The sequence below is a fragment of the Xiphophorus maculatus genome, chromosome 14 (genome assembly GCF_002775205.1).
Source record: "Xiphophorus maculatus strain JP 163 A chromosome 14, X_maculatus-5.0-male, whole genome shotgun sequence".
Taxonomy (NCBI): Eukaryota; Metazoa; Chordata; class Actinopteri; order Cyprinodontiformes; family Poeciliidae; genus Xiphophorus; species Xiphophorus maculatus.
This window is the reverse complement of record NC_036456.1, coordinates 12,209,281-12,353,459: the sequence shown is the minus strand read 5'-3', so window position 1 is coordinate 12,353,459 and position 144,179 is coordinate 12,209,281. Positions and strand designations below refer to the sequence as shown.

The 144,179-nt window shown below is 39.0% G+C and overlaps 4 protein-coding genes and 1 long non-coding RNA gene across 10 annotated transcripts; 2 read left to right on the top strand and 3 right to left on the bottom strand.

Annotated features, from left to right (window-relative positions):
- Positions 1 to 2,531: 2,531 nt before the first annotated feature.
- Positions 2,532 to 7,046, bottom strand: LOC111610758 (zinc finger MYM-type protein 1-like). 2 transcript variants are annotated; one of them, XM_023345545.1, is made up of 3 exons: positions 6,705 to 7,046; positions 5,104 to 5,250; positions 2,532 to 5,002 (listed from the first exon to the last, which is right to left on the bottom strand). In XM_023345545.1, the coding sequence occupies exon 3, from the start codon at positions 4,704 to 4,706 to the stop codon at positions 2,850 to 2,852; it is 1,857 nt and encodes a 618-aa protein (XP_023201313.1). In that variant the 5' UTR covers positions 4,707 to 5,002; positions 5,104 to 5,250; positions 6,705 to 7,046; the 3' UTR covers positions 2,532 to 2,849. The 2 variants fall into 2 exon arrangements, with proteins under 2 accessions (XP_023201313.1, XP_023201312.1); XM_023345544.1 differs by lacking the exon at positions 6,705 to 7,046 and having other exon boundaries at positions 5,104 to 6,685.
- A 7,722-nt stretch (positions 7,047 to 14,768) lies between these two features.
- Positions 14,769 to 35,326, top strand: rell1 (RELT like 1). 2 transcript variants are annotated; one of them, XR_002753858.1, is made up of 8 exons: positions 14,770 to 14,935; positions 19,208 to 19,420; positions 25,468 to 25,539; positions 28,649 to 28,703; positions 31,917 to 32,108; positions 32,811 to 32,939; positions 34,370 to 34,407; positions 34,491 to 35,326. XR_002753858.1 is itself a non-coding variant. In XM_023346555.1 (6 exons), the coding sequence occupies exons 1-6, from the start codon at positions 14,917 to 14,919 to the stop codon at positions 32,923 to 32,925; spliced, it is 666 nt and encodes a 221-aa protein (XP_023202323.1). In that variant the 5' UTR covers positions 14,769 to 14,916; the 3' UTR covers positions 32,926 to 32,940. The 2 variants fall into 2 exon arrangements, 1 of the variants encoding a protein (XP_023202323.1); XM_023346555.1 differs by lacking the exons at positions 34,370 to 34,407; positions 34,491 to 35,326 and having other exon boundaries at positions 14,769 to 14,935; positions 32,811 to 32,940.
- Positions 35,327 to 42,240: 6,914 nt separating this feature from the next.
- LOC102222371 lies at positions 42,241 to 69,178 on the bottom strand. The gene is made up of 3 exons (XM_014470890.2): positions 68,913 to 69,178; positions 50,202 to 50,254; positions 42,241 to 45,150 (listed from the first exon to the last, which is right to left on the bottom strand). Exons 2-3 carry the CDS (start codon positions 50,231 to 50,233, stop codon positions 44,361 to 44,363), a joined length of 822 nt encoding a protein of 273 aa, XP_014326376.1. The 5' UTR covers positions 50,234 to 50,254; positions 68,913 to 69,178; the 3' UTR covers positions 42,241 to 44,360.
- Positions 69,179 to 74,990: 5,812 nt separating this feature from the next.
- Positions 74,991 to 119,283, bottom strand: nwd2 (NACHT and WD repeat domain containing 2). Of its 4 annotated transcripts, XM_023346458.1 has the most exons (9): positions 119,092 to 119,283; positions 118,774 to 118,903; positions 118,018 to 118,189; positions 108,953 to 109,041; positions 99,342 to 99,458; positions 90,850 to 91,053; positions 89,609 to 89,759; positions 86,725 to 87,314; positions 74,991 to 83,183 (listed from the first exon to the last, which is right to left on the bottom strand). In XM_023346458.1, the coding sequence occupies exons 3-9, from the start codon at positions 118,166 to 118,168 to the stop codon at positions 79,287 to 79,289; spliced, it is 5,199 nt and encodes a 1,732-aa protein (XP_023202226.1). In that variant the 5' UTR covers positions 118,169 to 118,189; positions 118,774 to 118,903; positions 119,092 to 119,283; the 3' UTR covers positions 74,991 to 79,286. The 4 variants fall into 4 exon arrangements, with proteins under 4 accessions (XP_023202226.1, XP_023202225.1, XP_005804822.1 ...); XM_023346457.1 differs by having other exon boundaries at positions 118,774 to 119,283; XM_005804765.2 differs by lacking the exon at positions 118,774 to 118,903.
- Positions 116,407 to 128,205, top strand: LOC111610999. The gene is made up of 3 exons (XR_002753851.1): positions 116,407 to 116,492; positions 116,835 to 116,867; positions 128,129 to 128,205. It is a non-coding gene; the product is annotated as an uncharacterized LOC111610999 (long non-coding RNA).
- Positions 128,206 to 144,179: the final 15,974 nt, after the last annotated feature.

Sequence of the window (144,179 nt, the reverse complement as noted above, 5' to 3'; positions counted from 1 at the left end):
GAGGTTACTGAGACGCTGTAAACAGAGCAGATGTAGGACACTGAAAATGGCCCAAAAAAACATTCTCTTGTGCATAAACATTAAGTTTTTTTGTGTGACTCTTTAAATAGATATGTGTAAAGATTAATTAGTACTTTAAGTATGATATTTATAATTAACCTCTGACCCAGTAAAAACTTGAAACCTTTTCATACGTGTTAATTTTCCTCTGAGGAGAAATGTCTTACTCTCATTTGGCAAGTGGAAGGTCGCACGTAGCTTCGTCCAGGTGACAGGTGTTTTAAAGGATCGAGATTCTAGGTTCATAGAAGGTGATGTAGAAATGGTTCAGTTTGTTGTGTTTTTGTTTTTTTTTTCCTTAGACATTTTTGTGTTCTTTTTTGATGTAAATATGAGGTCATGGATTATAATCTTGGACAACCCAGGACTTGAGACTGCGACTGGAAAGTGCATTTTTCTCCAGAATGGCTTGATATCTTGCCAAAAAATCAAAGTTTCCTGAACCAAAACAAAACACAGGAATCTCTCTGTGTCTCAGAAATGCCATGGTGTTCTTCTCTTTGAAAGCCCCATATATATTTTTCTATCTAGTGCTGAACGTGTCTTCTTCGCCGACACTTAGCTTCAGTTTTTATCTCATCGGTCCAAAGAATGTTCTCCGGAAGCTGTTGGGGATTGTCAACAGGCAATTTAGTGATTTTATCTTGTGTGTTTTTCTAACAGTTGTGGAGCCCAGATGGGTCTTCTTCCGCAGAGCCTATTATTGATTCAAAATGGTTGTTCAGAAGCTTGACTTTGGAGCTCAGCTTGAATGGTTTTTGATTGTTCTCTTGGATCATTTTCTACCATCCACACTATCCTTCTGATCAACCTGAAGTCGCATTTCCTCTTGAGTGCAAATGGTGGGAAAGTATCTGCAGTAAACACTGAGCTTGGAATATAATTACAGTGAAATAGTTATTATTGTCCATTGGAGTGCAGATAGTGCCATATTTTAGCATCTGTCTGCAAAATATCCACCAAATCACATGTAGTTTGCTCTAGTACAATCAAAGGCATGCAAATTTGCATGGGCAATTACTTTTAAATCAAAAGCCTTTTCAGGGGAAATAAGGCATTGTTTTAGTGAGCTGCAAGTTCCAACAACAGAATAACAGGTGTTCGAATGACATCCGCAGAAAATGTGGCCAATAGAGGGCAGCATTGCAACATATTTTTAACCACTAGATCAGGGGTGGGCACTCCTGGTCCTCGAGGGCCGGTGTCCTGCAACTTTTAGATGCATCTCTACTTCAACACACCTGAGTCAAATAATGAGGTCGTTAACAGGACTCTGGAGAACTTGACTGCACTTAGGAGGAGATTCAGCTGTTGGATTCAGGTGTGTTGGACCAGGGAGACATCTAAGAGTTGCAGGACACCGGCCCTCGAGGACCAGGAGTGCCCACCCCTGCACTAGATGGAAAACACTGCAAATATTAAACTGGAAACAACAACTAAAATGCTATGTTTAACTGGGAACTTTGATTCCCTAGCAAATCATAAGACAGAATAAAACTTTAGTTTTGGCCCCTATAATTTTCTGTGTTTTGCAGGTTCACATCAAGAAGTCTGGGTGTCCCAGTCCTGTTGGGGATGCAGAGGGGTGTGTGATTGAGTTAGACTTGCTGCCCCTTCAAAATAAAAAACTCAAACAGAGCACTAGCTACACTTATAGAGTCACAAATGTAAGTAATGTCTCTGTAAAAGCTTCTTTTTTTCTGGAACAATAACATTTATTTTGTTTGTTTTCATTTCCAATTTGTCTAAACAAACATTAAAAAAAAATCAGCAAAATTGGTGTTGTAGCTGTTTGACAAAATCTTATTGTTATTATCAAGTGTTTTTTAATGCAATGCGGTTGTTATCGTAGTTGACCTTCATTAAAATCCTAAAATCCAGAGCTGCAAAACCAAATTAAGGTTTGGTAATAAATGTTGGGCATGTTGATATATCTGTGTTCTCACATGTAAAATTCAAATGTATGGATGCTGATTTAAGAGCCATATATTTAGTTGTAACATCAGGAAAACTGATTGTCCAAAGTTCTGTTGAAACAAAGAAGGGGTGCCCTTTTATTTCTGTGTAAGCACTCTGATGTGGGCAGGTTCTGTCTTTCTGGATATTCAGTTTTTGTTGGGAGCTTAATGGTGTGGAGCCTGACAGAGAACATGCACTTTTGATTGTGACTTCGCTAAAGGTCAGCGGCTAATCGGGGAGAAGGAAAAGACAACAGGTGCTCATTGGGGAGAGGCCACTTTTAGCAGCAGCTCAGCTTCAGTGAACAAACTTCATCAGAGGCAGCAGTTATCTGTGAACTTAGTGCGCTTTGACTGCAGCACCAACCAGTGGCGGAGCTAGACTTTTATTTCTGGAGGGGCGAATGGGGGGCCAGGGCTATCTGTAAGGGGTCCACTGACTATGACAATGACAATACAGTAAAAGTACTTTCATTCACATACTATATATAAATAAAGACTCATGAAATGAGATTTGCTCATGTAATTTGCAGTTTATTATCAATGCATGCCACACAAAGCATAAGTGGACATTAACCTCTAAATGACACCATTGTAACAAGACAAGACTTACAATGAGAATGCAGTGTCACACAGTTCACAATTACAATATCTCAAAAAAGAAGGTTGTATGTTATGGAAACTGTTATTTAATAGATGCTACATGTGCATTTTATTTTCGAACTTAATGCAGCTATGACCAAATGTACTGACTCCTAAACTATCATTGGTACAAGTACCAGTCGGTGAAGACCCAAATCATGACGAGAAACACAAGACTTCTTCATGCACTCATAAAAGTAAAATCCTTCGGTTGTTGTGAGATGAAGCAAAATATGTTACAAAGTCATCCATGTTGAGGCCCCGTGCCCTCCTTGACTCTATGCTAAGTGTTCCAATGTGACTTAGCCTGGCATCAGCCATTGTTGTCCTTAGGTAACTTTTAATTAATTTTAAAGCAGAAAAGCTTCTCTCACAAGAAGCAGTACTAACTGGACTAACTACTGCAATCTTGCAAAGTCTGAATAATTCATGTAAAACCTCTTTATAAGGTTCAAGAAACAGAATAAAATCAAGCAAAGTAGAAGGTGTGCCTAAATCACTCTTTATTCTCTGATCAAGCAAACGCCTTATTTGGTGCACTTCATGTTTCAGGTCATCTAAATCTGACTCAAAGATATGTCCAAAAGCAATCAGAGGCTCCTCATTCAAGAAAGTTGCACTTTTGGGGTTTAGGGACTGCACTCCTTGCATGATCTCACAATTTTTCTTTGAAAAACGCCTCTTTAACTCCGCTATGAGACAGTCAAGCACCTGATTAAAGAGTGGTCTGGGGAAGCCCTCGTCATCACATTTTCTCTGTCCTATAGTGCTCATTACAAGTGAGTCAAGAAATTTTGAACTTAATCTTGGATTTCTTCTGTCAATTTTTACACTGATTTTGCTCTTCTCAGCAAGTTCCTCAACCTCTTTCCATAGTTCATCAAAGTACTTTTCATTTCTGTAGTCCTGGAAAGTGTCTATAAGAGCACCTACTAGATCTACAGCTCTTGCTAGGTCAAGAGTGCTGGACTGAAGCATGTCGGAAAGACATTTGGCATCACCAAGCACTTTACAAAAGGTAACCAAAAGACCTAAAAATTGGATATCTATTTGAAGAAGCAGGCCCCTTGCCTCCACTGTTCTTTCGCCATTTCTTTCAAGTGCAATATCCTGCAACAATCTCAGAACTGCTGGAAGTCTGTCTCTCATGGTACGGCATGCCGTATACCTGCAGGCCCACCTCGTATCTGAAAGTGCCTGGAGCTCCCTGGGTTGTTCTGCTGGATACAACTCTTTCTGTACGTCAAGCCACCTCAGATGAACATAAGAGCCAGACACAAAGTTATGAAGCTGCTGTAGAAGTGCAAAAAAGTCAACGACCTCAGGGACTGCTTTGGTAGCATCAACAAGGACTAAATTCAAGCAATGTGCGTTACAATGAACATAAAATGCAAATCTGGCATTGCTCTGAATTCTGGCAGATACACCAGAATGCTTCCCACTCATGACGGATGCACCGTCATAACCCTGTCCCACTAGGTTATTCCTGTAGTCCAGACCATGTTTCTCAAGACAGCTAATGATCATTGCACTAAGACCTGCTGCATTAAGGCTTTCAGCTGCCTGGAAACATAGGAAGCTTTCGTGGATGACACCATTGTAATAATATCGTACAACCAAAGACATTTGTTCCTTTTTTTGCAAGTCTTTTGTTTCATCTGCAATAACACTGAACACTTCACATTCCTTCACTTCTTTTATGATTTCAGTCTGTACCATCTCTGCTAAGCCCTGAAGAATTTCATTTTGGATTTGATGACTTGTGTATTTTGCATTGGCACATCCTCTAAGCTTTTTTTCAATTAACTGATCATGCTTTGCTATTTCATCCAATATAGCCAAAAAGTTTCCCTTATTTCTAGAGTCCCCAGACTCTCGATGACCCCTTTGAGCAATATTTTGTGTTGCAGTCAAAAGAAGAACATCGGCTATTGTTTTAATATAATAACGGTTTTCTTCCACCACTTTTTTCCGGTTTGTGTTTATAGAATTTAGCATGGTTGTATTTCCCTCATTAGCCCTTTTATATTGACTCCATGCATACATTGCATTTACATGGTGCTCTAACTTTGAGTGAAGCTTAAATCCAGACTCCTTGGACAATGCCTTTTTCCAATTACTGAAGCCGGAATGCGAAGCAAAGACACTATCTGGTGCATTAGGCAAAGAAAAATGCCTACAGGCAAAGCAGTAGGAGGAGTCTTTAATAAGAGAATATTCTAACCAAGAATAGTCTTTGTACCAGGAGCTGTGAAAAGTTCTCTTTCTTGTTCCATGCTGAGTTCTGGGGAAGTTTGTCAAACTTGGCTGAACAGGGCCCTGTTCTTTTGACTTTGAAATATCTGGAATACAAACACAATGGTTATGTACACATAATTTACATGATCATTATGTCATGTAAATTGTGCAGCTACTAAGCAGGTCTTAGTGTAAGTAAAATTACCACTGGGTCCTTTTGGAAAAGCAAAAGGAGTGCTGGACACTGCTGAGAAGAGATCAGTGATATCTCCTGCAATTGCCCCTTCTGGCTCATCATCATCCTGGTCAGGCGCAGAGCTTTCTGTGTTTTCAGACTCCTCCTTTGATGGAACTACGTTGTAAAAACAGTACATTAACATAATTGAACCAACAATTAAAGAAACACATTAGCAGAAGCCAGCAAGTAAAAATAACCTAAAACGGGGCAGGAATTTGACTGTTTCTGTAGATACTCTGACCTGGTGATGGTGGATTGGTGTTTGCCAGACTTTCTTTCTCGTGACTGTTCTCAGGACATGAGCTACCAGGACTGCTGATGTCAGAGCTGAACCCTGTTTGATCTGTGCCTGATTTGCTTCTTTTTATAAAGAAGCTGTCTATCCTGCCTCCCTGTCTTTTCATTCTCAACTGACCCTAGGAAAAAAAACAAGCCAGTCATGTTATGCCAAGTATCAATTCCTATTACTTAGTGTTAATAGATCCCCACTTCCAGTGTGTAGGTCAGGGGAAACAGACTGTGGCTGTATGTTCAGCATTCAAACTTCTCAGCTACTGGACCGACTAACCTGTTTTTGTTCATGATCATTATCGACTTTATTTATAAAGCACTTTAACAGCAGCCAGAGCTGAAATAAAGTGCTAAACATCAGCGATAAGATAAAAGAAAACATAAAAGAAAATGACAAAGCTAAACACATAAGAATTTAAATAAATTAAACATTTCATGGAAAACATAATAAAGCAAAAAGAGTAACAGATTAAATTGTCACAAGTTCATGCCCTTTCCTAGGGGAAACGGAACCTCTAACAAAGTGTTGCCGTTTCATAGAAAATGTTTAGAAAAGAATTAGTAAAAATAGCAAATGTCAGTGGGGAACTTGTGTGGAGTTTTTTCACTCATTTTATAGTACAAGCTGGCTCCATTAGCATTACCTTTCACAGGTAAGAAAGAAAGAACACAATTTTATGAACAGAATTTCTTGACTTTGTGGCCAAACGACAGCTTCTGAGCCAATAAATATTTCCCATGTAATTATATTGGCCAGAAGTAACTACTCTGATTTTTATTTTCTTAGTATAGCTAACATTTTTCATTCTGTATAGTTTTATTTAATGCGAGAGCTAATAAGAAATCGCTGTTAGAAAGAAAGAGCATTACAGACCAGAGGATTTTGGCAGGTCATATAATCAGGAATGTCGTGATCCATTCTGTCTGATAACACATGCACCACGTTGGATACTTTTTTTTTTACTTCCCGTATTTATCCTCCCGACATTGTTCAGGCAGACGTGAGTGGTAAACACACTGAAACACGTCAGCGTCTTTACAATACTTTTTGCTTCTGCGTGCATTACGAGTCTGACTGGCAGACGTGACGTATCATAGCAACTGGCCGACTCGCTCACTAAGTCGGCGTCTACGTATGTCTATAGCTGTAGCATTGTTAGCTTGATGCTCGCAACTTATAGTAGTAACTCAACTACCAGAAACTATTTCCTGGCTGAGCACAAAATGTTTTTAACGGGTTTTTTTTATTGGTAGTAGTAAACCATTGTAAAACTTACCTTTGAAGTCAGATTATCCGTCTTGGAGTCAAATCGACTGTATTCCTCTTAGCTGTACAATATTTCTCTATCGTCTCTTCGCGGTTCTCCTTCTCTTCTTCTGTTGGGTCAACTCTGTTGTGTCCAAATGGTGTATCACAATAAACGTAAATGGTGCATATCGCCCCCTGCTGCTTTTGAGCAGTCACAACAGTCACAAGTGTCACAACCCATTGTGGTACATAGTGCTACCTACTGTGAAGGAATGACTGGGTGTCGTGACATGTCGATCATTTGGGGGGGCCGCTGGGGGGGCCAATCAGATGGCTGGGGGGGCACTGGCCCCCCCGGCCCCCCCTCTAGCTCCGCCTCTGGCACCAACAGAACATGTTTTTGATCAATCCCCGCTTTCTGGACTGTTGTTCTGTGCATTTTTTTTTTAAATTAAAAGCCACATAAACACAATGCGCTGTTATTTAAATCGCGCCGGTGACTCGACATTTACATGTTATTTCATCCACACCCTCAAACATTTAAAGCAACAGCAGAATGAAACAGCAGCACAGTGTCGGAGTTGCTATGTTTTCTTGCCTCCCGAGTGACTCACGCTGGCTCATCTGCGAGGCTGTTTGTTTCCCTGCCTGCACACAAACAAGAACAGAATGATGTGCTGTGTTTGCTGGCTCTCTCAATAACTGTGCATTTCCCAACATGATTATTGGTGTGCCTTCAGTGAAGATCTGTAAAAAATAAAAGCAACTTTAAAATATATTCAGATTTTTTTTGCAGTGGCATGATGTGACAGGAATTACTCTAAAACCATCCTGGGGTTTAAATACGATGTGACAGATAGACCCATTTCTCTAGCCATTCTTTAGAATGGTAAGGGTATGTTCAGTTTTATAATTTACATAAAACTATTTTGTGTTTTTATTTTTAAAAAAAGGGCCCATGTGTCCTTTCAGCTAGCTGATTTTGACCTATGTGGTGCCAAATGTTTGGACATCCCTGCGGTAGAACATTCAATTCAGTTGTGTTTCCTGAATGTTATATATGATGCATGAAGACATTCCATGGTTACGTTACCTAAATCTGAGGTGTTGGTGGCATTAATTTGTCATTTTTAGCTCCAAGCATTGTGTTTGACTTTGCTTTTTGTCATCCAGAAAAAAAAGATGAGAAAAACAAAGGTGATTTTCCGCTTTTCTTTTTGAAGCCGTCAACACACTGTGAAATCAACTTATCATTTGACCTTATTTGACCAGAGTGCTTTATTTCACATGTTTGCTGTGCAAAACCATACCTGGAGTGTTGTTTTGCAGCCATTTGGGGGTGCCCAAACACTTGATTCCACAAAGCGCCGCCTATTTCCACAAAGCTCCCTCATGGAGCTGCGGTCTCCAGCCGAGATTCTGCCTCACAGAGCCTCCCTGCCCCATTCCTTTCCCACACGGTTCCAACAGACTAGCGAAAGCATCAATTAATCTGGTGGAACTATGAATTACTTCTCAGTCCAACACTCCAAAGAGACAGGGGCTCAATTTAAAGCCATTAAATTGCAATTGTACATTTTTTAAAGTCGTTTTTGATATATACAGCATTTTGCATAACAACTGAAGGCAACATAGTTGCTTGATAGTGCTATAAAATGCAACCATGTACCTGGAAAATACATAATATCTCCCTTTTGAAGGCTCTAAACAAGTTTTATTTAGCTTGATTATCTGCAAAAATGACTACTTAGTTTGTAAAGATTGCAGAGCTCTGTTCTTGATAGATAGGACAACCAGTACAAATTAGAGTAATGGACTTCGGGTTCTTTTTGTTTGATGCTACAGAACCTCTGAAACGCACTATATATTTTCCCCACCAGCCAGTCTGTGTACAGATTGCATTGCCTTGCACAAGTATGCACTCTCGCGCAAAACGTTTGAGTTACCTCGTAATTCCTTTTGCATTCCTGAGCAACACGTTTTGCATGGGAATTAAATACTTTTGAGTTCCTTTGCAATTGTTTTCTTGCAATGATGTACTAGTCGTTTGTGAGATATCTGGAGTTTTATATCTTTTCCTTTAGGATGCAAATGTACCGCACACTTACATACGAAATGCTAAAGCAAAACAGGAGCTTTCATCCCGTCTCTAAGACATAAACAGAAGCTTTCTGAAAGAAGGAGAGGAAGAAACAAAATATACAGTACAGACCAAAAGTTTGGACACACCTTTTAATTCAATGAGTTTCCTTTATTTTCATGACTATTGACATTGTAGATTCACACTGAAGGCATCAAAACTATGAATAACACATGTGGAAATATGCACTAAACAAAAAAGTGTAAAACAACTGAAAATACCCCTTATATTCTAGTTTCTTCAAAGTAGCAACCTTTTGCTGTGATTACTGCTTTGCACACACTCTGCATTTTCTTGATGAGCTTCAAGAGGTAGTCACCTGGAATGGTTTTCACTTCATAGGTGTGCCCTGTCAGGTTAATAAGTGGGATTTCTTGCCTTATAAATAGTCATGAAAATAAAGAAAACCCATTGAATTAGAAAGGTGTGTCCAAACTTTTGGTCTGTACTGTATATCCAAGCTATTTGGACTATTTTTTAAAGAATGTATGAGGCTCTTTTAAGGTATACTTATGTGCAATTTTAAATTGGGATTTGCTATCACTGTGACTGTACACAAATAGACCAGGATGTATTTTGCACATTAACTGCAAGGGAATACAAAAGAAAAAAAAAATTCCCACATGTCCCCTAGGGGGCTCCGAAGTCTCCGTACGAGTCTGCGTATTCGGACTCGATTTAAGCCGCCATTTGTCTGGATTTTTAAATAAAACGAAAACCGAGTGGCGGGGGGCGAACCCTCTCGCTCTGTTCGCTGCGTGCTTCTCTCTGTCGGAGGCGGTTCGAGTTTAAACAGGGCGTATCCGCTCAGTACAGAGCAGGGGACTGTCAGGTGAAGTGTGGGGAGGGAAGCGTCCTGAGTCGAGGTTCCGGGACGGAGAGGAGGAGGACTGATTCGCTGAACTTCGGTGTTAAATGCGACTTAATTCGGAACATGACGACGTTGGATTTGGAAAGACGTGACTGTAATAGTATGGAGTGTAGTGACGAGGAAGGAAGGAGTGGTCGGAATGAAGATAAAGAGTGGGAATTGGTGGGAAAGGGTGGAAAGAAGCAGCGAGCTGCTGAAAGAAAGAGAAAAAAAGGAAATGAGGAAAGCACTGAAGACACTGATAATGAAGGAATTGAGGAAGGAAAAGAAGCACCAAAAAGACAAAATCTGAACATTATAATAAGATTTGATGAAGGAGAAGGAGTCAAGAAGATTGATCCACTTAAATTAACAAAAGCACTTAAGACACATGTTGGGGAAATTAAACATGCTAAAGTACTGAGAGATGGAAATCTTTTGATTGGCTGTAATTCTGAAGGTCAGGTTGAAAAGGCAAAAAAGCTTGGATGGGTGTGTAAAGTCAAAATTAGAGCAGTTGTTAAAGTGGGTGAAAAAAGAAATAATGAAAGCAAAGGAATCATAACAGGAGTGCCGTTAAGTGTTGACATGAAGGAATTAGTTGAAAATCTGAAAGAAAGAAACAAGGAAGTAAAAGGAGCACGAAGAATGACAAGGGGTACAGAAAAGATTGAAACAGAAACTGTGTTGCTGGAGTTTGAAACAAAAGAAATGCCAAAGGAGGTTTTCTTTGGCTTGATAAGATTTAGTGTCAGGGAATATGTGCCCAAACCAGTGAGGTGCTTCAACTGTCAGGAATTTGGCCATATTGCAAAAATGTGTAAAGGAAAAAGGAGATGTGCCCGTTGTTCTGGAGACCATGAATATGGTAAATGTGGAGTTGGAGTTAAACCAAAGTGCTGTAGTTGTGGAGGAGAGCATAGTGTCGCTTTTTGGGGATGCGAGGTAATGAAACGACAATCAATGATACAGAAAACAAAAGTTACGCAGAAAGTAACGTATGCAGAGGCGTGTAAAGTAGTTGAGAAAGAGAAACAAACTGGGAAATCTCTAACAGGAGAAAAGCAAGTAATTTCAAAAATTATGGAAATGGTTGAAAAGAAAATTGAAGAGGAAAAAAAGAAAATGGTGACTTTTATTGCAGGAGTTATAAATGCAACATCGGATGTGAAATCAAAAACGGAAAGGATTCAGATTATTGTAAAGGCAGCGTGCCATAGTTTAGACTTAAAGAATATTCGGTGGGAGGACATAAGGGGAGAACTGTGTAGTCAGGCAAGTCAAGAAGGATAGTCTCAATATTACAATGGAATGCCAGGAGTCTTCTGTCAAATGGGCAAGATTTTAAACAGTTTATTTACGAATTAAAAGAAAAACCTGATGTAATTTGTATACAGGAAACTTGGCTGAGGCCTTTTTTGGATTTCAAATTGGATGGATATATTGCAGTTAGATATGATAGAGAAGAAGGAAATGGGGGAGGGTGTCTTTCTCTGATTAAAGAAGGTATTCCATATAAAGTTATTGGAAGAAAAGGAGATTTGGAGTATGTTGCAACTGAAATATGGGTGGAAGAGAAGGTACTGTTGGTTTTAAATTTTTACAATCCTTGTAAAAAGCTTGAGGTAAGTAAACTTGAAGAGATGGATATGAAAGGAAATGTTATTTGGTGTGGAGATTTTAATGCACATCATTCATTATGGGGTAGTGAAAAAATAGATTATAATGGGAACATTTTAGAAGAATTTCTAGATAGTAATAATTTGGTTTGCTTGAATAATGGGAAGAAGACAAGAATTGATATAAATTCAGGTAAGGAATCTGTACTAGATCTGACATTTGTTTCTAGCTGTTTAGCTCCACTATGTGATTGGCAAGTTAAAAATAAGTCATTTGGTAGTGATCACTACATTATAATCAGCAAAATAAGGATGGGCCAGGTGCATAGGCCTGAAATGATAGGAGGGAAGTGGATATTTGAGAAAGCAAATTGGGAGGAATTTTATAACCTATGTGATAGGAAAATTTTAAATGTTCAAAATGATCAGAGTATTGAAAGTATGAACCGAGTGATTAGTCAGGGTATTTTAGTTGCTGCAGAGGAGGCTATTCCAAAAACATCAGGGAAAAATAGGAGAAAGTTAGTTCCATGGTGGAATGAAGAGTGTAGGATAGCAGTTAGAGAAAGAAATAAAGCATTTAAATTGGTTAAAAGGTCTCATAGTTTTCAACATTTAATTGAATATAAAAAGTCACAAGCCAAAGTCAGGAGAACAATAAGGAGCACAAAAAGAGAATACTGGAGAGGTTTCTGTGACACAATTGGCAGTAGTACAAAACTAGAGGATGTTTGGGGGATGATCAAAAAAATGGGAGGAGATAGAAGGGAATGGAGTTATCCTATACTAAATAAAAATGATACAGTAGCTGTAACTGACAAGGAAAAGGCTGATATGTTAGTGAGAACATTTGTGGAGATACATAGTGGTAAAAATTTATTAGGTAATGAAATGGAGGGAAGGGAGAGAACTAAAAAGGAATATGATGGCATCTTAAGAAGAAAGGAGAATAATAATGATCTGATGAATTATCCTTTCTCTATTGGAGAGCTAAAAAGAGCTTTGGATAGAACTAGGAATAGTGCTCCAGGTAAGGATGAGGTGTGTTATATTATGCTAAAACATGTAAGTGAGGAAGTTTTAAATAAATTATTAATTTTATTCAATAAGATTTGGAAGGAGGGGAGACTGCCTTGTAAGTGGAAAGAAGCTATTATTATTCCGTTGAAGAAACCTGGGAAAGATCATAGTAACCCTGTAAATTACAGACCAATAGCTTTAACATCTAATCTGTGTAAACTGATGGAAAGGATGGTGAATGAGAGATTGACACAATATTTGGAGTCAAAACATTTAATTGCTCCTTATCAGAGTGGTTTTCGTAGAGGGAGAGGAACAATGGATCCTATTTTATGTTTAGAGGATGATATTAGAAAAGCTCAGATTAATAAAGAAACTGTTGTTGCTGTGTTTTTTGATGTGGAGAAAGCATATGATATGTTATGGAGGGAAGGGCTAATGATTAAATTACATCAGATAGGTATAGGAGGTAATATGTTTAATTGGTTATGGGATTTTTTAAGGGATAGAAATATTCAAGTTAAAATAGGATGTCAGTTTTCGGAAATATGTAAAATAGAAAATGGAACCCCTCAAGGAAGTGTGGTAAGTCCAACATTATTTTCAGTTATGATCAACGATATTTTTAAAGAATTATCCATCGGTTTTGGTAAGTCACTTTTTGCTGATGATGGAGCATTATGGAAAAAGGGAAGAAATGTGGACCATCTTATTGTTAAAATACAGGAAGGTATAGATAAAGTGAGTAAGTGGGGAGTAAAGTGGGGCTTTAAATTTTCAATTGAAAAGACAAAAGTAATGTTTTTCACAAATAAAAAAATAGGGGTTGATAAAAAGTTGTGTTTATATGGGAAAGAGTTAGAAAGGGTTGATTGGTTTCGTTTTTTGGGAGTAGTTTTTGATAAGAAACTAACTTGGGGAAATCATATAGAACATATTATGGAGAAGAATAAAAAGGTTCTAAACATTATGAGGTGTTTAGCTGGGTTGACATGGGGTGCAAATTTCGATTCCCTTAGAAATATATATGTGTCTCTAATTAGATCAAGAATAGATTATGGGAGTGTGGTGTATGGATCAGCAGCTAAAACTAGGTTAAAAAAGTTAGATGTTATTCAAGCCCGAGCACTGAGAATATGTTTAGGGGCAGTTAAATCAACACCAATATGTGCATTACAAGTAGAGTCAGGAGAAATGCCATTATGCATTAGAAGACAGCAGCTAATGGTCAATTATTGGATAAGTTTAAAAGGACATAATGCAGATCACCCGGTTAAGAAATTATTAGGAGAGTGTTGGGAAAGAGGAAAGAAACAAATTGATAGCTTTGGGTGGGTTGGGGATGATAGAGCGAAAATTTTTAATGTATATTATAAGGAATTTAGTCCAACTGTATTGTGGCCTTTGAGACCGACATGGATTTGGAAATATATTAATGTAGATAGAACACTAACAAATATTAGGAAAAGGAAAACATTAGATACTTGCCAAGAATTTTATAATCAAATGCAGAATAAATATAATGAATATTTGCAAATTTATACGGATGGGTCGAAAGACCCTAAAAGTGAAGCAACCAGTATAGCTGTAGTGATTCCTGAATTAAAGATTAGTATTTCAAAAAGAACATCTGATTATTTGAGTGTATTCGCAGTAGAACTAGGTGCTATTTTAGTAGCTTTAGAATGGGTGGAGGAAACTAATAGGAATAAAATAATAGTTTGTAGTGACTCTCTATCTGCGTTGATGAGTATTGGAAAGGGACATACAAAAAATCATCAAAATATTTTATATGAGATTATGGCGGTTCATCATAGGATATGTGAACAAAATAAAAAAGTTGTATTATTCTGGACTCCTGCTCATGTAGGTATTATGGGGAATGAAAGAGCGGACAGGCTGGCTAAGGAGACAATTAAAAAAGATTATATTGATATGCAAATAAAGTTATCTAAATCTGAAGGTAAAAGTATAATTTGGAAAGAAAGCAAGAAGATATGGGAAGATAGGTGGGTAAATGAAATAAAAGGAAGACATTTATTTAGAATACAAAAAACAGTCGATGTAGAAAGGATCAGAGGATTAAACAGGAGGGAAGAGATAATTATAAATAGAATACGAACTGGGCATAGTTTCCTAAACGGAACTCTTTTTAAGATGGGGAAACACCTTACTGGTTTATGTAGATGGTGTGATGAAGTAGAAACAGTGGAACATGTTTTGATTAAATGTAGGAAATACGCAAGTCAAAGAAGATTATTAAAAACAGAACTAGGTGTTAGTAGGGAATTGAAATTTGAGAAGGTGATCGATCAGCTGAATAGTATTGAGGGGAAAAAGAAGATTTTTCGTTTTTTAAAAAACACTGGGATTTTTAAGAGTCTTTGAGGAGTAGGTGGTAGGAGTCAATAGAGGGCAGTAGTGCAACATAATTGGATGCAAGCTGCCGTTAAAATCTAAAGAAGAAGAAGAAGAAGAAGTACAGAGCAGGAAACATGTTGGTGTGGGCAGGCGTTCCCTCCTTTGGTTGAGTTTTGTCCAGAGTTTGGTTCCGAGAAGACACCCAACCGTCGCCTCTCCACCAGCCTAACGGCCAGCCTCGGGTCTTTCAATGGCTAATCCTATCACAAGTAAGTTTACACGCTTTTCCGGTTTCGTGTGTGGCTGAAACGCGGTCTAGTGCTGGCACGGACAGTGATATTTGTCATGTATTTCCCTTAAACGTTTTTTTTTTTAAAAAAACACTTTTGTTGTACTATAGTGTCTTTATGTTGACGTTGCAACATATTTTGCTAGAAAAACCGGCGTGTAGTGAAGTTGCTCGAGTGTCGGTTTCACTTGTATGACGAGGAACACAAAACATCTGACTGCCGTTGTGCTGATTGAAAATGTATAGACATTGTTCAGACTGTTGGCCCTCCAAATAAAACACATTTTAGATAAGTCAATGTAACACTTTCTGCTGTTAATGTAGCATTTAAATAATAACATTAGCACTAAGTCTTACTGTAACGTCAAAAGGATTTGCAACGATACTCCACTGGTGAAGTAGTTATTTCTCTCTCATTATACACTAATAGGATCCTGTTTTTTTTTTTTTTTGGAAAAACTGCAAAATTATTGACTCCAAACTAACTGTTTGGAGCTGTTTAGTTGATAGAAAATCTGTTCATGCTCAGTTTTTGGCAGCTGTATAGTCATTCATGCATTCAGCGAATAGGCCAAACAAAAACATCAATATTTCCATTTGAAGCCCTGCTGCTTTCTGTTATCCAGTAGGATTGTAACTGAATAGTTCTGTTCTGCAGTCATTTTTCCCCCCTTTTAACAATTTATTGTCTAAGAAAGGCCTGTAAAGCTTGTGAGTCCAACTAATGATGCATAAAACCCCTTAAACAGATTTATTTCTTTTATTGTAGAGGCCTAATTGGACCAAAACAATTTACGATTTCAGGAAGAATAATTTTTTGGGTACTTTTTATTGAGTTGGACCACAAATCCCAAATGAACTAGCTAAATTATTTCACCCCAGAGCAATTCAATTTAAACTTAAGATTTTTTTTAAAATTCACATTTACCATTTTAAGACTAGTAATCACAAACTCTAAACTAATAATCTATCACTTCCTTGGTCCTTAGACCCTAAACTTCATATAGATTATTGCAAACATCGTAATGAGGGATGAGGAAGAGTACTGTTGAGGAAATGTGAATACAGCAGTATTTATAAAACATGTCACAATTGCATTATTTCTCAATATGGTTCATTACTCACAAATGCATATTTTGTTTGGGGGCGGGAACCATAACAACATGGCAGAGAATGACTGGTGCAGACAATTTCCTAGAATAACTACCTGTAAGACTTAAAGCCAGGGATTATTCTTAAAATGTTTTAAAAATCCCCCGTGTGTTGTTGTGGGCGATGACTATACTTTTTTTTTTTAAAATCAGGTTAGGTTTTGTTGCAGTAACTATACTTTTGCAATTTCCTGAGTGTTGGGACACAGAGAACCACAATAAGATGGAGTCTTTTATTCCGTTCCAGTGCTGACGTTGATGTGTGTATGGTTATGGTCACACCAGTTTTTCTGTTTTTGTTTTTCCTTAGTTTTTTCCAACAAGAATTAATCTTTATTCTACGTACAGTTTATGTATATCTTATAATTTATAGAGACCTTCATCGAGCTCAACCTCATTTAACTGAATCTGATTTGTATAAACTACATTATCTGGGTAGAATAATGAAAAAGCCTCTTTAAAGGTAACAATAACTCTACCAGAGGTCGTGTTATGACTGGAGATCTCCGAAGAACGTAAACAATATTCATGCCAAACTGACAATATGCATCACGCCATGGATCACAGTGGTGACTGCATCGTGCTGTGGGGATCCTTCAGCCGCGACAATGAAGCTGGTTGGAGTTGATGGGAAGATGAATGGAGCTAAACGGAGAGAAACACTTGAAGGCCGAAAAGAATTGAAGCATCTCACCAATGCAGTGGCGCATATCATGTATTAGACTGGCCCAGTCAAAGTTCAGACCTAGATCCAATTAGTAGGTGGTAGGATTTTAAAAATCTATATTTAGGTGCTCTCCATCCAGTCTTCTGGATGAACTTAAGCTATTTTGCAAAGAAGAAAAAAAAAATAGTAAATGGAGACATTTCCCAAAAGACCAACAGCTGGGGAAAAATTGCATTTCAGAGGCTCTGTATTTGTCTGTCAACCAGCATTCCTGTCACTGCTGAAGACAAGCATTCACACAGAAGGATGCCACCAACGCTATTCTCACTGTGGGGATGATGTGTTTGGGGTACAGTGTCAGCTTTCCACCGCATAAAGTGTTTTTAAACATTTTAAAATGATAATTTTCCTTTAAATTCACAATTGGACACTACTTTGTTTCAGTCCATCACATAAAAATCCTAATGAAACACTCCAAGGTTTGTGGTTGTAACATCTGGAACCGTTTAAGAGATGCAAGTACGTTTAGAAGGCTCTGTAAATGGCAATAAAGTGGGAGTGATGGATTTTTAACTTGATGCTGAACAGTTTACTCTCTTCTACTGAAGGAGTACTAAACGCAGCAGCATTACTGAATGAAGCATAGAGGTTAATGTCTTTGACTCTCCCTTTTACTATACAATCTCAGGTTTCTTGGTGTAGAGACATACCTGTAAATATTTTACAAAAGAAATGTGATATTCTCTGGCCACAGCCGTTATGAAACATGCAGCCTGCAGGATTGAGACATTTCTTTTTTGTCATAAGTATTTCTACTGACATCATCTTGAGATAACTCCAGCTTGAAATTGGGATTTCCAATGTTTTCTGGATTTATACATGGCTAGGTTTATTTTGGCTTGGCTTAAAGTCCTCTGTAAATAGCCCTCTCATCCAGTGTCCCATGTCTGTTGTCGTGGTTTTATTGCTCTAACTCAGGGGTGTCAAACTCCAGTCCTCAAGGGCCATTGTCCTGGAGTTTTTAGATGTGCCACAAGTACAAAACACTGGAATGAAATAGCTTAATTACCTCCTTTTTGTGTTAAGTTCTCCAGAGCCTTGCTAATAACCTAATTATTCTATTCAGGTGTGGTGCAGCAGAGGCACATCTAAAGGTTGCAAGTCAGTGGCCCTCCAGGACTAGAGTTTGACACCTGTGCAAACTGATCTGTGATTGTTGGACACTTTAAGGGTCGTGGCTGAACAGCCTGCGTACTGTGAGCTACTCATTTCTTCACAAAAGCACATGGAGACATTTGGTCACAAGACGGTCAGTGAGCAGACAATGTTCAATGTGTTCAGTCTGATGCAGCAGGAGGCTGGGACAATGGAAGAGGCCACATGAGTGGGTAGTGGGACAGTATAATATCTTAATGTTGTGCTCTGGCACGTCTCAAATTAAATGCAGAGTCAGGATCTTGCAATTACTGATTGATATTGGTCTGAATTGTGAGTGCCAACCTAGACTTTTTATTCCCCCTGACTATGCCATCCATTCACTGATGTGGACAGGAAAGCAGACAAAAGCCCCCTTGTGTGTTTTTGCTGGTTTTGCTCACGTGACTTGTATGCATTAGAGACGGGGAGAAGCTTCAGTACTAAAAGTTTTTTTACTCTATCACATACAGTTGAATCAAATGTTTGTGTTTGTCTTATGGAAAGCTAAATGTCAGAATAATCCTTCATCTGTAAAATTAAGGAGTTTACATATACTGAGATTGCTGTGCCTTTAAACCTCAGACATGCTGCTACCTTGCATGACACCATGGAAACGTCCAAATATATCAAGACAATATATGAAAAAGATGCTAAAGTAACAAAACGTCAGCTAGGATGTTGAAGGTTTGGCGCAAATAGGTCTTCCAAATGTACAATGGCCGTAAGAGTCCAGCCAGATTAGTTACAAAATGGCCTCTAGACTAGGATGGCTACCATGAAGCTCTGATCTCAGTCCTGTAGAAAATTTGTGACGGGAAGCTCGACTTTTACAGATTAAAATCTTTTCAACATTTACTAAGACGTTGTATATAAGCTTGTGAATTTGCCGAAAGTAATAAAAAAATCCTAACAGACCTAAATAACAAATTTTAGTCTGATATAATGTCTGACGGTAAGGGGGAAAAGCTTGTCTTTTTATGTAGTATGTTTCAATGTGGTTTCAACTGTATAAACATTCCTGCTTCAAGTAAACTGGATTTGAGACCACAGGTCTGGTCTTTCACTCTCGGTAAAGATTTGGAGAGTTGAAGAATAAAAAATAGTCCCCCCCCCTCCCGAATATGAGCTTATAGGTAAAATCTCTGCCAGATGTGTTATTGTATTTCTTGCTGATTGTGTTGTCTTGTAATTCTCTGCCTTAAAATCCCCCCCCCCACCCCCCTCTACTTTTTCACAGCGAACACCACAAATACTGATAAAGAGGGTGAAGGACCTAGCTCAAACTATTTAGCTTTTGCCTTAGTGCTGGCTTTCTTCTTTGTGGGCCTTACCGGGGTGGTGGTCTGCCACGTGCTAAAGAAGAGGGGCTACCGGTTCACCACCTCCCAGGGAGACGACGATGATTATGATGATGTGTTTGAGGATGGTGACGAGGAGATGGAACGACGAGGTAAGAGAGACATTTATATTTATATTTACATGATTTATGCACACAGCCTGTTTTGCTACGTAAACCAAACGGAACAAAAAAATGATTTTATAGCTTAAAACTACTGATGCGTTTATGCCTTCTAAAAGCATGTCGGTGTCTTGTAGGTTTTAGATGTATCGCTACTTCAACACACGAGTCAAATAATTGGGTAACTAGCAGGACTCTGGAGAACTTGACTGCACTGAGGTAACTCAGCCATTTGAGGCATGTTGGACCAGGGACGCATCTAAAAGTTTCAGAACACTGGACTTTTATTTGAGGATGCCTGGTGTAGAGTAGCTCTCTTATTGTAGAAAGATCGGCTGACTTCTATCACTGATTGATTCATCTCCAGTTTCATTCTCAGTGATTTAATATGTTCAGTGTTGCAGTGCATAATGAAATGATTTAAATGGCCATTGTGGTTCAGACACAATCATTTTGATTAGATCACAGAAAGCCGTGTCAATTGTCTTCTCTGAGAAATAATTAAATCTAAGAAAAATTCAGTAGTTTTTTTATAAAACAGCCTTGGTGTAAAAGTAATAGTTTCTATAAATAAAATCGTTTTTTTTTCAGTTGTTATTGACTCATTCCCTATTGTCTGCATCATTCCTGTCTGAGCTTGCTTGTGTTTTGAATCACTGATGTTTGAATAGATATCAGGCTACAACATTTCTGAAATTTATGTCACTTTTGACATGAGTGGAGTTACTGACGTTTTTTTGTTGATCTGACTATACAGGCAGAGTAAAGTGGCGAACAAATACAGGGCATCATACATAACGGGTAGTGGCACGAGGTCTGAACAGCTTCTGGGTTTTTTTTGTTCTATTTTCTTTCACTTTCTGTTTTTTCTGTAATGCTTAATTACCTTCTTTGTTAAAAGTAGTTTATATGAATAATTACCAAAGAGATTGTAGGATATTTAGGAGCAGTTACCTCTGTGGGCTAAGTTAACACCCTACGATTCGTATTCACAAAACTAAAAATATAGTCATAATTTTTTAGATGGTGACTTCTCCTTTTTGCTTCATTGATTTTTTTGTAACATAAATTACTTTGGCATCCCTTGTCAAATTGCTGCATCATTGCGCTTTCTACCGCAACAGGTTGCGTTACATTCCCTATGCCGCCTTTACAGTGAAAACCAGTTTGACATTTACGTTGTTGGTAACCCGACACATTGCCTAACAATATTGAGAATCAAATCTGTAGACGGTTGCTGGAGGATTAAAACTACTCGTAGAAAAAAAAAAACATTGTTCATTTGTATTGAACTATGGGGCAGATGAACAGCAAAGCTGAAAAGGATTAGGGTGCCGACGAGCCTTGATGCTTTGTGCCGTGGTAGCACAACGGCCGACACTGATCTTTTCCAGAAATTTGAAAAACAGCAGCAACACCCAGTATTTGTCAGAGTAAATATAGTAAGCAACACACTACTTTCTGCGAGTCTAAAATTTTCTTGATTACTGACAACCTCTTCTGTCTGCATACCAGTAGGAATGGGATGGGCAGAAAGGCAGACCATCATAAGACCAAACAGAACAGGCCTGTAAAGTAATGACAGAAGAAGAGATGCACCAATTTTTGTAGCCAATTAGATGCATTTTCTTAAACTTATGTTCAGCCAAAATCAATTGGCCAGAAATCCTTTTAAATGTGAGGTGTGAGCGTTAGTGTTGACAGGTGTGGATGTTTAACCCCTTAACTGACAATCCTTGGATGCAAGTCGGTGGGTCCATGAGGACACCGGCATCCTCATGACAGAGACTGAATGTGCAGGCGTGAAGCAAAAAGCCAAAAAAAATTAATTGACAAAGTGGACCAAGTCAAGATTCAGAACCAAAAACCCAGTTAAATGTGCAATGTGGGGCAAGTGAGAACAACTCAAAGATCTTAGTAGCAAGTGGGTTTTATTATAACTAGGAGCTTTAGCTCCAGGTTTTTACGGTTAGAGCCTTAAAGACCTTGAGCCAGATGTCTGGCCACTCCTACTATACATGAACAGACAAACTGCATGTCATCACATGAAAAATGGAAAAGAAAGTCAAGATGGCAGGGAGTACAGAAACTTGACATCTGTTGCTGCTCTGAGTCTGCCATACCTCTTCCTGTCAGAATACTCCAAAGTGTTGGAGAGTCAAGATCTTGCATGATGATTGCTCACAGGACAATCACTTCAATCTGGCTCGATTTCAAGTTGTAGGTTTTACAAGTTGAGGTTTCTACAAGAAAGCCTTTGATGAGATCCCAGAATAATAAAAGACATGTTGCAGATATTTGTTTTATTTAATTTTTTTTCAAATGTCCGCCATTTGTAGACTGTTTTCCGTCTAGCTAAAATGATCATTTCTGATTGTTTCGAGATGCATTTAAATCACTTGCCAGACTCCTACGCTGCTAAAATCGTAAGGTCTTGGACTGATCTGTGGATCTCACCGCGGTGTTGGTTCTCACTTTAACAGTCAAGAACCTACCAAACTACAGATACGAGGTTTAAACAGGGCAACCTTCCTTTAAAATTGCTAAGTAATTATGTTATAAGTGTGTTTGATGGGAAACACCACTGTGGGATTTTAATTTTTAGGTAGGAATAAATCTGTGTGATTTTTTTTTTCCAGCATTAGTAAAATTGCTATGAAATCTCAGCATGTCTAAATATGCTGGAATGTATTTTTGGTTTTCTAAATTTTTTTCAATGATTTCTTTAACCACATCAGTTCAAAGTACAATAAGACATTAAACTTCTTTAACTTCAAGAAATAAAGCTTGACAATTATTGTATTAAATTTGTGACGTAGTTTACCTGTAGGTGCCTCTTATTAGTTGTTTTTCATTATTTTGTCTTGTGCATTATTTTTTTATTTCTTACTGCCACCTATAATCTGCCCATTATGCTAAAACCTGTTGATCAATAAGCGCATTATTTCTAACGGTGACAGAAATAGTTAATTTTCCGTTTTTACTTCTGATGCAGTGCTAGAACAGTCATATATTCAATGTTGTTTTTTACAAAGCATATTTATTAAGCAGCAAGATGCATTTTAATCATCCTTTTAACCTTCTTTACAAACTGGAATATTAGCTTAGCTGCTATGTTTTATGTTTTTCTCCCCCCCTTTTTGCACTGCATCTGTACACAAATTGTAATATACCGTCCATGTTGAAGTACTAAAAGTACTCAGTGTGGAGTGGGATTTTCCTTTTTTTTAGCCTTAGTTTCCAAACGAGTCATAGATTTGCATGCATGAGGTTTTCTTCTTCACTTTCCAGTCATGTGGTGGAGACGAGCAGGGCCAGAAATGAAGCAACAAGGGTGCAGGATGCTTTGGTCTTTTCTCAACTACTCTCAAGCTTCAATTACATTTGTGAAACTGACACAAGTTAGAGCTTCCACATGTAGATCATAATGAGATTTTATGTCAAATGTGAAGCCTGGAGGTGATGAATTGGTTGCAAAACTCTGTCATGAACTGCTATTGAAGGGATTTTTTTCTTTTAGCTGTGAGCACTCTGTCTAAATTTAGTCTTTCTCCTCAGTTGGAGGTGTAAAAAAAAAAAGTGTCTCTTCCTTTAAGGTACGGAACCAGGAAGACTGTCGGCAATTGCATTACTTGTACTCCGACTTTCCCGTGGGAGTGCTCAGTGAGGTAGAGGGAGGGGAAAAAAGCCCTCTACCAACCAGTGTTGAATTACAGATTTCTAGATCTTGCGTAAGTCTTTTCCATGGTATCTGCCTCTATTCAAAAAGAAACACAATCTGCTGTACATCAGTAAACAAAAACAAGTCTTTGCTTCCCCCTTCACTTCTAGTAAAGGAAAAGGAACTAAAGTCTCAATAGCTGGGTATATCTGCGCTTCATCACAGATGTGAGACATGTGGTAAGAAGGAGTCAGTTTTGACACAACTCTGAGATCCTGTGCTGGTTCTTCTCACTGACCCATTTTCCTATTGTGAACCTGTTGAAGGCATTTCTGTACAATGAAGCTCTGGATCATGTTGACTGGACATAAAAATGTGTAAATGGTGTCTGTTCTGCTGTAGTTCCAGTGGATTTCTCTCTGCACACCTGCCATCTTTGTTGGAAAGCCCCACCTTCTTCATGACGTGTTGAAACAGACGGATAGCTTTTGTCTTCAGCTGGTCCTGTCCCACAGCATTGGTGCCTTCTGTTCCACCACACGCCTCCTCTGAAAACGCATCTTTTGCGAACAAAGCAGATTCCTGGCAAGGATTGTGTCACGCCAGGAAATGGCCTAGGAAATTGGTGATGAGAACTCTGGAAAATGAGAGGAAGTATTCAAGAAAGGAATCCAGGAAATATGAGTCAAGGAGAACTAATATTTAAGGGCTGCCTCATCTGATCACTGACTCAATGTAGAAAATACACAAAATTTGTCATCTATCTGATAGCATGATGACATTTACAGACGCCATTAATATTTTTATTGCACTAAGACCATGTCTCCTGCTTATATGTCCTTCCATAAAGTTATACAATATGTTTTATCATTGAGGGAGCAATAAATTGAGGTGCACCACTGCATTTTTAGGAGTGAGACTAGGCATGGACTGTTGTGGTTTCACAATAGCGTTAGGTTATCAAAGTGTTTGCTCAAATATAAAAAAAAAAAAAAAAAAATCCAACTGTCTTTTTCTAACCAGAAAATTGATAAAACAATATGATATTGACTATTATGGTTATAATTATTTTTTGCTGTTTCCTTTTTTCAAACATAGAAAACATACTGTAGCATAGTATAAATAGAATGGGATATAGGGGTGAAGAGGAACACAGTTTGTGTGACTCTGTCTTGATCCAGCCAGTGAAAACTCTGATCTCTGCAACACTTCCTCCTGCAGCCATTAACCATCCCATTCCCAATTCTCGTCAAAGCAGTCTGAACTTGTAATGAGCAAGAATGCCTACTGGTTGTAGCTATGGCTTCATGATTTCTTTTTCAGGTGGCTGCTTATATTTAATGTAAATATGCAGAAACATAGAGCATCTTAAAAGAAAATTTATGAGAATAGAACAAAATATTGCCTATGTATGTTTTTTTTCTTTCGTATTTGGATCGGAAAGATGTCCTTTTTCCTGTTGAGGATTTTCTTGGCATCGCCAGCGCTTGCCTTGTATTTCGAGAAGAGCCAGTCCCACAGATGTCTCTGTATTTTATCCCACGACATATTTGAAGATGTGCATTTTGGAATGGATGAAATTGTCATTAGATTATGAAGGTTATAGTTTAATATTCTATCAAAACATTCTGTATTAGCCATGCGCTGCTATAACCTAGAGGACAAAACTGAAACAACAGAAGATCATAACTGTTTTTCCTCCTACACCTAAAATATGTTGACTATTACAGTTACTAGATTCTAAATACTATTTTGGTCTCTGTATTGTAACACAATTATGACGCGCTAATATAAGTGGGCTAATTGATCAGGCTACATAATTGGATAGCTAATAATAGCTACTAATCTCACTGCCTTAATCTTTTCCATCATGATTTATTGCATGTTTGTAATTTTATTCATCCTACTTTGTTTTTCTGGGAAATGAAGGAAAAGCTCAGGTATCTTCAGCCACCTCACTTTCCATGTGCAGCAACAAGTGGAAAAGAGGAAGCGTGCATCATTCTATGGTCCTAGCAACTGGGAAAACCTCTAGGACCTTTTCTGGCACCCAATTAAAAGTACTTGGAACTATAGCAACAGCATGATGGCAAACATGTGGTTTTAAAACTGTAAAAAGAAGTGAAACCTTGTTATACACCATAATACCAGAAACTGAGATGATGATATTGGTGAAAGCAGTGCTGATCAGACAAATTTCAGGAAGTAATGTTGGTTTACAATGTTGACATATTCACTTACTCTCTCTCTCTTCTCTCCACGTTTGGCTGGAATATTTTTTGGGACTTTTTATTATATATTAGCTCTTTTTATTTCATGTCTTTTTAAAATATAATCAGATATTCAAATCTCTAATTTTCTCTCTGTGTTCTGCTAGATCGGCACGAGACCATGAGTGAAAACGACGACACAGTTGGACATATTATCCAATGCATCATGAAAAATGAAGGTATGTGTCCCACTGACTTCTTCCTCTTGACAGTAAACAGACTATGCGAAAAATGTCACCTTTACTGAGCGTTTGATTTACAGTCAGAAACTGACCAACCAGTGGTTGCATTTTGTCCTGAAGTGAACTACCCTTACCTGGAGGAACTTGACAAAGTTGTCTGATTTATCAATACAAGCACGCAGCGGTCAAATAATAAGGGAAAAAATGTTTTAATGTGTGTCAGTGGGGAAGATTCATTTAAGACGCGTTTTACCCAGAGTATTTAGAGGGCAAAGCAAATTTATTACATGTTCAAAACCCAATTCAAAATCACAAAAAAATTAAAAGGTGGATAAATGCCTGTGACGAGCTTCATGAGCAGCTGATTATAATAGTGATTGACGATACAACTATCATATGTTCGTCTGTATTAGGATTTTTGTCATTACATCCTATGCTTAGAATCCTACTTTGTGATTAAATCAGAGAATAGTGCATCAAGCTGGGTCCAAAACAATAAATGTGTGCTGTGGCTGGCTACGAATGGGTACCGTTTCTTTGTAAATCCGTATTCATACACAGCCTGACATGCGTTTCAAAACTGCAGTTTTTATTTTTGGACCAAAAGATGAGTACAAAGTCGCCCTTCTATTACCTGTAGAAACAATTCCAGGATTAAAGTATTAAAGCCCCAACAAGATCTTGAGAAACTCATGCATGAGTGTTTCTTTAGTCGATTGCTGCAATAGGCTCCTCACAGGTCTGCCTAAAACCCAGAACACTGCTGCTCGTGTTCTCACTGAAACCAGGAAGATGGAGCACATCACCCTAAAGTCACCCACTGACTTTAGGGTGACTTTAAGTCACCCTAAAGTTACCCTAAAGTCTTATGTAGTTTTGCTTAGGATCAAAATACATTCAAGACCTGTTATTATATTAACTTTCCAGACCACTTGCATCTTCTGGTTCAAGTCTACTCTGCATTATTTGATAAATAATAATCATAAACTGTTGTCTGGTTTTCAACCTGTTGTTTTAAAAATGTTTAAAATTATTTTTATTTTCCTTTTAATCACACGAAACACTTGGAATGGCCCTGCTGCTGAAAATGTACTATAAAATAAATGGCCTTGAACTCTGAACTTTTCTCGCTCGGTGATTAACATAACGCATGATACAGAAAGGCGTTATTGTTTCCTCTTTAAGTAGTCCCGAGTTTTACGTTGACTTTAGTGGTTTCACAAAATGACTCATCAGGTCCACGTGTGTTGGACTTCTTTAACGGTGACTCATTGCCTCATTGTCCACATACGGGGAATCGGGTTTCCTGGGAGAAACTGTTCACTCTTTGACACATTAGCATATGAATACATGGGCTATTTCAAAAACTTCACACACTGCGAGTTTTTTTTTTCTTTTCTTTTATTAAAGGAAGTGGAAAGCTGAATAGTCCTTGACACTATATATATCCACAACACATTTATGAAAAGGAGCAACCTGGGACATAGACCATTCGGTGGTATCCAAATCAAAGGGAAATGCTGCCCTCTACAGGCAATTCCCTCACACACACTCACAGACGCACTGAGCTCTCAGAATTCAATTCAGATAAGATTCTTCAGCTCTCTTAGTTCATCATCTTCAATTACATTCTTGTGTTGCATCTTTAGTTGGTTCAAGCAGCAGGCTTTAACATTGAACTCCTTGCTTTAGTGCAAATATGTGAGTGAGCCGTCGTAGCAATCAATGGTCTCTGAAGTTTATAAAACAGATGTTCCACCTACTCCAGATGAGTTGCTCCTCTGCCTCTTGCTGATTTTTCTCTACCACACATTGATTCATTAGTGTGAGGCATCCATTTCAGAAATTTCTTACAGTTTGATTATGTATAGGAGAATACATAGTGCAGTGAAACCCCTTATAGATTTCTTTTTTTTTTTTTTTTTTGTCGGACATAAATGTTCCAGGCCATGAAGCGGATTTTAATATCAGACCAAATAAAATTATTTGAATTATTTATGTAATATCAAAACAACCTCGCTCTATATAAAAAGTAATTGCTCCCTATACCTAATATCTTACTGCCATTAAACATTTGAGAAAACTGGCAGTGAATTAACAGCGTGCTTTGACTAGGCCACTCTGAAACCTGTTAAAATGGCAGTGTTTTGGGGGCCAATCAGAGAGTGCTTGAACTTGAGTCAAAATCTGATGACCGGACATTTCCCTTCATTCTCTGGTAGAAAGTAGAATTCATGGTTCCATCAGTTGCGACACGTCGTCCAGGTCCTGAAGCAGCAGAACAGACCATCACTCTACGATCATGTTTGACTGTAGGATGTTACTTTGCTGTTCATTTTATCCCAGATGATTTTTTTTTCTCGCCTTGATAAATTATACTATGTATATAACAGAATTGTAATAGATGCACAATGACTATTTTTATTTTAAGTGCTTTTCCAACTAATTTTACCTTTTTTTTCTGTTTTGTTTCATTGATACAATTCACAAATAAAAATCATTTTTCTGTTTCTTTTAAAAGCCCTCAAGTGACCTTAAATTGTACTTTTATGCTGCTACAGCTACCCCTCCCACCACTGACTAACCAAACCAAACACCCCGTGGTAGTTTTATGACAGGAGGATGGTTCACAGAGAAGATGAAGGCCAGCACTTTGAGTCAGATGTCACTACAGATTTTCATAAACTCTTACCAAGTCATATCTTATTTTCCCAATCTCTTTTTTTAAGCTTTTGGTTCAAAGATGATGTTGCATGCTTATGATAAATGTGGTCCACACATCAAGGCCTGGCAGATTGAAATGTGTGTCTAGGGCTAAGATGTGTAAATCTAAATCTGAGTTGTCAGCTCTACTTGATTTCTATTCTGAATTGTGTGAAATTGAAATGTTATTTCCCCGAGCTGATTTTTCTGCTTCTCACAGAAGTCTTTTTTTTTATTTATTTATTTATTTTTTACCGCACTTATTGCATGACTGCCATTTTCTGTTTAAATACATTTACTTTTTGAAGAAGCCATTGAAGATACTGTACCACTCTCTGCATCGGACTCTACTGCTGCATGTGTTTCCATCTGTTTTCATAAGACTGTCTGTGTTCCTCCTCAGCAAACTCTGATGCTCTGAACGCCATGGTTCCCAACATCAGCATTGATTTAGACACGTAAGTATATCATGTTTACAAAAAATCTGTGATTTGTTTTTATTTTTTTTATCCTAAACTCTGAGGTTTCGTGCTTTAAATGGACTCCTCCACCAGGTGGCACTACATGCCTCCTTTTAAGCCTCTCCAAGTCAACCATCACATTTATGAGCAGCACAGGAATTCTCTAAAAGTAATCAGGCCACATTTATTTTCTTGATTCTTTTCCAGATTGGCAGAGTTTGATAGAGGCCAAGCAGCCTGAGAATATTCCCAAAATGCCGTAGTGTCCCACAGCAGTGCATTGTGGGATTATTAAACCATGTATGCAGCTGTTCTGGCTGGGTTTCTAGCCAGAATGCATTGTGGGACTGGGAATTTAAATGGATAAAAAGGAGAACAAAATTAACATTTTAAAGGGCCTTAAACATCTGCAGCATCCATTACTTTAGACATAGTGGATTAATGAAATATTGATTTAATTGGGAGTGTTTGCATGATTTTGTTTAGTGTATTATCAATTCAAAGTAGCAGTTTTTATTTATTTATTTATTAATTTTTTGCTAAGAAATCAGTTAAATGTTTATCTACATGGATTCGTGGCTGCAAATTTGTATTTTGCTTCCTTCAGATTATTAAAATAACTTAAAAGTATCCAATATTCATGCTCTGATCTAGACCTTTATTGGGGTCATTTTGACATTGGCATTTTAAATAAAAAGCTTTCTGCTTGTTGGTACAAGATGATCCTTAATTATAAGAAGAGTAGCTGATGGGGAGAGATGACTGAGATCGAACATTTTTTTGGTCGTCTTTCTGATATCTGTAAATGCCAACAATGAGAAAATGGACGCACTGGAAGAAGATATGATGGTGACAGTAGAAGCTGTAAATCGAATTAGGGGAGTATATTTCCCCCCGTCTGTCCTCTGCTTCTATCTTCCTTTCATATTGTTGTAGAGGAAACCTGTTTTGGAGGAGAAAGGCTTTCTTTGATTGGGTGAATAAATTGCGGGAGCTTTGGCCCTGCAAAAGTCCTGAGGTCCTACTCATTCATCACTCTTTTCTCTGCCAAGCTACTTTCATGCATTTTGCCTTCTTCAGTTCTCCCTCCAGATATCTTGATTCACATATTTCCAGTCCTTGTTCTCCCATTCACTTGCTTCCTACTGTCCAAATTGCTCTCTGTAGTGGCTCCTTCCTTCTCTGGCTGCTACAATCCATATCTTTCTGTTTCTCTCTGCCAGGTCGGGCAGCCTTCCAACGGATCACTTAGAGATGGTGGATAGGGGAGGAGAGGGGATTTGGTTGGGGTTGATTTATAGGATACACAGGCGTAGGGTGACGGACAGAAAAACAGAGACTTGGAAGAAGAGGAAAAGAGGGATAGAGGGAAACCACAAGCAGGAGTGTGACTGTAGTGTGGCCAGGCTGTGCTATCTTCCTTCCCACATTTGCTTCTCAACTTTCCTTCACCAGCTGCCTGTCTCCGTCAGCTTTCACCTCATCATATCCTTTTTTTTTTTTTCTCCTGTGGAGGTGTACATCCCAACTATACACCTGCACAAAAAATATTTTCGATGCACTAGTTTTGTACAAGAATTCTGTTTTTGTACAGAATTGTTGGCAGACCTATAGAATAGAGGTACAGTATGTCCTTCAGTAAATTAAAATCCTTTATTTTAGTTTAAAGAAAAGTTTTTAAAAAACAAAACAATAATACAAAAATGTCTGCCAACTATATGGATTACAAAGCATCCCATCTAGTCTAGTGTTTGTTTGGCTTTTCTTCCAGATGTAGCTTGTAGTGCCGTGAACTACAGATGGCTGATATACAGGCTCATCACAGCGTGTTGTGATATTTTTTTTTGCGATAACAAGAATTTGACTGAAGTTCTCAAGTTTTTAGGGAAACCTATTCTCAGTTTAATTAGTGTGTGTGTATATAAACTTCTAATAAGTTGTATTATGTAACTGGGTATTTGCATAAAACAATCTGTCCCTTGCCCTTTTTATGTTTTTGCGATTTAAAAAAAAAAAGCTAATAAACCTAATTCAACCCATTAACCAAATCCTGCTAAGAATGTTTGCCTCCTTTTTTCCAGCCCTTCAGTATTTTTTTTTGTATGTTTTTTTTTTCTTTCAGTGAAAGTGGGCTCAAAATGATCGAGTCTCCGCATTAGTAACAAACCATCTCCGCATTGCTTATTTTCATCAGGCTGCTCTGTTTCTTCCACAGTAGTGTGCAAACAATACAAGCCGCTGCTCTCCAGGGTCATAAAAGACAACAACATGTAGGAGAACAAAAAGATGAGAAACATGGCCTTAATTAGCTCCTCTTTCTGGAGTCCAGAGATAAATTTTAAGTTGAAAAGAAAAAAATTGAAGAGAAAAAAAAAGCAAACTACATATGTCATGATGCAGTTTTCGCTGCTGCAAAGAGAAACTTGCCTTTTTTTTTTTCTGCCTTAAATAAAATCAATGAGGGCTGGTTCTCAGGGAGCTTGTCAGTAATTGCTTAGAGGTATGAAATATTAATGTGTCATTCAGCGGTGATGGGTTTTAATAGAGGAAGCGCCGCTCTACTGAGTAAGCTTTAATTTTCTCTGCAAGACTGATTGAAAGCAAGTTGTTGGTTAGTTTGGGAAATTTCTCAAAGCTGCCCGTGTCAGTGTTTTCCTTTCATTAAGCATTTGCAGTGTCTGTAATGAAAATTGATCTCTTTTTAATAATTATTGTTCCGGGAGGCTGGACTAAAGTGTCACCACTGAAGGGTTTGAAAATGCCGTGCTGGTCGACGTGTCAAATATATTTGCTTTATTGTGCATTGGTCCACGTAAGACGTCTAAAATGACAATATTCTGACTGTTCAAGTATGAATTACCATAGCAACCGCTGCATGTCCTCATCTTTCTCCTGGTGCTCTTGAATGCATCACTCAACCTCTCCCCCCGCCTGAGCTAAATTTCCAGAGTGTGCGGGTTGTTTACCAGGTGAGGAAACCTTTATAAATGTAAACGGTTCACGGAGAGTTTTCAATGTCGGATGTTTGACTAATAGACAGGAAAGCGGCACTGAATCAAAGAGCGGCGATAAGGCAGAGGCATTTAAACAAATGGGACTTTTACTGCCATATAAATCATGAACTGCGATAAATTCCCGAAATACCAGGATGTTGGTTTTAGTTTGAAGTATGTGCATTTCCTTTATAAATCTTTACGGTCTGTTTTTCAGGGCAGGGTCCCCACCGCTCACCCCCGTATCACCGGTGTCGCCTGCAGGAGCAGGCAAGCTCCCATTCAGCCAGCTGCATCCCATCGGCGGCGTGAACGCCGGCGAGAACAAATTGCCGCTGATGAAGAAGCCCTCGCAACGAAAGTCAATCAGGCGCCGTCCTAGTCAGGTCACGGTCCTCTCTGTGGGCAGGTGGGTAAACTCCTTAACTCATAAAAGAACTCGTTTAGTGATGGATTTTCTTAAAACATAAAACTACCCATTTGCCTTTATCTAAAATCAGAATATTGCACATTTCGATTAATATTAATACATGTACAAAAAGTAGCTATTTTTTTTCCCTGTACTCTACAGTTGAAGATAAATGATGGGTTTGCAACATTTTTACTTAGAAAAATTGAACATAACTGAAGTTTTGGTGCATCTCTTGACCTTGATGTGGTGTGGTCAGAAACACGTCGCATACGTTTTAATAATGCACATGTAAATTTGGTGACAAACCATCTTTTTCCAATCATCTATGTCAGAAGTGTAAAGTTACATATTGGCTTTGTAAGAACTGATGATTGAAGCGTCAAGATTAGGCTTCTTTCTCTAATAGATGGAAGTAGTTGTGACTGCAGAGTCCATCATGCATAGTGTTGATTTGATCCTCATTTTCTGTGGATTCTTGGCAGCATCCCATTACTAACATGTTACAAAATCAACAGGAAGTCCGTTCTGTGTTGTTTGGACCCTTTTAATCAAATCATTTTAGTTCTTAAACTTCGAGAGGCTGCACTCTTTGAAAACCTTTAGTGTGGAGTGAGTGCTGAAGCTGGGTTCTAATGACATTCTCATTTAGGCCACAAACCGTAAATGTTGGCAAACTTTTAACGTTCTTTTCTTCTTCAGGTTTCGTGTGACAAAGTGTGATAAATCAGGAAAGGAGCGAACCACTCTGGACTCTGAAGGCAGCTTCCACTCGGCGTCGGCAGACGTCCCGTCCCCTCCAACAGCAAAGCCATGACACATTCCCCTAAGGTTGGTTCCGTCTCGGTCAAACTCTGTCGTGCATCTCTTCTTCTAATATCCTGTGTAAAAAGGTAGAGCTCTCTACAATTAATTTCAGTTCAGTCTTTAAATCTTAGCATAAATAAATAAATACAACTCATTGAATAGAGCGAATAAACTTAAGGTTGGAAATGTTATAAATCTATCAGTACAGGGGGGGGGGAAGACCTACTATTGAATATTTTTAGCAAAATAACTGATGCTGGCCTCTAATGAATCAGAATTTCTGGAAAGAAAATGTATTCATAAGTTGATCAGGGTGTTTTAATTGGTACTCCCATTACTTCCTGTTAACCCGTTCTTCAAAATAGGAAAGGCAAAAGATCATACCAACTGTTAAACTTGGCCTCAACTACAGTCAGAACAATAACTGAAAAGTTTAAATGACTCTAGCAAGCAACTTGTGATATGGATCCATGTTTATCTGCTCTTCACACACCATAGGGAGGAAGGTGAAGAAGGTAAAAATCTTGGGATTACCATGTCTCTATAACAACCATATTAAGGTTTTTGTACACAAAATCTGGTTTTTGTGAGGAAAAAAAAACTGGTGGCAAATTTATTAAGAGAAGATGCCAGGATAAGTCTGGCGCACAGAGCTGTTCTGCAGATTTTTCTGATTATTTATCTGTGATAGACACACTTGTGGAATAACCCCCAGAAATTCAACTTTTATGTTGCAAAGTAACACATCAGAGGTAGAAATGTTTAGCTCTACCCACAGTAATTGATGCTGTGTGAGATGTATAAAATAAAAACGTATTTTGCATTTATTTCCTTAATTGGCTTTAGAGTGGCTAGTTTTGACTATGCCGTTTTGAAGAGTGGCGTTGTGCTCCCTGATGTAAACAATGAGCTGTGTGAATCAAGCTTCCCCAACACTCTGATCAACCAATAATTTTGTGAGAACAATTAAAGGTTGGATTTTTCTACATGTTTCAGTTTGAGGATGCTCTGCCGCAGTAAATTGAGGTTATTTTTACTCCTCCTCTCTCTGTGGAAGGAGCTGTAAGCTCTTTGTCCAGGTGTGACGTAGTTCCGATATGTAAAACGGCTGTGCTGTTGAGCAGGACCTCGGTGTTTGTTTCTGTCCTTTAGTTTAATCCGGACGCTGAGAGCTTCTAATCTGAGAGGCACCATCGGAGGATTTAGAACAACCTGATTTAGATCCATCAGACTGAATCAACACCTTAACCAAATTTGTTTTAGTGGGGGCGGAAACGTTGTGCTCACTAACATCCGTGTTTGCTCAGTTCCTTACCGTAAGCCCTGCTGTTAACTTTTAGCTTTGTCATGCTGATGCTGTAGGAAAAATTCCCAGGATGAGAAATAAAACCTGCACAGTGACAGAAATAATAAGAAAGAAAATAATTTATTCAATTTTTTCATTTTCCTGACAGGAAAAGACAGAAGACTGAGAGGAGTGATAGACGTTCAGGTGACTTAGTCTAGTCTTTTTTTTTTTTGTTGTTTTTTTTGCATATTTTCAGTATGTTAATGTGTAACAACTTTCCCTCCTAGTTTTCCACATGGAGAGCAGGACCAACATCTCGGCACTTTAGATTTCTTTTTTTCTTCATACTTCGGAGGGACGAACAGATCCAGAAGGGATCTTGTCCTATTACTGCTCCACCGGTAGTAGAATCTGCTGCTGAGAACCTGCTGGACAAAAGAGGAAGAACATTTGCATGCGTCTTTTTTTCCTTCCTGCAGTAGAGTTCCAACAGTGCCTGGCTCAGAGGCGGGACAGCAGCCTGATGCTATGAGCTGAGTTTGAGCAATGGCTTTCAGTAACTATGGCAACACACCAAAGTGCTCCATGACGGATGTATGTATATATGTTTTTATATGTAGAATAATAAAATATAGCATTTTTGTGTGTTATATCAATTTAAATTATAAAAGAAACCCAGACGCAGGCAGAGACAGAGCTCTTGTTCTAAAACAGGAAGCTGGAGCAAACTGATGCAGCACCAGGAGATCCACCGGGGATATGTCATCTCCCGTAAAACATGAACTCAAAGTGCTTTTTACCATCTTTCATCAAGTTTTTACAGTTTTTTTTTCTTTTTTTTATTTTTTATCTAATTATATTGTTTTTTTTTCTTTTTGTTCTGTCTTGTCTCAATAAAGAACTCTAAGTCAAACTAGAGAAAAACTGCACTTCCTACAAAAATGCAGTGTGAATGCCATAAGCTGAATGTTTTTTAGTGTAAATAGCAGATGCATTTGAAGTCAACTGCAGAAGACCAGCAGAAATGTAAGAAAAGGGCAGGAGGGTCAAAATTAGGGTTTTAAGGAGTCATCACTCCATCATAAAGAAATGAAACATGCAAAAATAAATCTTGAAAAGCCAACATAGATTTGAAATTCTTGCTCATGTCACGAGTGGATGCGATGTTTTTAGTAGTGATTATTAGTCACCAGAGAAGATCTATTTGTGGTCCATAAAATTAAAAAAACCAAAACTTTGTCTACCTTTTACTGTGATAAGAAACCATCTGAGTCATAATTTAAAAAAAATGAGTCATAACTCAGACTACCATTTTCTTGCATATTTCTCTCTGTAAATGTCACTTCGCTTTGCCTCATGTTTAACGCACACATTCAGGATGGGTTTATCCATCTTAAAGCTGTGGATAAAGAAGATGATAAAAATAACACGCAAGAAACGCTGCGGAGAGGCGGCATTATTAGGGATCTGCGTCCATTCACCTGCAGGCTACCGTCTCTCTCTGATCTGATGGAGCCATCCATCTTCATTTTCCATTCCGTCTCATTTCACCCTCCACCTTCTCCACCCTCGGAGGGACTCCTCTCTTTCCCTCTCTGCTTCGTGCTCTAATGAAAAGATGATTTGTCTTGCTCATCTCGAGTAAGCCGACCTTCAGCTCTCGACCATGTTATTTCCAGATAATGGAGAAGAGGTGTGTTTGGAGCACAAGACGGAGGATTAACAAGCCTTGACTTTTTTTTTTTTTTCCCTCTTGTTTTTTTGTTCTGTCTCCGTTGACCTTCTGAGGCTCGTCGGGCTCACCCACGCAACGAGCTCATGTTCTCAGTAAAGGACGCGGGCTTTAAGACAGAAGGATAAATGCAGCGAGGAGAAAGCGGTTAATTTGGGTCGTTATTTGACTAAATTATTAACAACACGGTGGATTGACTTTCATGGTGGTTGACGGGGACGTTTCTTTTTTAGTCAAAAAGGTCACGGAAGGTGACGCCGCCGCGCCCTTGGCTGTAGACTCAAGGTCCTGTGGAAACGCACCAAGTTTGGTTGCAGGGTGTCGAAGCCGTCAGAAAGCTGCTGGACGGCGGCGTGGAGCATGAGAAAAGCAGCAGAGGAGGCAGCGGCAAATATTGACTCCTGATACACGCGTGTGTTTACTTTAGCTCGCACCGCGTCATAGAACCAAAGGGCGTCCACCTCTTCGGAGTAGTGAAACCACAGCGGAACAAATCCCTCCATTAGGCACATGAAAGTGTGCAGGTACAGCTCTGATCTGTCTTCTGCAGGACTTCGCAGGCTGTAAATTTATCCCAGGCACTGAATTATTCAGGCCACAGGTTCCCATGACGATGCCAGGCTGATCGCCTGCATCCTGTCTCTGGTTGTGGCTGGTTGGAAGAAGGACTGGACTCTGGAGAGGGACCAGTCCAAGCACCTATTGTCTTCCTTCCACCTTACCGTCTTTTCTTTCATGCTTCCTTTCATCTTACCATGTTGCTTTATCCTTCCATCTTTTCTTTCTTTCATCCATCCTTTTGTCTTGTCATTCTTTCTTCCATGCTTCCTTTTAATCCTTCCATTCCTTCATTCTACCTTCCTTTCACCTTGCCATCTTTCCTTTCTTTTATCTCGTCATTTTTCCTTTCAACTACCCTTTCTGTCATTCCTTCTTCCTTTTTTATCCTTCCATCTCTTCTTTCATCCATCCATTCTTTAAATCATCCTTTTACATTCTTTCTTCCTTTTTATCCTTCCATCTTTTCTTTCATCCATCCTTTCATCTTGCCATTTTCCTTTCATTCTTCCATTTTTTTTTATCTTGCCATCATTCCTTTCCTTCATCCTTCCTTCCTTTTATGTTACCATCCTTATTTCTTTCCTCAATGTTTTATCCTTCCATTCTTTCTTTCATCCTTAGCAACTCCTGCATTCATACTGAAATCTCTGCCAATATGAGTTTGGAAAAGTGTGCATTTTGTTTTTCATAAATGTGTAGGAAGGAACCCTGTCTGGCTGAAAGGGACACTCTCTCTTCTGTAACGGGCATTTAGGAAAACGGAGAGGAAGCTGATTCACCTCTGACCCAAAGCACAACAGCGACCTTCTGAAGTGACTCACCCGGATTCCTCCTCAGCCAAAACTGCTCTCCGGTCATTCAAAGTCCTATGAGAAGGCAGCGGTCACTGTTTCGACCAGCAACAATAACTTTCACCTGGATGTTGAAACGGCAAACATTACATGGAATAATAGCCTTTTAGGAGAAAAACCCCTAATACGGTTTCCAGGGAGACGGTCTAATCTTTAACCTTGGTGAAACATTAGCCAGTCTCTGAAGATGTTGGTTCCGTTCCAACAGGAGGAAGTCTATTTTGAGGTGTTTAAACAGTGAGCAAGTACATTAATGATAACAGGGGGAGATGAAACAAAACTTTACAAAAAAAAAGGCTTTTTTTTTTTTTTTTTTTAAATATAGAGAAGCCACATTTTCAGAATAGTTAATATTTTTGTAGAAATATTAGGGAACTGGTGTTCTGAGATTTTATTATCCTTTATCCCACAGGTGTTCATGGAGTTAAGTTTCTATAAATGGGTACAATCAATCAATATTTGAACCCCCGTCTGAAAACGCTTAGAATGACCTACCTTAGTAGTTTAAACAAAAAATATATACCTTATTGTGCATAAATATGCACTTTGGAAGCAGTTTTAGTTCTACTGCTGAACAAGCTAACGTCCGCAGACTTCCTTATCCCCGCTCCTTCGGGCACAGCCAATCACCGTCAAGGAAAATGAACGGTGCTCCTTGATTGGCTGCTTTCAAATGGCATCCAATAGCGTGTGTAATAGCATTATATGCAGGTTTTCACTCACTAATTCCAGGTTGAATTGGTTTCAATTCATTTCTTTTCTCTCTTTTTTTTTGTATTTAAACCGGCAAAACTTTATTGTCTATGACAAATATCACAATGCCGCATGGCGAGCCCGTACTTAAGTCGACTAACCTACCTGTTCCTCTGAGAGGTGGAAGTGTGTTTCTCTGTGCAACAATTAAGGGTGACATCATTAACTTCAACAGAGCTCTGAGAAAAACAAACACATTAACGGAGCACACACACACACACACACACACACACACACCTCAGGGACTCTGCAACCAGCTGCCTAATGGACCCAATAAAAACAACATGAAGGAATCTGACATACAAAGTGTTCCGTATTTGCTCTCGTATCATCCGTCCACAGCAGGGTTAGATCAGACGAGCTTGTTGCAACGCGCGTTTGCGTGCTGTCATCTTGGCGCGTGAGTCACTTTGGAAAGTTGAACGATATCGACATGTGTCCCGTGTGTTACGGAAAAGTTCAACACATTGTTCATGTACTTCCAGTACAGCAGATGGGAATGTGGGACTAATTCAACAAACTAACAGGCATTTATCACGTTAAACGAAACAAACCAACTGCCTCTTAAGGAGGTTTTTAAGGCTTTTGGATCATTTATTGTTTTACCGGTACATGGCTGCGTTAATTCAGGCTGCGTCCCAGCTGCTCTCAGACATACTGCGGCGCGTCCTCTCGTCAATAAAACAGATTGACCTCCTTACATTAAGGACTGTTTCCAAGCTGTTTCGTTCTAAGGCTCTTGAGATTTTTGAAAAAAATTTTTAAATAATTTTTTCCGATTGCAAACTTAAAAAAAAAAAAAAAAAAATGAAAACTGCAACTACGCAAAGCTTTAGTTTGGTTCCAAAGCGAAACCACACAACTAAAACGGCTCATTTTGTTCATTGACTCGGTTTTTTTTATTTTTATCTTAGACTTCTGTGCTGTTTTTGACAGTTTACCTTAGCAGATGCTTCTTTTATGCTTTTAACTCGAATAGAACCGAGAATATGGGGGGACTTTACTGCCATAAGTCGAGAGCACACATTTACAGATACATAGCCAGACAGGCACACGCACTAGAAGGAAACAAACGCACCCTCGAGGAGCCTCCCACTGCCCAGTATAACACTTTGATTAATGTTCTATTGGCTGGACTGTTGCCAGGCGATCATACTTTTTTGCTTTGAGAGTTTTGAGTACAAGCAATACCAGTTTCGAGAACAAAGACATGAAATCCTGCTTTCAAACTGAAAATGTGTGCTCTTGAATTATGGCAGTAAAATTCCCCCATACAGGCATATCACATTACATTCTAGGTGGTAGATTTTTCCTTAAACCCCATAAAATCTGTTTAAAAAGTGTTAAGTAGAATTAAGTCTTTGCTCTTAAGTGGGTTTTTTCTTTCTAAGCCGCTAGTGGAGATAGTAGTGATGATCTGTGGATGTTTTTTTGTTTTTTTTTTCTTCAGTTTGAGGCGCCAGAACAACCACTGCAAAGTAAAGGTTTTGAAGTGGCCTAGTCAAAGTCCGGGCTTAAGTCCAACTGAAGTGTTGGGGCATTAGATAAAACAGGGCATCAATGCAGGAAAAATCTCCAATGTGATTAAATAATAATAATAATAATAATAATGATGATAAGAAGAAATTGCACATATTTGTATATAAAGTTGTATACAACTTTATATTTTTTCCCATTAAAATATAATGTTGTATTTTGCATTTACTCAGGTTATCTTTGTGCAATGTTAAAATTGGTTTAATCTTCAACCATTTTTTGAAGAAGAAATCTGTTAGGGGACAAAACGTTTTTTAGTCACTCAGTAATGAGCAGTGGTTTTGATTTATTGTTAAAAAAAAATAATAATACAACGGCTAAAAAAAACAAGCAAACGCTTTTAAAAGCTTAAAGCTGCTTCTCCCTCCGACTTCATGTAAGTCTTCTCCTGTCGACTCATTGCAGCCACAAATCGTTTTCATTGCGGTTTTGCTGTTATTGTTGAACTTTGGCTTGTGATCCCACCACCTTGTGAGCTGCTGCTGACTAAACAGGTTTCCTCTGTGTTCACAAGTTTTTGTCATCCATCATGATGAGAACCAAAAACACAACCTCTGTAGACACACCACTCCCAGTCGTTTTACATCAAAGCTCGGGATAAACCGTGGCTGCATTCACTCACACACACACACACACACACACACACACACACACACACACACACACACACACACACACACACACACACACACACACACACACACACACACACGCCAACACACATTCAGAATCTGTCTGTCCTGGGGTGTGTGTGTGTGTGTGTGTGAGAGAGAGAACGCTATATATGACAGCTTTCATGTGACTTTGCTGTGATGCTTCAAATTCAAAGTTGAGGCAAACATCTTCAGGGATTCAGTGGTTTGTTTGTGGAGGAAATGTAAAAAAGATGAAACTTCCAGAAAGAAGCCAAAAAAAGGAAGTTTTGTCACAAAAAGATTGTGAAAAGATAATTGAAGGTTTATAGTTTAATAATACAGCCACGTTATGAAAATGATCTGCAACACAAATAAAGAAAAGTGGAATTTCAAACACTTGTAATAATCTAAAAAAAAAAAGGGTTAAAAATGGAGAATCTCATGCGAAAAGGAAGACTGATGAAGATAAAAAAAAAAAAAAAGAAGTTGGTTACATGAATAGATAAAAAGAAAGAAAAAGCTATTCTGGCATATCATCCGTTTCCATCTGAGACAGCCACAGATAGCCTCATGCTCTCTCAATGTGAGCAAGTTGAAAGTCAGCAGATCTCCATTCTTGTCATTATCATTATTCCAGGCTGCTGTGGAAGTTACTAGGGTTCGCTGTGTGCACACGGGCCGCTTGCGTACCACAAAGCCCCAAAGGTGTTCATTAGCTGGGCTCCCAGGGGCCACAGATGACGCCCGCTGAGGCTCTGACTGCTGCAACAGCGAAGTTTAAGCAACTACCACCCACACGGATCGCTATTAGTTACACAGAACAAGAAAGAAAAAAAAAAAAGATCCCAAACATTTGCCGCTATGCAGAATCATTGAGTCTCTTTATGCATTTCCTTTAGAAAGATAATTTAGTCACAGATCTGAAATATAAAATATTGTTTATATTTCAGATCTCTCTTCCTTCCCTGTCTTTGAGAGCTTATTGTAATTTTTATTTGGCATGCCTCTTTCTCCAGTTTTAGCCACATGTTTCTCCCTAATTAATTCTCAGTATAGTGGCTAATTTAAAAATGTTCTTAAGATTTAATAGATTGCGTGGTTCTTTTACCATGCAAACATGGTAAAAGAACAAAGTAATCTTACAATATGTCAGGTGCTGTTTTTAATTCAATTTACCATAATTAGCTCATGGTTAACAAGCTAATTACCAAACTATCTACAATACCCAGGTCCTAAGCTACTTAAAATTAGTTTCTTCTTCAGTCTACAACTGTTAGGTAGTTTAATTTTAGCAAGCTAATTAGCTAGCTGCACACTCTTAACAACTAAAGTCTCAATATTTAAGACATGATAAGTTAGTATTTTTCAAAAAAGTAATAAGCTTCTATAATGGTTTACACAAACAGCGGATTCTGTTTTTCTTTTATTTGTATTTATTTTTCATAGTTTATTACTAGCAAGCTAACCAGCAAGCTAGCTACTCTCCCGAATTCAAGTTTCAAACGTACCCCATCAAAAATAAAAAATATGCCCATGTAAGAGGTTTTTATGATGGCTTCATAAACGTTAACAGCTATGGGATCTAGTGTTTAATGTATTTACCAAACCAAGGTCAATTACTATTATCAGGCTAATTAGCAAGCCTTCTAACAGTAGGCTTGAAGATCAAGTTCTGGAAACCTAACCCTAAGAGCTCAAGTTTAAAACTATCATAAGTTAAAAAGATAAAAATTGTATCATAAAGCTGATGACATGATTGAATAAAAATGCTAAAAATAGAAAGAAAAAACTCCAAGCATATTAGAAATGTCTAACGTGTTTTTATCTATGACACCTTGGGAATATTTAGATGGTTAATGTGATTTGTTTTTTTCTTGAACAAATAAATATATTATTGTTATCAAGCCTATTAAAAGTCATTAAGAGGCTAAATATGTTGTGCGTCTACAAAAATGGGAACAACAGTAAATTATTTCACAAAGCCTTTATTACACTGATTTTATTTTACGGTACAAATGCAATGAGGGGAAATGATTTGGCAGGCAAACGATTAAAATGGGGATTCTCCTTCATTTCATCCGGATTACTTCTTCAGGAATCAGTCAGCCTTAATTAGCTCGTTTTCAGGCACATGAACTGAACGGATGTCACAGACTAGACAACAAATCCAAAGCTTGACCTTTAAAACTAAAAAAAAAAAAAAAACAAGAAGTTAGCAGGCGCTTGTGTGGTTGAGGTGTGCCCTGAGGCTAATTGACCTTTGCTTGGCTTGTTAACCTTGGCTGTAAAAGCTAGGGAATGAAGGCAAAAACAAAACATTTCTTAAAATAAAACATTTTTTTACATTAATTATGTGCATGAATCATGTTTCCATTGCTTTCTGTTTATAATTGCAGCCGGATTTTATATTTGTTGTGCTATTCTGAAATTAATGAGGACATAAAATAAGAAAAGCTATGAATAAAGGCTAACTCTGCTCTTTTCTGGCCGTTAAATACTCCCAGTTTCTATGTGAGATAAGGGTGAAGACTTTATAAATAACACCAAAACGCAATACAGTTACACTAACAATAAATCACCTGTAAAAAGGGATTTCATGACCTTTCCGTCTCTCTTAGTTACACAGCATTATAAAAGCATTCCTTCCCTTTGAAATTTGTTCCATTTTGTCACGTTGCAATCCCAAACACTTATGTATTTCATTGATATTTTATGTTAGACCACAACAAAGAGTGTGTGAAGATAGTGAAGCAGAACAATAAGGTTCAAACCGTTATCAAAAATAAAAAGAATAAAAAGTGTGGCATACATTTATATTCACCCCTTTTACTCCCATACCTCCAAATAAACTCTATTAAAACGACCAGGGAATATATTAAAGAATGTGCTTTACATCAATTAACTGTTTAATAGTGGCCCAGTCAAAGTCCCACCCTAAACCCAACCGAGAATTATATAATCAAAGACGATTATATGAAGAATTTACTTTAAAAGTGCATTTCTAACTATTCACATATTCATAAAAAATTTAAATAAAATAAAATTTTCCCACTTTAAAATTAGAAACTGTTTTGTCTCGGTTGATCACATAAAATATCAATAAAACACACTGGAGTTTGTGGTTGTTTCAAAGTATGCCTGGCACTTTAAATGGATGGATTCCTAAAGAGTTTGCAAGCAGGGCCTGTGTTTACTAAAGAAATGTGGACTCCCGTAATAAAACCATAGTTATGTATCATAATTAAAATATCCTGCTGATGTCGTGTCCGTGTCGGAGTACCTACAACGTATTAGGAGCGTGGAGTGTTAGGCGCATCATGATTCAGCTGCAGGCAGTATTCGGTCCAGACACTGGAGTCTCTTTAGCTGCAGCTTTGAAAATGAAGCCTCCTTCACAAGGCAGATATTATCCCTCCGTCACAGGAAAGATTGTCCACAACTTCAAAAATAAATCTGTTTCCAGCAAACAGAGTTTTTCCTTCATTTGTTTTATGTCCGTACATAAAAACTCCATTGTTCAGAACTTTGGCAAAGTTTTATGGCGGTTCTGATAGTTCTGTCAAGTTGCTTTAAAGCAGCATTAGGTAACTTTTATTTTAAAAAATATAGCTTTTTTTAATATATTTGTTAAAGCTGTCACCATATTATGACAGTGTACTATGAGACAGATATTCTGTAATCACCCTCATGTATGCGCTGCTCACACCCTCCCCATTTGCTGTGCTACGCTACAGCAGGTTCACCACAACAGAGGCTCTCATGAATGTGAAGGCTAGTTAGCATGGTCACCTCTGACAGCGGATAAACAATTTTCCTGGAGTGGTAAGTTGATTCTTCACCATTAGATTCTTCAACATTAGTGCATTTAGCAGAGAGTACACAAGAGTAATTGACAGCGCTAAGACCTTCCTCCCGGCTCTGATTGGTTGTTTTTGACCGGGAGCAGTACATTTCTTGGAAGATCTTGATCTTTTCACAGATTATCTGCCTCATATTATATCGTCACGAAATTGTGACAGTTTCCACAAATATTTAAAAATCACATTTTGTTTGTAAAAGTTACATACTGTAGCTTTAAGGGTTCGTTTTTTAATCGGAATCCTCCCCGGCGGTGGCGGCCTCCAAAGCAGCAAGAGCCTCTGCCACCATAGAGTCCGTGACGCTCTGCACCTCCGCCTGGTCTTTCCTCACCTCCTCCTCCTCATCCTCGCTCTTCGTCACAGAGAAACCGCTCTCCTCGGTGGAAACGTCCGCAGTCTTTGGCAGCGTGACCTCATCCCTCGTGCCGCCAGAGGACAAGCTGGTGGTGCTGGTGTGGATGTCCACGGACAAGACGCTGCCCTCGTCCCCGGTGTCCCAAAGATGCTCCGGCGTCCCCCCAACGCCCTCGTCGATCTCGTCCACCGACGGGCTCCTGCCTGCCATGCTGCAGGTGGTGATGGAGCTGTCCCACCCGTTCGTCATAGCCTCGTGCTGCGGCTCGCTGTAGCTCCTGTGGTCTTCGTACTGCTGTACGTTGGGGTAAATAGGCACCTGGGTTGCGTCGATATCCATCCATCGTCGTCCTACCGCCTCTGGCTCAATGATGTACAGCCTGCCACCTGCGGGAGGCGCGCTCGCCTGCTGGTGCATTTCCTTTGCAAGTGACGGCGCCGAGTGAAGCCTGTGGTTGACCTGGTTGTTGTCATGCTCCAGTTTCAGTGTGCTGTTGTTGGACTTGCTGTAGCCCAGGTTGTGGAAGCCCTGCTTCTGCTTGGTGTGGTCGCCCTGCGGGTTGCGGCCGGGGTCACCGCCCACGTGGTGCTGGCCCTGGTAGAGGGAGCTGGATGCAGAGTCGCTTTTCCGCACATCCACCGCCGTTGAGGGGTCGTAGATGTAGCTGCGGGGAAGTCAAGACACAGAAATGTAAATCACAGAGATGGATTGGGTTTTTGACATGGGCAGTTGCCCAGGGCGGCAGTAGAACAGCTTTTGGGTGGAGAGATGCTGAAGGGACCGGATAAAGAAGCATCTGTCAGTTGTAGGAGTGGGTGACATTTTGTGTTACTATTGTGATAACAATAAACAATACGATAAATTCTCACCCCTAGTTGTTTGCATAGCTTACATATTTGAAGTTGTTGTCCGACCGGAGCAGCATATAAACAATTTGATTCTCATTATAGTCCGTCGTGGTTGTTGTTATTCTTCCCGCTTGCGCGTATCAGGATGCAGAATAGTGAGATTTGTTGAGTATCAGTTGCATTCAGTTCGGATGAATCGGATAGGCATGTGGCCAGAGTCGCATTCGAAAAGAATCAGACCTGTTGTTCAGACTGTCATGAAAAGATCATATCATGTCGCATTACATCACTGGATGTTGGCAGCCCTGAGGAAGACAATTTGACCTCCCAGGAATATAGCTCTCCTGTATTTTGATTGGTTAGAACATAGCAGAAGGCGGGACTTGCCCAGGGTGGGATTTATCCAAGAGCCACCACTCCACCGAGACATAAACATGAACAGGACTTCATAAAAAGCTCACAGAATGATGGTTGTTCATTAGCACCGGGTAAAAAAGTGGGTCTGACTTCATCTGTGAGACAGCACAGACAGATTTATAATAATGTGCAACAATAATGATGAAAACACCACCTCATTTTCCATTAGTATATAACCAGTTGGATAATGAATGGCCGAATTAAGAAATGATGATTTAAATCCACATTGAGTAAATCAAAAAAACAATTTTTCGATAGCAGAAAATCCTCTGATTGTTGACGTCTGCAAAACTGATTTTGACAAAGATTTTGATGATTAATTCTCACTTCCTTTGTAAACTGTGTTCACTGGCTCTGCTAACCCCCCTCCCCGCCCCCCCATCCCACTCTGATGGATTTTCCTTCAAGGACAGAAGAACAGGCTGACTCGTTCACACTTAGACCCTACCACTGAGAGCGCGGAGGCTTTCCTGTAAGATGCTGTCAGACGTCACCCACTGTGAGCCTCTTGTTTTCATGACGACCTTTTCATTTGTTTTCTCCATCTCATCACCATGTTCCTGACTCCAGCTGAGCTGCTTCCAGCTCGCGTCTCTTAAGGTGCTCCCTGCTCTCATCCTTTTGTCTCCTTCAATGTCACCGTGATGCAGCTGCGACTCTAACCTGCTGTAACTTTACGCTTCTCCATCCGAGCGTCCTTTGAGCAAAGAGCCCAAGTTCTGAGAATTAAGGAGATCGTTTTCAAATGTATCGACCGATTCGGGTTTCTCCGTCCTCTTCCAGCCGCCCACACACCGCCTCACCCCTCTGACTTAAGCACCTCTTACCCACCCTGCATCTTTCTTTTTTCACACCCTCATCTTCTCACTGCAGAACGCTGAGAAAATGAATGTTTTCCATTTCCTCAGCTCTGCTGCTGTGTCCTCTGCCAAAGGTGAAATCTTGAGCATGTTTTCAGAGAGGCGAGAGGCTCTCTTTGTGCTTAACTAAGGAAAAAGAAACGACCAATAATACTTAGAGGGGGGATGAGAAAGCCTGGCAGGAGAATGAAACTGCATTTTCATCAACAACAGGCGTCCATCCAGTTCATCTCAAAGCAATTTTCACAGAGCCAAACAAACACATGGCCTGTTGTTGTGATTTTCTCTTATTGCTTCCTGCTGTAGTGGACAAACAGAACAAGGAATAAGGCATTTATTTTTATACCTGGAACATATTTCAAGTCTAGATAAGAGTGGGTCAGCTTCTCTCTTGTAAATGGAGGTGATGTCAGAATCACAGATGCCAATGTGTGACAAAGGAAGTCTTTTAAAAGCTGGTGCTTCAGCTGTGTCTATTTTGGGTTATTTTTTATCTTCTATCAGTGATAAAAAAATTGAGCTATACAGCATTGTCGCTAGATGAGGTCTAATTGACAAAGTTTGCTTATCACAAACACTGGCAGTATGGTACTGATTGTTACTGTTTCACTGTGATCCTCTTCCTAATTGCGGTTCAGTATTCACAGATTTTCATGTGGAGTTTAGATCTGGGGTCTGCAACTTGTGGCTCCAGAGCTCCACTTAAATAAGTAATCTTTTGCAGTTATTCACAAATGCAGGTTTTTAATAGCATAAATAGATTTTCCATGACAGAATAAAAAATACTAACGATATTGTCTTAGATTGAATTTTTTCTCATTAATTTCAACATCTTCCTGAAGGAAACACATCCGTTCTCGTTTCTGCATAAGTTTTATTTTTTTTTATTTACTTTCAAACCTATATTTCAAATAAATTTCCTGCAGTCAATTTTTAAAGGTCATGTATCATTTGTGGCTCTAACAAGTCTTTTTTAGTTGGACTGAAGGATTGTAAAGGTTGTTGACTCTTGCTCCAAAGTATTTACTGAAACCCTGTATATTTATTAGTTTATGCTTATTTAGAAGGAAACTCCTGAATTAATGTGATCGATAAGGTGTAAGACTGAGAAAAGCGCTTCCTGGACCCTAATTATGACTTTGTCAAATCCTAGGCAAATATGATATTGACACTAGTTAAAGTCCAGGATCTGCAATTCCAGTCCTCCAATGTTTACAATGAGAAATACAAAGCAGAACATCATTTTAAGGAGAAAAAAAACAAACATAAAAACAACTAGTCCAGTTTGCCACAAACTATGCAGGGGACCAACATGTACCTTTTCTATCTGCATAAAATATTATCTGTGGCAGAGCTCTGGCACACCAACTCCACGATGAAACACAATAAAGGCAGGCTCAAGCTGTGAGGTTAGGCAGGGACAGGGAAGCTGATTAGAGGATGGGTGATTTAACACAGACCAGGTTATGATTGACTTTTTCCCCCCAGGTTTTATTTGCAAAGAATTTAAATCATCATTTTACTCCCACCTTGCAAATATGTCTCATTTTGTGTTGCTAAGTTATAAAAAAGCAACAACAACAACAACAAAAAAAAAGTACATTGATGTTTATAGCTGTGCTTCTGCAGCTCCTGGATGTTTCCTGTCCGCCATGCAGGAAGTAGGCAGCTTTAACACAAATCCAAAGAAATGTACAATAAAATTCAGGTGTATGCTTCTAATTAATTGCTCATTTATCAGATCAGCAGAGTTATATACTTTCTATTTTTACTGGGTGGACGGCAGGTCCTCCTCGTTGACCCAGTAACCTAAAGCCTCAAACTCTGCTAATCCCAGAAATGTGACACTCCCCACAATTATGGAGGTATGTGTTTGTGTCACAAGCATTCGCATGTGTGTGTTTGACATAAGAAAAAGTGTGAAAGAAAGAGGTGGGGGAGGGGTTGAGGGATTACTACGCTGGTATGCAAAGCACTTTGAGGCCCTTCGTTAATCTCCAATCAGAAAGTCGTTTCCTGGCCGCGCTCTGTGACCGCGCTCACCTCGGAAAGCACGGCGACGTCGAGCCTTGACAACGATACATTGTATGCTTCTAATGAGCAGACAGTCCTGGAGAGAAATACAGTAACCAAGGGTGCTGGCTATTGACATATCGACTCACGGTTCGTACTAAAAGTCCACGTGAGGCGCACTGTGCAGACGTGTTATAAATGGAGCTCTCTCTGTCTGACGAGACAAGAAATCATTATGTGGATAAGCAAAAAGCTGGAAACGGCACCGAGGAGGAACCTAACAGTGAGAGGATGAAAGAGAGAAGGACAACATTCAGAGGTGCAGCTGTCATTAGATCTGGGTTACCGGGAGTTAAACACGCAGATGTTTCTTTGAATTTAAAACATGTTTTGATCTAAAATAACACAAGATATTTTGCATGTTTTTCCTTAAAAACAATCAGATTCAAAAGTATTTTCAAACTCAACACTATGGACTCAATTTGTGCACACATGGCCCTGCAGCAGTGCAGTCACTGTTCCCAAAGTGAATCAACTCTGTAGTCATGTGGTTATTAGAAGGTATTTTTCCCTCTCAGTCAGAGAAGTGCAGCTCGAAGCAACCCGAGGAAACTTTTTCTTCCTGTTGCTTTAGCTACAGTAGAGCTGCTTCCTCGCCTGACAGTGAGAACTTCACCTGGTTTAAAACAAGAAATAGCAAATTCAGAAAGCCTGGCGAGACTAAATAGGTAAAGTTAGGTATAAAAAGATGAAGCGAGTAGATTTCGAAACAATCCAATGAGTCAGTCAAGAAGCTTCCCTCCGCTTTTCCACTCATTTTCTGTTTAGACCCATCGGTCTTCATTCATAACATGAATGAATAAATTTGTAATTACACTGTGACACTACATTGGGCTTTGGGCTTTAATATGAATATGGCAGAAAACCAAGAACGAAGGAAACAACAGAAAGATCAAAATAGTGATGATATTACTGATGATATTAGCTTTTGCGGTAGGGCTAAAACCCTTTCCACTGTTCACATCGAGGCATATAAGTTACATTTAGTGTCTGAGCTTTTAAACTAGGCGGTTCTAAGTGTTTTTTGGGGGGAAGTCTCAGATATCCGCAAATTTTAGCTAACCTCGGCGAATACTGGGTGTGTGATTTTAGTTTAGAGGAACAGATTTTCATAATCCAAATTTACTTTAAAGTGTTAAATATTAGCTTAATATAAATCTAACCAGTAGCGATAGTAATTAGTTATTCCAATAATTTATCTGCTGTATTGGTCCAGTTTTTATTTATTTGTTGCTTTATTTGTCTTCTTACAGACAATTAAAGTTCAGACAGTTATATTTCTTGAACAGCATAATATGCATTTTTTCCCTCACATTCTGGTGAGTGAGAATAATTTTCATACATTTTATCTTCATGTTTTGATTGTCAATAGAATATCCTTTGTTTGTTCCCAATTAAAATAAATATGAAAACTGAATTTCATTTAAAAAAAATAAAAAATCTTCACAATATATTGGAGAAGAAAGCAAAGTAAAACTGATACAAAAACACAGAATAAAGTTAAAGTAACATCTTACCTTTTCACCATCCGGCAGCATTGGCACCCCATTTGGCCAGATGTGTTGTGTTGCTGTGGAGACACATTAACAAACCAATAAAATATTAAGCAACCGCACATTCTTGGAAGTAAATGGCGCAGCACCAAGAACAGAGCAACTCAACCCACAGACGGGACGTCATATTTGAGCTGATCAAGAGCAGGTTACGGGTCTCGGGTTCAGATTGATAATCAGGGAGCATTATTGATCACCTCTGACATGTGAACGGCTTTGTAATGAAAGCTTTTTCCTAAAGATTTCACCTGATCACTTAGCTTTGCTCTCGGTTTTATTGGTGTTTGGTCACGACGATGAAAGCTGTGTTTGCCTGAAGCGCTGATAAAGTTGTTATTGCCATCGATCACCTGCATGTCTGTGTCTGTCCGCGAATGTGTGATTGCGCGTGGGTGTGAAAGATCGTGTAACAACATTCAGGATGGGAATGACCTTTTCTCTCCTGGTGGTGTGCTTCACCAGGCTGTGGCATTTCATTGCCTGGGTAAATAATTAATCAGTGACTTTTGAATAAGTTTGTCTCAAAGTGAAGGAGGAACAGAGACTGACGGAGGGAGAGGACACAGTGTCTTTTAATGAAGAATAAACGCGAGGAGCTTTGCCTGACTGACGTAGAGACACTGATCCCCATAGGACTGTAGTTTAAATCTTCAGCTTTGCTCTTATGTTATTTTCACCATCTATAAACTATGCATCATAGCGTGTCTCGCTAATGTCTCGTAAGCTGTTCTTGTCACTCTTGCAGATATTTTTCTGTCACAAATCGCCGACATCTCCATTTACTCTATCAGTCATGGCCAGCATGTCACCAACAGGGATTTCAGTGTTTCACTCTTCTCCAGATTTTCCTGTCAAATATTTGACTTTCACACTGGGCCTCCGTTTATTTGCAGATTCACCTATTGGTAGATTTTTACGTGGAATGTAACCCTAAGTTATTTGCAGAAAATCTGTCTATTTGTGGATTTTTTTTGTAGCGCATATCTAAAATATTTGAAGGAATTTTGCAGCTTGGGAAGCTGAAATACCTGGGGCAAAGCTACTTGACATGCTATTGGCTGGCGTCTGCAAAGTGTCTTCAGCACCAAGTACATTACTTGGTGCTGATTGGCTGTCCCCCAAAGAGTGGTAAATATTAGACTATGCTGTATGTTAAGATGGTTTCAATACTTTTTAACGCATATTAAGGTATATTTGGTGTTTGAACTATTAAAATAGGCATTTAGAAGTGTTTAGTGGAGATCTGAGGATTTTGGATTTGGTCCCTAATCGCCAAACAAACCACAGACTGGAAAATGAAGGAAGGAATAAAATAATCCAAAAAAGAAGGTAATCAAACAAGGATGTACTAAAGAACCTATTGAAGTGCAGAAGGAAGGTGGGCAGGAAGGACGGAAGAAAAAGGAAGAAGCGTTATACTAGTCTGATTTCATTTCAATAATTGCATCCAAGCTTTCTGAATCAGAATGAAATTGAACCGTTAAGTGCCTCAAGATCCCCGTCCCTAATGTATGAAGGAAGACGATCTTAAGCACATCTGAAATGAAGCAGTTTTTTATTAGGCTATTAAAAGCAATAAGAAAATGTTGTTGGTGTACCATAGCACTCCTTTGAGGACTCACTTTACGACAGTCTCCTGATATTTCAGTTTAAAGTCGTGACTGCTTCCAAGCACTGCAGCAATGAAATCATCCAATAAAACTTGGGAGCTTTAATTTTGTGGGCTAAAACCTGAACTATGAAGCAGAATCAGTGCAGCTCAGTGATACGTTTTCAGGATTTCTTGCTAACCTGAGATCAATCTATGGCAGCTGTTGCGTCATTTTATGAAATTTGTTGGGCTTAAGCATCCCTGCTGAAAGCAGCCAGATTTAGGAATGTAAGAAAGTGCCTGACCTCCAGCTGGTATCAGAAAAACTGATCTATGTTAGTATTGATTAAACAGCTGCAAGGTCAGTTGGGTTATTCATGTAATAGCAGGTTGCACAGGTTTCATTACAAACAGGTCCTTCTTTAGGTGGAGGCCTTATATATTTGTTGAAAAGCAACAGAATCTGGTTTAGCTTTCACAAGATATCCAATAATCCTCCTGCAGGTCTGCGGCTGAGTTTAGAGTCAGAAGCATTCAGGCTGCAGAAAAAAAAAGGCTCATCATGATGACGATCCTCTCATCTCCAAGTGCCTCATATTCTCCTCATCCAAATGGACCCTTATGATTTGAGTTGGGCTTGACCGTAACCTGGCAGCAACAATCCCTCCGCTTCACAGTCATCGGCACGTTCACGCAGGCCTCCGACACATTCACGGTTAAAAACCAAGAGAGTGCAATTTCGAGTCGCCGCCGGGGCCGGATGCTGCGACAGGCTGCACTTTAAATAGCGGACCCTGTTTCACACACTGCTGCTCTGGCAGGGCACCCACCCAGCTGGAGGGTCTCTTATCTTGCAGGAGCGGAGCAGGAGAGGAGCTTATTTCCCCTGAGGGCTTCCAGAAGCGTCACATCCATGCAGAGTTGCGTTGGTCCTGAGAGAACGCTGCAGTCACAATCAGCCAACTTTTACAATTACAGTTCACGTTCGAGCAGGTCAATAATCCTCCGAAGAGCTCCACCTCTCCGTCCCCTCAGCCTGCTGGATGTGCAGATTTCTCCCTCCATTTCATCTACCACACTCCGTCTCTTGCTTTATTGTTTTGCAGTGGCATTTCTTTTCTGGTGCATTATGTATATCCCATATTTCACTGATATGTGTTTGCTGCTTTCTGCTCTCAGGGGTGCTTTTAATGTGCCTGCCTCAAAGTCTTCCAGGCTGCTTGGATTAATTTGGGAAGCATCCACAGCCCACCATCCTGCCAAATACACAGTCATGGCAATAAGAAAGCAGATACACCCTCTATCAGTTCTGGGCTTTAATAAAGAAACAACCAAGTGTTTACTAAGTGCTAAAATGATTTAAATCTGACTAAATGTAGCTTAAAACACTGAATGTGTACAACATATGTAAAACCTGAGAGGTGTAGTTCCTTTTTACCACAAGTTTTATAAACTGCAATAATGAATAATTATGCCAAAGAAACGTGCAAAAAGAAACTCAAATCTTATGATTTAAATGTATAAATCTATGTATAGTGGCTCAAGCCTTGTTAAAATTCCATATTTTTATGATGTAACAATAATATTTCTGGACAATAAACTGTCCCAGAAATTACATGTTATTATATTGTTAATGATAATATTGTTGTTCTGAGACCATTTTCAAGTAATATAATGATATCGGTACAATAAGTCTGCCTACTCGAAGATCAATAAACTTTCAATGCTTAACTTTGGAAGATATTTTAAATATCCAACAAACGGACAAAAAAAAAAGACCAATAAAACAAAATAAAAAAAACCTCACACAACTGAAACTATAAATAAAATTGACTATGTAAACAAATTGCAAGCATCTCTGTAAACAAAATTGCAGATCAAAAAATATTAAATCATCAGAATGGAAATGATCATGTGATTAATTGATTTACTGCTTGCAGTGACAGGAGTCCATCATGGTGCAAAAGTAAAAAATGTCACATTGTATGTGAACAAATGGAAGACTCAGTCTCAGCTTTTCATATCACAAACACCACTGTATCTATTATAAATATTGTCATTTTATATTTTCTTTAGGATTTGTTGACTGCTAATCTTTATGTTTTACAAATGATGGCCCTGATCTATTATTGGGACCATATTACTGATATCAGCAATAAGAGTCCCTGTACTTTACGTACAAAATTATAAACATTTTTCTACATCAAGAAACATTTCAGAATCACTTCTCCAGTACACAAACTCTGTTAATACTTAAAAAATATTCCTAAAAATGCGATAAATGAGTCTAATTAAATTCAGTCTCCTGAAAATGTAATTCAGCAATAAAAATGTGAAATACTTCATTTTGTTGAGCACACAGTGATAGAAACTATGGTTAGCCACAATGCGCATATTCGATTAAAGAAGAGAATGACTTCAACGTCCACTGAGAGCAAACATGCAAGACAGGATGATTAATGGCTGCCTCACTGGGTCGGAAAAAGCTGGTTTGCATCGGAGTTGGGTTGAGTTGCACATTTGCAAGGCAAAAAGAGTCTCTGGGCTGTTTGAATGCTGACAATGTGATTGTGGCGTTCACTGCCACGGGCTGACCATCCTGCTCCCGCTCAGCAAAAAAGTCCCCTCGGAGGAGAACTCGTCCTGCAGGCCAGGAATGGCAACAGAGCCACCTAAAAAAGGCTCCCAGATAGCGGAGAGAGTGTTAGCTTTTAAAGTCAAAGACAACTCCCCACCGAAAAACGGTATGTTTAGGCTCCAGAGTGCCTACTTGTAGCTGCCACAATGTGTTTGCTGACTAAGATGATAGAAGACAGAAATACTTTATTCTGCTGAAGTGCAACAATTGGCAGCTTTAGGATCTTCTCTAAAGTGATTGTTTTTGTCAATTCAACAAAGAATTTGATTTGTAGTTTCAAATTCTAGACAAAAGCAAGAAAGCTTCTCTGTTAAATGAGAAATGGAGGAAATGGTTACAGAGTAAATAATATCTGCAACTCAGCAAACAATGAATCCAAATAAACTCGCTTTATACAACAGAGCTGAGTGCTTTCAGTTTTTGAAGCTACTTGTTCCTCAAATAACTCAGTACTCAGTCTTTCCATCTGCACAAGGCTTGTGATATTGGCTCATGAATTCATGTAATTTAAAGTTAACAAAGTGACCTAAACATGACCTAACAAACATGTCAGGATAAATGCTTCATTAGGTTGGAGATGATGGGAACTGCACTACTGAGAAACGTTGCTGAATGTTATCCATGCTGGAAAAGCTTCGACACCGAGAGAGTCAGGTGACTCTGCTGTTAATGCTTTGAAATATTCTACACTTCATGCAGATCCAGTTTTAACCTTAGGTGTCACTGCAGTAAAATATATACGGCTTTTACTTTGGTGGTCTGAAGGAAATATACAACAAAGAAGGAAAAATCTGTGTCTAATCAACAGTCAACATTACATTTGCTGCAAAAATTAGTTGAAGGTACACAAGTGGTGTTTTGAAAAAAAATATTAAAAAAATTAAAATAAATAAATAAATAAAAAACATAACCATAAACCGTAAGTAACCGTAACTATTACACACTGATGACTTCACACATCTTGTCTTCTCAGATCCAAAGAGCTTTAAACTCTCTCTGTAATGGAATCATCTGTTTTGCACCACGAGTCATGCTAGCTGTAGCTGGGTCCACCAGAGGTCTAACAGCATCGCTCAAATCATCAAAGGTTGAGTTTATCATTCAAAACTGTTGAATCCGTAGCTCTTTTGAAAAATTGCAAAAAATTGAAAACTGGCAGAATAGTCCTTCCAGTTTCCCAAACATGCCTTATACATGTATACCCTTATAGCTTGTCGCTCTGATGCCTCAATAAGACACTGATGTCTACTCTGATGGCTGAGGATGAGCGCTAGCGAGCTGAAATATAAATATATCTTGTCTAACTGTTTACATCCGTCGCTGTCATGATTATTAACAACCTATTACTTTAACAGACTTATTCACGTGTGACTTTAACTTCTTTTCTTATTTAACGGAAACACGGCAATTGCAAAATTTTTTGACATTACCAGAATATCAAAAAAGTTTTGTGCACTCTTCAAAATAGAAAAAAGCAAGTGAACATTTCACTAAAGTAAAACAGATACGTATTAATCTTTCTAAGACAGGAAAAGAAAAAGCTCAAAAGAAGGAGCTACTCGCTAACACAGTTTGATCAATAATTAAAAACAACTGAAACTGGAACTGAAAAGAATGGATGAAGACCCGAGTTTATCTTGCCACCACACACAGCGAGGAGGATGGTCGAGTAAAAATAATCACTGAAGCTCTCTGTTGGAAAACAGAAGAGCTTTCTTTTTAATCTGTGAGGTAAAGGATGACATGATTTTCTCCGCATCATTCACATTGGATTCTGGTCTTATAGTGTGTCACACTGACAATGCCTTGAAGAAACACATCAGCAATGGTCTTACATAAGAAATTGCTACTGTCCCTCAATCTGGGAAGGGCTATAAGTCTTATTTCTGCAGGTAATTCTGCAGAAATACCTGCAGAATTTCTAAACAACTCTGCAAACCCATCAGTAATACCAGGCTTCCCAACCTCCTGCAGGTTCTCACGATAAGCAGCAGCAACAACAGCAGGTCTCTGCTGGCTGAAACTCACATCCGAACATCCAAATAACCAATCATGTAGCCTTCCTGGAGACTTTTCAAACTCATAATGAGATCACAGATTCAATCTGTGCATCAAATGACCATCATTCATGCAGCTATTGGCCATTGTTGGTTGGCAATAATAGTGCCTTATCTGCTGCCTGTGTCATTCAATATATTACATATTGCTCTCGTTTTTTTTTTTTTATGATGGGGAAGATTGCCGGACGATTACTGAAGAAGAATGATTTTTCAGCTTGGCCGGGCCCCCATTTCTTCACTTTGTGAGCTTCCTGCAGGGGAAATTGAAACGTTTCATCTCGGAGAAACAGGTGCAATAAAATCGAGATTGCTGTAGAGTGTCTCCGAAATGTGGTATGGATTGATCTAGGGAATACCTGCAGAATTGGCAGTCAGGGACATTCATGAGCTTTCGCTACAGCAGGAAAATCTCTCCTCGAAGGACAAGGCTGAGAATAGTCCTTCCAGTTTTATCTTTCTTATTCATAAACGGGAATTTTTTGTGTTACAATAAATGGACGATTTTACTGTCAGAGTGAATGAAACACTTAAAAATGTAACAACACTGTGTGAGTTAGTTTTATGAAGCTGCTGCATCAAAAAGAGAACAATACAATAAAATGAATGAAATAAAAATGATGATGTATGTGGTACTGTAAGCACGACCGGCACAATCGTCTGATATGAGAGCAAACATTTTTCTACAGAACAGTCACTGATTGGTCTCCTACAGTATTTTAAGTACTTAAAACTACTTTCCGCAACTTAAATTAAAAAAAGGAATGACAGAATCCTAAACTAAACTAGAAAAAAAAAATGTCAACAGTTTGCTATGAACAGAATTAACACTTTGTTTAATGCAGAGCATCTTTTAAAGTGATTTTGATTTCACAGGATGGCTGTGAGGACCCACTGAAGTGGAGTTAATCAAGGCCAGCAGAAACGACACAGAACAGCTACACATGATCTAGGAACAGTGAATGGAAGCAGCTGAAAATCTCCCAAGTCTCATTTGGATATCAGTTAGAGTTTAACAGGACAACTTCTTATGTGCAGAAAGGGTTCTTGAGTGCCAGCTTTCAGGTTAAGACTCAATGTGAAGCCTGTGCTATGATGACATTTTTCCCAGTAAAGTTTGCATAGGGAGGAGGCTGTGATGAAGAGACGCACCAACAAAGCCTGTGAAGCTGCTGTTTATTAATCATTGACTCCACCGTATTTATCGCTGAAACAGTTACAACTTAAAGTCCCAAAATTAATTTAAAAAAAATATATATATTTTTATAGTCTTGGGGTATAGAATAAGATATAGAGAAAAGGATAGAGATAAAAAGAGTATTGGAGTTACGCATTTCTGCGTGTCAGCCACATAAAAACAATAGAATAAACTCAGATTAAATACAAAATAAAGTCTTAACTGTAGAATTACCTCATTTAAGGACCCTTCAGAACTTTACCTTTTTATTTAGTATTTGTTTCACCATACTTATTGGTTAAGTATTGTAAAAGAAATTATGGAGATCATGAAACGTTCAGAACAGAAGTCTAATTTGATGTAATTGCAACCTATTTCTATAGACTGTTTGGGCCAATAAACAGACAATTATTCCTGAGGAAACTAAAAGAACTATGAGTGACTTGTTTGTGGTAGATATAATATTTATTGCAGTCACTCCCAAGTGACTGCAAAATAACTTCAGATTAGACAAATACAAACTGGCTCCTGGTTAGTTTGAGACGTCCTATGATGACAGCTCCTTTTGTAGAAAAAGACCCAAACTCTGGTAAATTTTCCTGTGAATGTCACTTTGCAGATTTGATTTCCAGATTTTAACCACAAAACATTCCTACTCCACCACCCTGTAGTGGCCTCTTCTCAGTCTTGCATATCTGATACCAATTGTTTTTGCTGCGTTCTTGGAAGACTAAAATCCATCCATAAGCAATTCTGTTTAGCGCTGAGGTTCAGTTGCTGGTCTAAACATTACACAAACCATCACTCAAGACCAAAATACAGGTAGAGAAACAAATACAGGGAGCTTAAATAACCTGTTTCGGCCAAAACTTCATAGGACTTCCTGGTGTGTGCAGGTAATTTCTCCAAAGTAGGTCTCAGAGTGAACAAAGACGCGGTCCCAGAGTCAGGTTATCTGAGATTGGGAACATTTAGCTTATGTTAGCCCTGTGTATAATGTGACACATTATAAAGTCATATTATATATGTCGCTACTAACCTGGGGCTCATCACAGTATACAGTATGTGTTTTATGTGTTTGACAGGACAGTGAGAAGGGAGATCATATTCATATGGGTGACACTGGGAAGGGTGTGGTAACAAGAAAGTAGGAAAACTGGCATGACATCCACCTCACTGTCTGTTGTTTAGGTTTCTTGCTCTTTATCAGAGGGGGAACTTTGTGAATTTAATTCAGAATCAGCCATGACAGATTTTTGGAATATTTTGTAAGTGAATAAATATCCAAAAGCAACCTCAGATCTTTCATCTTCAGATTTTTCAGTGCTTCCATTTTTTCTCCAGACCTAAGATGACTTCCTCTTTAGACATAGGGTGGAAATTTTCCTGCAAGCCAGAAGAGGTGGTCATGTATGCTGAATGCTAGTGTGGCGGATGGGTACAGCGCCGGGAAACTTCATAACATATTTATGTGAAATACAGTCGTGTTAAAAGTCTTGAGTCATCTTTTGTTTCTTGACCTTCCTCTCAAGCAAACAGACTTTATTCTTATTTCCTGAACTAGTTATTCTGACATTTGAAAAAGCATTCAGTTTTTCTTTGCACTTTGAGTGCCAAAATGTTAAACGTTTGAACTCATTTTTCAATCCAGGATCGGACTATTTTTTTTGTTAAAACTGATCTATGAATAATGCGAGCATAAGAAAGGATCACAAACTCCAACGATGAATCATTGTTGCCTTTGTGCATAACAACTTAACAACTTAAAATAACAATTTCAAACTTAATATTTTCCCACAAAAGACATGATTTTTAATAGAATCATTTGAAAATACCAAAGATAACAGTTTGACAGACAGCATACAGTGATTTAGGACCAACAAGGTGACTCCCAAAATGAGCCAGAGAAATGAACGACCTTCATCAGCGGTTACTGGTGGGCTACTGGAGGCCAGCAACCAATCAAAACGTTGTTAGCCCCTTATTTAAAACCCCTAAATGTGTTTTGTCTTTGATCTGCCGGATTTTGCTTATCCTGAAGACACAAAGCTTCAGGATAAACAAAAAGTAAGATTAGAGTCTGATTTTTCAATGCTGCCACTAGTGATCCGAACAGGGACTGGCTGACGGGAAAATGAAGCGTTCATAAACAACATTTGCTTTTTAAAAGAGCATTAACAAATTGTGATGGTGAAAACTGTTCACAAGTCTCGCCCTCCAATGCTCCATAAAATCTCAGAAGAATAAAGGGAGGATCAAACACTGACTAGATGAAACATTTACAGTGTCATAACGACGTGAGGCTGGGTTGTGGAAACTGGTTCTTCTATACAACCAGCTAGGAACTGGTTATATCATCATCACCTTTGTGGGAACACCCTTGACAACGTGACACAGAGCAAATGATAGATATGATGGAAATATTTTTGTGATTTGATACCATACAAGTTTAAAACCTTGATACACATTCACACACAAGTGTCTATGGATAGTCTCTGACTTTTTGCTGTGAGATCAGGACAGGAAGTTGTTGAAAAAGTAGCTGAAGTCTAAAGAAAAACAATAAAAGACCTCCAGAGAGTCCAGACAACTGCTGATCAAGAGTCCTGGTAGAGACAAAAAACAGTCTGGCTCCTTGTAATTTGCCTCCCATAAAATTCTGGACTTTGAATTATATTTTAAGAAAGTTTGTCTGGAATTTACAGAGACTGAAAACATATAGTGAAGTTTCCTAGGTGACTTTTTGGTCTCTAAGATAACTGATACACTGACTTATAAATGGTTATAGTGACTTTATCATTATATTTAATGAGAGAATTTTCTTTTTTTCTTTTACCTGTAGTTCAATGATGTCAGGCTGGGATTTAATAGACAGATTTTTGAAAAAAAACCGAACAGAATAAAAATTGTCAGCCTCATTTAGGCTAACTTCTACCAGAATCCCAATATTTATTATTCTGGATCACATTACAGCATCCCAGTTTTATATAATAGGAGGAACTGGCTGCAGATGTCCATGAAACAAAGTATTTAAGCTCTTTCAAGTACTTGGATTAAGCCGATACACATATGATGTTTTATACTTGAGGTAAACCTTCCTTCTGAAACCTTCCTTCTGTTTTGATGCTCATGGCTTTGTTCGGCTTTTCTGATCACCTCCTCTGCAGGGACAGATGGCACACCGAAGCTGTTTCTCCATTAGCGTGTCGTCTTTGTAGGCACTGCATCAGAAGTACAATTTTTTTCCCCTGCATGGTCTTTCCTTACAAATACGCCAGGGTGAGATCCCAGTGGGATTCAAGGCGTGAGGAACGAGGTGCCGCCTTGCTGTTGTGAGACGGACTGGTAGTGACAACTGTGACTGCGGTGTCATCGGCGGTTTGGCAGTCATAGTAGGAGTGTGACAAAGAGATAAAAATGGCCATTTTACCACCTTATCGCACAAGCTTCAATCTCTAAACATGGAAGAGAAGAACTGTACTTGCTGCCAGCTTTACAATATTACAAATTAGTTGGTGTGGACAGAAAATATTGGCAACTGGCAACAGTTTTTATTGTATTTAAGTATAATTTTACACCCTTAGAGGCAAAGAATCTTCTATGCATGTCAGCAGTATTAAACTAATTTCTTTCAAATTTTGGACACCAAGGAGTGGATATAAAGAGGAGGTACAAGAGGAGATGATTTTAAGTTGAGATGTTGTAGTAATAGTTTTTTCAACAGTTCATCACTCATGCATACAATGTCTCCTGTATAACATAATATCTGTCAGCGACTAAATACAGCCTGTGGCCTTAAACATCAACCATTCAGGCTGTCATGTTTTTTATGAGCAGAGCACCATAAACTGTTGTAATTAGTTTTACCATAAACTATTTGAAGTTGACGGTGCAGCATATGCTTAAGGCTCTTGTTGTGAAGGTTTTGTAGGAACAGTGACGAGCAGTTGAGTTTTCTTTTAAAGCCTTTTGAAAGAGTCAAATCTGCTGTATGACTGTGTTTCAGATTTTCAAAAAGTCTTGAGGAACGGCACTTTGAAGATTATTTCTCTGTCTCCACATTGCAAAAGAAAGCAAAAGCCCAGGGGGAGACAGGGATAAATTAAGTCATCTGCTCCAACTCGTTATACTACTCTAATGCAAAGCAGGGTGAATTTTAAACTCATTGTTGCCTTTGGATCAAGATACTTCATGTTGTTAATTTAATTTCATTGCTGTCAAACATGTTTTGCAACTCTGACCTAGAGTTATGAATGGCTGTAAACCTATTATAATTGGTGGAATTATAGCATGTAGCTATCTTCCTGTGCTCTTCATCTTCCTGACAGTGTTAATTAAGGAAGAAATAACTTCCTGTGACACACTGTATAATAAGAACCTTAAACAGATTGTCTATAGTATCTCCTCAGGTTGAGACAATATGTTCAAATAGTTCAGTTTATGACTTGACCAGGTCTTTAACTTCTAAAATACATATTTAAGCTGCATAAAATAGTTATTTCTGATATCCTTATTGTCTACAATGACACTGAGATAAATGTTTTCTAAGGTAAAGTTATTAAGAAGCTGTCACTACATTTTATAAATGCAAACATCTCAGACTTTAGCTAGAAGCAACTTTTTCAATAAAACCTTAATTTTGTGATGGAAATATTAAATTTTACTTAATTTTTCTCCTGTAGCTGGATAGGCTACTTATTATCTGGGTTCTATGTCAATAACATAGTAACACTTTTGATTATTGGTTTGTTTATCAGAAGAAAAATCTTAACATTCAACAATTGCATTACATAGCTTACATTTTCCAGCTAGCTTTATAAAATTGAGTAATACAAGCATTGCAAATCAAGAAAAATATAAAGCTGAAAACTAATTTTCTGCCAAATAAGAAACATCTAGATTTATTTTCCATATTTACAAGAGAAAGCGTGAATCCTCTCTGATGTCTAAAGCCTGGAAATTTGCAAAATAAAAGGCCATTTTTTTCTTGATTAAAGGCATACATTTATGATTTTATAAATAAGATTCTATTGCATTGTGAAGTCAGAAGTGTGCAAGATTTTTCTTTTTATTTACTTTGTGAAAAAGATTATCCTGAGATTATAAAGTCTGACATTTGCAACAAAAGAAAACAGAGATGCTTAAAGTTTAATAGTAAACTCAGGAACTCAGGATATCCAAAGTGTAAGTGCAGGACAAGTCCATACAATTCATCTACCAGGCTATTCAATTTCCTTGGTGCCTATTGGCTGTATCCCTAAGCGCAGAGATAAGAAAGAGCATAGTAGATGTTACACTTTTCTAGTGAAGTGCTAAGACTGTTTTTAATGTGCATATTAATGCATAAAGAAGTATATTTGGTGTCTGAACTATCAAAACAGACAGTTGCAAGCATTTTAAAGTGGCTCTCATGTGTGAATGTGGAGTTAGTTGTTGTTCCTAACTCCTGTGAATGCTGGGGGTTTACTGTGTACAAATGCATCAAAAAACTCTTTACAGGTTTATTCCCCTGCTGCCAAAAGTCACCACCAACTACAGTTTGGCAGCGAACATGTAATCTCACATGAGACAAGCATCAAGCTGTAGAGTTAAGACTCATCTGATGTGTGAAGATTATTTTAATTTGTGAGCGATCACTCAAATTAAAAGATTTAACTGTCCACCAAACCTTCTCACAGATTTGACAAGCTTTTAGTTTCAGTTGGCTTCAACTGGATTTTTCTATCATTTAAGTGACAAACTTGAAGTCTTGCAGTAATACCGAGAACAATCCCCTTATTGACAGTATTTCCCTGCCGCCTGCTGCTTGTGTGACTCTCAGCTGAAAGCAAACCGCAGCATTTCGATAAGATGCTTCATTTTAAGACCTCTTATCAGCTGGAAGGCTTTTAGGTCCAAGCTAAGATGTCAACACTGTATTTCAAAGTCTTTGTAGTGACAGAAAAATGACACAGCCTCAGCCACAGCTTTGTACTGCTTTTCATAACTTATCATAGCATATGATGAGATACCCCTTCCTGACCCGATAACGCTTCCCATAAAGGAAATGCAGCTTTTCATCTGATTCGTTTTAGTGTGTCACTTTTTCAATTACAGCTCGCACAGAAAAGCTCAGAAAAACTATTAAACGTGTGTCACGGAATGGAAAGAAGTCGAAGCTCGGTCGGAACGAGACGGCAGCTTTAGATCTGAGTGTTTGACAGGTGTGTTCAGCAGTGTGACCTCGAGGTGGCTGATTTGAATAGGCCGGATGTGATTAGGGAAGAGCATTCAGGGTGAGTCATATGGAAGATAAATTTCTACAAAGCTTGTGTTGAGAAAACATTACAACCCGTCTACAGATTTCAGACATGGTGAAGCCGACTGGCTCTGCTGGTGTCTTTCTGTGGGTGTAATGCGATGTGCCGTCTCCTAACATGCCTCCCTCACACGGCCCCGGGCGGCAGTCTGCAGTAAACAAGTCCCGTCTCTTCTGTATTACCCAGCAGCCCACACTTATCAATAGCTCTGCCCTGTTCTGTGTTACACTGCAAGCAGGCCTGCTGCTTGTTTTCCTCCTCGCCCAGGAGCCCTGAACTCTTCTTCAGAAGGAAAACAAGTCTGCAGAGCCGCTTTAAATAATGCATGGTTAGTAAAGCTCAGGTCAGTAGAAAGTGAAGATCACTGTGTTCTTAGAAACTGCCGGGCACAAGTTATTACAATCATCACAAACTGTAATTTATTTCATGAGGATTTTATGTAAAGCAGCGCAGAATTATTAAGTAGAAACAAGTTATCTTTTCTTTTTGTAAATGATAATCAGAATAGTTGCCGTGCATATGAATTCAGTCCTACTGAATCCGCCTGTTCCTGCTGGAGAAAAGTAACCCCACAGCATGATGCTGCCACTACGGCTGAAACGAGTCCTTGAGTGATTCAAGTACCTCGATTATTAAAATTCCTCAAGGAAAATTTATCTACCTCGAAGCTTCATTAAGTTATATTTTATTATTTAGCGCACCATGTTCCGGCCAGGTTATTAATTGTGTTGCGCGAAGCTCTCACTTCCGTCTGAGTTGTTGACGAAAGCTAAGTGTTAGCGGCATAACGTCCAGTTTTCAAGTTCGGCCTGGGAGGATTTTATTGATCGGTGATAATGTCTGGGTCTTTGTCGTTTTTCGGTGGACCAATAAGCATCCTTAAAATGACTGGCGCGATGCCTGGAGTACGGTAGTCTTTTCTGCTCCTGGAGCTGCTGCCTGGTGGCGGTTCAGAGCAAACAGCAGGGAAGAGCGCTGCAGGTGTATTTATACAGGTGAGCGGATAGACTGAACACTGCAGCCGGCTGTGCATTAGATGATTAAAGTAAGTGTAGCTTTATGGATGAACAGGAAAATTGATTTCATATCATTCCGGTCTCAACAAATGAGAGGCGGAGCTCATTGTGACGGCAAGTAGCTGGTAGATGAGTTTCTGTGTGTGACGAACGAAGGTGTCAAATCCCGCTGCTAACATGAACACAGAAACTATAAATGTCTGGGCAAGGTGAGAGTTCATCTATTAAATTGACTGAAGATGAATACATAAATGAAAAGCTGGAGTATAGAAATTTTCTATAAGCGTATTTGTGAGCCTGCCTCTTTATTGTTGAATTGAATATAATTTCAGATGTTTGTATAACTTTTCTGCAGGTTAAGTTGGAAAGTGAGCTATTATTGTTACGAGTTAATTTTCTAAAAAGTTATTGTTGGGGAAGCTCAACTGTGAAAAATTGGACTGATGTTGATATGCGATAGTAATACTGCTGTTCTGTGAGATTGACCAATGTTTTACTTTATCTTTTTTTGTCCAATTACTCGATTAATCATAAGAATAATCGATAGTTTACTCGATTACTAAACAACAGCCCTAACTGCCACCACCATGCTTCATCATGGGGATGATGTGCAGTGTTAATTTTTATTTTGTATTCATAATGCAGATTTATACAGACACAGGTGTATTAATAGTTAGGTGACTTCTGCAGTATGCAATGGGTGTTATTTTGGTTTATCAGAGTAAAAGTGCTTAACACAAATGCACAACACACTCGCCATATTGTTACTTGCACAGTATTTGAAAAACACCTCACATTTTCCTTCCAGTTTACAATCATGCAATCCTTTATGTTGGTCTATTGTATAAAAGTCCAATAAAACGCACTAAGAAAGAAAACACAATCTCTACACAAATCATGTTAAATGGAGATAAAACAGATGGATTGTCAAATTTTAAACATTTACCAAATGACCATCCCGGGTGTTAGACAAAAATGTTACTTCAAGTAAGAGTAAATATAGAGATAAGGCGTTAAGAAAATAAAAGACGACACACAATTTGACTAAAAATACATGCAAGTTGTGCCTGATATACTTGTTGATATGTAGAAAAGGGAGCAGCTTTTCTTTTTTATTATACACAACGCAACTTGTGTAAGACAAATTTATAAACTATATCCAGCATTCATGTTTTCTGGTAGGTGAAAATTCTTGGAATATTTCTGACAGATGTAAAGAAACATCCTCCTTTACAAACAAAGTGAGAATGCAAATTTGACTGGAGTTCATTGTATCTAGGCAGATGTAACTTGACTTGGAGAAAACAATAAAAAGCTATATTGTATTGTAATGTCACCAACTGTAGTTAGACTCAACACATATTTTCACTCAGATAAGAAAAACACCTTCTTAGCCTTCGATTTATGAGTCATTCACCAAACTTTCAGCCAGTAATGGAAATGTGCCAACTACCTCCAAATTAGTTGTAATTTGATTTTGTTCTCCTTGTTCATTAAAAGCATTAAATGTGAAAAGTCCAGCTTTTTTCCTGTATTCAAATACAACAAACTGTAAAGTCACTGATTCTTGAAGTCGAAAAAAAATATTTCATTGTAAAACACTGAATGCTTTGCTATCTATGACACGGATATCACTGATAAGATCCTTCTCTGTCTTTTTCCATGATAGTGATCATTTGATATTATATTTTTTAAAATAGATAGTTTTTTTCCACACTTCGACATTTGAAATGAATTGTGCTTTTGGGAACATTTTTACCAAACATCTATAATGATGTAAAACATCTTTTGTCTGAAAAGTTGAAGGAGGCAACTTATTGCTTTTGTTCGATAAACAACAATTACAGTGATTATACTGATTGTGAAAATTGCTGCTGCTGCTGCTGCTGCTGCTGCTGGCATTTTCCAGTTAATTTCACAGCCTTGCTGAATAATGACCAAGACAACGAGCATGAATGTTTCCTCAAAATTATTCTGACCTTCAACCAAAATGAATTTGAAACTAAAATCTTACATTGCCATGCAAAAGTTATCAGACATCTTGAAACTTTCCAGATTTTGTCAAATTGCAGCCACAAACTTCAATGTATTTTACTTGGATTTTACATGGTAGAGCCACGTAACCCCGTCTGACTCCACGTCCACTGGAATGGACATGATAGTTTTCTGGTATTAAACCAATAAAAAATTAAGGAATTTGTTATTTGCATGATGCTTCTTACAGATTGTTTCTTTTATTAAACAAAAACAATGAAGTTTAGACTCTTAACTTGATACTAATGAGTTTCAGGCATCAGACAAGATGAGCATGTGTCTGAAACGAGAGATGGGAAGGAGTAAGAATCTGTCTTATATCAAAAATACCCATTTATGTTTATAGCAGCCTAAAAACATTGCTCTCAGTATAATTTTAAGTATTACCAGTCATTGTATTTGAAATTTTTATAGGTGTTATAATGACATGGTCAAAGTCCAACTGCCCGTCAAATTTGACAGCACTTATGGAATTTTGCAACAAAAAATGTGAAAAACTCATTTCTAGACGTAACAGCAAAGGCGTGTTAGTGTGTGCGTTGCAGAGGGCTGGGGGCGATTTCAAATGCACACCACACCTTTCAGATTGTCTTTGTGAAAAAAAAAGTGAACCCATGTTTGGTTTCATTCCTCTTCAAAATTTTATGCTTTTTTTTATGTTGGCATATCAGAAAATGTCAATATAAACTAACTTCACAAAATGTGGGGAAGCCAAAGAGGGAAAAAAGCACTTTCTCAGAGCTGGTCACGTCTTCTGAGCTTTGAATGTTTGTAGTTTTGTATTCCTGTGCTGTAATATAGTTTTTTTTAAAAAGGAAACTGGTTTTCCCACTATGACAGATCAACACCTCCCTCATCTCTAGCACACCATTTGTGCAACACGATATCTGATCGCAATGTAAACAACAACGCCGAGCTCAGGTTTACTTCCTGTTGCAGGTGTCGTCCCGAGCTCAGCAGCAACAAAGCACAGAGCCGATTCGTTTGCATCCACTTTTAATACTTTGTTTTAAGCACTGAGCTGCCACTAAAGGCAACAAAAAAGAGAGGGGCTTAGACAACCCACAACACAACGCTGTCAGGAAAAACCTGCCACTGCAAATTCAAGACACCAAGTGATGCATTACACCGCTGTAATACATGAGTTTGTTCTGGTCCAGAGTTCAGCCTCATGTTAGAGGAGCAAACACAAGCCAAGGCCAGCCATGTGTGCAGGACCACCTCCTCCGTTCCCACCTCCACCTATCAGGAGCAACCAAACAACAGCCCTGCATTCACTCATTAACTTCACCTCTACAGCAGCCCTCTGTTATGGACATTTGTATGTCCCTGACTCCCCATGGAGCAGGATATCACCAAAACAAAGTATAAAAGTCAAAATATAAGTCATTTTATATTTAGAAAAATATAAAATGAGGAATTGAACTGTGGTAAAGCTTACACACGGTGAAAGCTGTAATCTATGAATGACGCACGGATTTACTTTTTTGTGACGCTTTTATTTATAAATAACACATATATTTAGTATTTTGTAACGCTTTTATAAATATCCATGATGCGCAACAGGTGTATACTGACACCTCTGAAGAAAAGCTAACCGTGGGGTAGGTTTTCTGCAATAAATGTCAGCCATTATTGTTACTATAGTGTTTTATTACATCTTGTTGGGAAGTGATGCTGATTTCTGCCATATGGCTAACACCGTCCACCTGTCGACGCTGCGTTAAGTAATGTCTAATTACTCCTCTTTAACTTCTCTTTCTAACTCTAACTTCACCATGAAGCGCATTTAAACGTAAGTTTAAAAAAAAATAAAATTATCATTATTATTTAAAGTAAAAATAAAACCGAGTTTGAGCCTACCTGTCGTCCAAGGTAGAAGGTGTGGCACTTTAATTTGCCCCAGGTATCAGAAACACACGGATGTCATTTAACGTCTCCTTCTCTCTTCCGGTCCTTCAGGAGAGTGAAAAAGTCTGAAAAACAGGTGAAGAAAAGATGGAGGTTTCTTTTCCAGGACGGTCAGAGTTACTGTGGTGGGTCTCAGAGAGCAGTTCCCCCCCCTCGGTGACTCCGCAGTCCCATGTTTCCCTGTGCGGACTCGGTCTGCTGATGGGTTGGTTAGTTAGTTAGACTGTAGAACTAGTGGAGAGCAGTGAAGTTGAATTTGCGGCAACACGGTGGCTTCCGGTTGTGCCTTTCAAATTAAAACACAAACTACTCCCCTCCTCCCCCCCTACTGTTGAATAAAATATATTATACTGTAAACTGATAACATGGTATGTGAGGAAGGGGTTCAGGGACTCCGGGTAATAATAATTCTGATTTTAACCTGAATATTCCTAAATTAAAATCCGAATTTTAAGAAAATATGAGATTGAAGTCAGAATTTTGTGCTATTTTGAGTTGCCCTAATTCTCTTCCGTATATATGCCACTTTATTTCTGTCGAAGAAATAAAAAATATTTCAAATTATTTTTATTTATTTAGTTGTTGAGTTTAATGTTGTGTTCTATAGCAGGGGTAATCTAACTTTACAGTTTCAGAAGCTATTTTACCCTCATCAGTACTAAATTGAATATATCTGGAGACTCAAACTTTGGACATGGAAAAACATTATGAAGACACAATAATGTATTGTAATGATTTGTCTTGTCCTCTTGATCCTTATTTTTTCAGAATTTGTTGGCATTTATCGACACTGCATCAATAAATATTTAATTAACTAAATTTGTTAATTAAATATTTTGGCTCTGGAATAACAAAAGGTCAAAAAGTCTTAATTACAAATATGTGTAAAAATGTTAAAGTCTGTTAACCCAATCCTGTTTATTTTATTTTATTTTTTTTTTTCAAAATCTTGCTTAAATAAAAAAAATATACTTGTATGACTTTATTTTAAATATAAGCTAAATGATGACTTGTTGAATCATGTATTTATTCAAATGATCTGTCCATCCACCATCTTCTGCTTAATCTGTAGCTGCATCTCAGAGGCAGCAGTCAAAGAATGTTTAGGTTAAAATTTTGTCAATATTTATGTTAATTGCTTATTATCATGAAATAACAGTTTCCCAGACAGCGAGAAATAAAAGGTGTGTGTCTTTTCTCTTCTTCCAACACAGCAGTTCCAAGTACTGAACTGAAGATACTGGTGGACTGATGATAAATCTGCATTCGGATCCTCAATTATAAGTGTGAGACCTGGTTCGTGACTAAATGAAGGAACTCTTGGATGCAAATAACTTAAATGAACTAACTCCTTAAAGTCGGTAGGCTAACCTTCAGAGATAGGGCGACAAAATCTATTATCCAAGGAGAGCTTTAAGTAGAGTCACCATTCTTTTGCTTTCACAGGAGTCAGATGAGGTTTGAGTTTTTGATCAAGACTCTGTTTGCCAGGTTTCTGGCCTCTGGACGTCCCTTGGAAGAAAACAAATTGAGAGTTTTGTGAAGCAGAAAGATGTCTTGGAATCTCCTCTGGGTCTTTTACCTTTGTGACTCGATCAAATGAAAAGAAGTTAATGGATGTATGAATCCAAAAATAAAATGATGTAAACTTCTTCACAGGTTTTTCGACTCAGAGTCTGGGAGCAAAATGTGAAAATAGAAGTAAAGGAAGTTTGTTTCTGATTTTATCGATACAAATATGCAAAAGACTTTGTCATCAACTGAGAAGATCTATTGAAAAGTATAATCTCTTCTTCCAGGCAGTCCTGGTTTTGAATATCCATTTGAGTTTCAGATTATCTTTGTTTTTTAAAATCCTGAGGCAAGAAGTCTTTTGATCTGATGGTCCAAGAGTCATTGTGTAAATACAGTCCATTCGCCCACATAGCTCTAATCTCGCCCTACCCCAGTCCTGACTAATACCCAAACTGCACAGGACTTCCTGTTTGACCTCGTTTGACCCGCGGCCAGCATGACGCAGCTTAACCTGAGCCTCCTTTCCTTCAGTCACCACAGTGGATCATATGACTCGGCTGTGATTAAAGAGAAAAAATAACTCTCTACAACTTGCTCACCATAGTCAGCTCTCCTTGGCCTACCTGCACTTTTTCAAAAATGTTATTTTAACAAAACTTTAACCGTGTCTATGTAACATGAGTAAAATTTGGCCAGTTTGTGCACATTAGGGGAAATTTTCTCTTTTGCTAATACAGATTTTCAAGTCTTTTTGTATGTCTCTGAAACTAAATATAGCAATTAGCATCTGTTTTGGATTTTTTGTGCCACTTAGTATCAGTGAAAAATACACCTTTTTACAACAATACCATTGCAATTTAATTTCAGTTTGTTTTCCTTTTTACTTTTCCATACATTTTACATATTGCAATCTCATTACGGTCTCTTGTTTAGTCGTTTTTCTTTCAGTGAAGAAACTTCAGTACAATGCAAATCAACCAATTTGCATACATGGGAAGGAATTTTTGTTTTTAATTTCCACATCGCACAAATAAAAGAAAAAATCCTATGACTATATGACATTAAAATGTTTATTTTTTTTTAAATGTGTGACTGAAGCTAATTGTGGCATTTGTAAAAATAAATGAGGAAAGAAATATATTGACACTTAACATTTCTCTGGCAAACCTAAAAACAGCTGTTTTTGTGACAAAGGGTCACAGGTGTGTAGTGATTTGTTTTTTTTGTGTGTTTATTTAGGTTTCTGTGTTCTGTTGAGTCTCTGTGTCTACCCTTTGATTAGTTACACCTCTTTCTTGTTTTCCCTGATTGTCTCCCTGTGTATTTAAACCCACCTGTGTTCCATGTTCTTAGTCGGGTCCTTGTTGAATCTGTTGTGTCAAGCTGTCAAGTCTTTTGTCAGATGTCCATTGTTACCAGTTGCTACCAGTTTTGAGCCTCAGTCTTCTGCTCATCTGTGCTGCCTGGATTTTGGACTTCGTTACCACTAAAATCATCATTTCTTCATTCCAACCTGGGTCCGCTGCATTTTGCCTCACCACCTTCACTGCATTTCATGACAAGGTGGAACAAAACATATTTGAATCCGTGGGAGTTAACATGAAGCTAGAAAAGAAAGGAGAAAGAAAACTCATGGAGAAATATTTACATTTACAGGAATCCTGGTTCAAAAATCAAGTATTTTTAAAAGATTAAACGGTAAATGCAATGGCAAAATAATTAAAATGATCAAATCTAAGTTTTAATTAGATTTGATAGTTCTATCAGATCTAAGGTCTATGTGACACTAATGAAAATATTATTTACAGTGCAGACATCGGAGTTGTCTTCTGTGACGTGCCAGACAAGAAGTCGGTCTGAGCTTAACTCAGTTCTGAAAAATCAGGTTTATTTACACATGAACAATGTGATATTGCCCTAATATTAGCAGAAACAAACACATGATTGCATGCAGGTTGACAATGATTACAAGCTTTTATTGTCTTTTTGTTTCAGGGAATTATCTCTGTAGGTTTGTTTTAAGTGCGGTCATGAATGTATCACGATTTTTTTCAGATCCACATTGTCATTTAAAGCACATCTTTTCTCCTGCCTTACTGGCTGACAGTAAGGCAGCCAACATCCAGTCAGAGACGAAAAATATGACAATGTGGAATATGAAATGTGAAGCAGAGGCAACTTGGACATTTTAAACGATGGCATGGAGACCTAGTGACTTCGGCCTTCTCTGTTTTTAGAAGGCTTTCGTTTTTTTGCAAAAAGTATCCTGTGAAGAATGGAAGTAGGACACAGATGAATGGAAGGCAGCACAGCATGGATAATATAGGTCATACCTGTTTGCTAAATATCAGGAAGTCTGCGTGCTAATATTAGCTTAAGGTTGGTCAGGAGATGCTCTCCTATGACTCATCATACAGCAAGTGTTTGGCCAGCTTTAATGAGCATAAATGTAGTTTTATTTGAGAGATTTTATTAATTGCAGGGCTGGAGGAGACTGGTTGATATTTCCCGTTGGTAAGAGGCGGGGTGAACACTGGACAGTCAAGCGCAGGGGAAAACGGACACAAACAGGACATGTGCATCGTCAAAAATCCCTTTATGAAATATGGAAGTGAGTCAAGTTTGATTTTAAATGTGAATGAACAAGGAAAATCCTCTTCAATAGAGGACCTCTTTTAATGAACAACTTTTTACCTGAAACTGAGACAGATCTTCCAAACACAAGCATCTCTCCTCCCAGCATACTCCATAGGAATTAGGTCAAGGCCCACAGGTAGTTATCTTTCTCTGAGGTCTGGCCTTGATGCAATGGTGTTTGGGGGAGATGAGATAACAGGAATGGAATCAGTCCTGGTTTTCACCGATGAAATATTGACGCTTCGTAATATTACACTTCTTCGGCACATATAGCTGCGAGGCTAAAAACGCCTAATCATGCCTGGTGGATTTGTTGAGCCAGATATGGAGAGCGAAAGGTAAATAAGGGTGACTCAGTCTTTCTCATAACACAAAATACAGGTTACAGGTGAGCACAATGACTACAAAAGCTTCTGGCTCACGGAATTAATGCCGCCGACAAGAAAGCGGCTATTTTAAGCCTGGGTAAATAAAGTCACACTGTACAAAGTGTTTGACCCGTGTTCGACAAACAACTGGTGTAATTACATGGCTGTGTGGCTCTGCAGGTGGAATGTGCTTGCCGCAGAGAAGCTCTCGCCGCCCGCAACAGACGTGAGCTCACCATCAATACAGAGAGGCGTGGCGGAGCCCGGGCCTGCAGCCAACCTGCGGTTGTCGTGGCAACAGAGGATACACACACCCATTTTAGACGCACGCTAGCATTAAAGTGCCACCGCTGGGAAATTAAAGTGGTAGCTACAAAGCAACAGGGTCCTGTCGGCCAATCATAGCTGGAACATCGGTGACTTTACTCTGTGAGCTTGTGTGCTTGGCGCAGGTCAGCGTGAAGGTGTGCAGCTCATGCATCACCTAATTATTATGACGCTGTCAGCCGGCGTTGCAGGACTATTCACCACGGTTGTCTGCCATTGGGTACCGAGCGCAGGAGGGCAATTACTGGCCCATCAAATCATTTTACAGCTCTGTTTTGTCTGTTCAAAGGTGTTGACAGTGTTTGTGTTTTCTCATTGCCACTTTGCTTCAGCGCAGTCAGACCTTTTAAGGTGGTGTTGATCAATCTCACCCAGCTCCCTGAAGTCGTTTCGAACTTCTAACGTTGGTAGTATGTTGTATAGTGTGTGCAGGGGGACAAGAGGAGCTGTGCAGATTAATAAAACATTAGCAGCAGATAAACAGTGCCTGAAAGTCTTTAAGAAACAGGAATACATTGAATCACAGTCCTGGCACAGGACAAGAGAAATTAATCATTGGCAAGTTGTCAGCTAATACCTCACTGGAGGTTGATTTGTTTGTGTCAAAATACCACTTTCTGCCTGTTGGAATTTGTTAATCTTGTTCTTTTGTATAGATTCATCAAAAGAACTAGTTCTGTCCTAACAATGCACCCACATAGGGGATTTTCTGACTCAGTATTTAACTCCTTTTAACTTAAGCTAACTTTAGCCTCTCTTTTTTAGATCTCTTTTTAGCTTACATCTATCATGTTTGAGAGCTGAACACTGGCGATTTTTAATGATCACTCTTTCACTATATCTTATGAGAATGAAAAATTTTCAAGTAATGTGGTCTTGGAAGTTAAAGAAAATTCTGGTAAAAATGGTAAGATGCTGGATTGGAAATGAGTGCAAAAGTAGCCAATATACAAAGAAGAATCCATACGTCTGTATGGATTCTTCTTTGTATATTGGCTACTTTTGCATGAAGAACATGCTTCCTGAAAGACTGAAAGAATGTGTGGCTGCCAAATAGCACATTTTAAAGAAAAAATTATCAATTTATGTGCTGTAGTTCCTCTGGGATCAAATGATTATTAGGATATTCCATACCGAATTGTACACAATTACCACTGAAAGCAAAAAAAATGTGCAAGAGCAATGTGGAGGCAAAAAGTGAACCATTTTATTACAGTAAAATGTTTCATACAAACAATGCATACACACTAGGTTCATATTGCTTCAGACATAAGTTTCTTTTCTGTTTTATTTACAGTTAAACAACTCTGTAACAAAATGTAAGTACAACATTTATGAAAATATAAATCTCTAAACAGGTACATCAGTCCTGACAATAAAAAGAATACCATAGAAACATTCATTACCAGTATGTCAACTATAAGTTGCAAACATGTAAGTTGTTAAAAGTCATTCAAGTTACATAACATAATACATAATAATACCATTTACTGGCTTCCATATGGACACATTCAAATATACTCTTAAACTGGCATTCCGATATATTTTTTGTAGGAGGACTCTTTTAGACTTTTTAGCAAAGATAGCACATTTTCTCTTAACATAACCACAGTCGAACACTTCAACAGTTTGGTAACAATATAATTACAGTACAAGCCTTATAAAATAAGTGAGACAGTCATAAAATAAAATAACCAATAATCAAAACTTTGGCAAATACATAACTGAATCTCTTTCTGTTTTTTGTTTTTTTTTAAACTCTTGAGTTAGCAGGAAATGTTAAAGCTCGGTGCTTCTACCCCGTTTGAAATTTTCCCAAGGGCCATTCAAAACTGGTAAACTTATGTTAGGATAGTATAGCCCTTACAATGTGGTTGTAAGTGGTTGAAATTATGTGTTTTAAAAAAAAAAAAAAAAAAAAAAAAGGAATATTTGATTAATCAGAGATCAAAACTGCTAAAAATAAAATTTCATTTAAGGATATGTAATCTCCTCAGAAATCCCCAAACTGTGTAGATTGTCTGCAGATCTTTATTTCAGCCTGTATCAGGCCTACCGACCGACCAGAATGTCCATATGTATACACTACATGCTCCGCACATGTGCTATTGTTTGACATACCTTTGAGCATATAAACAGCAGCGTGTATAAGACACATTTGTTCATGTTTCTTTTCATAACAAAGCGTGCACTTTGTGTTTTACTGGCTCTTAAGTACGGTGCTGGATGCAGTGGTAGTAGGCATGGGCCGGTGTGAGAATCTGACGGTACAATTTACTTGGGCAGAAATACTTAATCATGGGATTAAAACTAATGTTTAAAACAAACTCATAAAAATGTCTGATCTAATCTGACTTTGATTTAAAAGCATACCTTAAGTATGAAAATGCTATATTAATCTTTCAATATATCAAGTATTTTGATGAACACACAGTCTAAAGAACAGTATCTTTGGTGTAATTAGGTCATTAAGGGAATTTTCAACCAATTTATATATTCATTTTTTATTCATATTTATATATTTCAGTTTTAAATTCAAATTGAATCTCAAGCATTCAACTGACATTTATCTTTGTGTCGCGTTAAACATTAGGGAGCTAAGCCAGTTCTGAAGTATTTGTAAAAAAAAATTACAAAAGGTAAAGAAGCTAAAATTTTACATAAATTTGCACAAAATGTTGTCGTTGCGATTAATATGTATATTTTATCTTTGGCTTTTTGTAAAGTAATGTTGCCAGCTTCACAGTATGTGGTTTATTTCACTGATGTACAAGGTGATTCCTAAAGTTATTAGAGTAGAAGTTTTAAGGTTTCCTTTTCTTAGTCACTAGGTGGTCAAACATAACAAGAGAAAACACTGTATGATACAAATGTTCACTTCCCAAATCAAGGGTTTTCCAAAATTATAATGTATTAATTGGAAAATATCATATTTAAGATGTAAATATGATATCTTAATTGCAAATTTTTAACACTGAAAGCATGAAATAAAATAATATATGCTTTTCTTGAATGAAAATGACACCTTATTAGCAACACAGAAAAATAATGATGGGGGTATACTTTTGCAAAATAGATCATCCATGTAGCAAACATGAATGAGCTCCATAGAAGTGAGCTGGCTGAAAACAGTTTTTACCTTAAATGTGACACAGTGAAAATCTTGGATTCCCATATTTCAATTGTTTCATAACAACTGGAAAAAACCCAAACCTGAGGGAGGACAACACAACACAGTTCATGCCACAGGTCGAGCAGATAGCTTAAGCAGGGAGTAAACAGCCAGACCATTGAGCCTATCAGAGATGTTTTTGTGAATATAAAGTTTATCAAATAAGATACAGATTTTTTTTATTTAATTTTTTTTTTCGTATCCTCTGTTAATACATTTACATAACTGTAGTGTAGGTGAAACACTGACTCAATATTTGGAGGGAAGTAGACCTCCACTATTGCTGCATGACTTGCTAATTTACAGTAGACTATTCTGATCAAAGTTTTTGGGAAGAACGTGTTGATGCATACCTGTGAATACCAGTATTCTTCTGAACCAGAGTAGAAATTGGAACTGAATGATGCAAAAAAAAAAAAAGTGCTACAGCTTTTAAATAATCTCCAGAGGGCATCAGTTTATTAGGGGTCCAAGGTTCTGCTTACAGGCAACATTTCTACTGACTTTCTCTAACTCACTAGATAAATTTTCACATACATTTTCACTTTATGAACTTTGAAAAACGAGACTGGTGCTACTGTGCCCTTTGTGCCAGTTGTCTTGTATTGTATTGTTGCATGGTGCCAATTGCATTGTTTGAGTTTGGCATTTCTAAAGTTTATTATTAGGTAACTTTCTGTTGCATTCTTCTCTGCCTTGTGCTATTTTTTAACATATTATTTTACATATTTCTCAATTTCAAATATAGAATTTCAAATATAGAAATATAACTAACTGTTGTGAGCTACGAGATTGGACATAATTGAAAAGGAAAGGTTTTTAAAATGACGTTCCTTAAAATGAGAGACCGGCCCATGCCTAGACACAACATAAAAATTTTAAAACAAAATGACATATCCTGTTATTATGAACTTTTAAATGTTTTATACAAGAACCATGAAGCCTGTGCCACTTTTTGTAAAACTGTGAAGATTATTTTTGAACTAGGAATTATAAGTCTAGGCAATTCGTTAAAAATGTACTAATCTGTGCTCAAATGTTCACAAACACATTTTTCTTTTTGCTAGGACTAAAACTTTTTTCCCCCACATTTGCAAAGTTATATTACAACAGAGACTTAACCTCAAAAAGCTTGTTTAGATGTCTCCATCTTCCATTCTTTAGGTATTCTACTGTAATATTGTAATCTATATACAACTGTAAACTGAGCCAATAAATGTTTTAAAAGAATTTAAAAATCTAAAAAAAAAATGTTGTAATTCCTATATTTCTGCTGAATAAATCTAAATATATCTCACAAACCACTCCTAAAGTGCATCCACCTACTGACTAAACCTCTAAATATGCTCACTTGGCCAAGTTTTTAATGTAAAACTCATTCTGTCCTTTTATAATGGACAAACGGACTCCACAGAACCTAAAGCAAGTACACAGGTTAAGGCGTTAATGTGCATGGTGCTATGCTACACTGTATGCTCAATAGTGGTGTTCCCCATAAAAACGACCTGCACGCGAACTGATGGAACAGCAGGTAAACGTATATTAAAATCTATGTAAACAGTTCCAAAAATTATAAAGCAATCAATCTTCAGAGTTGCGTCGCGGTTCTCTCCTGATGTTGACTGGGTTTCAGTAGAATCGGCATCAGATGCAATTAATATACAACAGTGTGTGTACTATGTTTACAAAGTCCCTGCACTTTCATTAATTTTGTGATCTGCACGTGATGAGCATGTTTTTTTTTTATTTCCAGGCACTCACTTTGATTGCATTAAGCACAACGTAACATTTTTAAGGAGTTGCACAAATTGCAGCAGCCAAAATGAGATGTGTTTTGTACATTTGTTCATCCTTTTTGTACAGTACCACCTGATATTAATACAAACATGGATAAACGCTTTTAGGAATAACATTATGGCTTAATGTTTATGAAGAAAATAAAATAAAAAAGGTGGATACAAAAGATCACTGGATTGGATTGGAAAATGCTTAAACGAGACATTTTGATACGAATTTTGTTCTTCAAATGCAAAAGGACACATAATGGTAAACTAATACAGAATATACTTTTTTGTTTTGTGAAACAGAACATTTTCTAACAGTCTTCATGTTTGAAACTAACAGAAAGTGTATCATATGTTGGAAGTAAGTAATACATCATTTGAGTGCAGCGTTAAAATTGTCAACCCAATAACTACCCACAGGGCTGACATCTGCAGCTGAATCACGTGGCTGTAAACAAGAATCAACTGCAACCCCAGAGATTCCTAGTTCTATCCCCCTCTTGTCTTAACTCCTCCCAAGTTTTCACTGCAGCAGTTCAGTCTTCTTTGTAGGTGTGGTCGACTCCCCTTCTCCTGAGTCCGACACGTTAATGGGGCTGTCCCTTGAGAAGACTTCCGTCGATTCCCTCCAGATGCAGTCGGCAACAGTCTTGAATGAATGGTTGCCACATTTGGGGCGCACCTTCTGTGAAGCATTGTTGACAATCTGTCGGCTGTTGGAGGTGGCTATCTTTATCTTAAGGGCGGCGTCCACGCGGTCCACAACTGTGTATGTGCCAATGCTACCGTCCTCAAAGCCGATGATGATGTTTAGTGCACGTTGGGACAGGGACAGGAAGGTGGGAGTTTTGTAAAGTGAGCATGTGCCGATGCTCTTGCCGTCAGCAAGACGCATTACGATCAAATTAGACACCACCCCGGCCTCATCATCCTCATCACAGTTGCGGAAACAAACATACACAAGGTAACGGCCATCTCTTGATAATTTCTGACGCCAGATAATACCGGCTGCATGGACAAGCCTTAGCTTTCCACTGTGAAGATCCAGGACATTAATGTTCTCATCACCTTTGGAGACTATTCCTAACTTTCCATTGGGTGAAATTTGAAAATCTTCGAGATTTTTAAGGAAGTTGGCCGGCAACTGGACTCTCCTGCAGACTGACTCATCCGCCACACTCCAGATGAAGACCGTTTCTGTGGACGTGATAAAGACCGCACAATCTGGACAGTCTGGAATGAGCTTGAAGTTGACAATGGTAATGCCATCATCGCAGACAAATTTCTTGGATACGCTGCCTGACCACAGACTCACAGCAAGCAGTTTATTCTTGGAAGTGCCCACCAGAAAAGTGTTTGCTGTAGTGATAAGTGCATTCTGGAGGCTGACTAAAATGTTACAGACTTTGTGCCCAGTAGCCAGTCTCCAGACTCTTGAGGCATTCTGCTCACAGAGAGAAACTACAAACTGGTCATTGTGGGTGATCAGCAGCTGTGAGATTCTCTGTCCGTTTATGCGGAAGATGTTTTCTCCGGTGTTGGTTTGCCAGATATACTGACTGGACTTGTCGTCCGAAGTCACCATGAGATCCCCTGAGGAGGTTAGGACACAGTTCTCCACCATGCCCTCGTGTTTGAAGACCGTCTCAATAAACCCGGTGCTAAAGTTCCACTTGTGGACTGCCTCTGAGCCGTCCATGGTGAATACATAGTCCTCTCGCCCAGTCAGCTGTAACGTCTGGATCTTCTTGCCTGTTTTATCGATGTTAGACATGGCTGTGATTATATCAATGTCCCAGACAGACAAAACGCCACTGCTGGCTACAGAAAGAAGCAGGTTGTGGTGGGCTGATTTGATGAGTTTCACAATAGCTCCTGAGATCTCAATCAGGCTGGCCATGCACTGCCCGCTGTCTCTCCTCCAGACAAAAATAGATGAAGTATTCTCCATTGAGGCAACAATGCTTTGTCCATTTTTGGAGAGAACAGCAGCAACAAATCGCTCACTACGTTTAGCTTTGAATTTCTCCAGCATTTTCCATACTTTTGTATCCAGAACCTCAATACTACTGGCCTTACAAATGAGAATGGAACGCTGATCTTCAGATAATTCAATACCCACAACTTCACTTTCATCTCCCCTGCAATCATAATCCTCCATCAGCTTCGGGTTGGTTATCTCTTTGGTGTTCCACACTGACAGACTTCCCTCATTGTCAATCATTACCATTTGGTTAAGAGTGTCCAGTACTAGGATAGACTTGACAAACCCCCCAGAGAACTCTGATGTCACAGTGGACAACTTTTCTCCATTTCCTAGATGAAAGACTGATGTTGTGTTCAGGTACTGGCCACAAAAGGCGTACATGCCATCTGGTGAGCATTGGACACAGGTTACTTCATACCAGCAATGGAACTGGTAGAGGGGCCAGCCGTACACAAGGTCAATAACACTGACATCCTTACTAGCCTCAAGCCACGCAAGTGCATGGTGGGTAGAAAGAGTAAAACCGTTTATGAAAGCAACTCCTCCAGCAACACCACTGTGCTTTGACCCTTTAATTTCAACCTCTGATAAGAGGCAGGATTTGTGATTATCATAGATGAGCAGAGTATTTTTGGTTGTGGCAACCACCAGGTACTTCTCATCGGTGGTTAGTCTGATTCCCAGCACAACAGATCTGGCTGTGTCAATCTGCCGAAGGAGCTGCCTGCTTTCTACATCCCAGGTGCTGATAGATCCATCTTCCAGTGCTACAAGGACTATGTTTGGGGCTAGAGTGGGTAAAATCTCCACAATCTGTATGTAGCTGGAGCAAAGAGGCAGTCTCTCTGGACTGTAGGTTACGTCCATGGAGGAGTGGAGAGGCACAATAGAGCAGTACTTGGGACCATCTTTGTCACACTCCAGGAGAAGGTGTCTGAGTTTAGGCAGGGAGGTGACAACTGGCAGAAGCCTTTGCTGCAGTTCTGCAGACAGTGATGCAGGATTCTTTAGTACTTTCACCTTAATGCTACGGAGAGTGGTGGCCAGAAATTTTAACTCCTTTTCTTGGCTGCAAGTGTAAGCAAGATCAATATCTGTTATAGCTTTATCAAACTGACCAATCTTGATCATTGTGTAAAGCCAGCTGAAGTTCATAATGACACCAAACATGAGATCGTCTGTCCGGCCACTCCTGGTCAGGTGGTACACCAGCTCTGTCATCTTTCTGTGATTGACAAAGAAGATGTCAGGCTCCAGCAGGTTGCACTGGAACACCCAAGGCTGTTCAGGAGTCTGTCTGTCGTATGAGTATTTATCAGAGGATGTTTTTTCATGTGACTGTTGATGATGAGGGTTTTTGTGATGTGAAATATTCAGGGAAGTGAAATGGTTATTGTCATAGGTAAAGATCTTCTTCCTGCCTCCTGACCATGCTCCAAGGAAGTACTCAGCCAAGAGGCTGTGCATTTGATGTACATCCTCCTCATTGCTGAGGTAGAGCTTCTGGGCGATGAGATGTAGGTGCCTGTTGGCCCAGACCATAAGTGTGACGTTTCTTACCTGCCGCTCAACCAGATAGCCTTCCAGCTCTTCTTTGAGTTTAGCAAGTAGGTCGTAGGAAATCCTTAGTGGATTTTTAAGGTAACTTGGTACTATGACGTCTCCAAGAACAATGTTATCAAGAGATAGGATGTCTTCTAACTCAACCTCCGTTAGCCCTGCCTTTGCCATGGTGACATATCCTAATGCCCTGAAGACAAATCGTTGGCCTAGCTTGTTCTCCACAGAGTAGAAGAGTTGCTCAATGCTTTCGTGTACTGTTGAGCACAAGGATTTATCGTCGACATCTTTGTGAGACCTCCAATGAACTACTTCTCTGTAGATGAGGTTGACAAACATGGGCAAAGTACACTTGGCAAGTGCCTCATTCACATAGATCTGTTGGCCTGACGTTACTTTCCTCTTCACCCCAAGCAGCTGCTGTTTTAACATTTGGCTGCAGACCTTTCGGTCTCGCTGTATTAACTCCACATAGTACGTCTCATCATGAATGAGATGACGCAGCTTCTGCAGAATACCATGTTTGTTGGGCAGTGTTGATACAACTATGCGGACGGTGCGAGGCAGGTGTACGGGAAGCCACCACAACTTACGCGCCTCGTCAGCATCAGAAAGTTGCTCCATGGCATCCAGGATAATGACCAGGGGCCTGTGGAAGGATGACTCCCCAAGGAGGTTGATTAGAAGCTCCCTCATCTCCTGAATCTTGTTAGGCAAGAAGTGAATCAGGCAGCGGTAGTTTATTGCAATCTGCTCACAGATGCTCTGGAGAAGAGTTCGTAGATCAGTGGAGAGCTGGCTGGAGCCAATAAATCGGACGATGACCACTGGATCTGTTTCTGGACCCATCTCTTTTTGAAGCCATGTGTAAGCCTGGAAAAATAAGGAATAGCGCAAACATAGTCAAAATGGTTTCATAAAAGAAATCTACATGTAAAGGTTAAAACCAAATTAGCTGAAAGCTGAACATTTTCTGACATTAAAAGGTCCTTTTAGAATTTTTGTTAATCAAAACTGAAAACCTGAAAACTGAAACCAAAACTGAAAAATGAATTTGATTAAATACTTTTCTAACATATGTTTTTACCACAGCAAAAAAAGGAGACATTCAATATTCTAATTCAGATAACTTTGTTTACCATAACCTTATTATTTTTTTTATATTCTGAACATTGCGGTATTGTAATTTTCTTTTTATTGATGGGAGGTGTCTATGGAGAAAAACTGCTCTAATATTGAGACTAGCATAATTTCATTCATAAATTCATTAAATGGCCCAGTTGAGAGTTTCAGCAAGTATTTTAATGCTATCTGACATTTTTAGGGCAACCCAGATGACTCTGCTTTCCATTTTAAGCTTTGTGTTTGACGGAGGCAGAAAAGCCCCCCAGAAACATATATTCTGTTTGGAGATAATTTACAGTTTAAATATGATGTAGAAGAGTTCCTACCCTTACAGAGAAATTACAGTTTTTTTTCTGGAAAAATAAAAATGCAGTTCCATCCACATATATGGATTTCAAAAAATAAAACAGCAAAAGTTCTGATTATGAATTGAAAAACCCAACAGAAAATGTATTTTCTGTAATGTGTTCAGCAGTGACGGGATAAAATTTAAGATCCTTGAAGGTAAAATGGGGAACTACTAGAGGTTAACCAAAGCATTCTGGCTGATTGTTGTAATATATCAGAATTTCAAAGACTAACTGATAAATTATTTGTAAACGTGTGCATATATCTACTTTGTAAGAATATTTTCAGTACATTCATTCAGCCTTTAATTGTATATAATTGTAAATTTGCTTTGAAATTATTCTTTAAAATAAAACTTTCCTGATGTTAGAGCTATTCAGTAACTATATTCTATTTCATGTTTAATCAAATAAGCTAACATAAAGCCCTGGCTTGTACACTGACTGATCCAATACCATATACATACAGTACATCACAGCAGGTCACTTTCTGAATTTGAATAAAACCAAACAATTCTTTATAAAAGTCATGGAATTAAAAACACTACAGAGAGTAGGTATTTTATTCTGGCTCAGTACAACAAAGGGTAGTAATGGTACTACTTGTGAGCTGTCAGCTAGCTGAACACTTTCTTTGGTGGAATAGAAAAATATGTTATCTGGTTAGAACATGTCCTGGCACTATAAAACACCAGAGTACTTCCTATCACTCTGGTAGTCTCAATAGCAGAGTGTTTTTAAGGCAACACTCTTTTTGAGACAGGAACCAGCCATAAAATTTATCATATGAATTTGTAAATAAACATGGTCACTATCGCACTTTCATTTTCCCACTTTCTTCATAAAAAGGAGAATGGCAGAGAAAAATGGATGTACTTTTGGTTTAATGATAGAGGCCCAGGAAATAACCAAATATTTGCCAGTAAAAGTGCTATGACCAATTATCTACATTGGGAAAATTAGTTTTTTTTCATGCAAATAGAAAATAGCTGGATGTTGCTCTAATAGTAGTTTAATGCACAACTCAGATCACTTGGAAGAATTTAGCTGCCCTCTTATGTTACACCACACTCTGCAGGCTTAGATGAAGCAAATCAAGTGTAAATTACCTCCATTGGGACTATAGTGGAACCTCAGTGACCTCAGAACACTTTTCTCTCTCAAGTCCGTTGTGCACAATATTCAAATATTACTCTGTCTACATGGAGCTGGTATCAAAAATCTGAATACAAAAAATTATTCCCATCCACTTACACTAAAGCAGTAATGCTGATGTGAAGTGATATTTGTCTAAATTAATTAAATGTATCTGTTATCTGTATTCTAACAAATATTTTAAACATTTTGTTGCATCGTAAACATGAATTTTGTGCACTTCATTGGGATTTATGTGATAAACCAAAACAAAGTGGTGGATACTTATAAAATGGAAGAAAAATGATACAAAGTTTTCACTTAAATTATTATTTTTTAAAATATAACACACATTTGTTTTGGTCCCCAACCACTCAGATACCTCTAAATAAAATTCAGTACAGGTAAATCTTGAAGTAAAGTATCCCTTCAGCATGATGCTGCTATTGCCGTGTTTCACCATAGGGTTGGTTTGCTCAGGGTGACTGTAGTTTTCTGCTTGTTGCAGCATTTTGCATGTAGGACATAAAGCTCAACTTTACTCTGATCTAACCAGGCGCTTTCACATTTGCAGATATTTCTGGAGGCTGTAAATAAGACTTCTTACGGCTTTTGTCCTAAAAAGAAATGGCTCTCTTTTTGTCTTTCTTTCAAAACAAGCCAGATTTCTGAAGTTATGGGATTATTTCAGATTCTCTCACCTCAGCTATGGATTTTATTTCCTAATGTTATCTTATAAACATCTAAGACCTTCACAGAACTGCTGATTTAAACTAAGATTAAATTACTGAAAAGTTGATTAGAAAAAGGAAGTAGTCAGGTATCTATAAGGCTTTTTTCTGAATTACTTAAAGGTCCTGGAGGGCAATTGACAAAACCATACAACTATCAGTATTTTTGATACTGGTTTTACAAATAAAAACTATCATTACCATCAACATTATTGTTGAAAGAATGAACCCAATAACTAAAGATTCTTTCCCCCATCAAATCTTGCCCTACCAGTTGCACTGGGTTTTATTTAGAGGCATGAGAACAAAGGGGGGTAAATGCTCAAAGACAGCAAAATTCCAGATATTTATTTATAATAAAAATAGAAAACTTTGTTTTCATTTTCCTCCACATCATTGTAATGGATAACTTTCTGTCCCACTGAAATGGGCTAAGATACTTTTACATGCATGTGTGGATATTTTATATTACTCTAAAGTTTAAAACTGTATATTTAATTCCTTTCTTTATTTAAAGAATGCAGTTGCCGTTGAGATACTACATAAATGTCGACATTAATCATGATATTTGTCTCTTTAACCTGAAAAGGTGCATAAAGCTAATGTGTGACCCTGGAGGAATAGATTGAGGACATCTGTACGGTGACCTTTATGTGGCTGGGCAGGCAGATGGCAGCCACACAAGCAAAGGGTGAAAGATGAGAATAAAAATAAAAATAACAGTAGTAATAAAAAGTACAACATTAAAAGTGTCCCTGCCAACATTGGCAAATGGACAAAAAGTAAAAAGCAGAGTTGTAAAAAAAATGCATATCAACTTGTGCACACTTGCTTGGCTTCACGGGAAATGAACGACACATGCATGCACGGCGATGGAGTGCCTCTTGGCAGATGCACAGATGGTCAAGCGAGCAAGCGCTTGCGAGAAGATGAACAGTTGCACGCTCCCTCATGCTTTGTTGTACAAAGATGGACACATGCTGAGATCAGACGGACAGACGGAAGCAAGCGCGAACAAACTGAGATAACTGAGGAGTAAAAAGTGCCAGGGAGGACATCCTTGTGTTCACGCCTCACCTGCTTGGCCACTTCGGACAGCAGCAGCGTCTTTCCGGTGCAAGGCCCTCCGTACACCACCAGAGGGCTCATCCTGCTCCCTTTAGACGGCATGAGGTACTCCTGCACGTAATCCAGAGTCTCTGACTTGTACTTATAGAGGGTCGCGTAGGTCTTACACAGGGACAGGTGCTGCAAAATCTCATCATACAGTGGGTCGGTCTCTGTGTCAAAGTTCTGCTGCACGGTGGCCTGGATGATGTCCACCATGTCCTCGTAGAACTGCTTGCAGAGACCTTCCACGTAGTGGCTCTCCACCTCCTGGGAGTAGCCCAGCTTCATGTCGCAGTGAGTGACCGAAGAGTAGACGCGGAGGTTGGAGGCGGCCACGATGGTGGGGATGAACTCGTCGCGCACTTTCAAGAGGCGCTCGTAGGCCTCCTGGTTGCGCATGACACGGTCGGCGCTCACCACGATGTCCATGTAGCGGGTCATCTCAGGGAGCTTGGCGAAGCGGTCGAAGTTAGAGATCTTGCGTATGTAGCAGACGCATTTCCTGAGGAAGGCGGGTGTTTGTTTCCCGAGGGCAAAGTCCAGTTCATCCTCCAAAGCTGCAGTGACAAAAATGAGAGTTTTCAAGGTTTTTTAGATGTGAAAAGCACTTTGGTATAAGAACCATGACAAGAGATGAAACAATCAGTCATTTAAGGGATCAGAATAGGACATTATTCTCCTTATCTTCTTTTTTTATTCATTGAGGTTCTTCTATGAGTCCATTAAGGATAACATAAAGGTTCAGAACATATTTTGTAATTAATAGGGATTAGAACTGGTAGCACAATCTCTTCCTGTGTATGTGGTATAGTACAAATGAAATAGAAATGAAAGAAAATTAAAAATTTGTATCTGCTGGAAAAAGCCTGCTCAGGGCTGCTCCAGCTATAACACTTAATACCAATCAGCATAAAAGTGTGACCACAGCTTAAATTAGCTTTCCAGTCTGAGAACAACTGAACATAGTTTCAACATATTTTACTTCAGACTCAGTTAAAATGTTGTAAGACAGGAACCAGAGAGAAATCGACTAGCAAGTGACTATTTTTGCTGCTGCTTCAACCTGCAGAGACCAGTATACAACTCATTTATGTATCAGTCTTTCTGATGTTTCTATAGTGACTCATTTATTGTCATTGTGCATAAAGTCGCTGCTTCTCTGTCAGTAGAAATAGGCTGATGTTTACCAATTCTCTCCAAAAAACATCTTTATGAAAAATTACATTTGAACCGTCTTGTTTTTTTTTTTTACTTCATCCCTGTGGTAGAAAGATGGTTCAGGGAAGCAGTGGTTTGTCTTCAGGTAAACATTTCATCTGACCAGTCTGACTCCTTGATCTTTTATCTGATTGACACAAACCTGTAAGACTCAGTTTGTGGTGCTTAAAAAGCAGATTAATGTGTTGTTGTTCTGAGTTTATTATAGTTCCACTTTTATTGAAGTGTTTTCTAGGGGATATAATGCAGAATATTAGGTTGATTTTACACTAAAAATCATTAGGTCTCTTAAGGCGGATCGACATTTTAACTGCATATTTGTGCTCAGTTGTCTGTTTCAGTCAAGGTTATTCATGTAAAGAAGATTTATAAATATAAGTAACAGCAATCCATTGTAAGCAAACATTTTAGCTGTCTAGTAGCTATATTTAACTGAAATAAAATTCAGTTCCGAAGTTAAAATTATTCATGTGCTTTACAGTAACAACACTGCTCTGATATAAAGCTTCTGACAGATTTAGGTCTTCTGCTCTTAATGAACATAAGCTACAGGAAAAAACAAGAACCTGGATAAAATTAAACACATCAGAGAGGAAACGCACCATGAATAAAAGTGTCTAGACAATGGCAAACAAGAAAATACATTAAAGTTGCTTTAAAAAAAATCTACCATTTGTTTCAGTAACAAAAAACTGTCTTTTAAAAGGTTGTGACAGGCTGCACGAGTTAAACAAAAGAGAAAATTCATCCCATCGCTCTCGTCTTTTGAGCTGATAAAAAGACGAGTACTTCATCAAACAAGATGATCCCAAACACGCATGAAAACTGCCTTTAAATGGATAAAACAGGCTAACATTCAACTTCTACAACAACCCCAACGTTAATATAATTGACAATCTGTGAACTATGCTAGGAAGCTAAGTTAGTTTACCATTATAATTTTCAACCAGAATTGATTAGGACCTTGTTGAAGACCACAAAGTATGTGGTTGCAGTGCAACATGTTAATGGACATATAAATAAATATGAGTGTGTGTATATTTAAGCCTGTATATTGTGGTGGATGGAAAAGAAAGGAATCTGTTGCCTCTTTTCTCTTTTTGTCCCCATCTGATGTGTTTCACTTATTCTGCAGCACCAAAATCAATTACAACCATTTTTTAGACATTAAGTTAAAAAAACAGGAAATCAGAATCTCTTAAAGAGACAGTACCCTTTAACTGAGAAGAACCCAAAGCAAAGGAACACAGTGTGCAAATAACATCTCAAAAGGTGAATTATGCTATTGCTAAGAGTTAATTTTAAACCTGCCTTAAAAATGACAAGGATTGTTTGCCATAATAGGACCGTGGGGAAAAAAGGAATTAAAAACACATTTTATCGCAGAGTATTTGTTTTAGCACTTATTAAGTATGGAAAACATAAAAAAATATATCTTAATTTCAAAATAAAAAAAGATTTATTATTCAGAGTTTATAAAAAATGTTTTTTATAAAAAACAGTAAAAGTGTCACCTCTGACTTTTATAAGGTCAGAGGTGAGGTTTAGACCATGGCTTAACAGGAACAATTCAAAAAATTTGTCTTGAAATCCCCCCCCCCCAAAAAAAGGAAACAGAAAGCCCGAATCTCACCAGAGCAAAGGAATTTGTTGGCGTCCGCGCTCTTCATGGTTCCTTTCTCTTGCAGCTGCAGCACCGCCGTCCGGAAGATCCTCTTGATCTCCTCTGACACATTCCTCCAGGCCTTGTCATTCTTGGTCTTTGCTGCGCTGCTCGACTCCATCTAAAAGGGGATGAGGAGCAGAGAGAGGAAAGGCTGACTGTAACGCTCGTCATGTACTGAAGGAAAGCTGCCATTCTTGTCTGAGTGAGTACTGACCATATCTGAACAATAAGAAAGGGGGAAAAAAAATCTATATATTATTGAAATTTGTATCAGTCTGAGACTTTTTCTGGTCTGTTTTCAGAGCGTTCTCCAAATTTTAGTCATTAACATTAGCAGAAGTGCAAAAATATTCTCGTGTTTTTATGACATTTTAAAGTATACTCAACCACTTATTTAATTTCACTCTCAAAAACATAACGTAAAACCTTAAAGAAGGGTTTTCAGAATAAACCTCCCTGACAAAAAACTGCTTTTAAAGGATTTTATGGGGCCAGTTGTCGGCCGGGAAAACATTAAAGTAGAAAACATGAAAAGGGTTTAAGAGCTGCCTGAACAAAAACAACTGCACTCGCAAACTTGATGCAAAGCCTCCCTTCTGCAGCAGCAGATAAAATGCGTTTATCAGGCAGAGCTGGGGTGTTTCATACCATGGATATAAGAACACAAATCTACAATAATGACATGCCCATAAAAATTTCATTCACGGGTTACAAATCCTGTTTGTGGATCTACAAGATAACAGCAGAAAACAAAGCTTCAATTTCCCCCCAAAGTTCAGTCAAACTGAACCGTTCATTCCCCTTGAACTTTTTTGTAAGTTTTCACATCACAACCACAAACTTTATTGCTTTTCAGAGCAGTGGTAAATAGTGAAGTAGAGGGAAAATGAAATAATATAAATGAAATGATGAAACACAGCGCGGCCCTAATTCAGACCGGTACGTATTCATGTGTTGACACATGTACAAAGTATTGAATCACAAGTAATTGAATACATACGTAAGCCACACTTTAAGACTTATATTGAGGAAAAAAAGTAAAAAACAAAGTATCAGTTCCAATGCCCATTTAAAAAAAGTGTAAAATTCTGTTATAACACCTTGAAGTTTGTGGCTTTAATGTGGCAAAATGTGAAAATGTCCAATAGGTTTGCATATGTTTGCATACAGACAGAAAGGCATCTTAATCAGACCATGATAGGACTCACAGAGTTCTGGTAGTTCTTGAGCATTTGGGCTTTGGGTTTGAGGTAGTATGCGGGTGGCACAGAGTTTTCATCCCTGCAGTACCACTCCTCCAAAATGTGGGTGTCCAGCCCCGCCTCCACAGCCGCGTCCAGGATCATCTCAAACTCCGCCGACTCCACCTCGCCTGGCACTCGGATGCTGCCGTACTTTTCACCCACCAGACCCTGAGGACGGCAGGATGGAGACGGAGACAACAGAAGATGAGGAACGCGAGAACGGGAGCTAACGTGGCTCTTTTACCGTGGTGCAGGTGGATCGTTAGAAACCCCCACTCTGTGTGGACACAGTTTAATCCTTGAGGCGGTTTCTTTATACCACAGCTTTAATTAGTAGAAATATAAATTTAATCCCAAGCCAACAGTTAAACTCCAAATTAGTTTTCTTCTGAATATTTTTCTGGCCTTTTTTTCTCATAAACCCAAGTTTTTTTGTTACATCAATACTTCTTATTTTTTCTGATTTCAGCTAACTGTTGATATCTAGCAAGGAGCACAAATTTATTCATCGCCCTGTCATTAAATCGATCCTTTAATTTTACCAACAAGTTTCCTCTGATTGGCAGTAATTTTAGTCAGAGTCCTGACATGAATCTAAGGAAAAATTAGGGTGATGGCAGAGAGGCCTTCCAAAATACCTGGAGTTCATAACCATATTGAAAGTGCTCCAATTGAATTTGTTAAGATTCTCCGTTGAATAAAACACAAAATATCATTTGATAAAGTAAATCCTAGACCTTCAGAGCATAAGGAGGGAAATCTAGAAAACTTGAGTGAAATAATCCAGATAGCATGCAAAGAACTACCAAAGATTATTGTCAAGCCTCATTAGCTAAACCTTGTACCACAACAAGTAACAATGAAACAAACAGAAAGTCGACTGGATCATTTGGAGTTGATTAAGAGACACCAGAGGGACCAATGTGACCTTTTTAAAATGGTTCTATTCAGAAAGGTGAATCATTTCAAGATGGCAGTATTCACTGAAATCAAGATTTTGTGCTGAATTTGAATAAAACTAATTTTAATATTAGTATTATATAACAAATTAAGTAGTTCTTATGTAATATGTTTATTTAAAAACCTGAATAATTTGGAGTTTTCTTTCTAGATCTGTTTTATTGGACTAGACATGCTATGAAACACACAATAAATTTGCTCTGAAAGAAAGCAAACTTTTTCCCAAAATTTTCTGCCACCTTTACGTCCATAAAATTATTTAATTTAAATAAATTTGTCCTAAAGCAGAAGAACAACAGGAAGCTCGCTCCCTGCTATCCCTGCCTTGTAAATAATCCTCATGCTGGTGAATGCAGCAGATTTGTCCTGGTGCTACATGGCAAATGTTTTTGAATGACACACTGTTACGTAAAAAAACGCAGACTCGGCCAAATTTTATAATTCCCAGTAATCAGCGGCATTAAGAAAATGAGCAGATTTTCTTTTTATATCCAACAGATGGGGCTGTTTGTGGGAGAGAAAAGAAAATACGATTTTCGAGGGATGTATGTGGATTTGTAGGTAAACTGTGAAATCTGATTTTCATGGGGTTTTTTGAGCTACAAGTTTGGGTTATTGAAATGACATTTGAAGTCTGAATGCAGGAAAAATGAGCACATTGAGACATCATAAAATCAAGCTGTAACCTTTCCAACCGGTTGCTCATCCATGGATATGAGTGACAGTAGATCCAATATCCCTGGAAATAATCAGGGCAGTTTGTTTCCCTATTGTCTAACGCTGTCTGCCACTCATTTGTGAGCAGAGGAAAGGCAAGAAAAGCTACAGTGACATGACCGGATGATTTCCGTTTTACTCCATGTGACATAACTCTCATGCACCTCAGGCCACTCCTTTGGGAGGAGGCAAAGCCCGAGCGGGAGACGAGCCAAATGACTGTGAGGTCCAATGAGCAGGAAAACGACGGCTTGCCCCCGGCAATGACGCTTCAAAGCCACTCCACGCTGGAGTCCTCATTCCCTTGGCATTCTCAGTGGGAACAGATGCAGAGAAGAAGGAGAAATCTAATGATGGCATGCCGCGTCGTCTGCCGGATGGCCTACTCTTAAAGCCCACAAAATGTCCGCTGGAGATTCATTAGCATTTGGGCACTTTTCTGTCCAACAAGCACAAAGTGGCAAAGGTTGATCTGGGCGGCAAAGATAGTTTTCCATTAAGGGAATCAGTGACACCCCCTTTTTTGAAGGGACGCCTCCAGGAATTAATAGTGTACTTTTGATTCAATAAACATTTTTGTATTAGATAACATTAAACTGAAAGATGTTGAGAAAAAAAACAGTGAGATGAAGTCTGAATTAAATGGAAAGGTTCATCTAGATGTCAAAAAACCGATTTGGTGTAGCAACTTTGTAGCAAAGGAAGACTGTTATTCTTTAAAAAGAAACATAAGATAAAATAAAGAGAAAAAGTTAAGATGCTCCTCATGTATCAACAGAGGCTGAAAGGCCAATCGGCGAGGAGGAGGCCACTACACCAAATGAAACACAGAAAGCTAGATTGTAAATGCACTCATGGACAAAGACGATCATTTTTGCTTGCTTGCATTTTTGCTTGTAAACAGGGTATCTGCAAGCCTCGGCAAATCAAATTTAAGACTTTTAAAGAGTTTTAGTGCCACCTTGAATGGAATTAAAGACCAAAGAAACAATAAATATGGACGATGATTAGTGAATCCTGCTGCCTTACAGTCAATCATAGCAAAGACGGTGAAATTCCTGGGGTCTGTTTGCTACTCTTTGTGCCACATGTAAAAGTTATTTTGTGCCTAGCCTCAGAGGGAATGTCAACCGATATGAGTCAGAGGCGAAAACAAACGTCTTTCAGTTACTTGTCGACAAATTTAAGCTTAGCTACTCCTGTTACATGAAAAAAGCTGTCAGTAGCTTCAACTGCCTAAAATCACAGAAGATTTTTGCGTGAGATTCAAACTTTTACCTTTACGGAAAAGTCCAGTGAGAAGAAAAAGCCCTGGATATATGAGAATGTAAAAGATTAAGTTGTCCTTCTATGACAATTAATACCTTTAAATAACATATATATAGCTTAGATTTTTGAAAATGAATTTAAGACTTGTTATGGATGCTTGGACAGACGACTGAAGCAGGACTAAAACTTTTCACAGCACTGCACCGTATCAGTGGTACTTTCAGGCCACTGAAGGCCTTCTGTAGCACTGTGCTGCCCTGTAGGTCACCTCATGCTTCTGACTCACGGCTCTGCAGCGATGTGTCAGTAAGTGATGGAGGCACTGGGCTAAACGACTGCGATACTGGGACAGAAATGTAGCAGAGAGAACAGAGGGAACAGTCACTCTCCATGCTGCTGACAAGGTTTCTGTCAGTTCGTCTTGTAGTGCTACAGCAGGACGAATGGAGTGGGTGATAGCTGTGTAAGATGGGGGGGAGGTGGAAACTAAAGTTTTCTTTTCAAATCACCACACAGGTTTAAAAATGCTAACATAAGTGAGTGTGTTCACACCTGTCAACCCAGCTCTCCAGCATAAAAGTTTGCCAATCATCCTGATGACTTTCAAAAAGGGTAGAGATGTAAAAAGAAAATGCCCCAACGTCCTGATTTTTAGGAGCTTTAACACATCTGTCTTAGCTGGAGAGCTAAAACCATCTTAAACGGATTAACTCATGCTGCAGCTTCACTCTTTTATGTTTCAGTCCATGTACAGTACGTGCGTGTCTGACGTTTAAGAGGGATTTGTGGAGCTCTTATTCCTCCTCAGAGGAGAGGAAGGTGTGAGAAACACAAGAGGGTAAAGGGAAGATAACAGAGGGGACAAATGCAATTTCAGTGTTCATTGCACTCCTCTTCCTCCCTTCTTCTTTCCTCAGTCCCCCCCCCATCCTTGGACCGGGTTTTATACTCCGGCTAAGTGCACTTTATCTGATGAACCAGCAGGGAGAGGCAGCTAAGATTGCGCACAGCCACAGTATGAATTAACAAATCAATCAGTCATGCAGTCAATTAATCCACAATGCCCACAGTCAGCTGGGTAGATGTCTGCAGCAGAGGAGAGGCAAACATGATGTTTCCAAACAGAACAGGAGGATCTGATTTTTTAAAAAATGTACTGTATTTAATTAATGAAATGTCTAATTTTATTAAACTGTAAAACGGATTCACTTCTTACAGTTGATTGTTTCTTTCCCGCAGGCTAATGTTTAGATAGCATAACTGCTTCGAAAAATAAGATATGACCACGAAACATGGTGTTTAGCAGCAACATCCTTGACAACTGCTCAGGCACTTTTTCTAAAAAATGGGTTGTTGGCTCTTAAAAACATTTTCAAAGCTGACCCATTTCAGGAAAAAAGAAACATTCCCGTGTACACAAAATTATGCTTGAAAGAAACGGTGTCTTACAATATTTGACATGACAAGTACAATTTTTTTATTTCCACATCTGCGTGGAAGCACAAAACATTTACAGCTTGGTTATATTTGTCACTTTAGTCCCTATATGAAGCTCAGATGAAGACATCAGCAACATGCAAACAAATCTAATCTATGAGTAATTTATACATATATATATATATATATATATATATATATATATATATATATATATTTTATATAATGAGGTGCATTAATGTGACTGGAGGTAAAAAGGAGGTAAAAGACGGGCAGGAGAATCTTTTACTATCCCCTTTAATGCAGCAGACATCTAGAAGCTTGAAATGTTCTGCTGAAATTAATCCTTCAGGCATTTATTGGATTTTTTGGGTTCTTTTTTTTTTCCCACGTGGGAATTTGAAACTGTTGGAGAAAGAAAGAGAGAAAAGAAGTCATGGCTCATTGTCATGCTTAATCTTCGGGTCAATGACACTATCACCATGCCAACCCTCTCTATCGCCATGGAAACCAGCTTTTCCGGAATCAACGGTACGGAGAAAAGCCGCTCTCGCCAAGGTGTGGTTCGGTATGTATGTGAACGACATGCAACCAATTTAGTCCTCAGACATACGCAAAGAGGAGATTATCATATCAGGGTGTAAAGAAAACCTCCAAAAACTCACAAGCTAGATTTTCCGAGGCGGTCATTATGAGGAGGAAAATGGTATTCTCGAGCTCTGAGACAGAGACGTCCTGACAAAAGAGGTGTGAAAACAGAAATAAAACTGCATCGACGTCTTCCCCTGGAACGCTCTCATTCTGGTCCTGCAGGACGGCTCTGCAGAGTCGAGAATGAGGGGCAGTTTACGTGTGGCACGGAGATTAAAGACGTTTCCAGTTGTTGCACACATCTTCTGTGGCAGCAACAAAACAGCCCTGCAGCACATGTCAGTCACCGTTCCCTGTGTTCTTTCTCTTTCTGCAGCGTGCTTACGCGGGGGGAAATCGATAGTAATTTGGCTTTCCAAAGTGTGTCCTCACTTTATCTTCTGTTCTTTTCATCTGCTCATTCCTATTCCATTGTCAGATCCACGCTGTGTGGAAGTTGTCTGGATCTTGGGTGTGCAGGGGTGTGTGCGCGGAGGTGACACCTGAGTGGGTGAAGCGGACGGTAATGAGAGGCTGCGAGTGTGTTTTCATCAGAGGAATTAGGAGAACGCACGCAAGTGCGCGGATTCCCCGAATTGTAGGCGACAGCCCAACGCACAACCACTTACCCAGAGAAAAAAGAAATTATTCTGACAATTTCTCTTGTACTTACATGCAAATCTAGAGCTACCACCCAGAAAAAAATGAAAACAAACATCCACTCTCCAGAGATGCCTTAGACAACCTAGAACTGTCAGAATCTGATCAGAGAAACCACTACTGCCGTGGCTGCTGCCGGCTTTCAGCTTCCTGGTTCTGAAAACGGGGCCGGCTGGCTGACGGGGAGCCGCGCCAAGAGGCTCCGGGGACAACAGCAGCTGGCTTTGACATGTCTGAATGAGACTGCGCAGCTATCATGAGACCCTCAGCATAAAGCCCCCCCATCCCCATTCACTACTGAAGTAGGACCACTAGAATATGCCATTAAACATTAAACCGGCCAGATGGGGAAGACATGCACCAAGGATCTGTGTGTGTATCTTCTAACAGACTCTGAATGTCACGACACAGAGGTTGTGTTTGAAGGCATGAGAAAGAAAAATGAACTGAACAAAAAACCCGAGATAATGTGTGCGTTTGACCCATCAGTGTGATGCAGCTGGGGGGTCAGTAGAGGTCGGGTTGGTGAAACTGCAGCAACACCAGAGCAAAGAGAGACTGTGGAGAAAGTATGAAAACACTTCAGGTTTAGAAGATGCCAGCAAAAGAAACGGAGCAGGTGTATTTATTTAATTTCACATTCAATCGTTTCAGTTCACCTGCGTAACATCACAAACATTATCTCTGCACATTTGTACAAAATGTAGTTGAAACTAATTTAGGATTTTTCCTGGCAGCTGCACAGAAAAAAGTCCTAATTTTTTGTTATCAATTTAGGTTGTGCTAGAGGCCAGATCACAACACGATGCTGAGCAGTCTTTGTTTCCGACGGAGATTCAGCTGCTTATTATGAGGCGTAAATAAATGACAGAATCATTGTCATTTTTTCCCCGTGTAATTATTCGAGGCAACCTCTGACTGAAAGCAGCATCTGGAAGTGGTGCAAGCAGGAAGACGATGAGATGCCAAACTCATTCTGAGAAGAAGGGGTTATGGCTTAGCAATTGAGCTCCTTTTGTACCCATAATGCCTTACCTGTGAACTCTCACTTCTGTCTCAACCTTTACACTCAATCTGTTCCATCTGAATAATTCACAATCACTTCCCCTCTCTTGTGATCTTCCTCTGTAGACCCTCACTGACCCTGTTTTATTACTTCTAGCAAAGCTAGAAACGATCTCAGAGCCTGAAGTACAGATTAAATGCACCATTAGGTTTTTATAAATTAGAATACTTTAGCATTTTTTCTTTTTAGTATAAGGGATGTTCTGAATGGTTTCGTGAACTTTTTTGTATTCCAAATGGAGAAAATAACCTGCAGCGGTAATAACCTGCATTTTGAATTTTTCTTTTTAAACATAAGTGGAACCAAAGCAAACTGAGACAAAAGACTTCCAAGCCACATCGGACCAAAGTACAGAGATAAAAAGCAAAATGTAAGACTTTAGAGGCACCACTCAGCCCTTCATGGTTTACTTCTAAAGAGACAAACTTTGGTGGACATTTTTAAAGCTGGCATAAAAAGTATTTTTTTCAAAGTCTTTCTTTACTCCAGATGCTGTTCATCCTCTGAGAGTAGCTTTTGTAAGAGCTAGCTACAGCCCTTGTGATATCAAGCCAAGAAGTGTCAGATAAAAAAAACAGCCAGAGAACCGTGGAGAAAGGCAACTTTAAAAAGGCTGATTCATACAACTTATGAGAATCAACACAAACTGGCTGTCCTTGAATGGCTGTCCAGAGGCAAGAAATCATGGAAATGGATTTTACAAAATAAAATTCCTTGAAATTCTGCGCAACATAAAGTGTTAAAGTGTTAATAGAAATAAAAGCTTCACTTATGTTTTATTTTAAAGGAATAGCCAGAAAGTTTGGCAACACGGATTTTGTAAAAACAACTTTGTTATGTTGTTTCCCCCCCCCCCCCTCCATAATTTTACAATTTTGTCAATGTGGAACTGCAATAAAAGACTAATATGTTAATGAGGTAAAACAGAACAATCAGAATCCTTTTCAGTTTGTTTAGTTTCAGTAAGTTTAGTTTTTAAAACTTAGTTTAGATGCAACCAATAAACAAGTGAAAACTTATCGCAACGTCAACCGGAGCCTCCACGTTTCTGCTTGTAAAAACAACGTTTTCTCCACCGTTACTCATGCTAGTATGTCGAATAGCACAATCAACTGTTGAGATGGGAGAGAGATGAACTTATAGATTACATATTTTGACATGTCAAACTTTACAAGTTTCAAAATGACAACAGACACAATTGCGTTGCTACGCCTTCTTATAAAGGTACACTGGAAATAATACTCCAACGTATTATGTACATGAAACAACATAACATATACTGCACAAAGTAGTCTTTTGTTTACGTAAATGTTATCTTAATAACCATAAATCACTTTTATGCTGCTCTATGCAGGTGTTCAGTCTGCACTGATGAAGATTACCTGTCCTTGAATGGCTGTCCAGAGGCAAGAAATCATGGAAATGGATTTTACAAAATAAAATTCCTTGAAATTCTGCACAACATAAAGTGTTAAAGTGTTAATAGAAATAAAAGCTTCACTTATGTTTTATTTTAAAGGAATAGCCAGAAAGTTTGGCAACATGGATTTTGTAAAAACAACTTTTTTATGTTGTTCCCCCCCCCCCCCCTCCATAATTTTACAATTTTGTCAATGTGGAACTGCAATAAAAGACTAATATGTTAATGAGGTAAAACAGAACAATCAGAATCCTTTTCAGTTTGTCTAATTGTACCTTGGAAGCTTGCAATACTCACAACAAAGCATGGCCCGGCTGATGTCTTCAGACATTCTTCCAGGAGTTTCATTCGGAGTCTCTGCAGGTCTGGATTGTCCCACTCCTCTGGATCAACTCCCCAGTACAGGTCCACCACCTGGACATACGCAAATATAGCCAGTTAGTCCAATTAAGCTGCAGGACTATTTTTCTCTAGTTTGTCTTGCAACAAAAGAAATCAGCCCTAAAGTTTGCAGATCAAACTGGAATGAGCAAGTTTGGAGCAAAAACCAATTGTAACCTCTACCATAGAAACACATATAAACTACTTCATGCCATAGAAACATCCTCACACATCATTCCCAGATTGGAGCAGGGAGACACACTCACAAGCGTCCTCTCTCAACACATTCATCACAAAGTTCTGGCAGTTGACACAATTCCTGTAAACACGCCACAGGGGGAATCTCCCGGTGGAGGAGAGAATCGTGACGAAATGCCTGTAGGCGTGTGTATGTGCGTGTGTGGCCAACTCCACGGTGAAGCTGCATCGAACAGGACAACAAGCCCTCCTGCTGCAGCTTCCTGGCTCTCCGACAGCTTCAATCCTGCCGGCTCTGACGTGTGGCTCGCAGCATTATTCTTGATGGCCTTGCAGTTTTCAAGGAGAAGAAGATAAAGGATGCAGGTGCAAAGACGAGTGCGCCTCATGATCGCCGTCACCTGATTCCTCTCCCTCCTTTCTGCTACGCGTGGGATCCCGGAGCATATCTTTATGCGCTTCTGCTCAGAAGAAAAGCTATTTGAAATGACTTCAGCCCAGCAAAGTGAGTGGCACGTCTGCCGGTTTTGGTAGAGAGGATGACTGGCAGGCCGCTTTAGCCAGAAATTGAACGCGTGACTCAACTTTGACAGGCAGGGAAACTCTTGCCTCTGCCATTATTGGCACAGGGCTGGAAATACACCTCTGCTCATATACTTGATTGTTGTCATGCACCTGCGAGCAGATGTGCTACTGCCAAAGGGAGACAGCTGTCAACTCTCCGGAGGTTTCCTCACAGGAAGCAATAGATGCAATTTGAAAGTTGAGTCTAGACGCAGCCTTCATTTAGTCTCTGGAGAAATCTAGACTCAACATAGAAAGTTTAGTTTTTAAAACTTAGTTTAGATGCAACCAATAAACAAGTGAAAACTTATCGCAACGTCAACCGGAGCCTCCACGTTTCTGCTTGTAAAAACAACGTTTTCTCCACCGTTACTCATGCTAGTATGTCGAATAGCACAATCAACTGTTGAGATGGGAGAGAGATGAACTTATAGATTACATATTTTGACATGTCAAACTTTACAAGTTTCAAAATGACAACAGACACAATTGCGTTGCTACGCCTTCTTATAAAGGTACACTGGAAATAATACTCCAACGTATTATGTACATGAAACAACATAACATATACTGCACAAAGTAGTCTTTTGTTTACGTAAATGTTATCTTAATAACCATAAATCACTTTTATGCTGCTCTATGCAGGTGTTCAGTCTGCACTGATGAAGATTACCTCACCTCAGGCATGCATAGATCCTCAAGTGGTTTCAATGAAAAATAACAGGGACAGATAATAAATTACAGATATATTTGGTAGATGACAAAGGGTTTGCTGCGTCATAATGCAGGCAAACAGAATATATGATTCATTAAATGTCTGTTTTATTTGTGATGGCACGTGTAAAACAAAAATAACAGTTTATAAACTGAGAAACGTTTCTTATGTTTGAAAAGAAAAACAATAGGAATATTAGTTTTCTTATAAATATTTTGTTCTAAACTGTATTTGTCGTTACTTTCCTATGATTTATTTTTACTTACTTGAGCTAAGCTTAAAGTTATTCGGACTCCGGGCTTATTTACTCTAAAATTAATGTTTGAAATATACAAACAAGTTTCTTCTGAATATTAACATTTTGTAGTGTCCAAGCAAGATTTTTGACTTGAATCTGATGGAGATTTTATGGAGGAAACTTGCCGGAAGGTTTTTCAGTCCACCAAAGATAAACCAGTGGAAATATCCAAAAACTGGTCAGTAATTATAAAAAGGCTTTGGTTGATGTGATGCAAATAAAGACTTTAACTCTGATTATTGACAAGGATGTAAAAATGTACAACTACACAAGCACAATCATTTGTTTCCGCAAAACTGATTTTTTCTGTACAATGTTGTTTTATTATCGGAAGCAAACTTGGTTGAATATTTTCAGCTCAGCTGTATTTAACATCTAAAACTGGGTTTAGTAAACCACTAAATCTTCACTTTTAGACTGATTTAGCCCAATGCTAGAGTTACTTTAAGATAAAATTTTTGAGGGCGTAGTGTGAGGTTCCACTCTGAAACTCAGGACCTTTGTTGCAGGTTTTCTGCCATTTTTAGTGACAAAAAAATAAAATAAAAATAAAATCTCAAACAATGCTCAAAGTGCTGGGACTGTGGCTAAGTTTAAACCAAAAACAAAATAAAAAAAAAACCCAAAACAAACAAACATATTTGTACTTGTAAGCTTTGTAAGAATAGCTTGCAATGAACTTTTTGGTAAAGAGCAAATTGCTTTGGCACAGCCAGCAGGAAAGTAATTCATGAGAGTGTGGGATCAAAACGACACTTTGGTTGATTAAATACACTTCTTATCCTCCCCCACCAGAAGACTGTCATGGTACTTTGAAAAGAAAAAGAAAAAAAAAAAAATCTCCCACTCAGTTGTGTGCACACTTGATAAACATCCCTCATATTGGCTTATTGTGAAAACCTCATTGCTTGGCACATCCGTCACACTGTATCAGTGTCACTAATCTACTTCCAGAGCGCATGTGTTGGTGGCCGTGATGGGACTTGTTTTGACAAGGACCGGAGGGGAGAGGAATGAAGTGAGATGAGTGCCCCCCTGATTGCAGAAAGGTTGCAGCAGGTGATTGGGAGGATGCACAGTAATTAAAAGCTAAATGAAGACATTACTCATTCCTACTCGCTGCGTGCATGCGGAGAGAATATTTTTGATTAAATTTGCGCCCTCACCTGCCAGGCTTGGATGGAGAGACCAACGAAAGGAGAGAAGGACGAAGAGAAGCATAAAGGAGGGAAACGTTCAGAGCGCCTTTAACAAAGGAGAAGACTCCGGCGGGACTGGATTTGTTTCTTCAGGCCTCTTCTCCCTCCCTCCTCCCCCTCTGTTTTTCTTTCAGGCAACTTTCCTGCTCCTCTCTCTGATAACTTCCCTTTCCCCAACGTTTCCTGCTCAGCTACAGTCGCGGGGGTGCTGTTGCTTACATAACAGATACAGCAGCTTCCGCTAAGCGGCTTTCCGATGCCCTTGCGAGGCATTTGCCCATGGCAGGTCAAGTGCAGGAGAAGAGGGTTTTTTTTTTTTTTTAATTTATTGAATGTTACACTATTAGAGTTTGGGATTCAGCCCAAGATGCCCAGGAAGAAAGGGCATGAAATCAGGCGGGAAAAAGCCCAACATGAAAACGACTCAAAGGCAAGAGACGAGTAAAAATAGATACGGCTCCGACATTAACGTATTTAAGCTCAGTACTGCCGACATTTTTATTAAACACGTTGTTTGTCAAATAATGAGGTCTTACCAACAAATCCACTGACAAATATATTTTTCCTCAAAATATGAAACAAGTAAGATGGAGAATTTGAGATTACAATCAAATCTTTAAATGTTTCTAATGACCTCTTTTACACAGGTAATGCTAATCCTTTTGACGAGAAATAATTTAGGGCTGTTTGGCTTTATGAATCTTCTTACCATGTCTGGTACTCGTTCGATCTTTTTTTTTCGGTGACTCAAATGATATCCCTTTTGTTGGGTGGTTGCTGCTACTTTTATGTTTACTATTTATGGATTAACGTGTCTTCGTGCGTTCGACTGTGCTCGAACACAATATTCTTGGTTTATATAATATAGTTTTTAACAGCCACTGTGTCAAAATGGCCAACAGTTCCCAAGGTTTAAAATCGACTTAAATGAGATGCCAGAGAAAACGGAAATGCAGCTTTCTCTGGTTGAGTTTTGGATCAGGGGGAAACGCTAGGTAATTCCCATCATATCCTTTCTGATCGAGGACATGCAAAGTTGTCACTTTGGACATTTTTTCTGAAGCAAAATAATAGAGTGGGACAGGTTCGGTACAACAGGAGCTCCGTCCGTAACGTTTTTGAGATACCACTGTTTTGAAACTGACATTAGTAAGAAACAATGTGAATTAGAATTATATTGTTACATGTCATTAGCTTTAATTTACCCAGTGTTACTCCACAAACCGTAAAACTTCAGAACAGACCAACTATCTTGTGCAAAACAAACATGTGCACCTCAGAACCAACGCTGAATTCAGCCATTTTGAATGGCTTTGATTCTTCAATTGCTTTGCAGACCCCATTCTGCATTCAGAGAATATAAATTCAACCATTTGTGCTAAGAATGAACATTTTTAAAACATTTAAAAATGTGTGTTATACTCATTTTGTTGTTTTTCCATCTGCTTGGGTTAAGTGGTTGTTAGAAAATAAAGACATAATGAATTCTCTGGAATCCTACACGACTTTTTTCCATCAAAATGTCATCGTTTTCAGAGTTAAGGTTTAAAAATCAACATGTAATATTACTACAGAGGTCTAAATGAAACCTGCAGAAAATGATTATGGAAGAAAAACCTAGATTTGAAGTTAACTTCCTTCAACAAAAACATTTGTTTCTACAATTAAGTGTCATAAATTGCTGAAGTGAGAATTTTTTTTTTTGGGTAAAATTAAGAGAGTAATTTTACTTAATAAAAATTGCTCTCTGGTAGGAATATTATTCTTACCCAGATAATTCCTGGTAGGAATATTATCCATTCCTACCAGGAAAATGGATAAGATTAAGGCTAACGTTACTTAAATTAAGCTTCATACGTTCCCAGAATTTTCTAGACTGTATCAAAACCCTGACCTTACATCAAACAAAAATGACAATGAGTGACATCCTAGAGATATAATATTTTATTGGACGTAAAGATTAGGAGTGGATACTCTGAATCATTGGCTGTTTTGCTCCAGTTTTATATTAGACATTCTGAAAGATGTCTTGTGGCCAAATTTCTTCATTTTTCACTTTTGTTATTGCTTCTCTAAGGCAACTGAAAGAACTGTGTAAACCTTGAAGACGCGCCATTATAAAGACAATTAAAAGTATTAAAACAGGAAAATTAAGCTGTGGAGGAATTTTATGACTCATATAAAGATCTAAAGATTACAAAACAACTCCACTTCTGCACAGATTGCTGTAAGAACTCTACTGTTACACTTCGGTTGTGTGGGGAGGATAGCTACCGATTCTTCAAATGGATTGGGGCAAACATGTACAGTGAAAGATCTGTCTTCATCTCTTAGCAAGAGTTGAGTCAAAATTTAAATTTCTCCAGACACCAATATCTTTTTTGAATTTTTTTTTTTACATGAGAAGCATTTTAGTATAAATATGTGTCCCATGGCACACATGTTGTTGCATTTCAGCTAAGCCTACACTCAAAGTCCATTTAATTCTCTACTCAGAGAAACTTTGGTGGCAATGGATCCTTTGGGTATCATCAGCCATTCCCACCAACCAGTTAAGCGTAAAGTGCAGAGCAGAAAGTTGTCTCTTAGTCAGACTGGCCGCTGGCTGGAAGAAGGCTCAGGTAGTCTCAACCTGCTCGAGGGCAAAACGTGTAGGAGAGAGTGTAGGTGTTGCTGGAGGGCGTTTGGAGAGCACATTTGATCCAAGGGGCAGCATATGTTTATATTTATGTTGTCACTCAGAAAATCTACTTAAATCTGTAATTGTAGAGCAATGTCTTTTCAGTTGTTGTTTCCGAAGGTGCATACGTTCACCGGATTTTACAGAAACGATCTGACATGATGAGTGAGACATCCTCTACCAAATGGATAACTCTCCCGTGGGTTATCTATAAATACAGCGCCAGTGAAGCCCCACACACGTTTCATATTTGACTTTTGATTATCTCCGTCGATTGTCAGCATCTTTTTATGAGAAGGCAGCTGGCTTTTCTGAATAGGGACTAAACAGAGGAAACATGCGGTGAATAGAGATGATGGCCGGCTGCCAGAGATGGAACAGACTGAGAGAAGAATGAGATACAAAATGAGAATTATAAAGTCCAGGTAAACAGATGGAGGAACTACATGTGCATTTGATTTTTTTTCTTCTATAAAAAAATATAGAAGAGCTTGAAGACAATTAGGATGGCACACCCAAGTTTAAACAGTCTATGGAAAATTGTTGGTCAAAACCCTTTTCTTTTTGATTGAGTAAGCATAAGAAAATGTCCAGGTAAAAAGAAGGTAGTGATAGCTAAGTATCCAGTTCTAGTGTGAACTCATTTATTTGCTGCTTTGTCCATTAATGAGGAAAGAAATCTGAGAAATGCAGTCTTTGAGGAGCAGCTTCTAGACTTAACAAACCAGCACCATATTCAGGAATTACCTTGCTGTTCCTGACAGCATGTCATCCTCCAAATAATTGGTCGTCTTTCAAAAGATGTAGCTCTAAAGGCTGTTTAAATGTCAGAAAAGTTAATTTTCCGTTTTATAATATAATATTTAGGTTTTCTAGCTGTAAAATATGATTAAATTTGACTCTATAGTTTCTTCCCCAAAAAAAGAAAAATAGATTTAGTAGCTTTAAGAGTGGGTGTTATTTAAAAAAAAAAAAAAAGAAATCCGGCCTCCATAATAAGCAGTGACAGCCAGTCCCCCTCCCTTTAAATACAGGCAAAATGGAATGCATTAAGAAAGCTTTGTTTTACGTTTGTCTTTAAACATCCCACTTTTTTGCAAGAAATAAAATTCACAAAAGTGACAATGGCTGAACACTGTATACTATATTAACAGGATTATAGCAGCAATGTTAGCTGCTATTATATACTGTTTAACTCCTGGTTAAGGGAGCAGTTAATTTTGTCTCACAACTGAATTAAAGTAAGAAAATCAAAATTATTTCTTGGCAACATCAGATGAGTAACTGCATTCTCACATAAGATGCATGCCCTTGTTTCATATAATCTTGTTTTCTTTCAAAGCAGGAGAACCTTAAGAATAACCTTCAATTAAAACAACTCAGATTTTGCTGCTTTTAGCAAACAGAAAACCTCCAGCTCAACTTGTAAAATAGAAAAATGTTAAAATTTTACAGTTTTGTTGCTATTCCCAATGACCCGGAAAATTGACCTTTTCTGACTAGTTGTTTTTTTTAATCAGGTAATTTATTGAAAATATTTTCAAATAAGTTTTATTGTGACTTAATGTGAGAAATCAACACAAAGTACAACATTACTGAGAAGTGGAAATAAAATTTAATGTTTTTAGCTTCTTTTTATTATTATTTTTTACAAAAAAAAAACAAAAGGTTTGTTTTTTATGTAGCTTACCTGAGTCTTTGCAGCACCACCTTTTGCAGCAATAACAACTGCAAGTCTTTTGGTAAATCACTAATTTAATTTACAAATATTTATTACTTTAGTTTTTATTGATCTGCTTCATGTTTCTCAATTTATCCTACAAATACGTAAGTACTGAAATAAATCAAGATCCGATCTAAACAGTTGGACAGTAAACTGGACTGACAATTAGGCTTCATTCCAAAATAACAAGCAGCCGTGGAGGAAACAGACAGTAATGCTTGTAATCTGCCCCTGCAAATAACAGCTCACAGTCTCTGTGTGGTGTCAAAAACACTTCTTTTTCTCCTGAGATGATGTAAACGCAGCTTGTGTCTCTCACTATCAGCTCAATTGGTGGCAATTTGATGGGATCCTAATTAGTTCTCATACGGAATGTGAAGGTTTTTCTTGGTGTCCATTAAAGTATTTCTTCAAGTATTCACTTGCACCTTGTCAGACAGTTGTGTTTCAGGAACCTCTCTACTGTAACCACTTATTTTCTCGCCTTGGTTCGGTTTTTAATATTGGATGAGGAGAGTAAGGATGCAAGAGACTGATTAAAAAGAGAAAACGGAGCAGGATACAGAGGAATAAATTTGCTAAAGAGGGCTGAGGAAGCTGTGCGCTGACTGAATGAGGACGCGACCCTCGGCCTCTGGGCTGGATTTCTGTGGCTCATTTCCCCGGCGCTTCATCTCCCGCAATCCTGCTCCATCCTGTTTGGGGAATGCTCCGTATGGAAACTGAGTCAAATGATGAGGGACTTGGGAGAATTGGTTTTCGGCAGCAGCTTTGGCATATGTGTGTCAGCGGATGTGCACGAGCGTGTGTGAGTAATGGGGGGAGAAAAGAGGGGTGCGTGGATGTGAAGGAGGAGGCAGGACTGATCGTAAATTACAAATGCAAAAAAAAGAAAGAAGAACAAATTCAATTCGGCAAAAAATCCACAACACGGAACGGGGGAAAAAAAAATCATTAAGGATTTCACACGGCAAATGATTCATGAGCCAAACGTGATCACACATATTGGCACGCATCATCAGCGAGCTCCAGTGAAAAGGTGATTCCAGCCAAGGAGGCGACTCTCATATGGAGAAGGTGAGGATGAGGAGGAGGAGGAGAAGAAGAAGGGGGAGGAGGAAGAGCAATGCAAGTGAGTCACGGTATTAACTTCCAGGCCTTCTGCATAATCATTTCAGCTCACGCTTCATCGCAGGGAGCTGAATCACCAGACAGACACGTGGCCCAGAGTCTTCTGTTATCTCCTTTTATCGCACACGCTTCTGTTCATGTATGTGTGACGTGTGTGGCATCACGAGAGGCTGCCAAATGGATAAAACCACAGGTTAATCTGCCTTAGAGGGCAGAGTGTGAGTGTTGCAACAAAGATGCTCTGAAACAAAACAATCAATAGATTGCTCTGATTGCAAACCAGCTGGATTAAGTCAATCTGTAATTTGCTTATTAATGCACTCGCTGAACTTTTTACTCAACAGCTTTTTGGAATTGGTAATTAAATAACACATGTAGGGTGTAAAACTGGATGCTATAAGTATTACAAACTGTAAGGTAAGGAGCCACCCCAACCATATACCACTCTGAGCAGGGCTTTGGCTCCCGATCCAAACAACCTCATTAAATGGAGAATCAGGTGATCACTGTCGTCAGAAACAAGTCAGAGGTTCCCCTTTTGTCAGAAATGCCACGAAGCTGTCCAGGAACCAATAACCGTATAGCAGAAATCTCCCTCCTTTCCATCTCCTGCCTCCAGGACTCTCCTGGATTTGCTAAACAAAAGCCTCTGATAGCAATCTCTTTGAGTCCATTGATTTGAAATGCAAATGATCTGGATCAGTGGACGCTGCAGAGACGACGCGGCTGCTCTCTGACGACAACAACAACAAAGGGAAAGCCCTCGCATCGCACTGCCTTATCCACATCTACATGCGTGCCAAACTTCACCAACGGGAGCCTTATCTCTGCTACCCTTCTGTGTCTGCTTGACGAGAAACAGACTTGCGCTTGCAGCCCGAGGGGCCTGTAACACCTATAAACAGCTCTAAAAGACCTAATGTACGCGTAGCTCTACAGGCACCTAGGAAAAAAAAAACTTTGAATGTTCTCATTCTTTGGAGGCAAAAACAGTAAAAAGCACAAAGACTCCCTCTTACCTGGAATTCAATCCCGTAGTTCTCCCTACAGAAGTCTCGCAGTTTAGGGTAGACGTGCTCTTTCAGTGCATTCCTCTCTGCTTCTGTGTCTGAAACACAGAAAACATTATAAGTTCTTCAGCATTGAAAGAATTTTAGCTGAACTCTTGTGAGTTTATTTAACTGCAAACGATGTTTCTCCCTGTACTTATTCTTTCCTGATTTTATTTTTCATATGACCATAAACAGGTCACACACATTTGTATGCAGCTGAACAAACTAAGTGTGTCAGCGTACAACACATGTCTGCCTTACTTTAGTGGCATGTACTCGCATGTTTTTCATTTCAAAGAAAAGATCAGAAAATTGTGTCATGTCATAACGTAAGACAGAGGCAAAAGATTAATCATAAAACTTCCTCCTATCGTTTTAATAATCTACAGCATCATGGACTAGTAAGGATAGAGTTACTAGTCCATCTGACTATTTTCAGATGATAAATCAAATATTTAGTCTTTCTACCTTTTCATTGCACCGCTTTAAGCAGGGTATTGCAGAAAACCCATCTGTTGGAAAAATTCTTTGTGAATTCTGAACCAGCAGATAAATCCAATTTCTTCCCCTTTCGTCATGCTCTCTTCCCTGTCTCCTGACACCTATCACTCTCTTCCTCCTGTGTCTTTGCAGGAGAGTTGAGTGTGGGTGTCTGCTGTAACTGTAAGGGGAAACTGAACTTCCTGGCCACTTGATGCAAACAGTAGAGACAGCGAGGTGGAACTGTACACTGGAGGGTTGTGATTTAATAGTTGATGTGGTGTTCTGTGAATTACCAGGGTAGAATTAACAAGGGATGAGTTAATGTATAAATAGCTTCAGAGGACGTTGATTGCCACAACAATTGAAGATAAAAGTGAGCAAAGGGAAAATTGAGGCATGAAGCTTCACAGTAAGAGGCGCATTTATGGTAAGTCTAATATAAGACTCCGTAGCGCTTCAGCAGCAAACACTAAAACAGTCCTAAAGGTTTTAGATGTATGTTGATGTGTTTGTACAAGATAAAAAAAATTCACAATATTTTGCTTGTGACTAAAACAACAATAAACAGCAAACAAAGTGTTACTCACCAACACATCAGGTAAATTAGAGAAATGAATGGTAAATGGACGGAGCTTGCATAGCACTTTCCCAGTCATTTTGATCACCCAAAATGCTTTACGAAAGAGCCACATTCACCCATCCATGCATTTATACACCAATATGCAGATCTAGGCAACTTGGGGTTAAGTGTGTTGCCCAACAGCACATCAACATGTGACAGGAAAGAGCTGGAATCAAACCTACAATCTTCCAATAACAAGACAGCTATGCTAGCCGCAGTCGACACATGAAAAATCCAAAGTTTCTCTTTAAATTTCTACATTTTAACCAGCAAGCACAATTGCTTTATTCAAAACTTAAAAAAAAAAATCTATTTAGCATAATTGGAATTTTATGTCTAAAAACAAAATCATGATATCTCAGCGCCAGTGTCATATATGTACATTTACACCCTACAGTGTTCATTATGTACCATGTTACAGAGTGGGAGCTCCACTGCTTGTTTATGTGTCCCATTTTCAGTTTCCCGACTTTTTTTTTTTTAAACTATCTTCCAAATGGTTACTGTAATGTATTTGGACAGGCCCAGTCTTGGTTTCTCTCTGTCTGTCTGCGATGGGTGTGGATGGAAAGTTAAAAACAGAACATGCCCCACAGAGACTGCCCCGTGCGGCAGAGAAGCTCACACATATGCGCGCAACAAGCAGCCCTTCAGCTGCTGACCGTGTCATACGCAGCGTGAGTGGACGAGTCCAGAAATCCACTCTGACGTATCTATCTCTCGTCTATCTTTAGTAAGGCTTTGGGGCTGTGACAGAGCAGATATCTGCCCGCAGCAGCCCTGGCAAAATGTCAAACCGAAACCAAATGCATGTAACTGTATGCACATGAAATATAGAGCAGATGCTGCATCGGGGGTGCTCTCATCTCATCCCATTAGTACAATAAACAAAACATTTCGGTGACAGAAACAAGAACGTATCTGCAAAAAGTGACAGTGTTTGTGGAATCAGATTGTGCCTGTTAAGGCATTTGGGATGTTTGGAGCTCTTCTCTGTCTCAACACACTCCACTGTGTTGTTATTTGTGTTGTGCTCATAACAAGGGACTGTCTCTTTTCTTTCGGTGGGACGATGATGAGTTATGGCAACCTGACGTATGTGTGGGTCCGTCGTCCACACAGCAGCATGCAGAAGAACAAAGACTGGATCCTACACCCGCCTGCTTTGTCTCCCTGTGTGTCCATCTCTTCAGTTTTCTTATCTGTTTGTTTGACTAGCAATGAACAATACACCATTCTTATATGTGCTGTCAGGTCTCTTTATTCGTGCTGTCACAGTCTTTATTTTCATCTCTTTCTTTCTCCTCATTCTGGAGAAGTAATGGATGGTCGCAGAAATAAGCCACATGTCCCTGATGATTCCCTTCCGAGTCACTATTTTTGGACTAAAATCCAAAAATAGTCTGAGATCTCCAAGAGTCCAAGAATATGCCTAGATTTTTTTTAAAACTACTATTCTCCTTTTTGGTTAAAAAGTATTATAAAATAAGTAATTCCAGTGCTATTCAAGTCTTATTATAAAGTTACTGGCAAAACAATCCAGAGGACAAACATACAGAATCAGCTCTCATAAAGAGCTGATGTAAAAGAAACAGCAGGCTGACCCTCATTTTTAGCATACCATAATACAAATATCCTGCCTAAAATGTATTCCTTTGCAACAAAAGTTGCAACAAATAATAGAGCCATAGAAATAACTTTAAACTATTTTATTCTACAAAGAGAAATTCTTCTGTCTGCACAAGTGAAGAGTGACAAACTTAACTGAAAGCAGTTTGCTCTTTGGGCTGAGTTACTCAGCTACTCATTATTTGACCACTAGGGGGAGCTCATATACAATGTACTGATACTTGAGCTCTCCCTGTGTATGCGTGGGTTCTCTCCGGGTACTCCGGCTTCCTCCCACAGTCCAAATACATGACTGTTACGTTAATTGGTCTCTCTATATTCTCCTTAGGTGTGAGTGTGTGTGTGCATGATTGTTTGTCCTGTTTGTCTCCGTGTTGCCCTGTGATGAACTGGCGACCTGTCCAGGGTGAACCCCACCTCTTGCCCAAAATGTCTCCAGCACCAGCACCCCTCCTAACCCCATTAGGGACAAGGGTGTAAGAAAATGGATGGATGGATGGATTGATGGATGGATACTTGAGCTTTTAGCCCAAGATAGTTAGTTGGTTAGTGGGAATAGAAAAATAAAGTGTCCTTGTTGTTGTGAGATGCGGTGCACCTGCTCAAGTAAAAAAAAAAAAAAAAACAGAGCTAAGATGAACAATGAAGACGGCCACTTCACCCGTCATTGCAAAATGAAGCACGACAAATGACACACGTCCGGAGAACATCACTGAAAGACACCAACAGCATGACAGGTAATAACAAAACACCTGAGAAACAAAAAGCATGCTGAGAAGTAACACGTTCTTTACCTGTGCAGTTTCAAGTTATACACTTTCCAACTATTTCCCCAAAGCACCCGCTGTGCATAACGGGCCCATAATCAGTACACATACTTAATTTGCGAGAAAGAACTTGCTGTTTCACCAAAAGAGGTTAATGTAGTGTTCAACACCTTCCACTGAACTGAACCGAAACATGTCAACAGAAAGGTGATCAATAACAAGTGACCTGGAAAACCCCTTAAGTCAAAAGGATGAGATGTTCTTGCATTATACGATCAGGAGGAGACCTTAGAGCTTATGCAAACAAGATTTAATGAGGATGGAGAAAACCCACTGGAGCTTACAGTGAGACTACCTGCGTCAGCGTGGTCAGCGTTGAGGATAACTGTAGAAGTTTCCCCCGCATCATGGCTATTGACCTCATATTTGATTAGATCGTCAGAATAGTGCTGCCATGCAATACTCAGCCTGACAGAAACATGCATATGTTCCAGCAGCTGCCTCTATATGCCGAAAAAGTGCTTTCCATTTTAAAACTGTGAAAACTGAAGAAAACATCTGAATTTCCCCAAATTATGAACAGATGTGATCAAAATATCAGAGAGAAACAAACTTTGAAAAAGCAGTCGAATTTCATAGAACCACTTTGCGACCAACAAAACCACTTAAGAACTATCGATGAAGACCAGTTTAAGTTTTACAAGGAAATCTGGCTAGCTACAAGCTAAACGAAAAAATCAGGGGCATCTTACAGATTTTGCACACACGGTCTTTGGTAAACAAAGAAAAATATAGATTTTATTGTTATAGGGTCACAGTAAAGCAGAAAATCGACAAAAATGGCAGTAGCGTTAGCCATAAGTTATACGCTTAACTGCTGCAAAGTCAAAGGCTCAATGCAATCAGCTGGCTTTTCTTACAAACTCTTACCAGTTGCAATAATAAACTGAACTTGACCGCACTGACTAGGATTGGATAGAAATACATTAAACTGATATTGAATCTGTCTGTATGATTGGATAAAATGCACTTTGTATCTCTGTTTAGAGGTTTTTGTGAAGTGTTCTGGGACAACATCTGATGTAAATTGTAACAAATTAAATAAACCGCAGGGCGTGTCGTGGTGGCGTAGGGGTTAGCGCAACCCATCTTTGGAGGCCTTGAGTCCTCGTCGTGGGTTCGACTCCCGGACCCGACGATATTTGTCGCATGTTTTCCCCCTCTCCTTCCCCCTGTCCTGTCAGCCTACTTTCATATAAGGGACACTAGAGGCCACAAAAGACCCCCTGGAGGGGTAAAAAAAAACAAAAAAATGAGTTGAACTGAATCAAAGTGGATGCATATCATCAAAAAAAGTTCTTAACATTCATAGAAGAGATCAGATAATTTTTAACTGAAAGAAAATGATCCCAAACAAATTTGGGTTATGTTAATAAAGTTAGCAGATAACCATGATTAAATTTTGGATTGACAGTCAATCAGTATGGAATTTGTTTTTTTAGATATGTAAAGGTGGGTATCATCGGCATAAGACAAAAAGCCCCTGACTTATTAAAAAAAAACTTAGACCAAAAGGTACAGAAGAAGAATAACTAAAAAGAAGGGGAAATCGGACAGCGCCTTGGGGAACATCAGTGACAAATGGTGAACCTGAAATGTTGTTACCTTACATATTAATTATGATCTGGAAGACAGAATTTGTGAGATCCCACTGATGGCAAAAGATTTTAATCTCATGAGGAGAATATAATGAGAAACTGCATCAAAGGCAGGTCTCTGATCAAGAAGTGTTGTTAAAAGCACGCAGTAAGATTACATCTGTTGATCCTTTGATGATTTGTTAACTGTGTTGGGGCTGAAAACTTGACTGAAACTGTCAGATGGTAATTGTTAAGACTGAGAAAGTATGCACCAGATTATTGGTGCATACTTTGGTGCAAGATGTAAAATTAAACAGAAAGAGGATACGCCGGATGCAACACGAGCGACAAATGAACCCAATTGACAGATTTATGAATGAATCCAAATATTTATATTAGCACTTCTGAGTTTTGTTTACACATATAACTGGAGGTAATCATCACTATCACTTTTTACAGACAGTACATTGTCTTCCAATTATCCAAAATTGGGCCATCATTATTTGCAAAAAGCAGCACCATCTGACTCTAATTAAATATTTTTAATTTAACTTGTTCCATTTTAAGCCTCAAAGTCTCAGAGAGTTAGAACCAAAGACCAACTCTTTCGAGTTCCTAATTGTGCAGCGATGCTTTACAAAACTAGGGGAGAGGTCAGTAGGAGCTGCTGCCAGACTTATCAAAGGAACCTCCTCTATCCCCTCAGGGAGCAAGCAGAGGCAAGAAGCCTCAGGAGAGAAGAAATCATCCGGAAAACACCAACATTTTCGTAGCACAGAATGGGGACATGCAAAGCCCCAGAAGTCCAACTTTCAGCACCCCGTCAATGAAGCACTTTTATTAAAAAGCAGCCACAATTTGACATAGTTTTCCCTCAAACTCAGACTTAATGGAAAGAAACAGATATCTAAGAAGCTCGAGAAAGTCTAAAAGAAATTCTGGGGAAGTAGCCTTATGAAAATAAAAAATGTAAATTAAAAGAGGGGGAATGATTGTGGTGCGTTGGAGGCTGGATTTCATGCGTCTTGCCTCCAAGGTCTCTTGCTTTTACCAAATTTAAACAGCTTAAGAGATATATCGCCGTTTGAAAGCAGGCTACGGCTTCGGCGCCAGATCCCCAAAGGTGACTTGAGCTGGGTTCTGCGGCTGCCTCCGTATGGATCCATGGGCACACGCAGATAATCGACCGATTAGACGAGCTGTAAAATCTATCCACTGATACATGCCAAAACAAATCACACGAGGATTTTTCCTGGTCTGTTACTGCTGTCTGGGTACTGTAGCAACAAAACCTAATGGGTTTTTAAATGATCGGCTGTGGTCGCACACACATGCACATAAATTCCTTTGTAGCAATAAGCATTAAAAATGTCCCCATTTTATATCACAAACACAAACCACAGTCTGGGATTTTATGAGACAAATCAACACAATTTGGACATAAGTGAGAAGTTGACGGAAAATGCTGCATAATTTTTTTACATTTTTTGAAAATAAATAAACATATGACACATGTAGGGGATCTCTTTTGCTCCAATGTGTTTGAACACTACTGGTAATTGCGTCCAACTCTCTCAATTATCCAGGAAAATATTTCAAATACTTGTTTTATATTATGATTTCAGATTTGGTTTTTGTGAAGTACTTTTACAATCAATGGCTTTTTTGTTTGTTTTGGGATTTGAATCCCAGTAAAGAGGAGAAAAGAGGTTGAGCTGCTCAAAACACCATCAGAATGTGAACCGATTCCTCTGATCCAGGTCACTGACCTTAGATTAGAGCTATCCATGCTAAATAAGTGCAAGGATAGCCCCCTCTAGTGAACATAAGAAAACACTCTGCAGCAGGGCTCATGGGCAAAGAAAGGTTATTTTATTAATCAGGGATGGAGGTGATTGTTAGATATCAATTAAATCTCCTACCAACAGGGCAGATTTGTTGCTTAATAAAGTTTCTGAACACTCTTTTGAGTTTTTATGTAACTGAGGGAGTGAATAATACAATCTAAGCTAATGCCATGAGCATTAGCTTGCAATTATATGTAAATAGTTAAAGTTACGGTAGAACCTGCTACCTGGTGACTAAATGCACCAGCGCATTGCACTGGTTACTTGTGCCTCACTAATCTGAAAACAGAGGTTCGTAATTGGAGGTCTTTGTGTTTTTGACTGAGGTGTGTATCTTTCCATTTGTGTTGATGCTGTTTAAAGATTTACTCCGAGCACGGCTCGCTCGCCCTCTCATTGTTTTTCCGTCCACGCGTAGAGCGGAGCGTTAAAATCTAGTCGACACAGGAAGCTGCCGCCGACTGAGCAGGCCACAGGTGGCCAAACAATACCCGGCTCTTTACAGCCCAACAGTCTCAGGTGAGTCCACGTGTTCCTTCGACGCAGGCTTCGTTCCGATTAGGGAAAAGAAAGGAAGTGGCGGAGACACATCAATGACAGCAACCACCATCCTCCGCTCTGTCCGTCGCTCTCTCTCATAGCCTACTCTACTTCCCCTGCCTTGTTTACTCCAGTTTTACCGAGACTATTTTTACACCCTCGCCCAGAGGGCATATTCAAATCCAGAGCTGCAACTGGGTGTCTCCTCTGCGACCCGACTGTCTTACACTCTGCTCGCACCACGCAGTCTGTGCTGAAAGCAATCTGTTGTGTCACATGCTTTATTGGAAAAGGCTCACAATGTTTTTTTTTCCTTCCCAGCTTCCCTTGCTGTGCTACAATTAGAACAAGTGGGTAAGTGAACACCTCAGTGCCGTGTAAATCAAAGTGCCACGTTTGTAGCAGCAAGCCAAAGACACATATGCTCGGAATGTGATGATAATGTCTCCTCATTTGTGATATATGCAGGAAATAAAAGTGTACACACGCTCGGGATCAAGTTGCGTTAACATTTGATAAAACACCGCAAAGGCTTCTCAAAGCTCCGCAGCGTGAAACCTTTGCGAAAAAAGTGCCTTGGAAATAGAGAGTAAACACAAGGCAATGCATATTTGTGAATTAGAAAGAAAAGTCTACATGGTTTTCACTATATTTTAGAAATTATCATTTGAAAAGTGGAACAAGTTGGTTGAAGACCGTCTCTAAAAACATCAGTTTTCAAGTCTTGCCACAGAGTCTTGACTCGAACTAACTCATTCTAGTCTTTTCTTTCACCGTCCTGCTGGAAACGGTGTCAAGTCTTCTCCAGCTACTAACCTCCACCCATTTCCCATCAGCTGTGACCAGCTTCCCTGCCCCTCCTGAAGCATCCACAAGGCATTATGCCACCATCACCTTGCTTCAGTGATTCTTCTGGATGGTGTATTCAGGAAAATGTGCAATGCTGGTTTTCTGCCACACAGTGTTTTGTGTGTAGACCAAAACTTTCATCTGTATCTTAACCCAAAACTTCATCAAATTGTTTTGGTTTGAGGCAAATAGTACTTCTTTGAACTTCTTTTGAACAATAATTTTCTTCCATAAATGCCATATTTTCGTAGTTGTCACAGACATTTGGACTTTTTCTTTGCATTTTTATACGACTGACTGGACAGTTCTCTGTGACACATTCAAAACTTTTTATGTTATTTCAGCTTTGGCTATTGCTGCATTATCTAACCCTGTTTTAAGCTCATCCCTTTCTTACCATTGATGTGTCTTCATGATGTGAAAAGGGTGTTCTTGGGGACCTTGATGGGATTTGTCTTTTCATATTTCACTTTGCATTAAGCACTAAATGATGCTGCTCAAAACATATTGAAATTCATGCCTGTGCCTTCAGGAAGTCTATCAACAGTTTTGCAAAGCACTGTGGGTGATGGCTCTGGTGCCACGATGAGAGGGTCTGTGGGCTCCACCGGGGTTGAGATCTGTATCAAGCAGGTGTCACGCTCTCAGGTCTTACCATCGGGGTTGGCGCAGATGAAGACCCGGACGCTGCGGCCGGTGGGAACATGGTGCGGCGGCAGGGCGTTGATGTTGCCGCTGATGGCCGCCCTGCGCAGCGCCGACTCCCGCGGGCACGGCTGCCTGCTCCCCACTCCCGATGGCCACATGGGAGGCGACTTCCAGCGTGGCTGCACACACACAGACACACGCATGAAGGGGATCGTGTTAGCGCAGCCAGGATTTTTTTTTTTTTTTTAATATTTAACATAGCTACATTTGCGCGCAGATTCCCTCTGACCCATCCACGCACACACATTTAATGGGACGTTGAAACTTGGCAAACCTCACATCTCATGTTATTTAACTTTTTGGAAACAATTCAAATTACAATCCTGTATTTTTTTAAAAAAAAAATATAAAACCTATTGATGAAACAATGTGATATGCCACAGATGTAACCCCCATTAACACACTCGCACGCACACACGCCAACGCACGCACCACGCACAAACACATCCGTCAAGTTAGAATGAATCTGCCAAATCTGTTCTAAAACACAGCAACGATACTGAATGAATCTGTTAAGGCATTCATAAAAAAAGGAGCTTACGCACAGCCTACTATACCGCCACGGTGCATGCGTAATGTGCAAACATGTCCTTGGACGCATTCATGAATTGTCATGCCACTGTGGGGACAAACAGACAAACAGAACGAGACGATACAGAAGTCGAACAGACGAGCAAAGGCAAGCATCAGTCGGGTTCCCCACCCCAGAGAAAGAAGATGCTTGTGGAGGCGAATAACCGCTAAGAAAGGTTATTCCAGATGCCAAGTGAGGTGGTCGCTGGTTTTCCGGAGTTTCTGTATCTTGAAATCTTTTTGTTTCACAGACGGAAAACCTCGAGAAAAAGACAACAGTAATAGTAAAAAAAAAAAGAAAACAAGTAGTCCAAGTCTACATTAAATCCTCTAAACAAGGACTAAGAATAGTGAAAGCACAGAGGCACCGCATCCACAGAGAGTAGTGGTCTCTACTAGTGATGCTGGAGACAGGCACAACAGCAAGGATGCACTTCTTGTTGCTCACGTTCATTCGCTTCATTTCGCGGCTTCCGAAAATGTCCAAGCGTCGAGGGCGACAAGAAGGGGGCAAAAACGCCCATCAGAGTGGCCGTGACCGATGCGAGACGTCTGGAGACGGTGAAACGGACGCCGAGAGTCGGAGTGCTCCCCGTGGCATCCTGCTGCGTTTCTGCGAGCCGACTGTTCGGAGCTCAGAGAGAGCGCCGGGAGAGAGAGAGCGCGTAAAGTCCGCAGACATTAAAGCACCACTATCGGCGGAGACCTTCAAAATAAACCCCGTTGCGCTCAGAAACGTCCTACAAGCGTCTCATTTTTAGTATTTAATAAAAGAAAATTAAGGAAATAAGCAGTGAATACCCTTTTTACATCCCGGGAGGGTTATTTTTTTTAATTTATTTTTTCCTCGTACTCACCGAGACGACGTCCGCCGAAGTTCTGCTTTTTTTTTTTTTTACGTTAAAGAGGGGCGCAGTTCCGGCCGCTTCCTAGCTTTGAATGTCCGGCTTGACGGAACAAGCAGAGGATGCTGTGGAGGTCCCTCCTCCTCCTGCACCCTGTCACCCTCCTCTCCGGCGCAGGGGGAGCTTACCGTAGGCCCTCTTAAAATCGCAACGGCCCGCCAAGTCAGCATTGTGTAGTCATAAACGGTGTTACCTCCGCTGTGTCCACACCAAATGAATAAAAGGTGCATAAGCTAGATATAGTAATCTGATATATAATCAGCAAATATCACATGCATTTGGAGCAAGTTTTTACTTTCTGATGTTGGCTGTCTTTTTGTTCTGGAGACTAAATTTCTCAGTTTCTCTCTTAGGCAGCTAGCCCAATTAGCTAAATGAGGAACAGCCGCTGATGTCTGAAGATTGCCAAACTTATGTAATGTGATGGCAAAAACCGAAGTACATCCTGTGCTTAATATTGAATAGCACAGGAATGTAATTTTGTATTTCTAATGAGGAAATTGTTTTCAATTGTCTGTCGAAAAGGTAGCGGCCAACTGAAAGCCAAGTTTGTGTCATGTTGTCAATCTGAATTAGAGTTGACTTATTATTACAGTCCTTGAGAAGAGAAAGGTTTTGGTCAAAAACGTCATATAAAAAGTAAAAGCTTGCTCTCCTTATTTTGTATTGTTGTATATTCTCATTTTGATTGATTTAAAAGTTCACCATTTTCAGACCAAGATTATGGCAGCTAGCCTAATTAGATAAAACAGGAACAAACTCTTATTAAACTAACTTATAACTGATGCGGCCATAGTGAAATGTAACAAAGCCCTTAACTGCCAGAGCCAGGAAATAAATACAGAAGAAGATACGAGAACATTTTTCACTATAACAAGGTACAAAATTCTAAGAGAAAAAAAAAACACTCGCCACTATCTCACCGTGGATTCTTCTAGACGACGCTCAAACATCCCAAGAGGTGTTACCATTTTACTGTTATGACCTTTCTTGTTTAAAAGAGAATATATATTGGTTTTTACAGCGATATAAATGTCGTTATCACCAGATGTTACATCTGGTTAAAATGAAAAACTGTCTCACCATAGCGAAATATGACTCCAGTATCTATTTCCAAGCTCTGGCATTTAAACACTTCAGTAGAAATGTAAAGGTATACCCTGTGTCTAGGAGTAAAACCTGCCATAAATATGTTCACATTTTTTAATTTAATGTTGGCTCTATTTTTTACTGTCCTACATAAGCCTTTCTCCCTCCTCCATTTTCACACCAGGGCCCGAGGAGAAAAGCAAGTAAAAATCTATCCCAGAAAATGTTCCAGAACTGAGGTCGTTCTTCTTGGACACAACCTGAAAGGTTTTTTTCTGAACTGAACCTTCCTAGCTTTGTTCTTCAGCCATCTTAATGTTTAAAACTTCTCTACATTTTCACGTTACTTTTGTGGAGTCAGATTTGGCCTGGCCAAATCCAGAAATTGGAAACAAGATAACTCCATAATAACGTATTGCAAAATAAATTGAGCAACATAACTAAATACATGTCTCTTTTTTTATTTACACAGCTATGTAAGTTTTGCTGTCTCTTTTGCTTTTATCAGGGTGTACCTGACTGTCCGTTTTGCTCAGACAGGTTGAGCAGTGGATGAGGAGGGGTTTAAATTAATTGCTTTATCGATAAATGTACCTCTGCTCTGCAGCCTCTGGTTATTCGTGCTGGAAGTTTAAGTGCATTGGACTTGTACTAAATGGAATTGATTACTGTGCTGTTCTTGTGTGGGTGGTGGTGTTGGAGGTGGGGGACGCAGAACCATATATTTTTCCGCACTTCTCAGCCTCGGTGTTCCAGCTGCTGTCTGGACCTGGCGAGAAGTGAGTGGTGCCCTGACCCAAAGTTTAACAACTGATCATTTAAAATTTTAATTCACATGTGAAGAAATGTTTGCACAGCTACATTTTAGCATTTAGATCCAGAATGTAAACAGAAACCTTCAAAACACTGCACTTTGACAGTAGAGTACACTGATCCGCATCTATATATAAATCTAATTAGATCAGTACATTTTAAAATCTACATAGATTAACCATGGTGAATTTAAATAAACATATTCCTCTTACCTGATTAGACAGCAGAGATCTGCTGCAGGTCTTGAGGATGATGAGGGCTTTGCAGGCTCTCTCCGACCCATTTAAGTCAGCCTGCAGGGCCACCAACTCACACCAGAACAAAACTGAGACTCTGGTAGAGCTCAACCGGAGCCTCGTTCCCAACAGTGTTATGACCTTTCCTTATTTGATTGTTCCGCTTCCTTTCATAACACCCAGCTAGTTAATCATGGGTGCACCTGCACTGGATTATTGCACTGCAGTCTTTCCGAAGCATGCGCTTTGACGGGCTAATGTGATCAGGCCGAATAAATGTATACTTTCATTCTTGCCAAAGCAAAGCTATGTTTGGATTTAATGGAGTTAAATAATGGAGAGTTAAAAAATGTTATATCTTGAATGTTCTAGGACTGCTGTATCGGACCACCCAAAGCAAAATGTGAGTCGCTGGGATGATGAGATGTGATGTGTCACCTGGTAGACACACAAACACAAAGAACAGACACTGGCTGTTCACTTGGCATCCATACACACAAACAGAAACGGCGACTGCACAAACAGCTGGTGATGGATGGTTGATTCTTCAAAACAGCTGGAGAGGAACAGAGTGGGAGGAAAGGAGGAACACTGGGGCAGGGCTGGTCTATTTTGGTGTGATACCCTTTGGTACCACTGCATTAACTCTTCAGTCATAATGCTCCCTGGACAAGTTTGTTGACTCAGAGTTGAAACGTATTTATCACACGTTTGTTTTCTTCCTAGTTTTAAGACTCTGACATGGTGGGAAGATTTAACAACAAGGTGAGAGTGAGATTTAGATGGAATTGGTTGCTGTTCATGCATAACACATTCATTTTTAGTTTGTCAATATAAAGACACAGTGAATTATCTTGAAAAGAAAAGAAATTGCAATAAAAAATCCTAGCAACAACGGCTAATTTATTAGGTTTTTCTTGCTCATATTGATTTTGATGGACCTACGTTTGTTTTCAGAACTGTCTTCATTCTTCAAGGTGACAAAATTCAACAAACTTCCTGAGTTCCTGAGAGATTTTCACTCATATTGATTTGTTAATGTCATGCATTTTCATCATATGCACTTAATCCATGATGTAAATCTTCTGTTTTACTACATAACAAATGTTGTCTGGAGGACCTGGTCACCAACAACACTTTTAGGAAGACTGTGACCTTTGAACAACGCTCAAGAGACCAAAGTATTTTGTTAAAATACCTCCCACACCATTCCACTACAAGTCTGAACCATTGAAACACTTTCATGTCATTTATGCCATTTCCCCTACTATCCGAATATTGCAGCTGAAATCAATACTCAACAGACAATCTGTCATTGTCCAGTTTTGATATCTCTCTAGAGATATCATAAGCTGGTTGTAATGAGTGGTTATTTGAGCTACTGTTGCCTTTCTATTATTTCAAACCAGCCTGTCTATTTTCCTTCAGCCTCTGTCATCAACGAGGCACTTCTGTCCACCCAGCTGGCGTTCACTGGATATCCAAAAGCTGGTAGCGTGTGAATGTCTGGGTTGAACGAGACTTTCTGAAATGCACAGACCAGTGGGTTTTTCTTTTAGAAAAAATTATTGTGTTTACATTAAATTTATACAAGTTCCTTGCGATTTAAAGGTAGCCCATTTACCACAACCTGGTGGAGAGTTTAGCTCCTGGTAGGGTTTCCCATGTAAAACTGGCCCCAGGAGAGTGGTCAGACTAAGTCTGATTCAGTGAGTCCAATGATCTGGTTGATCACAAGAAGATTACCTGACTTGGATTAGAAAGACACTCTCATAGAGCCAAACCAGATTTCAGAGCTCACCAGTGACCCTCTCTGGTAACCGAGCTTTAGTTATTTGCCTTTGCCTAGCTCAAAGAAAATACAGGAAATACTGTATGTCCTATGTGGCCCACTTGCCATGCAAGTTGGGTGACGGGAGCCTTGGCTGGCTTTGTTAAAGGAGTTCTGTCCAAGGCACAGAATGTCTAATAAACAGCATGGACTAGCAAAAAAAGGTTCAGAAGTGTACTTGGTACCTGGCCACCGTGGGCCAGGTAATTGCATTTTGTAATGGCATCGGTTTGGATACTTGGGTGAAGAAAAGGGCAGAGCTTTCAACCAATCACTACCTGGTAGAGAGTTGGGTTGGTGGCATAGGTGGCTCCTAGACAGACTAGGTAAAAAACAAACACGTGGCGCAGGTGAGCTGGCAATGGATGGCAGAGGACATGGTTGAGTGATCTTTAACTCATTTCTCTCATTTCCAAAGGGGAGTGGGGACACAGAATATGAATAGACCATGTTCACAAATCCAAGTGTAGAAACTGTGGCCTGAAGGTTGTCAGTCGGTGCCTGTTGCCCTGGCAACCAGATAAATATGGTCATGAATAACAATAAATCAACAATAATAAATAGAAGAGTAAGGGACAAGGAATCCAAATATATACAAATGTTTCGCTGAGTGAACACAAGCTTGCTCTCATGAAAGCACTCTCATACCAGAGGTGCACTCTGACCCAGCTTCATTTCTCTCCGCATTGTTCATTTCCATAAAGTATCATTGAATTTTTAATGAGCTGTACCTTAATTTATTTGTTGTACGATTAAGATTCACTTCCAGCTGTTGTTACCATGACCTTTCTCACCCATGTCCTACCGTTTGTGCTTACACAGAATGGTGATTTATTTGATTTTTTTTTTACATTTCATGTGCAAGCTCAGGTTCGTCTCTAGTGTGTGAATGAGTAGTCACAGGTCTTTGAATTAGCTGATTTCCTGACTTGAATTTCAAGATTCCCATAAGTAACGGATGCTGCTTAACAATTTATGTATGCTAAGCAGATTAACGTTCGGCACCTTGCAAATCACCAGGTTTATTCATGAGTAAAAAATCTTCCACGTCAATAAATTGGAGCTGTTCTCGCCACTTTGGTTTTGATGCACGGAAATGATTTGAGCACTCTGAGGACGAGGTTTTTTTTTTTCTTCCTAGAAACACATCTGTCCTCCTCCACTTTGTCTCCCTGGACAGTGTTTACATTTGCACGTCCGTTAACGCCACTCGCATAATGAAACCCAGGAGATACAAAAGAAAAACAAGAGAATCAATCCTGGCAGTTCTGGCTTTGGCGGACTCAAACATAGCTGGTTTGACTACTATTAGTCAAACCAGCTATGCAGATCGGAGATCAGCATCATTACTTCCTCTCACTATTCTGATCTGTTCTAAACATCTGCACAGGATTAGGAGGTGGTGGGGATGGTTTGGCGAGTTGAGGATGAAGCTATCAAATATGAACATATAGGATAACATGGCAATTAGATTTCTAAAAAGGAAATATAAAACAATGAAGGACAGTATTTAGAGTAGGAGAAAATATTGCATAGATTATAATACACTGTGGAAGCCAGAGTACCCAGAGGGAACCCACACATCCACAAGTGGAGGATGTAAACCTCAGGCAAAATGATCCCAGGCTGGGATGGGAACTCCTGCAACTGAGTAATTATACAGTCAACATATGTATATTATGTAATTTGTAACCAGTATTATGTATTTGGTGTCCAAAATACATAATAATGTCAAAGTCTATTGTTGCATATTTAGACTCTCACAGGTAGAGTCAACTGCCTGCTGACAGACACGAGATATCAGTTGTAGGCACTGTAACCTTCTCCTCTTTATATGTGCAGTTGCTCTGAAAAAAAAACATTATCAGTCATATTTCTGAAGTCAAACATTTGAATTTCTTTAATTTTAAGACAAACTGAAACAGCCTTTTATACAACATGCCCAAATTTCCTCCTCCTCCTCTTGCTAACTTCCCACAGAGTGTGAATCCTGCACCATAACAACAATCAGCCAAGAAACTGTGGTTATATTTGGTCACTTAGAGAGAGATCAGCTATTTGCTCCCTCGTTTTTCAAACAATCCAAAGCCAAGGTGTGAACCGAAGTTATTTATAGCCTCTTACAATCACATCAACCGGGAATCTCTTCATTCCTCAAGCTTGTTTGGTGGTCCAAACTTGCCTTCTAATAAACAACAGCTTTGAATTGGTGTTCGCATTTTTTTTCTCAAGTGGGTGAGACTGGCAGGCAAACCGATGGTTGCTGCAGGCTTTGGAGATGGGATTATTCACAAACAGGAACACCCGGAGTGAAAAAAAAAAAAATAAATCACCACCTCTGAGAAACTGTTTCGGAAATCAACACTGCATAATCACATGGAGCTTGTTGGACCAACACAGGAGTAAACTTACTGTGGGATTTTCAATCTGCTCGTAATCAGAACAATTTAATTGGTAGGGAAGAGACAACTGAAACAGATGTGTTTGAGCATAATACAAAGTTTGAAGAAAACAATACACAGCGTGTTGGCGCGCAAAAAACTTCAACCCAACGGCTAAACAAGGTGGTGAATGTGTGATGATATGGTCTTGCGTGGCAGACCAATAACATGACCTGAGCATCTTCCAGCCTCTGAGTGGAGATGAAGTGTTTTAGCATTCTAGAGTCGTTTGTCAGATAATGTGTCTGAAACTATCCAAATTTTCAACATAGCTTAAAAAGAAAAGAACCATGATGTTGAGATGATCCAATCAAATAACTGATATGTGTCTGATATAAACACACTTACAGGATTATAAGAAAGTTGCGCGAAAGAGGTTTGGAAACCTGCAGGAGTCGAAGCATTGTTGTAAAAAAAAATCCAGAGAAAAAACTACGTTCCACTAAGATATACTGTATATTCCACTTAAATATTTTTCTTGACTCCACTCTCATTGGAAAAAAAAAAGAAAAAAAGTGACAGTGACATAAAACATGTTTTTTGCCCACAATTTCCCATTTTTCACTATTTCATTAATAGCTAAGCACCACTTCTCATGTCACCATCTTGCATGCGTCCTTTGATCTGTTTTACTGGAAAACAGCTGATATGCCAGGAAGATTGTGGCTTCAAACAGAAGCAATAGATTATGTCGTCAATCCTGCATTTAACACATACTGAGACAGACCTGGCACTGAAAACTGCACTCTGCCCGGCTGCTTAGATGCCAAAACAAGTCTTTGGCATTCACACTGCTGTATGCTGTATTTCAGAGATTTAAGGGTATGTATGCTGCATTGAAGCGCTTGCATTATGTTGATTTTTTTTTTTTTTTGCAGCAGCAGAGGAGCCATGAAATGCACTGCTAATTGACTTGATAATCTTTAGTGGTACCTTCAGTTTGAATGCGAACAGGCTAGTTAAGGCAGGTGTGAGTGTGGATGAAACAGAGAGTTAAACTTAGCTTCTGCTTCATTTCCTTATTAGACTAGCTTACTAAAATGTTAGACAAAGTGGCTGGGCTGCCATCTTCTCTTTAAAGTGTGACTTGCTAAAGTTGATACCAACCATAGTTGCTGTGTGTGCAGGAGATCCTACATAAAACCTTTAGAGAAGCTGCAACCTGATTAAAACATAAGATAAAAAAAGTGAGGAAACAACTAACATATGCAGCATATGCACTAACATATACAACTAACACATTGTAGATGATGTTTTTGATTTTTAACTTTAAAAAATGACAAACAGCATAGCATTATAGCAGTGAAGATGGCAGTAGTGCATTTACACGTATTATTGTACCCCACATCTGCTGTTATCTCATTTTTACCACTTCTTAGTTAGTTATTTAAACAGTACAATTTTGCCTGTTCAGATGCCTACTGCAGGTGGGACAGTGTAGAATTATTAAGCTACTTTTTACTGATAATAATTCATACATCTGTCTAGACCTTGGGTTGTTTGAGTTGGTTTTGGGTTTTATTATTTCTGTGTTCCTTTTTTTATTATTAGATCAGTCATGTTTCTGTTTTACTTATATGCAGTCCCTTCTGCTGATTCTAGTTAATCTGGTTTATTTCCTGTTCTGCTATGCTACTTCCTCTTTCTCTCTCTCCTTCTGCTCTCTCCTCACACCTGCAAACCGTTAGCTCATCAGCCCAGGTATTTTGTTCAGCATTGCACTTCCCAGTACTTAAGCATTTCATTCTCAGTTCCTCCTTACTGGTTCCTCCCATCTATGCTGTTTAGTCATGTCTATCCCTCTTACCTCCTGGTTGTTCCTAGTTCCTGTTATTTTTGTTCTGCTCTGGCTCCCTGCGTACTTCTTTCTTGGTTTCTTCATTTTTTATTAAATCTTCAAAATTAACTCAAAATCTCAGCCTGTTGTATGTGGTTCCAACATCGGCACTCATTACGACATCAGTCTCAAAGTCTATTTGAAATGTGAAGAAGAAATACTTACAAAAACACCTAATAAATGGATGATATTTCTGTAATATTCTTAGAGTTATGATTTATTTTGAATCAACTGCAAAGTTTAACAATGAGAATATTCTACAAGAACTTATACTGAATTAAATTAAAACGTAAATGAATTATTAATCAAATAAAGATTTACTTCTCCCTAAAGATTGATCAGTGAAAGATGGACAAAATGGAGCCTTGGCGAAAATTCAAACTGGGAGACTCGACCAGCTTCACCACATCATCTAATCACTACGCCCGACCGCAGCCAATCCGGACCGGAGCTTCACGCCGCTCCAGCCAATCGTCGTCCAAAGACACCTTCAAAAGTCCAAGCTACCCTGGGGTCTTCCTGCTCGTCAGCCGTGCTTCGACCCACCTCCTCCCCTTCTCCACCTTCACCATGAGGGTCGTCCTCCAGGATCCCTTGTGCTCTTCCTCTCCAAGCTCCGCTCCACCACCAGTTTCGGTCCCGGGGGGGAAGACTATCCCGAGCTCGCCGAGCAGACCGCCTGCTCACGGCGATCCTCGGCTCACGGTCTTCTGCCGGGTCCGAGCGCCAAAGAAATTGTACCATTAAATCTTTTTAACTGCTATTTTCTTCTCTGTGTGAGTCTCTCCAGATTGAAATAAACTCATCTAAAGAAATATAAACCAAACAGAATTTACTCTACAATATTAATTTAAGCAAAGTCTTGCCATGACTTAGGACATGAAGGAACGTGGAGTAAAGTAATTCTTTTGTGAGTGAAATGTTAATTTAAGCACTACAACAGTATTGGCCTTTTAATCTATTATTTGACCCTCTTCCTTTAAGAAAAATGGCAAACACTGTAATATTAGTTATTAAACACCTCCATGTGACTTCCATTCATCTTCATCAACGACAAGTCTAAATTATTTTAAACTCCTTATTGCTCAGATAAATAGTAATAATCCCCTTTTCCACTTGACATCAAATAATGGCTTACAACTTCACTGAAGGAAATATTAAACCCAAATTGACTCTGGGTTGAATACGAAGTGGTTGTAAGCATCAAGAGACCTGTAACCACGTTGCCAAAAAAGGATGAGTAATTAGATACAGCAGAAAGGTTACGCTGAAACACATACAACAGGGAGAAGAAGACAGATGGTGGGCCACAGTTTAAACAGACAAAAACAAATGACCTCTAATACGCAAGAGTCCGTCTTTATAGATTCTCTTTTTTCTTGTCTTTTCAAGAAAAAGTAGCATAAAACTACAGACATTATTAGCTGCATCTCTCGAGTCCTTGGCTTGACAAGCTTAGTGGAGCCATTACAAAACAGCAGCGTGACAGCAGCATGACTGCAACCTATTGTCACATTAATCTAAGGATGATGAGTGGCCTACGAACTCTTGTCGTACGGGATTAAAATGATGTCGGGACAGGAAATGTGAACGTCCTTCTGCTCCTAATTAGTTTTGTCAGCTATTTCCTAAACTGTGACTCAAGGAAGAATGACTGTGGATTACAGGTGCTTAAATCCCTCGTTGATACAATAGAAAATGGCAAGAAAGTAGTAGGCATACAAGCTGCCACAGGTTAAATGATTTATTTCCATCCTTTGGGATGGAAGAGACAGTAATTGTGACATTTCTTTTTGTTTTAAATTCCTAAATGAACAGTTGGTACTAATCTCTTCATACGGGTCAGTTTCTTTTTTTCACAGATGAACCACTTTAGAAAAAGATCCTAAAGCAAAGGTTAGATTCCAATAAGGAAAATGACAATCTACGTATGTACTTTAAACACGTTGAGATGAGTTTAATGTTAACAGGCAATATTATTATAGGTCATATTGTGGGCAATATTTACCATAGTTATATACAGTATGTACAGTATGTAGGATATTTTAAAATGTTCTTTTTTATTTGATAATTTTTCAATACTGATATTAGCACTCTTGCTTTACAGCAAGAAGAAACTGTTTGATGGAGTGTTAGGATGTTTGTAGATAAAATATATATATATATATATTATGGTGGAGTAAATTTCTACCAAAGAATTTAGATATTTAAATATTGATTTCACGTATTTACGGGAAAAATCTTGATTGTTTTTTATGTTAAAAGTAGTATGTTTACAAGAAAAATAACCTTGACTAAAGACATAAATATAAAATATTAAAATTAGGATCTTTCTGACATTCTAAAGTTAGAACGCTGTGAGAAAAAAAACAAAAACTCAGAAGCTTTCTGACATTATAAAGCCACATATTTGCTAAGAGAATTTGCCGACAGAAGTCCTGTAGAGGTAGTAAATTTACGAGGCTTGCGTCTGGAAATTTTCCAAAGCAGAAATAATAGATCTCGGCTCTTTTCCTCTACCAGAACAACATCTCCTGGGTGCAGACTGCCATGAACACCTTGAACGGGATCCAGAATTCATGTGTGAGATAATGACGACGAACCGGCAACATGGCCTCAGTGGTCTGCAGCAGGGACATGCAGACTTGCTGCAGCCCTGGGGCAGCCATTGTTCTCCACTGTGGCATTTCAACGGAGCCTTTCCTTTGTGGAGTTTGCATATTCTGCCACTGCATACATAGCTTCTCTCCAGGTACATCAGCTCCCCCCCTCCTTCAAAAATTGTGCTTTGAGTTAAATCACTACTGGAATTTGCCCTTGTGTTTGCTCGCGTGTGTGGGCGTGTGGGTTTGTGTGTGTAATGATTAATGATCCTGTGTGTCTCTGGGTTACTCTGTAATGAAACCTGTTGACAGTCCACCTTTTGCTCAGTGAGATTGGCACAGTTCAACCCAGCTGTTTTTAAGGTGTGTAGAGAAGAGTACAAGTAGAGAACTAAAAATAACTTGTAAAGTGAAACAAGTCACTCTTACTCTATGTAAGTTGCTCAATTTGTGTATTATATATCTTTTATCAAAATCTTTGGAATCAAGTAGGCACAGATTCTAAATTCCTAAACCTGAAAGCAAGTTTAAATGTGTTGTGTTGGATTTTATTGTTTATTTATTTATTTATTTGTTTTTTACAGTTTGGACTTAGGCTAATTTTTATAAGTTTGAATGTAAAGCCAACAAAAAAGTAATTTACCTATTCTATGCATACATTTTTCCCTAGAAAAAATATTTGAATTCCATCAAAGTCATTAAAAGTTGTAATATCGTCCAGTCTATGGGCATCCAGCTATGTTGCTGTCTGTTTGCAAATAGCAAGTAAATTAGTCAACAAGCTGGTGATCAGCAACAGCCATGTTAGCATGGTAATTATCCTGCTAATTATTAACAAAGACCCTCTAGCAAGATGTCACATCACAAGTAGAATCAATAGTATGAAATAGTATCTGTTATAAGAATCATAAGAAGGTGTTGCTGACATTTTTTAAAAATGTTTTCATGGATGACATCCAGAACTTTGAAATCTGTAATTTATTGTTTCAGCTATGCTGTGATACAATCCCTATATTCAGCAATGTACGCATTCGATTTACTCTGCAACTTTACCTGTCATCTATCCATAGAACATAATCCTAATCAGGGGAAGAGGAGGAGTATCCCAGCAATATTTAGATGAGGCACGAGGCACACTCAAGAGAGTACCAGTTCATTTCAGAACCAACATAGAGACAGACAACCATGCAGGAGTACCCTCTGTCTCCACCTTGATTCTGAAAATCTGAATTGCAACTCAGAGAGCTTTTCATTGTAGTGTAAAAAGACTAATCAACACTTTTTTCAAAATATTGCAAATATATACAAACTCACAATTGACTTTTAGACAGGACAAAAAACAGAAGGTTTATATCTCTTTTTTATTGCCTTCAGCTAACATAATAAGGTTTGTGGGCTGACCATGTGCAGTTAGACACAAGGGAAAGCCTATTTCTGTATAACATTTTGGCAGCGCAGCTAGGGTTTCCAAAAATCTATCCAGTTCATCTCCAGAAACCACAAAATCTATGTCTTCACAGACATGATAACAATCAATACAATATTAACATGGCCCAGGGGAAACTCTACCTGTGTGCAATTATTCTGTGGCCGTCCATTCACAGTCGTGTCTGGACAGGCTGCTGATAATAAAAGTTACTCTTCAAGATAAATGGATGGATGCAAAATTATAGAGGTGTTGCGGCGTGAGAAATACCATCCGGCTTTATTACGAGATGGCTATAAGAAGCAATCAGACAATATGAATTCAGCTCACGGTTATCCCCGGCTCACAGTGGTGAGATAGATGAGATTAAGTGTGTGATAGTGTGTGTGTTGCTCTCCACGGGTTTTCTCTTCAACCAGGTCGGTTCACACTTCTCCTCTGCTGGATTTAGAGCTCAATTTGCTAAGGTTCAGAAATCACACATTCCAGTTAAGCATTACAGAACATGATAAAGGCAGGCAAAGGGATGGTTCATGTCGTGAGCATACAAAGAGCTTTAAATTAAATTCTATTACATTTTTATTGAGGAGAAGTCATATCGACTTTAGTCACAAGAGGCAAGAGAGGTCAAATTTTCAGCAAAATTATACCAGAAGTCTGGTAATGGCTAGAAAAGTCCAAAATCAAAATGCTACTTTCTCAGCAACATTTACTCAAAGATTGCAGGAAGTGCATTGACCTCACTAGCTAGTATAAACACAGATGGTATTGAGCTAGCTTATATAGACCTGGATAATGTATTTGAGTATCAAAGTAAAATTCTGAACCTGTAAATCTATAATAAAATAAAATGTTTGCACCCAATTATTTGCTTCAAAAAAACTAACTGCTGCAGTGTGTTTTATTACCATTAAGTCCAGAAAAACGCATCTTTACAAGCCCAATGTAAAATGAAAGTCATGTCCTTGGTGAATGTATGAAAACTGTAACTGTAGATGGAACAACATCATTATGCAATGTACAGTCTGGGGATATTCTCTTTTAAACTTGAGTACGTTTTGAGCAGCTTGCCCAGCCATGCCCCTCTGGAAAAGTGACCCACAAATGGTGGATCTGATTAAAAATCAATCTGCCTGCTTCATACGAGTGGGAGTGTGTGGATGCGTGACTGTGCATGTGTGTGGTACAGAATAATGCATGACATCTCGCGATTGCAAATGATCAAAAGCAGTTTTATGATAAGAGGAATGCAGTGACAAGTTCCCTTCCTGAAACGCTAAAAATTTCCAACAGCGGAGACGTGATGGTTTTGATCATTTATTCAACTCTCCAAGAACCGCTAAATAATGGACATGTACATTCACAGGATTCAGAAATATCAATATTTAAACACATTTTAACCTCCCCCGCCCCCAATTCGTCTCCTGTGGTTTACAAGTTCACACTTTAGGATGAGAAAACTCCAAAGTTCAGCTCAGCACAGATTAAAACTGAATTAATTCATGTTCACAGCAGAAGAAATTAACAACTCTGATCTAAGCTCCAGCCGCCGACACCAACTAGTTCACATTGAGTGTTGAATGAGATGAGGCTTTCTACAAAGATTTTGACAGATGATGTAATGTGTCAATTTGCAGTGTGATCTCTGCTTGGGTATCTGAACATGTACATTTGTGCATGTTCATATCAGCTGTGTGTTGATGGATTTAGAAAAATGGAATAAAGTACACGGTGGGATTAATGTTGGTCCTGGACTGCAATACTAACTCAGTCAACTTTTCCAATCCTGCTGGTTGAGTCCCGGGGCTCCAGCTTGCATGAAGTCAGCCATTTTATTAGCATCAGGTCACCATGGCAGCAGATGGATGTGGATGTGTAACAGCCTGACCACACAGATAACAGAAAATCAGTTCATACTATTAAGGGCAATATTATGAGCTGTTAGAGTACAACGTAGTTAAAGTTAAGCCTTTAAGCATACTTTTAGTTTTCTGTATGTGAAGATATTCATGTATTTTATGTTTTTCTTGCAGTAGAAATTTCTCCTGGTGTTACCAATCTGCTTGAATCCAGAACTAGATGGTCCCAAAGGCTTGAAGCTGGCAGCTATAGCCTGAGAGAGGCCAAGATCAAAACAAACCTATCATCTTAAATCACTTCCAATCGGAAAGGTTTAAGAGCATGTTTTGCAAATGCAGTTTCATCAACTTTTAATCCATATTCGTGTTTGACTGGGAAAATCTTTACAGTAAGTGTTTGGCCTTCTCGGACTAGCTGTCAGCTTCATTCATTTCCAAAAGCGAAGATGGAAAGCGAATGTACAAAATAGTAACACAGAGTTATCACACGTGTTGTTCAACATTACTTCATGGCGATAAAAAAAACAACAAAAAAAACCCATGCTTGCCTTCATGCACAACCTGTTTGGCTCTACATACAAGAGAAAGGTTTCCACAGACGTTTGGCTCTCATTACTCATCATTAGGGCAGTGTGGCCAATCCCATCTTAATAACCCACTTCATGCTGTTGAATGTCGGTTTAAAAGACTAATTAAAATGAGGATATCGGGACCCACAAGTGAGTTTGATTCATTGCTGTCAACCAAGTCAAGGCAGAGCATCGCTCCCAGAGAAATGCTGGCCCTCACCTCTACTCTCATCCTCGGCTGCCGTACCTGCCGCTTTGTAGCCAAAGAGGGAAGGTGAAGCTCGGTGGAGACGTCTCGCCGTCTGTCATACAGAACAGGCTAATTGTGAGAGAAGAAGCAGATGGCGCGCAAACTCTTTGACCGAAACGAGAACATTGCTACACCTGAGAGGAGGCTTTGTTTTTCCTGTGTGAGCTGCCAGTACAGTTGGAGGGAAACGTGAGAGAAAGTCGAGTGAGGCAGCTTTCAATCTGCAGAGAATCTCTTTAAAGGAGAGCCAGGTTGGGGAGTCTGTGAAAAAAAAAGGGGGGGGAGGCGGAGGATCTCAGTGATAGGCACTCTTGGGCTGCGTTTCAGATGATGAATGTAAAAGTACAGTCTGGAATGTGGGCAGAATAGCTTGATGAAGAGGACTGCAGGTAAACGAGGAAATGGGAGAAAATGATCAGTGGGAGGCAGCGTGACGAGCGCTTGTTTCAGCCTTTGTGCTCCTATTCAGTCAAGGCAGGACCACCAAGCAAAATAAATGCTAAGCTAATGAGCTCCCGCAGGATAGTTCTTTTTTGGCACACTGACAGATTTCTCTCTTATTACCAACCAGCTCCATGCAGCCCAGTCTAGCTTTAGCTAAGCTTAGCTTCTCCAAACACAGATCAGAGATCTTCTAACCTGTAAGTCCGCCCAGTTATTTTGAGTAAAACATTTTAATGTAGAGTTGAAATGCAAAATATTGCAGATTTCATCCTCCTTGTTCTGCAACTATGGTGTATTTCAGCAACCACATTGTTATATATATATATATATATATATATATATATATATATATATATATATATATATATATATACATATATATATATATATACATACAGTACAGACCAAAAGTTTGGACACACCTTCTAATTCAATGGGTTTTCTTTATTTTCATGACTATTTATAAGGCAAGAAATCCCACTTATTAACCTGACAGGGCACAGCTATGAAGTGAAAACCATTCCAGGTGACGACCTCCTGAAGCTCATCAAGAAAATGCAGAGTGTGTGCAAAGCAGTAATCACAGCAAAAGGTTGCTACTTTGAAGAAACTAGAATATAAGGGGTATTTTCAGTTGTTTTACACTTTTTTGTTTAGTGCATATTTCCACATGTGTTATTCATAGTTTTGATGCCTTCAGTGTGAATCTACAATGTCAATAGTCATGAAAATAAAGGAAACTCATTGAATTAAAAGGTGTGTCCAAACTTTTGGTCTGTACTGTATATATATATATCTTAGTTTTTCTTATATTTCTTATAAGAAAAACTAATATATTTCTTAGTTTTGTGCTTCGTGCAGGATAAAAAGCACAGGTTCTGCTCTGCAAAATGTATTTGTCTTTCTAATCTAATTCTGTTTCCCTGCTCTGCTGTCAGCCAACGTATTAATCACTTTCAGAACAACCGCGCTCAGACACAAGCAAACTCGTTCACAGAGACGCACTTCACAAACACAAAGGCCTGCACAGTCAGTTATGCTTTGTGTCCATCTATCTGCTTAATTAAAATGAAAGATTATGGGTTTAATTAGTGAGGTCTACTTAAATGAATAAAAATACCTAAATATCTTTATGCCATATACTGCCTAACAATCACCTTTATGTCACATATGCAGCACTCTCATTGCAACTGAGGGAGATAAACTTTCCTTAGTTTATCTTTATTATGGTGTATTACTTTTACCTGTAGGCACCCTGTAAAAGCTTTTCTTTAGAGCTTTGTTGACATTTTAATAAACTTACAGTGCACGTTTTTACGCTGATGAAATTGTAAAAGTTTGAAAATGACCACACCCCATGTTTCCTCAGCAGGTGGTTATCTTATTTTGGGTAGGTAGTTGAGACAGAGAGAAGACTCGGGCGCGGGAAGATGTTGATGTTGAGACCAAGCCAAATAAAAGCAGCAGGGTGCATCTAAAATGCAAGGAGGGAATCTGAGGGCTGCTCTCGAACACAGCAAATGAAGATGGATTCCACAGGGACACAGCTGGGTGTGTGTGCGTGTGTGTGTGTGTGCGTGCGTGTGTGTGTGTGTGTGTGTGTGTGACCAGCAGAGACGGAGATGAAAGTGAGGTCTTCTCTCATGAAGCTGTCAAAATGATGAAGCGCATCTGTGTGTAATGAAGCCGAGCACACGTATGAACAGTGAGAGCTGTGGAACCTCAATCAGGGCATTGTTGTGACATGTGTTTGCGCAAATCTCAAAGGTCCTGAAACGAACGAGCGAGCCAGAGGCACTTGGTGCACCGCGGTACGATGTAAGGCTTAGGAGTCTCTGAGAGTCCTTTGGATTGAATTGATAAGAAGGCCATTAGAAGCTGCTTCAGCCTGTTGCCATGAGAACATGTCCTAAGAGGAGACAGGCGTAGTGCCTTAGGTAGCTCTCTCCTGTGAAAAGCCAGCGTCTGCTTGTGGGGTTTTGTATATAGAATGATCACACGTTCACATGGCTGAGAGGTTTTTTATGTCTGATGGACGAGCGTTTGCATTATTAACAGTTCGGCTCGGACGTTTCCACGCATTCATCATCTGCACGACTGTCTTACTCGTTTTGGGATTTGGGTTGTTTATTTTTTTCAGCTGTTCTTTTCCCAGACAGAATTACGATACCAGAGACAATGCAAATCATTTTTTGCAAGCCAGCCGTGTAGGCACACCAATTTGAATCTATAGCAGAAATTCTCCAATACAGATGCAATTACAGACTATGTATATACACACACACACACCCTCAGCTATACTTGGAGAAAGTCGACCCCAGACTTTTTGTTGCTGTGAACGAGCTGCTGGGACAAATCTGATATCGTTAATGATGTGTGCGCCACATTTCATTCACGTGTGTTGCCATGAAACTGATCAGCTTTCAAACTGCTTTGACATCTGGACCTGCCAGTCGAAGCCTCTCGAATGTGACCGTCAGCTGTTTGTGCCTCCGGCAATCCGTGAGTCTAAATGAACGCCTGGCCCGGTGGTGCGAGCAAGGTGGAGGGGAGGCCATGATGTGCACTTTATTTTGAGTGGACACTTAAAGGTCAGTGCCGCTTGTGACTGGAATGTTGCCCACTATGCTGAGTGAGAAACTACGTAAAACCAGAGTGGGAGGAAATAAAAAAATTAATTAAAAAAGCTCCAACAAGTTTTAAGCGTGCCCTTGAGCAAAGTAAACATGGCAGAGTTTTTACATCACATCAGCATTAGGTTGCTGGTGAATGCAGAGAAATGTAGATTTGCGTGTACTGAGCTTAACCTTGGAGAACAGTAGTCAGAAATGCTTTTTATTCCTTTTTGTTTTGACAGCGACAGCTCACGAAAGGTCAAACTACTTGAAATCCTTGCTGTTACATATTCAGGCTGAGAACTTGTCTTGTCCGTCTCTGGCCCAGAGAGCAGCAGCGTTCAAAATTCATGTGGTTGTCTCTGGCGTTCGGCAAATTTTCTCCTCCCAAGACTCAAAGCCGTGCTTGTATCCATCTATCTGCACATACGAAATGTTTTTGTTCTGTTTTGTTTTTCTTTACTTTTGAATGTAGTCATTACAAAGTCAAACCGAAGCTGCTTTCTATCAGCCCATCTTCAGGAACATCTCGGGTGCTCAGTTTTGTATATTGTCTCAACAAACCTTCCCCACAGTTTTTGATAAAGGACTGAACGTATTGATCATGTTTTCCAAATGGGTTTCTGCGGATGACTTACTAGTAGTAAACATCTCACCCAGAGCAAATATTTCATCCCTTTTACAGTTTACGATCAAAAGAAAAGTAGATTGTTTTCACGCTACAACAATTCATATCACATAGGTTCACAAAAGCACAATTTCAAACCCACTGTCATGTTTGCATTAGAAGGTAATTTGAATAGAAATTTAGTTATTTAATCAGAAAACAGTGACATGTAAGTGAGAAAAGGTATTCCTCTCTTTACAGATTTATTCAACTTTTGTTTTTCTGCTACATTTCAATGTTTCAGGTCATAAACAAATTCTGATTTGAGACAAAGATAACCGAAGTAAAGAGCATGATGGTGATTTCAAATTATGGTTTTGTTCATTTTATTGATAGGAAAAAAAGTTTAAGAAAAATTTTTTCCTTCTTAACTTAATAATTAGTCAGCAACTAATTATTTAGCCTTATTGCTCGTCAGCAATAAGGCAGCAACAACTCCCACCAGGACTCCCGTCAACGAGTCCTTTCCCTCACTGTGGGTAAACTTGAATCCACTCTGATTTAACTCGGTCACAATGAAGGGTTCTCGCGGACAAAGAGCAAAGGTCATGTCGCACTTTGTTTAGGTCTGGGCTTCTACTGAGCCACTATGAAACTCTACAAAGAAGGAGCAACTCCCATTTGTTTCTTTTTGCCGTTTTACTTCTGAAATTTAAAATCCGCTTTAGAATATTACGGAATCCCACCTCCGACCACCGTTGTAAGCTACATATCAACTTCCTGGAAACGAAAAGCTCGTCAAGCGTAGCCACATCAGCTGGAGCAGCAGTTCAGAAGGAAAACAATGACTTCTTATTTTTAAATGCAGCGTTTGCAGTCGGGATGGATTCTGACTGCATTCAAATAGAGGTGGCTCTCCAGGAAGGGAAGCCGTCTTGACAGTGGCCGGGTTGAGAGAGGAATCCCGATTTCCCCTTCTCCATGTTGTTCAAAAACATCCTTGGGCGCAACAGCACAATTCATGTTTACCCTGATTTACTAATTGGTATGACTATTATTACTGCTTTTGCCTATAAGCAACTTTATAGTACACCAAAAAGTGATGTAAGATGTTCAACAAGGCTGGGGAAGCAATTATTATTATTTTTTTAAAAGTGGAATCCATTTATCCTTCACTGTTCCACAGAACGTGTGCATGTGGCTGTTAAACACAGACACACACACTGACACACACTCTCTGTCTCCTCATTTAATTTTGTCTTTCATGCTCTGGCAACTTCTGGAGTGCTCTCAAATTAATCAGTGTTTTAATGGAAGCTATGTTTAAATTCTGAAGAGGCTGTGGCAGATTTATTTGGTGGAGGGGCGTCTGGTATGCAGTTAAACAAAAACATTGTAGGAACATTTCAATCTTGAGTTGTTAAGCCGATCGTCTCCAGTTAATTTCCATCATTTGTTGACTTCTCTGCTGCTAATGCTTCTGTGAAAAATAAATAAGAACTCTAATCTTGTTCGAAGCAATTTTTTTTGTCTTCCTGCCTCCATACTCAACATTTAAAATATCCTTAATATGTGTTGTAAAATAAAGGAACCCATAAGGAATTTTTCAGCTGCAGCTCTGCTCACATGTGGTGCTCCTCAAGGATCCGTTTAAGGTCCTGCTGTCTTTCTCCTTATTAATATTCCTTTTTGGTCTTAATCTTTCTGCTAAATTAATTTATTTCGTTGTATATATGTAGGGTCCATATTTCAAGCAAAGAATAAAACTTTGGTGAAAGGCTCAGAAGGAAAATACAGCTCTTTGAATCAGATCAGTTGGGAGCAGGAGCACGTCTATTATCGCCAGGATATGACGTAAATAGGACTGGGAGTGTCCACTGCTGTATTAAAAAAAAAAAGTCAAGATTTCTTCTTTCCTTGGTTTTTTTTTAGCATTTTCTTAGTTTCATGTAGTTTTTGTGAAATCTTTTTGGTGCTTCTTGCTTTTTCGAGTCACTATTTGCACCAGAAATAGTTTCTTAGCAACTTAAATTGCATTGCAATCCCAACTGGGGCTAAAGTGACACAAGAATGTTGAGTCTCGACTAACTGAAGCTTGCGAGCACAGAAGCGCGCTTCTTATCAAATTATCAACATTTTCTTTTTATGTAACGGAAGCGCAAAATCCGAACATTTATTCGCTCTGAAATAGAAGTTCCAGCAACAACAGGACTTCAATCACCAGCTTCGTGCTCGGCTGACCCAGCTGCAGTCTGAAACCTTCTCTCTCTCTCTCTCTCATTTTCTCTTTCTCTCGCTGACTTGTTGTTCAGTTTGTTAAGGCCGTCATTCCCCGGTTCTCAGTCTCTGGGTGGGGCTGTGAGCTGAAGCGAGGGGCTGAAGCCTGTCAAATAAACCATGACCACCGCAACCTGTCACGAGCCCTCCTCACTTTTCCCATTAAATGTTGTGCTGTGTTGAGAGCCCTGTCAGTCTCAGACAGCTCAACAGAGTAAAAACAAACAGAAAAAAAGAAAAGAAAGAAAAATCTGCCCTCATGTTGGAATGTAAGTGCCACCTCAGCCTGTGTTTCCTACCCGACAGAATACTGTGATTAAAAAGAGCAGGACCGCGTCTGTCTGCTATACCTGTTTGCTTCCTAATGGACTGTTTGAGCCGTAATAATGCCTGGCATCAAACACAACCTGGCGGTGTTCGTGTTAATAGATGCAGTTGCAGGGTTTGTGTGAAAACGACAGCGATAGTAAATAAGCTAAAATTAGAGAGCGAGCTGTCTCATGTTACCACACTGATTCATCATAATTATTCATGAGGGCTGAGAAATTATCACTGGCAAAAATGGCTCCTCTGTGAGACTCAGGAGCTTGTTGCAGATGTTGGGGAAAAAAAAAATATATATTTGTAGCAACTGTGACCTTGTCTTGTTTTTATGAACACATTTAATTCTATTTAAATACTTGGCATTTCTTAAAGTTTCAGTCACGTCATTGAATACATTAGTTATTAGTCCACTTTTTGCTCAAAAACAAAACAAAATAAATTAATACAATCATTTATATTCTCATGCATTACTCATATTAATATAGAAAGCACATCTTTAAAGACTGAATATTATCACAAATACATTTTCAACTGGGAAAGACACTGTACAGAGAAAACAATATAAGTTTAATGTATTGTTCACATTTTTCCTCATTTTTCTTCTTTGCTCAGCTGATAATATAATTCTGAGGTTGTTGCCTTTATAAGTGAGAGCCTTATAATTTTTTTTTTATCCAAATGTGTTAATTTTTTAAAAATGCTACACTTTAAGGCGAGGTCATTTTCCACCTTAAAAATGGCTACTAAAAAAGGCAAAGCAAGATCATTTCTCTGTAGAACGCAGATACACAAAGCCAACCAGAGTGTTTCCCAGAACAGCCAAGTAAACCTAATAACCTAACAAAAACCTTTGGGGTTAAACAACAGAACAATATCATAAAAAGATTGAATAAAAAGAAAACAGTTTTTACATTTCTGATTTAAACTTTAATCTCACACTTCAATTAATTATCGGCGATTGGGCAAACAATCCATAGTTGAGACTTTAAGATTAAAAGCTCCAGTTAACACACGGGGCTGTTTTCTGTAAAGGAGTCGACGGCTTCCGCAGATCTCAGTGTTATTATGCAATGAATAATTAATAACGATAACTCACAGCAACAAGCAACGGGAGACACACAGGACACAGCTAAACAAAAAGAAAAACCCGACACGATAGCAACAAACAGAGGGGAACTCTAATCTGACAGAAGTACAAATCGCAAAATAACAGCAGGGCTTGACACAAGGAATTGTTAAAATGACAAGATCTCACAATGTGCAAAATAAAGGGATGATCCAAACAGAAAACACAAGGTACAATACCAAAAGATGACACAAAATGTTGAAAAATGCTACTGAAACCCATGAATTCACTAGTTCCCTTTCAATAACAACAACTTAATCCATTGCTAATCAGTAATAAAGAGCATTTCACAGCCAGAACCTGGTTGAAACCAAGTGTTTTCTCCTTTTACACAGATTTTTATTTTTTTTTTCCACATTTTTGCCTTCTTAAAGCCGGGTTAAGTACCAATACTTTAAGTGAGGAAATTACCCCAATCTTGAAAGCACAACTTTCACAGCTTTAAGTACTTGATGGCGAGATGCAGCACCCTAAACTGACAACACACGAAGGACAAATACACACAGAACATCTAAGAAGACTGTGTTAAAGTGCATACAAGCACCGACACTGTTCATCATTTTGTATTTCATAGAAAACATCTGGATTTTTCCTCCACCCCCCAGCCATAATTGATTTTCTACGACCCCTTGCAAACAAGGCAATTAAATCGTTCTCCCAGAATGCCATTTCAGGGAGGAATACCCACACAATATGCCCTCGTCATCCTGAGGCGAACACCATTAGAGGATGTTACACAGCCAGCCTCAGGGTGACGGTGCAGCGTTTGGGATCATGCGTGAAAAATGGAAAGAAGGAAGTAGCCTTTTCAGTTAAGCTGTCCTTGTTTGCAAGAAAGGATTGTGTTTGTGGTGCAGTTCATGCTTTTTCAGCCCTCACTGTGCCGTGACTCCCGTTGTAGCTCACCGGTTGCTACGGTACATAATATAAAAATGTGAGAAAAGGTGCTGAGAAGAAAGAAATGGAATCATTAGGAAATAATCACAACACGAAGATTCTTGTTTTTCGTTATTAAACCTTAAGATAATTAAAGATGTTTTCACCACTGGGAAAGTGTAAGTGCACAACTTCTTGATTTCTAACAGCAGTCAAATATATTTAAACCTCTACCAAGACTCATTATTATTGCGTTTGTTAGACACTGGAGCTACTTGTTTTTCTATTTGAAATGAAATGGATTGCCGTTAGATATTGTCGTTGCCTGTGTGCACCGTCCCCGTCCCATCCTTTAAAATAAATGTTTGTATAGGTGGGGTGCTGTGGTGGCGCAGGGGCAAAGCATGACCCACGTTGAGGCCTTAGTCCTTGTAGCGGTGGTCGTAGGTTCGATTCCCGGCCTGGCGACATTTGCCGCATGTCTTCCCCCTCTCTGATTACCCTGTTTCCTGTCAAACTACTTTCAAATAAAGGCCACTGGAGCCAACGAAACCTTTAAAAATAAAAATTTGTATAGGTACAAACATGCATCATCTTAAAGATGCACAGAGCATTAACATATTCATGCAAATCAAAGACAAACCCTGTTTATATTTATGGGTTCGTGACAACAGAGAGTGACAGAAATAGTGACACGAACAAAAACATTTGGCTGCAAATTAATGGCATAGCTTCTATTCTCTGTGACAGTAAAAAGCCTTTTAATCTACAGAGATTTTTGATCATTTTTTCTCTCAAACATGTAGATGGAAATACTGCAATCGTCAAGTGGAGCCTCTTTCTCCAGACAGAGATATTCATTGGACTTGTATAAATTTTAACCAGCGCTGTCTTAAGAGTTTTTCCTCTCAGATGTAACGTCAGCGGATTTCTGAGGCAGGAGAGTCATTTTGAATGGCTTGTAGGCTGACATCCATGGCCTTTCCAGGAGAAATCACCCAAAGTCAAAGTCTCGCTGAAAAGTGCTCTACCAGCCTTGAAAAGTTGCCCACTTTGATCTTAGTTGCCCACTTTGATTTTGATTATTTTAGGGGAAAAAACATGAAACAGTAGTTCATGAGTATATCATGCTTTACCAGCATGAACCAGACATCGACACATTTACAAATACATTTTGTTAATGTTGGAAGAAGCTGAGTTGAACAAGTTTATTGTTCAATTCAGCTTATTAATTAAAGCAGAGTTTTAAAAGCTGTGAAATCCAAAAATAACTCAAAAAAAGCCATTCTTGCTTCCTGACACTTTTCTCAACAGCCAGCCAAAGACTTAGTCAAAGACTTTTGCCCTTCTTAGAAACACACGCAACTCACTAAATTAGATTATCATTGAAAATTACATCCAAAATAAT

Bases quoted from the DNA above. Each gene is read 5' to 3' on its own strand.
- LOC111610758 (XM_023345544.1), bottom strand. From the start codon at position 5,278: ATGTTAATGTACTGTTTTTACAACGTAGTTCCATCAAAGGAGGAGTCT. The intron at 5,003-5,103 runs GTAATTTTACTT...TTTGTATTCCAG, and splicing joins TTTTCCAAAAGGACCCAGTG to ATATTTCAAAGTCAAAAGAA.
- rell1 (XM_023346555.1), top strand. The intron at 19,421-25,467 runs GTAAGAGAGACA...GTGTTCTGCTAG, and splicing joins CGAGGAGATGGAACGACGAG to ATCGGCACGAGACCATGAGT. The intron at 32,109-32,810 runs GTGGGTAAACTC...TTTCTTCTTCAG, and splicing joins ACGGTCCTCTCTGTGGGCAG to GTTTCGTGTGACAAAGTGTG.
- LOC102222371 (XM_014470890.2), bottom strand. From the start codon at position 50,233: ATGGGGTGCCAATGCTGCCGGATGGTGAAAAG. The intron at 45,151-50,201 runs GTAAGATGTTAC...ACTTCCCCGCAG, and splicing joins TGCTGCCGGATGGTGAAAAG to CTACATCTACGACCCCTCAA.
- nwd2 (XM_005804765.2), bottom strand. The intron at 99,459-108,952 runs GTAAGAGGGAGT...GCGTATGTCCAG, and splicing joins ACTACGGGATTGAATTCCAG to GTGGTGGACCTGTACTGGGG. The intron at 87,315-89,608 runs GTGAGATTCGGG...TTGTCACTGCAG, and splicing joins CAACAAATTCCTTTGCTCTG to CTTTGGAGGATGAACTGGAC.